At 44.3% G+C, this 144,179-nt stretch overlaps 1 long non-coding RNA gene across 1 annotated transcript; it reads left to right on the forward strand.

Annotated features, from left to right (window-relative positions):
• The first annotated feature begins 22,690 nt into the window (after positions 1 to 22,690).
• On the forward strand, positions 22,691 to 81,422 carry LOC128349238 (uncharacterized). Its single transcript, XR_008318648.1, has 5 exons — positions 22,691 to 23,079; positions 39,109 to 39,288; positions 44,445 to 44,567; positions 46,684 to 46,750; positions 80,447 to 81,422. It is a non-coding gene; the product is annotated as an uncharacterized LOC128349238 (long non-coding RNA).
• Positions 81,423 to 144,179: the final 62,757 nt, after the last annotated feature.

The following is a 144,179-nucleotide window of genomic DNA, read 5'->3' on the forward strand; positions in this document are numbered from 1 at the left end:
AGTGAGGTTTGGCCACCTCTCACCTACACAAGTAGAAGAGTGATGGTGACAACAATGGCACACAATTTTTTGGCACATTTTTTTTTGACATTTCTGCGACAGATTGGAGCCTGTGGCACCAGTAGCACAACCTATTGTAGATGCAAGCAATCTAGTTTGAATAAAAACGCTGATGATGCTAGAAGTCACAATATGACCCAATCTTGTAAGTAGGAAACAGATACAATAACAGATAGAAAAACTAGGGAACAGATACATTAACTAGGGAACTAGGGAAAAGAAGATACAATAGGCTGTTGCTGGACAGGGGTGGTGGCTGAAGGCCTTCTTTGTTTAAGTCTGCATTTGGGGGTGGGGGTGGGTGGTAAATGGGTGTAGAGAGGAGGCTAGAGTCTGTGCCCACTCAGAGCCTGTAGGCTGCTGGGCAGAGAATATTAATACTAATATATATTATGGGCACAGAGGGCTGGAGGACAGGCTTCTGTTTTTTTTAAATGGAAAAAAAATCTTTGGAATGGGAAAAATTCCAAATTCCAAAGACTGAATTGTTTTTTTAAAACCACAAGGCTATGCTACCCTTCTAACCCACCTACTAGTACTAGCTAATGGGGATCCCTCCCACAGACAGAACCCCTATTTAAACTTCATTTAAATACCACACAACTTTTTAAATTCAGTTGCAACCCAAAACCTCTATCCAAACAGGAAAACCCCCCTGAAGAATACACAATTCCAGAGACATGTGTGTATATGGTGGTGTGTGTTAGTTAAAATAAAGGGGTACTCACTTAGTCAAAGTCTTCACCCACGTTGTGTCCAGTATTCCACTTCTGTGGTCTGGTCTCTCTCTCCTCTTCTTTCTTCTTCAGATGGGGGTGGGGGTGGGACTGGGGCAAAAGCCTGGAAAGTCTGGGGCGGGGGAAGGGGGTGGCTGGCTGGCCAGATGGCCAGTGGCTGCAGGCGCTCTGAGGCTGGTGGCTGACTGGCACAGGCAGGCAGTGATTCATTTAGCAGCAGGAAGGGGTGGTGGGGGGAAGAATCAGATGGAATTCTCTCTTTTTTCTCCAGAATTCTCTTTTTATCTACAAAAAGCAATTCATGCAGGAGAGAATCCACCCCAGGATGGCACAGGCACTTGGAGACTGGGTGGCATAAGGCAAGCAAGGCAGGCTGGCAAGGCAGAACAATAGGCAAGGCAGAACAATAGGCAAAGCAAAGCAAAAAGCAAAGTGCTCTCTCTCTCTCTCCTCCCATGAGGCAGAAAGGAAGACTGGTGGACTGCTTCCTCTTTAAATCCCTTTGAAAATCCCTCCTTGAACTCCCCCCACCCTTGCCCTTCTTCAACCTTTCCCTGGCAAATGTGGGCTCATTTAGCACTTGCAGAGCCAAAAAAGAGCCAATCGGGATCAAGGAGGCAATTGCCAGCAGATCAGCCCATGCTTTCACTTACCAATCTGAAGGCTGGAAGGGCGGGAAATTCAAGTCGACATCAAACACAAAATGGAGACTACACTGTGAGAACACCACAAAATGGAGGTCCGAAACAACAAATCTTTCGGAGCTGAAATTCAGGCGATTTGTCTTGTATACAAAACTTTTTAGAACTAGCAATCGGGTGATTCATTTTGTGCACAAATCTCCCAAAATGGCCTGATTCGGGTACATATCATTCTGTACCTGAAACAATTCGCACAACCCTAGTGCCTTCAGAATCGGTGTAATATATGCATTGCTGGCAGCCCCAGAAATAAATCTGGCAGCCACATTCTGCACCATCTGTAGTTTCCAAGTACATTTTAAGGCCTAAGAAGAGTGTGCTGCAATAATTCTAACATGACATGACTAAGGCATGGCTGACAGAGGCCAGATCAGCCTTTTCAAGGAAGGATCACAGCTGACACACCAGCCAAAGCTGTACAAAGATACCCCAGGCCACAGCCAACCCCTGATTTTCTAGGAGTAGCACTGGATTCAGGAGAACCCCCAAGCTGTGGACCTACTCCTCAGAGGAAGTGCAACGCCATCTAGAACAGGCTGAAACCCCATACCCTGATTATGTCTTCTGCTAACCACCATCACCTCCATCTTGTCAGGTTTAAGGTTCAGCTTGTTATCCCCCATCTAGCCCATTATGGCTTCCAAACCATAACTTAGAACCTCCTCTGCCTCCCTGGGATCAGATGACATAGTGAGATAGAGCTGGGTGTCATCTGCATATTGTTGACAACATAGCCCAAATCTCCGGATGATCTCTCCCAGTGATTTCATGTAGATGATAAACAACATGGAGGACCGAGCCCTGAGGTACCCCATAGTCCAATGGCCACACGGCTGAGCAAAAGCCTGCCAATAACACCTTCTTGACCTAACCTTTCAAGTAGAACCAATACCATTCCAAGACTGACCCATATGTTTTGGTATATTATGTGTTTTCTGTTGGTCTGTGACCATTATAAACACTTTTGATTCACTGATTCATCCACTCAACCTCAGTTCGGAAAGGCAGACCAGAAGGATGCCATGGTTGATGGTATCAAAAGCCGTTGAGAGGTCCAACAGAACCAACAGGGATGCACTCTCTTTTGTCAGCAACCCAAAGTCAATTCTTTCAAGCCAAAAAGTGTACCTGGAGAACTGTTGGTTCAGCTCTAGTCCAAAATAAGATCAAAGTCAAAGTATTATAGGATGCAGACAGGCCGAGTCAGATGCAAAAATGAAAGGGAGCCAGAAAGACAAGGCCAAGCTTGTTACCAGGGAAAGGCTAAGATCTTGTATACAAATATTAGTTGACATTGTGGGCAAGAATATGTCAACTTCCTTATGCTGCATTTGTACAAATGCAAAATGCATTACATAAGGGTAAGGCCATTGGAAATAATGGTGTTACTCTTGTGTAACACAATCTGTGCACATTTTGCATTCATGCAATGTAAGCAAGTTGCACAAAGGCAATGTTATTAGGCTAACGTACCCTTGCACATTCTATCAGGCATTTATATCAGGACTGGACTGAAAGTCAGGCCATGTATGAAGCCTAAGTGAGGCCTAGGAAAAAGAGGTGCATAGTACAGACAGAACATGGTGAAACAGACTGGTTCCAGATTGGCAAAGGAGTAAGACAAGGCTGTATACTTTCTCCTTCTTTATTCAATGTATATGCTGAACATATACTTAGAGAAGCTGGATTAGAAGAAGATCAGTGTGTTTTAAAGTTGGAGGAAGAAACATCTATAACCTGTGCTACACTGATGACATAACTCTGAAAGCTGAGAAGGCAGATGATCTGCAAGCTCTAGTAATGAAAGTCAAGGAGCACAATGAAAAAATGGGGCTATGACTAAATGTAAAGAAGACTAAACTAATGACAATGGGTACAGCAACCAGCCTCAGAATTGACAATGAAGACACTGAGGAGCTGAAGAGCTTCTGCCTTTTAGGATCGACCATGAACAGTAAAGGATCCAGCAGTCAAGAAATACGCCACAGTCTAGCACTTAGTAGGGTTGCAATGAAGGCCTTGGAAAGGATATTTAGATGCTGTGACTTGCCTATACCTATAAAGATTAGAATCATTCGGACAATGGTTTTTCTTGTGACACACTATGGATACAAAAGCTGGATTTTGAAGAAGCAAGATAGAAAAAAATATTGACGCTTTTGAACTTTGGTGCTGGAGAAGACTTTTGAGGATACCATGGACAGCCAGGAAAACAAAGAAATGGATCATAGAACAAATCAATCCAGAATTTCCACTCAAGGCACAAATGACCAGGCTCAAACTTTCATACTTCGGACACATTATATGAAAACCCAGCTCCCTTGAGAAGTCTACAATGCTGGGAAACGTTGAAGGAAAGAGAAGAGACGACGACCAGCAGAAAGGTGGATGAACTCAATTATGACAGCAATGAATGCACGACTGAGAGACCTTAAAGGCCAAGTTGAAGAAAGATCATCCTGGAGAGAATCTATCTATGTGGTCGCTAAGAGTTGACACAGACTTGATGGCACTTAATCAATCAGTCAGTCAGTCAGTCAGTCAAGACCATAATGCTCCATGTTCAAGTCCTGTTGCACCTGGCCTGGAAGCATGTAGCGAAAAGATAAGCAATAAAGGATGTTCTAGATTATATTCAAATCTGAAACATAAATCCCTTCAGTAGATTTTAAAAACCTAAGACAATATTATTTGTCTGCTCATCCAGTTTACTATGTGCATGGAGATAGTCTGTTTTAAAATGTTTCACTTATTTATTTGTTTATTTATTCAATTTTTATACCGCTCTTCCAAAATTGACCAGGGCAGTTTACAATAAAACAAAGACAGTTAAAAACAATCAACAATTAAAATTATAAAATACCATAAAACATCAAACAATAAAACAATTTTAAAATCCTGTAAAACAGGTACAATTAAAACCCTTTAAAACAATTAAAAAATCTTGGAAGGCCAGGCCAAACAGATAAGTCTTAAGGGCTCTCCTAAAAACCAATAAAGAGTGCAAATTATGGATTTCTGCAGGGAGTGCATTCCATAGTCCAGGAGCGGCTAAAGAGAAGGCCCTCCTCTGAGTCACCACCAGACGTACCAGTGGTAACTGGAGACAGACCTCCTCAGATGACCTTAACGTGCGGTGGGGATCATGCAGAAGAAGGCGCTCTCTAAGGTAACCTGGGCCTAAGCCATTCAGAGCTTTAAAGGTCATAACCAGCACTTTGTATTTTGCCCAGAAACATCGGCAGCCAGTGCAACTGTTTCAAAACAGGCATAATATGGTCTCTCCAAGTTGACCCAGAGACCAGTCTGGCTGTCGCATTTTGAACTAACTGAAGTTTCCAAACTACATAAAAAAGGCAGCCCCATGTAGAACGCATTGCAGTAGTCAAGCCTGGAAATTACCAGCTGGTGCACCAGTGTTTTGAGGTCTTCTTCTTCAAGGAATGGCTGCAGCTGTCAAATCAGCCGAAGCTGACAGAAAGCACTCCTGGCCATGGCCTCCACCTGAGATACCAAGGTGAGGCCTGGGTCCAGTAGTACTCCCAAGCTGCATACCTGCTTCTTCCGGGGGAGTGTAACCCTATCCAGCACAGGGAGATCTCATTCATACCTCAGATTCTGAGCCCCCACAATGAGCACCTCCGTCTTGCTTGGATTCAGCTTCAATTTGTTCTTCCTCATCCAGCCCATTACTGCCTGTAGGCAGGCATTTAGGGAATGAACACCATTTCCTGATGATAGCAATAGCAATAGCAATAGCAATAGCAATAGCAATAGCACTTACATTTATATACCGCTCTATAGCCGGAGCTCTCTAAGCGGTTTACAATGATTTAGCATATTGCCCCCAACATTCTGGGTATGATGCAGATAAAAAAGAGAAGTAGATTTCTGTGTCATCAGCATACTGGTAATACCCAACACCAAAAGTCCTGATGACCTCACCCAGCAGTTTCATGTAGATATTAAAAAGCATTGGTGACAGAATGGAGCCTTGGGGGACTCCATATAACAGCTCCCATTTTGAGGAGCAACTGTCACCAAGCTCCACCATCTGGAATCTACCCAAGAGATAGGAGCGGAACCACTGCAAAGCAGTGCCTCCTATCCCCAACTCCCCCAGGTGATCCAGAAGGATACCATGGTCGATGGTATCGAACGCCACCAAGAGATCCAAGAGAACCAACAGAGTCACACTCCCTCTGTCGATTCCCCGGTAAAGGTCATCCATCAAGCCGACCAAGGCTGTCTCAACCCCATAGCCCATTCTAAAGCCAGTTTGAAATGTGTCTAGATAATCAGTTTCCTCCCAAACTGCCTGGAGCTGGTCAGCCACCATCCTCTCGATCACCTTGCCCAACCAAGGGAGATTGGAGATTGGCCTATAACTATCCATCGCTGAGGGATCCAGGGAAGGCTTCTTAAGAAAAGGTCTAACTAATGCCTCCTTCAAACATGGAGGCACCCTACCCTCCCTCAGTGATGCATTTATGATATTAACTAGGCCCTCTCCAACAATCTCCCTGCTAGATCAAAGCAGCCAGGTCGGACAAGGGTCCAGAGAACAAGTGGTAGGCTGCACCGCCCCAAGCAGCTTGTCCACATCACTATTCCTGTATGTGACATACCTGTATATAGAGTTGCGACTTACAGCCAGTTTCCACTGTCCACTGTCATTCAGGGTTGGCCTCACCACAAAGCAATGTGAAGCAAATGCTGCCTCAGGCAACTGCTTCCAAAAAGAGCACAATTTTCCTGTCCCCAGTGTAAGCCATGTTTAAATAAAGGAGCTCCATAGTACATCATCAGATTTAACTTAAGTGGGAGAAAATGTCTACAACAATTTATCTTTGACTAAAAAGCCTAAACTTATGTCAGCCTCTGATTGGTTCTCACTTTCAAGAGGTGAAGTCAAGGGTTGAAGTGAATTGAACATCAGGGACTCTTGGCTTATTTATTTGTTTTATTTATTTATTGTTAAATTTATACCCCGCCTTTTATTAAGAAAATCCCAAGGCAGCCTCTCTTTATTGCTGAGTTAAGTGGATATGCAAATAATAGTAGGGTTATCACCACTGGAGGTAGCTGGTAATCTAGAATATGATGTGTAAATGATCCAAGGTAGCCAGTGAGATAGTAGCCCTTTTTAGATGTTGCTTATGCATGAGTATACCCCTTCGGTTCTGGCAACAATGCACAACTGCAAAAGCAGGGAGGAAGTCCCGCCCCACACTGTCACTCCTTCCCTCCAGCCGGCCCATTCATTTTTGTGGCCCCATTTACCTGAAGGGGGAGGCACCATAAGTATGGTGGTTGGCACTTCTATGAGCTGCAACCTGGATCACCCAAGATTGTAGCTCATGAAAGCACTGGCCATCATGCTTACGACACCTCCCCCTACAGGCAAATGTAGGGGGAGGTGTCATAGGAGGAGGTGTCCCCCTACAGCTGCAACCTGGATCACCCCAGACTGCAGCTCATGGCCATCTCATGGTAGTTGGAGGGGGTGACAGCGCAGGGCGGGACTTCCCCTCCATGTTTGCAATTGTAAGTGTGAGCACGGCTGGTGCTCAGAACTTCTGAAGAGGATTGCTGAAGCTGAAATTTCCTGAAATTCCATCTGCACAGACAGCATTTGTTACTTGCCAACTCAAATGGGAGGGGAAGCAGGAAATATTTGGAACGTATTTGTTTAGCACATGTATATACCACCAAAACATAAGTCTCATGATGGTTTACAAATAAATGAACATGATCTCAAAGTAACAACCCTGGATGACAATCCTGAGAAGACAATTTCTGAACCTTGATTATGTAAAGAAGCTATAATTTACTGTGTCTCAGTGATAGCTAGATTTAACTTTAGCTTCAGCTTCAAAACATCTCATAAACATAGGAAAGATCTGGAGCCAGATGGAAATGTTTCTCCAATGCTTGCTTCCATGTCTGTGAGTTTCAGTTAATATTTTGTCAACTTAAGACAGGCAATCCAGCAATGGTGTTTCCTGTAACATAACAACAGCACCATTAATAGGAGAGACTTGTTTCTCAGTTCCAGTCACATGATGTGGATCAACTCTATAAAGATGTGAACACTCCTCACCAAACCCCAATAACAATTGTTAATCTGTCTGGCTATTCAAGGCTTTCCTTGCACAGGAAATTCTAAAACAGGACTCAGTCAGAGCAGGAGATCAGTGCTGGTCACCACATTTTTCTAAAGGATTTAAAGGGGTGTGGCTGGAGACCAAACTCTCCTATGAACTTGCCCTATTAACCTTTACTTTATTCCTCAGCACCTGCAAGGGCAACATTAATAGAATGTGACATGTCCCATAATCTGTTAATCATTCTGTCAAACTGGCAATTTGGGGAAATGACAGACTTTCAGTCACTTGAACAAATGGTCATTTCAGCAGGCCTTTTGATCAAATGATTAAACCTCTAAAGCATTTGGTCACGTGGCTGAAGATGTGATCATGTTTCTCCCTAGGTGTCAGAACAGATTTTTATAAAGCAAATCAGGCTGGAACACATGTATTCGCTGTAGGGAGCTTTACTTTGTACAACTCCATTAAAAAACCTTAGTCGGGTTTCTGTTCACTTTCTTATATTTAGGAGGGGAAGAGCCACTGTCGCTTGTCAAACCCAGCACAGCACTCCTCCCCGTGCCTCCTGCTGGTGTCTCCCTTGTGCTTCTTATGAGCCTCTGGGACAGGGAACCATCTTCTCATTCCTTTTGCTATGCACACATTTTTTGTTGAGAAGTGGTATAGCGATCGATCACAATGCTCATTTCCACCTAGAATTTCTTCAGACCTCTTTTAAAACAAAATTGGGGGAGCATATCAGCCATGGATTGGCTCATTAGAGGAGTAAAGTGCTACTAACAAGGACATAATTCTACGTACATCAAATAAAAAAGTGGCACTTTACCAAGTGGCACAGGCATGGTCAGGCAGTTGGGTGTGGAGAGATTGTGTCACCTGCATCTAGTGATGTCAAAGACAATCAAATACATTCGTGTGACACTTGTCCAATCAGCACGTAATAGCAACTGATGAACTATCTGGGAGAGGAATCATATTTTCCTAGGTGTATAATACAGCACATCCAGTGCTGGGGAAAGGTGAAGCCCCCAGAAGTGCTACTTTGGAAAATATCTGTATCTTCCAAGGCCATGTGTTATCTTGGGGGGAAATCTCAATCCCATCCCACGAGTAATTGCTGCAGCTTTATTGTGCCAAAAACTGCTATTTGTGAGAACTATTTGTAAAAAATGAAATCATGCCTGTCATTGGACTATGAAAAGCTGTGTTTGGCTTTTTAACAATATCTGCACAGGAACCACTGCAATTTGATAGGCAGTGCTTCTTGCCACACAGAGAAGGCCTGTTTCATAGGGCAGACTCCATTGTAAAGCAAAGATCTGTTCTGTGCAAAATTAATGCTGGGCTGTCCAGGCCAAGGCAGCACATACAGCAAAGGTGCAGCAAATGATCCTAGGAAAAAAGGAGCCTTGCCTGCTCACCTGGCAAATTTATGCCTTTCATCTCTAGAACTCCAATTCCAGCATGGTGTGAGGCTGCTAAGTGAAATTAATTTATTGGTGTCGGCTCATTCACTAATGGGTAACAGTTCATGTCACAAAATCAGCACAGATAATTTACAGTGATTGAACGTCTCTTCTTTCGAGACCCTCAGGAGGACATAAGCATAGTAGAATTAGTTCTTGGCCCTCAGGAGAACAGATGGAGTTCTGTGGGGGAAGACTGCACTCAAGTAAAGGAAGCAGAGGTAATATCTAATAAGTGCCCTGAACCTCCTAACCCCTTTATGAACGTTCCTGTGCAGCTTACTTGAGACACTAATGAAAAACAGTTGCATTATGCCTCATTTTATAATGGGGATAAAACGTAATACAATGTCAGATCGATGGTAAACTCACTAGGAAAACAAAATTATTGAAGTCTAACAGAGGCAACAGACCATTTCTGTGCTTGCACCATAAAAAAACATAACCTAATGACCTCTCTTATTTACTGAGAGGAAATCCAGCTGAAAACCTCTAGGGGTCCTGAAACAATTCCAGGTTGCTCTGCTGTGTAGAGTTTGGTTCATGTAAGCTCTGTTTTCATCTCCTTTTAAGCTTCAGAGTCAGGTTTGTGAAGCAAAGCAGATGGTACGTAACAAATTTGTGATCATATCCTTTAGGAATACAATTGTAGGGGGGGAATGAATTGCAAATGATTATTCTAAAAGTTGTCTTTATGAATCTCTCAGTATTTAATGAAGAAACAAAGACTAATTTGGGAGGCACACAGAAAAGATAAGTGTGCTGGCTTTCTCACACATATCTTGAAGTAATACAGATGCTCAAGTGTCCAGTCCCACATTGGCACTGTATGGATGAGCAATGCCACTGTTGGAAAAAATTAATATTAGAAGTAGTTGTAAAAGAGGACTTGCCTCTTGTATCATTTTGTAATATTGATACAACCAGAGGAACAGTGGAATAATTAAGGTTGAAGGTCAGGATATGAAAGCAAAGGCCCTAGGTTGCCTATTATGTACCAAAACTGAAGGTGAAGCTTGGTCTTGTACCTAAAGCACTCAAAAGAAATTAACATCTCACTTAGGTTTCAGTTCTGCTAAAGATGCCTTGCGGGATCTTGAATCCTGAAATCACTTCTGCCAATAGGTGTGCCCTTTAGAATGCCTTCAGATCCAGCTGTTAATCTCTCTGTGGTCTGACTGAAAATGAAAGAGGTAAGCAGACTGGGTACACCTTAAGTGGCACAGCAGGGAATGCTTGACTAACAAGCAGAAGGTTGCTGGTTCGAATCCCCGCTGCTATGTTTCCCAGACTGTGGGAAACACCTCTATCGGGCAGCAGCGATATAGGAAGATGCTGAAAAGCATCATCTCATACTGCATGGGAGGAGGCAGTGGTAAACACCTCCTGTATTCTACTAAAAGAAAATCACAGGGCTCTGTGGGCACCAGGAGTTGAAATTGACTTGATGGTACACTTTACCTGTATTTTAAGCAGACTGGATGAGAAAATCATGTCTTCATTTTGCCTTATTTGAGAGTGTGAGCAGTTCTTGGACAGCACAAAGGGTAACTGCAGTAAGGACAAAGCAACAGTGAAGGAGGATGAGATCTATAACAGGGAGGAAACTGCATGGAAGAGTGTCAGGGGTAGGAGAATCAGAAGGCGTTCTTAACTAAGAAATTGCGATGCTTTGAGTATCTTTCCAGTCCAAGCGGCTCTGAGTGTCCCAATGGAGGACAGATACAGCAGGCTATATTAACTGGGAAGGAAGGCACTCAAGCCTTTAAGGACAGAGGTGACTCCAGCCCCATCTGTAGGAAATTAAGGAGAAGAGCGGTGGTGCTTGGTGACTCCCAACTGAAAGGTACAGAGACAGTTGTGTGCCAACCGGACCTAACTCATGAAGTGTGCTGTCTCCTCAGCAAACAGATCTAGGATGTGATGGACAAGTTGCCAAGACTAATAAAGTCCTTGGATCATTATCCCTTCTTGCATCTATGTGGGAGTGCTTTGGACATCACTTATCTTGATTTCAGCAAAGCAACTGACAAAGTTCCCCATGATATTTTGGTTAGTAAACTGGTAAAAGATGGCTAGAGGAACACCATCTGGTGGATTCACAGCTGACTGGAGAATCATACTCAAAGAGTGCTCATCACAGACTCTTCATTAAACTGAAGGGAAACTTTGAGTGTGGTGCCATTGGCTATGTCCTGGGGCCAGTGATCTTCCATATTTTTATCAGTGACTTAGATAAAGGGATGGAGGGAATCCTCATCAAATTTTCAGATGACATAACATTGAGAGAGCTAGCTAGTACCTCAGAAGACAGGAATAAAATTCAAAATGACCTTGATAGAATGGGAAGCTGGACAGAAACTAACAAAATGAAATGCAACAAATACAAATGTAAAGTTTGTTTACACTGAAGCAAAATAAAATAAAATAAAATAAAATAAAATAAAATGCACAGATATAGGATGTGTACATGTAATATGCATCTAAGGGATCTCAAGACTGCAGTCAATCACAAGTAGAACATGAAGCAGCAGTATGTTGTCGCTGCAAAAAAGGCAAACGTGATTGTAGACTGCATTAACAAAACCATAGTTTCCTATAGGGGTGTGCACAAATCATGGTTCGAGCACCAGTTCAACACCGTGGAGAGGGGAGTGGGAGCTTTAGGAAAGAGGAGAGCAGGTCCTTACCTGCTCTCCGCTGCCCTGTGCAGCTTCCTGCTGGGACAGCGCTTGGCCCAAGTACCCTCGGGTGGCACCATCATGCACATGGCATCCGCGCATGCATGGGCACCATTAGTGTGGTCAGCAACACTGTGGTTTGTGTGCACCCCTAGTTTCCATGTCATGAGAAGAAGTAATTGTTCTACTTTATTCCACAGTAGTCAGACTTTATATGGAATACTGTATCCAGTCCTGGGTGCTGCACTTTAAACAAAAAGGATGTAGAGAAATTGGAATGGGTACAGGGGGAGCAGCGAATATGGTCAGAGATCTGGAAAACAAGCTGTATGAGGAAAGGTTGGAGGAACTGGGTATGTATAGCCTGGAGAAGTGAAGTCTGAGGTGGGAACATGACAGCACTCTGCAAATAACTGAAGGACTGTTAAATAGAAGAGGGGCAAAGACTTGTTCCAGGATGAAATCAATTGGTCATAGAAGTAGGAGGGTAGAATTCAGGTGAATTTTAGGAGACACTTCTAAATCAGAAGAGCACTTTGACAATGGAACCAGTTACCAAAGGGCATGGTGGGCTCTGTTGCTGGAGGAGGAGGTCTTCAAGCAGAAGCTGGACGGCCATCTGCTGGGGATGCTCTAGCTCTGGAGTTTTAGCTCTTCTGCTCTGTGAGGCTATGATTCAATAAGTATTTGCTGAAAAAAATCTATCTGGTTTTCTTGAAACCAGAAGAGGGAGGGAGGAAGGGGAGCAGGAACAGAGGCTTGTCAGAGGTAGTTAATAGGTAGTTAATACTGTAGGGTTTGCAGTGGGCACAGGATACCTGTTCCCATCAATCCACCACCTCAGGAGAACACCTCAGTCAACCTCTTGGGTGTAATCACCCTAACAAGATATCTACTAGTCCAAGGGAAGAGAGATGTAGAGGAATCTGGGGTTGTATTGTACTTAAAATGACAATGCATAGTTAATTTACTGTTTCTGCATACAGAATATTTTCATAACCAAAGCAGTTCATCTTCCCTCTGTATTGTGGAAGATCCAAAACAGTGACACTGATTTCAGATGAGCTCTGCCCGCTTCAGGTGCCTCTGGTTCTTATATTAGAAAGAGGAGCTATAGGTTCCCCCTAAACCACATGAGATGTGCTAACTTTGAATACAAACCATCCTTAAGTTTTGTTTTCAGCTGTTTTGGCTCGGGGAGGAAGGAGGACACATCTCTTTGCTCTATTGGAATACCAGTGTTGGTTCTTTCTGAACTTCCAGGTTCTCACACTTCTGCACTCTCTAAAAGGGGGGAAATCACTACAATCTACTACGATCCAATTCTCTGTCAGGCTAATAAATACAAATATAGCTCAAAGCAAAAGGCAAAGATTCCCCTCCAGATCCTGACTAATCATTGGATTATGCTCCGATTAGTCCAGCCACCGCTGCCCTCTGTTAGTCATCCTTAAGAATGCAAGACAAAGATGCTGATTAAAGAACAGTGGGGGGAAAAGATCCCTCCCCTTTCAGTGACAGGAGAGGTCATGCACAGAAAAAGAAATGTGAAAAAGTATCTCATTGAGGTACATCATGAACTCATTGAGGTACATCTGTACAAGAGTTTGTGTTCGGCTTACAGCACTGTTAGAGGGATTCTGGCCTAATGTTTAGCTCAAGAGAGGCTGGTTCTATATGTGGTTCTGCCACTGGCTTGGTCCTTGACCCCGGGAGGAAGTCACAGGACTTAATCTTTTTTATACTGCAGATTATCTGTCTAGAAAGTCGGCAGTGATAATTCTCTGACCTCCCAGAGGTCTTCCGAGGCTTAACTGCTGTTTTCAAAGTGCTTAGAGACCTTCAAAGGTTAGGTGCTGTGTGATTGAAAAGAACATTTGACAATACACACCTCTCTAAAATGGCCAAGAGCAGAAAAACAAAGATTTTTGAAATCAGATTCAAATCTTTGTACTTGGCTTTGCTCTGTCATGAGCAATAACTGGAAGCAAGTGACAGAAAACTAAACTTGATGCTCATTCTCATTCTTAAAGCTCCACTACCAAAGAAAACCACAGGGCTCTGTGGGCACCAGGAGTCGAAATCGACTCAATGGCACAGTTTACCTTTACATTGAGTCAGGAAAAGATTCATTGGCCCTCTTGCAGCATAGGAATTCTCCAGGTCTTTATGTGGTCATTTTAACAGATTGTCTAAGGACAGAGTGTTTCAAAACCATCTTCCAAAATAGCTATGCTGGCCTTGGGCCGAAATAAACAAATACATACATACATCTTCCAAAATAGCTCATATCAGGCCTGCAGAACCTGAGACCCAACAAGCAAAATGCAGCCCACTGGCTTTGTAATCTTTCTTCCACTTTTTGCAAGATCCCCACTGCCCCCCACCCCAAGTCCTGCTATGATGCCTCATTGTGGCAGAGGGGTGTTCCTGGGAAGATTGAGCGAAGTACGCCAGGAGGTATACTCCCAGTAGGGTGACCCAAAGCACGAAGGTCATCCCAGCTGCCCAGCTAAAGCAAGCAGGCACCTATATTGGGCAGCAGCGATATAGGAAGGTGCTGGAAGCAGACAATCACTTCAGTGACAATGACAAAGGCATCATTTCCTATTGTGCATGAGAAGGCAATGGTAAACCACTCCTGTATTTTACCAAGAAAACCACATGGATAGAAAAAATGGAATGATTGTTGATGTAGTCCCGGATGATGCGCCCCTAAAGTCAGATGGTACTCAACATGCAACTGAAGAAGAGCCGAGGATCTCTCAGAGTACCAATGGTGTTTATGACTTGGTTAGATTAAAGCCTTTTGTATGTCTAGCAGCTGATGTTGCCACGTGGGAAAAGAAAATCAGAAGATGCAAAGACAGAATTACAATGGGAACGAGTAAGAAGCATGAATATGGGTAAGCTCAACACAGTGAAAGATGAAATGAATCGACTATAGATTGACATCTTGGGCATCAGTGAATTAAAATGGACTGGAATTGGACACTTTCAGTCAGAAAATCATACCATTTACTGACACGAAGAACAAAGAAGCAATGGTGTTGCTTTCATAGTCAGGAAGGATATCACAATGACAATACTTGGGTACAATGTGGTCAGTGACTGACTAAAATCAATTAGATTTCATGGACAACCCTTTAACAGGATAGTTTTTCAAGTCTATGCCACAACGATTGATGCAGAAGAAGAGGAAGGTGATGAGTTTTATGCTCATGTTCAGTCTGAAACTGACAGAACATGCAAGCAAGATGTACTGGTAGTGGTTGGGGACTGGAATGCCAAAGTTGGAAATGGTAAGGAGGAAAACATGGTTGGGCTGTATGGCCTAGGAAACAGAAATGAAGCAGGAGAACAACTTAATAGTTTCTGCCGATCCAATGATCTCTTCATTACTAACACATTCTTCAAACAACCAAAGCGCACCATATACACATGGACATCACCAGATGGAGTACACAGAAATAAAATTGATTACATTACTGGTGCAAGGAGGTGGAAGAGCTCAGTTATAACAGCAAAGATGTGGCTTGGGGCCGACTGTGGAACGGATCATGAAGTGCTCATGTGCAAGTTCCAAGTCAAGCTAAAGCGGAAAAACAAAGCTATTGCATTTCCATGATATGATCTTGAGAATGTACCCACCATTTTGAAGGAGAACATCAGGAACCGTTTTGAAGTTCTGAACCTCATTGATAGGGAGCCAGAGGAACTGTGGAATGAAATCAAAGAAGTTGTTATGGACGAATGTGAAAAGAAACTGCCAAGGACCAAGAAACAAAAGAATGCAAAAATGAATGTCAGAACAGACAGTGGAAATTGCCAAGAAGATGAGAGAAGGCAAAGTCAAGAAAGATAAAGACCTCATGAAGGAACTTAATAGGGAATTTTGGAAAGCTGTTACAAGAAACAAGGAGCAGTACCACAATATGTGCTTTATTGACTACAGAAAAGCCTTTGATTACATCAACCATGTCAAATTGTATAATATCCTTAGGAAAATAGGTGTCCCAGAACATCGCATTATTCTCATGAGAAACCTATACACAGGACAGGAAACCACAGTCCAGACAGAATATGGTGAAACATACTGGTTCCAGATCAGCAAAGGAGTAGGACAAGGCTGTATACCTTCTCCTTTTTTATTCAACGTATATGCTGTACATATACTGAGAGAAGCTAGATTGGAAGAAGATGAGTGTGGTTTTAAAGTTGGAGGAAGAAACATCAATAACCTACGCTACGCTAATGAAACCACTCTGATAGCTGAGAATGCAGATGATCTGCAATCTCTAGTACTGAAATCCAAGGAGCACAGTGAAAAAAATGGGACTATAATTAAATGTAATGAAGACTAAACTAATGACAACGGGTACAGCAACAAGCCTCAGAGCTGTCGTAGCGGACAGCTCGTTGAAAGTGTTGACTCAATGTGCGGCAGCTGTGAAAAAGGCCAATTCCACGCTAGGGATCATTAGGAAGGGGATTGAAAATAAAACGGCTAATATTATAATGCCATTATACAAAACTATGGTGCAGCCAAACCTGGAGTACTACTGCATACAATTCTGCTCACCACATCTAAAAAAGAACATTGTAGAACTGGAAAAGGTGCAGAAGAGGGCAACCAAGATGATCAAGGGTCTAGAGAACCTTTCTTATGAGGCTAGGCTACAACACCTGGGGCTTTTTAGTTTAGAAAAAAGATGACTGCGGGGAGACATGATAGAGGTCTATAAAATCATGCATGGTGTGGAGAAAGTGGATAGAGAGAAATTCTTCTCCCTCTCACATCACACTAGAACCAGGGGTTATCCTATGAAATTGATTGCCAGGAAATCTAGGACCAACACACGGAAGTACTTTTTCACACAACGTATAATCAACATGGAATTCTCTGCCACGAGATGTGGTGACAGCCAACAACCTGGATGGCTTTAAGATGGGTTTGGATAACTTCATGGAGGAGAGGTCTATCAATGGCTACTAGTCTGAAGGCTATAGGCCACCTCCAGCCTCAAAGGCAGGATACCTCTGAGTACCAGTTGCAGGGGAGTAACAGCAGGAGAGAGGGCATGCACTCAACTCCTCCCTGTGGCTTCCAGTGGCATCTGGTGGGCCACTGCAAAACAGGATGGTGGACTAGATAGGCCTCATGCATGATCCAGCAGAGCTGTTCTTATGTTCTGATAATGAAGATATTGAAGTGTTGGATAGCTTCTGCCTTTTAGGATCAACCATCAACAGTAAAGAATCCAGCAGTCAAGAAAAATGCCACAGACTACCACTTGATAGGGTTGCAATGAAGGTCTTAGAAAGGATATTTAGATGCCATGACGTGTCTATACCTACAATGATTAGAATTGTTCGGACAATGGTTTTTCCCGTGACACTCTATGGATGAGAAAGCTGAACTTTGAAGAAGCAAGATTACGACAACAAAGAATCCACCACTGAGAAACCTTAAAGGCCAAGTTGAAGACAGAACATCCTGGAGAGAATCTATCTATGTGGTCACTATGAGTTGGGGGGGGGGATTGGCTTTTAACAGTATTTAAATTGTTTTAAATAGTTTTAATGAGTTTTATATTATATTTTTAAATTTTTAAAATTGTTTCATTTATTTTTTATTGTTAACCATCCTGAGCTGTTTTGGATTGGTGGGTGCAGTGTTCCCTCAAACGGAGATTCCCATTGTTGATTACAACTCCCAAGAGTCCCAAACTGCAATGGCTTTTGCTTGGGGATTCTGGGAGTTGTTGTCAACAACATCTGGGAATCCCTGTTAGAGGGATCACTGACTTCAAAACCAAGAACATAGGAGCATAGGAAACTGCCATATACTGAGTCAGACCATTGGTCTATCTAGTTCAGTATTGTCTTCACAGACTGGCAGCAGCTTCTCCAAGGTTGCAGGCAGGAATCTCTCTCAGCCCTATCTTGGACAAGCCAGGGAGGGAACTTGAAACCTTCTGCTCTTCCCAGAGCGGCTTCATCCCCTGAGGGGAATATCTTGCAGTGCACACACATCAAGTCTCCCCCTTCATTTGCAACCAGGGCAGACCCTGCTTAGCTATGGGGACAAGTCATGCTTGCTACCACAAGACCAGATTGTCTTGATTGAAGCCTGTGACTTTAAAACCAAGAAGACTGTCACACACCTGGAAGTCCCCACACAATGAGGGGGTATAAAAAATATTTATTTATTTATTTATTTGACATATTTATATACTGTCTGTAATCAGTGTTTCAAGCTCACCAAGTTAAGGCATTCATAAAAACAATTTAAAATCAAACAGAATTTAACTAAAAACCTGGCTGAACAGGTGGGTCTTCAGTGTTTTTCTAAAGGCCATCTGAAACAGTGCTGCCTTTATTCCAACAGGGAGTATATTCCACAGTATATATGTGGTTGACCACCAAGGATTCCTGTTTTTGCTGTCAGCCTGTGATTTCAAAACCAAGAAGATTGTCAGGCACCTGGGAGTCCCCACACAATCTGGCTGTTCATATGCACAGCAAAGACCAGGTTTGGCTGCCTAAGCCCAATCTTTGCTGCGCATATAAATGGCTGGGAGCCGTGCAGGGTGGCAAACCCTATAGGGAGCCCCAGCTGCTAGCCAGGGTTAAGGGTGCAAGCACCAGGGGTGTAGCTATAATTGAGCGAAAGGGTTCAAAGAACACAGGCCCCCAGATCCTGAGGGCCCTCCAGCTCCACCCCTCCCTATTATCTTCATTATGTCCCTCACTCTGGGGGGGCCGCCAGAGAGAGGGATGAACATGAGCCCCCTCTCCCCTAGCTACACCCTTGGCAAGCACGCTCTTACTCTGGCTAACTGATTGTGTGTCAGTGCTGCACAGCTCCGCATGTGCAGAGTAGTCTACCCGACCTGCATTAGGAGGCTTGTGCAGTGCATTATGGGAGTTCTGGGGTCCTCCTGGCCCTCAAAGTTCCATGCTACTGCGAGCAGTCAGGAATTGTCTAGGTGGGCGATTCACCGCCCAGCAATGGCAGGGAGATCATCGCGGAGGGGGTATGCATTTGAGTCTTCCTCCACTAGCCTCTTTTGAGCCCTTTCTCCTGATTGTGAAAAAGGGCTCAATGTGTGAGTGTTAGGGATAACCCTCTCTTCAGCCCAAACTACACACTAATGGGTCTTCCAGGTAATACCAGGACTTTTAAAGTCCACATTGGCATTACCAGAGACCAAAGAGAACAAAACATTTGGCAAGGAAATGTGAGAGAAGGTTTGGTATCAGTGCCCCCTCCCATATGAGATACCAATAACAAAAGGGCTGAACTGGTCTTTGAGTAAATATGTGACTTGGGTAGACTGTGAAAGAATAGTAGCTAAGCCTGTTATGCATATATTAAGACGCCTTCCCCAGGAAATTAAAACCATAAACCAAGAAATTCCATGACAGAGCAATCTTTCTCCTCAAACACAATATCCATTTCCCATCACTGATTAAATTAGCCCCAAAGGGACTAATCACCCTCTAAGATGAGTCTCACACCCAAAAGTGATCTCTAGCTGTAGGCAATTCAGCTTATCTAAATCCCCCAGAGACAACAAATCTCTAGATCACACACCAAAAAAGATCTTCTCAAGTTTTGTCCTAAACGCTAGGGTATAACCCACCCACCCCTAGAGTTAGTAAATCCAATGAGGATTTATCTACGTATCATTCATAAAGCTGTTCCCAGGGATTGAGACTACTGATTCTCATTAACATGACTATCCACCCCACTGAAAGCTCAGGCAGAGTGCACATTCTGTGGATGAGTCCTAGAGATTCCAAAGCCTTATAATGTCTGAGCTGAAGTAATTATTTTTGGGCCACTCAATTCCTCATGTCACTAAACCTAGCTGCTGGGAGTTCCGCTCACCACATGGATCTCCAACTTCATTGTTCCTGTCCAGTTACAGGTGCAAGACAGCTAGATATAGCCCCTTCTCACAAGTGTCCATTTTAGAACAGGGATTCCCTTCCCCCTACTCTGTTTCTTTTCTATCTTTTTCTAATAAAACCTGAGATCCCAGGCGACACACCTTAAGTGTGTCGCTGACCATAAACGTTGGTGGTCAGTGGAGGAGATATTTGGCACATCAGCCACAGTCTCTGTGGGGGTAAAAACCTATGCAGCTGCTCTCAGTCTTTGATATAAGAAAGAGATCCATATTTGCAAATAGGTTTCTCCAACCACACCCAAAATTTGTCTAAATTCTCCAAAAATCCCCATCCTAACCTCTTTTGCTAACGACCGAAATTATAGTGAACCCAGGAGAATTGCCCTTTCACATTCTCCACCTCTCAAAACCTAGCCTTAACTTTGCTTTCCAAACAGTGTGCAGCCAGTACCGATTTATATCACTCGGTTCACCTAAGTAGAAACTAGGAGGTACTACAGAACAGAAACTAGGAAGTACTACAACAGCCTGGTAGGCACATGCATAAATGTTCTGTAATGTTCAGTTAAACATGTTATTAGTGAATACCATTTAGTTATAATGTTAATAACCACTCTCACCAAAACCCTCTGATTAAAACTCTCACTGAAACTCTCTGATTGCTGGGAAATTATATACATTATAAAGCCAATCGCTTTATAGTTGTGTGTATGAAGTTCTTTAATGTTAACTCCTTACTCTCAGTGAAATTCTCACTGATTTTTGTGAATTACATGACCAGATCACCCAACCACATATATTTTATTTGGTGAGTATCTTTTCTATTTCAGTTAATTATCTTGATTTGTTTCATGCAAACATTTTACATGACTGTAGTCTCCCATCCAGATTTAAAACCCTCCCATATTTTTGGGTTTTTAATCTATTTGAGGTGGTAATGCTGAATTTCTAATTGTCTCCCTGCTATGAGTGGTGTAATCCAATAATGTGGTAACATGATAAGATATATGTGTGCGGCCTATCTATTGTATAACAGATGTGTATTCCTCATTGTACTAGTACCAACATTAGGTGTCCAAAAGAGAACTCTTGAAAAACTGATGACGTTTTTCTAAATGCTTGCAGAGAAAGCTTGTCATTATCAACCACATTTTAAACTGAACTAATGGGAGATTGTCCATCATGAAACAGAGCTGTAGCTCAGCCACAGAAGACGTGCTTTGCATGCAGAAGTCTCGTATTCAGTCCATTGCATCTTCACAGTGGCTGGGCCTGAAGTCCCAGAGAGACACTGCCAGTCAGTGTGGACAATGCTGACTTAGATGGACCAAGGATCTGACTCAGTAGTCAGCAGCTTCATTTTATGTTCATCACAAATAAAATGCTTCATTTCCTTCATTTTTTCACAGTAAAAGAAAAATACACATCTTCAAACAGGGATATGCTATGGATATCTCCATTTTATTAATTTACAATGATATATCCTGGCTTACCGTTGTATTCAGCTCTTAAAGCTCTAAAAGCCAATGCATGACAGTACAGGAGAACCTCAGGATTTGCATGGGTTCTGCTCTCTGCTACTACCACAGTTACGGAAACAGTGAATACTGGATCACTGGGGCTATGGAAATCCAGGAGTTAGGTTCCCAGTTGTCAGATAAATGTAGAAAAGAAAAGAAAAGAGGTAAAATGGCCTTATAACCACAGGCGCAGGGGTGGTGGTGGTCTACCATGCTTTGTGGGTCCCCAGCAGTCCACTCTAGCCCCCCCCCCGAGTAAAAAAATCATCTGAAAATCGCCTGAAAATCGCCTCCACGGAGGCGCAGTCCGGCAGAGGTGTGTGTCTAGCTTTAAGGGTGGGGGGGTAGTACTTACCCCTCCCGCCACTTTTCCCCCTCCAGCATGCGCGTGCCACAACAGGCGCATGCGTGGAGGCAACTTCCCCTTTTTCCGGCCAACGATGAGGGCAGGGGCGGCAGGGAGGAACACTGCCGCCTCAAAAACTTTGCTCCGAAGTGGAGCGCCGGAGGGGGAAAAGCGGTGGGAGGGGTAAGTACTACCCCCCGCCCTTAAAGCTAGACACTCCCCCCCCCCGACTGATGGCCCGGCCCAATTCCGAACCAATTCGGAGGCCTCTAACATGGCCCCGGACTGGTTCAGTGCACATCCCTCGCTCCAGATCTCTGCCGAACACAAAATGGCAGCTGGAAATTACCTCCAAGGTCATTTCCAGTCACCCTGACCCACAGATATGAAGGTTTCACCCTTTTTTTTGCCTCCCCCTGCATATGCCAAAATCGAGTGTCTGCAAGTGCCAAACCCATGATTAATGAAGTCCTCCTGTAATAGTGTAAGTCAACTAATATACGATTTAGTATTTTATACTATATTATATATACTTGTGCATTGGTGATTCAAGCATTAATGCACACATGGCAAGTATACTATCTAGAAGTGGACCACCCTGTTCCTCATAGTTGTCAACTAGATGCCTCTGGTAAGCCCAGAATCAGAAGCTGAAGGCAATACCCCTCTCCTGCTGTTGTTCCCCAGCAATGGGTGTTCAGTGGCATACTGCCTCGCTCTGAATCTTGAGGTAGCATATAGTCATCATAATGACTAGTAGCCATTGACATTCCTTCATGAAAGTATCTAATCCTGTTTTAAATCCATCTAAGGCAGTGATCTTCCCTATTTTTCAAGTGGGGGCGTTCAGTGTGAGAGCCATTTCCCACCGTGCTGACCTCTGCAAGTGTTGCACTTTTCCCAGGACCAGGCGGGTGTGGGACTAAGGGAAATATAGCCTTGTCAAGCCCCAGCACCATCTCAGAAGGCGTGCACAGGTTGCTGGGAAGTGCAGTCCTTCCCAGAGCTTTCCCCATAAAGCTCTATGAGGAAACTGCTGGGAAGGACTACATTTCCCAGTGGCCCATGCATATCTTCCAAGATGGCATTGGGACTTAAGGGGGTTCCATTTCCCTTAAATGAGCCTCCCTACCACTGGGTGAAGCACAGAACTGTGCTGGGAAGGGTACGGTTGCCTCTATATAGTTCGAGGGCACTGAGTGAAGTTGTAGTTGGTAGCTAGGGGTTAAAAAGGTCTGGAAAGCCACATGAGCCCTGTGATTGGTAGCCAGGCCCAGACAGAGACCAGAATCAAATTCAAAAGGGGGTTACCCTCCTCCGCAAAAGAGCGGGGGAGGTGTCAATAGCTCAGGTTGTTTTAGAGCTACTTTCTGTTTTGGTGGTTCAGACAGTTAGAAGCTGAAGAGAGAGCAGCCAGAAAAGTCTGGGGTCACACTCTTTCCCCCAAGTCCTCAATTGGAGGCCTGGATTGACAAAGCTGAAGGAAAAGCTACAGAAAAAGAAAACCTTTAAGGAAGACCATCTGAGGAAAAAACAGTGGTAGGGAAAGTTTTTAGTTAGACATTGCGTTAGGTTGTTGTTGGTTTTTTTCCTTGTGCCTGTGAATCCTACAAACTGATTTGTTTTTCCTATTACCAATCCTTCTATTTTCTCAACAATCAAGTGCTTCCGAGAATAAAAAACCTCTTCTAGATAAGACTGGTTTGGAATGCTCTGTGGGAAATGGGAAGATTGTTCCCTAGCACCATGTTCATGAGCCTTGGAGCCTAGGGGTCACCAATTGCTCCCTCCTGTGAGAGCTCTTTCTTGATTCCAGTTGGATGGTGGGTGGCCTGGGTCTCCTACTCTACCCAATCCAGGATACCCAAGGGGAAGGGGAGTAAGGACCCTACCCTATAGGAGAGTAGGTGGTGGCAACAAGCACTACCAGCCTGGAGGACTAGTTCCTTTGGTGGGAGTCAATCCTTCAGTCACCCTGTAACCAGGGAGGGGTCTACCTGGTGGGTCTGGGGGGCACCCTGCTACAGGAGTATTTTACTTCAGCTGAAGCCTTGCACTGGCTTAATAAACCGTTGCTCAGGGAGCTGACTTAGGGTTGATGGGAGCCTGGGCCTTGCAATGAAGAACACTGATCTAAGAAGTCATTGGGCTGTGGATTCTCTATTTTGTGCAACCACCTTGCCTGTAGTCCCTTCCTTGGTGGGGGGTGTCATTTCAAAGTTCTTCAATGAGGTGTCAAAACATCTAGGACTAGCACTGTCCTTATGCACACAGCAGTTCCTATTGAGTTCAGTGCTGGAGGCAGCTCCCTACAGCATGCTGAGAATGGCTTCCAACACTGAAGACAAGAAAAAGTCTTTGTTTTGTTTTAGGGCTGCAGTGGCTCTTTAAAAAACAACAACATCATTATGAAACTCAAAAAGGTTGTTTTGTAATGGAACCATTTCATTAAAATGATGCTTGTTTACTACTTCTCATCCACATTTGCTTTGCACATTAAATAAATTTTTCAAACCCAGGTTGACACTGCATTGTTACTTTCTCAAATTTTAAAAATAATAAATCTCCACATATGTATTTTGATATAGCTCTAGTTGTGTGTCAGCTACAGATTCTGCATGTGTTGCAGTTTATACATTAATTTAATAGCTCGGCACAAGATTCTGAGAAGAATTTTTTTCAAAGATAAAAAGCATGGGATGAAAGCTTACTGAACTAACTGGTCCTCTCTGAAATAGTTTGGAGAGGCCCATGTGCCCATGCCATCCTTTTACTTTATTCTTATCATTAAACCATAGGAAACCAAAATACTATACTTGGATATATACAAAATCCAAAAATTAGCCTCACAAAATTAGCAGTAAAAGCTTCCATATGATGTAAAATTGAACGTAACACACATAATCTGGACAGATGGGTTTGTGTGACAGACTACACAATCCATATTGCACTGATACTGCATACAGCCTCACTTTGTAACCCACATCAAAATGAATAGAGATGATGTAGTAGAAGTGCTTTGTGGATTGCGGCACCCATACCTTTAACATATATTACTCACTACAGTGAACCATGTAGCTATGTAATTACCATTTTGATGGATTCACATGCACATTCTTAAGACTGCTTCTTGCATGTTACACACACACAACGCATATACACATTGCATGAGATTGTATATATGCAGACATCATCAACACACATGGACCTGGGCACATTACACGGTATTCAGTTTGATGCTGTGGCCCAAAGAAGAGAAACCCATCTTGTTAGTAGTCCAGATTCAATTAGATTACATAAGTTACTAAGCAATGATTTAATCTAGCAAATACAACTCCAGTCAGTGGAAAATTAAAATGCAAACAAAGTCATTTTCTCCTGTCTTCATAATAACCTTAAAAAGGTTATATAACTAAATGACTGCTTTACCCCTTAGTTAAATAAACATATTTTTGTATCATTTTGAAAAGCAAGAGTGATGTGAGACCATAAGAGGTTCCATGAGGGTTTCAATTAAAGCCCAAAGTTTGGGGTGTTTTGTTTCTGACAGCAGCAAGAGTTGTTCCAAAAGCATCTTATCTTTGAGGATTCTAACAAGGTGTCTGCTTTTATTGCCACAAAGGACCCACAGATGATCTTTCATATTCAGGAATTTACTTCACAAGATGACTCTCTGGTCACTAGGCTGACATTTTAAAGAACATTTTCAAAATATGTGTGTGTGCCCAGGCTTTAAAGTGCATAGAATGACAGACCAGATAGAGAAAGGACTAAAGATGAAACACTAAAAGTGTATGAAAACAACGCACATACCTATTGGAGACAACTTCCTCGGTGTAAGAAACACACATACAGGCCACAAACCAACCCTTTACACATGGAACTTCACACTCCCCACCCTCACAGGAGCTTTTTTCCTACAGCTTTGGTGGACGTTTCTAAAGCTGAGTTGAGCTAAGTTTAAAGGGCAGCTTGTTATGTGATAGGGAAAAGGCTGCTAGTGGAAAAAGGGAGTTGGGAACCTCCATTTGCCTAGGGAATTCCAGTTCTGCAGATTCTTACCACAGTTGCCCTTTGAATGTAGAGCACTCTAGGGTCAGAAAAGGAACATCAAAGAAAGGTGAAATGTTTTTGATGATGTTCCATCTGTTTATGTTCCCCGCTGTTTTTGATTATGTTCCATCTTGCCCAGAAACAGCATTACAAAGTATGCATGGGAAGGTACCACCGGGCTAGAAACAGAAACTGATTGTCACATAGGCTAAGACTTCTCATTGGCTACATTTTCTCAGAGGCATTAGTAAGCTTTCTGCTCTCGGTGGTAAAAATGGAAAGGGATGATGTCGCCTCATGTACTTGCTAAAGCTTGAAAGCAAAGAGCATTAGCTTCTAAATGCTGGCTAAAAAAAGTTTCACTAAACCAGCTGAGAAGCAGAGCAATGTTAATCCTGGAAAACGCTCATCCTAGTTTAGTGCATTTCGTGATGCAGGATAATGCAGACAAAGAGCATTATTGCTAAATGACCTAGTGCATCATGCAAAGCTTTAAAAAGCCACTTGAACTTATAATTAAACATTTTCTGGACTTGTGAATGCATTTGTATAATTAAGGGTGAAACCTGGACTTTTATTGCAAAGATTCCAGGATTGTTCTTTCAACATTACCTCTCCTTTGCGTAAGAATTTATCCATCGGGCACTGTTAACACTATTGCAATCATCTTGTTTTTTAATCTTTAGTACATTAAATAATTGCTTTTATTGATTATTGATCCATCTAGCCCAGTGCTAATTGGACTGCCAACAGCTTTCCAGAGGTCTTTTCCAGCCCTGAGATCCTTTAATTGGAAATGCTAGATACTGACTTAGGTACTCTGAGATATGGTCCTTTTCTAATAACCATTCAAATAACGTATTTACATTAGGGATGTGTACAAACTTTGGTTCATGCACAGATTCAAATACGAACCAGCCACGAAGCAGGTTGGTGATTTGAGGGTGGACCAGGGGGCAGTGAGTGGCACCTTTAAAAGTGAGTAGAGCAGGTCCTTACTTGCATGCCACTGCTCAATGCAGCTTCCTGATGCTGAGGTGCTCCTCTCAACAGCCCGCGTGTGATGGCGCCTTGGTGCCAGCACACACGTGGCTTCCACACATGCACAGAAGCCATTTGTGTCAGCAACACCGTGCTGACCATGCAAATGGCTTCTGTGTATGAATGGAGATGATGTGCACACTAGCACCATGCACAGTCTGTTGGAGGAGCACTGCAGCAGCAGGAAGCTGCATGGAGTAGTGGCATGTGGGTAAGGACCTGCTATACTCACTTTTACATGTGCCACTTGCCACCTCTCCCAGCACCACCTTCGAACCACCGAACCATGGTTCATGGTTGGGTTGAACCAGCACAAACCAGTTCGCCAAACCACAAACTGGTTCGCATTTGAACCTGCATGGGCTGAGGTGTAGGTACTTTTATTTAGGTATTTTATTTATTAAGATATTTATTTAATTTATATCCCATCTTTCTATATTAAAACTATACTCAAGGCAGATTACAACATTAAAATACAACAAAGCATTACAATTTCTGACAGTTCACATTCCTTGATTTCAAGTCAAGCATACCATGAAAATATGGGGATCACAGGTTTTGAGTGAAGCTTGCCAGAAATAAGGCCAGCGTTAAGAAACCAATTAATATTCACACATTTTTTACACATGGCGGGTTAGAGACTGAGAGAGAATAGTGTCCTTTGGGTATTAAACAAGTTCTGGAAAAAACTAATCTACCTACATCCCTTTCCCTGTAATCTTAATTTATTACCATCCTCACAACTTAGCCCATTTCACACATCTGCCATCTTGAATTGGGGTGGATGATATCACACATGGCACCGTCGAACCATTCCTATGTGACCCTACACCTGTAGCACATTTGGTTCAAATTGGTTAGGCAGTTCACAAGTTAGCCCACTTGTGTCTCAAACACACCTGCCATCTTGAATCGGGGTGGATAACATCATCACAAACTATGCCATTGAGGTGTCCCTACAACTGTACCCACTTTGGTTCATATTAGTCCAGGCATTGCAAAGTTGATGGGGGAACACACACACCACACAATGCTGGATGATCCTTTCCCTTAATGGAAGTTGGCTAAAAGGGGAAACACTGACTGTACTCATATACAGAGGTCACGCACACAACCGTAAATCCTGGGGTTGGGGAGGGCAGAGGGGAGAGGCAAGAGCATTCTTACCTTCCCCCACATGACCAGCTGTTAGTTTGACTCTCACCGCACCGCACGGCCCCATGATGTCTGCTTTAGCGAGAGGGGGGCCGGGGGAAGGACACCTGTCCTCCAGGAAGCCCACATGCATTGTGCTGCTCATGCAGTGCACTGAAGTTGGTCTAGAGGCCGGGATGTTCCTTCTCCAAGCCTCTAGGATTGGCCAGGCTTCTGGCAGCCTGAATGGGGTTACAGGCAGTCCATGGGGCCACACAACCAGGGACTGGGGTAAGAGGGCGTGTGCACCCCTCTCAATAAAAAGCTGGGTAAAATACCCAGTGGGGTAGTGCCAGGATTGGGTTCAATCCCAGCACTCCACATGAGTAGCCCTACCAGGTAGGGCTGTTCAGGCTAGGTGGTGCTGCTCGTCTGAAGAGCCCCACAGTGTCCTGAGCACACCCTAAAGCCTCAGCCCTGTGCTGATATGCTGAGAAGCTCCACTTGCCCATGCTGACAGCACTTCTCCGCAGAGACAAACACTATACACCCTAGGCTTCTGATCATGGGGGAAAAATCTGTCCACAATTACAGTGTTTGTCTCTGCAGACAAAAGTTCTAAGTGTGGATGGCATGGGGGTGTGTGTGTCAGTGCTGTGGGGCTTGCTGGTGCATACAATGTCCTCCCTTTTGAAAAAAGCATCTCAATAGAGCAAGTGACTTGTCCAAAACAAAGTGAACTGAGATTTTAACTTGCATAAGAATCTAGTGCTCTATCAGCTAGATTACATTGTATGGCCTATGCTTAAAGGAACTGAGCTTGACCTACTATGTCTTTGGTGTAAACAAAGCCCGACTGAAAGTATTGGTGTAAACCCCTGAAATCAATAAGGAATTTGTCCCTTTTCAAAAACTGAACACACACATACCCTTTCTTTCTTCCTGACCCCAAGCTCTCTGATTTCCTAGAAACCAACTCATCTCATCTTAGTCTCCCTGCCTAAGGAGACTATCTTTATTTTTCCATTCCATGCTGTGCTGATCTCTAATAATTTGATGACGCAAAGTGCAAAATTGTGTGGGAAGAAAAAAATCCTGGGGCTGTTTTCATTAACGCAGGCAGTAAATTCACAGCTCCTTGCTTACTTTGGAGATTTGAAGAAAAACACACTGGAGAAATATCAATAAATGGGGGGGGGGGCGCGTGCGGTCACTTTAAATTAGATAGATAACAACCATCTGACCAGTTCCCTTGAGTAACCAAAAATGCACACACTCCCACAACCTAAGGCCAACTGAAAAGTATTTGTGTGCAGTTTATTTTGAGTAGAGTGCTATACAAACTAGAATCTCATGATTATTTTTAAAAGAGTTTGGTAGGTGCCCAGCAGTTTGACAAGGTGCATGGAAAAGAACTGGGCATGCACACACATGGTAGCTCAACCTGTTCTTTGACAACAGCAGGACAGTGAGCCTGTAGGGAAAAGAGGCATTTATCACTTTCATTCTACAGTGCCAGAATCTCTCCTTCATCTCTTGGTTGCATGGGGCAATTTGATATTCATGAAGCCCCTAGAGGACAGGATGGTATGGTGCACCAGAAGCCAAACATTATTAAGAGATAGAATTCCAGTTGACTTCTAGATCTACAATTTTCTTTCCATTGTTGAGTTTTAAAAGGCACTGACAACTCCCTGCATCAGCAAGGCTGCACTGTGTGCATTGGTTGAGCTGTTAATCTGTTTGGCAAAGGCTGATATGTGCTTAGCCCAGGGCCATAGCTATAATTCAACAACCGGGTGTTCATTCTCCCCTCCTACCTCATTGGTAAGGTGCTGGCTCCTGATCTCAATTTCTTGTCCCAGGGCCCATGTCAACCTTGCTACGCACCTGGCTCAGCCCACTAATGCACCTGAGGATCACTTGGTCAGGGCTGCAGAGTTCGTTATGAACATGGTTGTCATGCTGGCCTAAAAGAATGGCAGATTGGTTCCAGGTGATATTGAACATGTGAGAACAGCAGCAGACCTCTTCTAATAACTCAACTCTTTATTGCTAACAACATACTGGAAAAGCCCAGTGCCTGAAAAGTTTGAGTGGCTGAAAAGACAAAACAAGCACAACCTTTCTGAGGACTATCTCTAGTTTTTAGTCTACACCTAGGACTGTTCAGGAGTGGACCCTGAGAAGATCATACAGTCCCAACCATTCCCATAGGCTTCTGCTGCAAAATTGAAACTGCTGCCCCAGTTCTCACCAGAGGCGTATCTAGAGAAAATAGCGCCTAGGGCAAACACTGAAATTGCGCCCCCTGTCCAAGCATTTGACACCCATCTTTCAGATAACTTTACCATAATATCAGCTGAAAAATACAAGTCAGGCTCATTAATCTTTTAATATTTCAAAAACTATTTTGCAGTGGACTTAGCCAGATCAAAAAATGCTTGAAAACTACAAATTTCAGTATGCTGGAGCTCATGAAATACCCAAATACTATGTGGAGGTGTATTTGGAAAACTAGAAGTGCCTGTATAATTCTCTACTATGCATTGTAGCATCACTATTACACAAGTTTTAAAAATCAATGGAGAATTTGACTTTTCCCAGATACTCTGAAAATAATTAAAGGATATGCAGAGTAAACTGTGTCACTGCTTGGAATATATTCTAGTATTTCAGAAAGACAGTTAAAATGAGAGAAAGAGAGCAAGAAACTCCCAGTGGGCCTTAATATTAAGGATTTCACACTGATTCAAAGACAAACTCATCATTAATAGCCATATTAGCAAGACATCGCATTTAACTCACTTATCACAAGAAGCAAAGTAAGAGCAAATGAATACAATCCTAGCTCCTAAGCGTCAGCTCAGTATTCACAAGCCCTGATTCTCTGTACATAGTGCCAATCTGAATATGTGTCTTATATTATATTAATTTTTTTAAAAAAAATTTAACCTGTAGCCCCTTTGCGGGGGCTTCCTGAAGTCTGTGGGGTTTTTTTTGCAAAGGTTCCCCCTCACCCCACTGGCCCTAGGGCCTCACAGGTACCATTTGAGCATGTGCGGTGGCCAATTTTAAAAATAATCTTTTTTTTAAAAGGCCTCTGAAAACAAAATGGCCACCCTGCATGCTCAAATGGCCTCTGCAAGGCCTGGCATGACCTAGGGCCTCACAGAGGCCATTTGAGCATGCACGGTGGCCATTTTGTTTTTGGCAGCCATTTTTTTTAATTTTACAAAATGGCGCCCCCTTCAAGTGGTGCCTGGGGCACGTGTCCTGCCTGCCCCACCCTAGATACGCCCCTGGTTCTCACACACAGCCTGTTAATCCTGAAGCTTTGTGGAGGCTTTGTGAAGCCTCTTAAAAAGGTAGTGCACACCAGAACTGATGGCTCACTTAGGTGCAAAAGAGTCACATGGTCCCAATATCCAGCTGCTCTCAGAGGAGAGTGAGAAGAATGCACAGGGTAATTACACTCTCCCACTGTCTGATCAGAGTAAACTGAATCTCAAGTCACAACAGCCCAAGCAGAAAGGTTAATAGTTCACCCCAAATGATCCTCTTCTTCTTTTAGGCCGTGCTGCTTGCACAGCCATATAAGCCATGCTGCTGGAAGCAGCATGGCCATCTGGAGGCCAGGGAAACAAAGCCCGACCTCCAGAAATCCCACATTGCACTGTGCAAGGAGTGTAGTGTATTGGGGGATTTCCCCACTGCCAGGTACTCTAGCTGCCCAGTTCTGAAGCTGCTTGGGCTGCAAGCAGCCACATGTCTGGGGATTGGGGTGGAAGGGTACTTCTACCTGAGTAAAAGCCCAAGTAAAAATACTCAGGCTACCTGTTGGGGTAGCACCAGGATCACAAGCGATCCCAGCGCTCTACTTGACCAGCCCTGCCCAGGCAGGACTGTGCAAGTACAGGTAAGGCTGCTCGTGTGAACAGCCTCATAGAATGCATCATCCAGACAGACATGGAGCCTGTTCAAAACCCATGAAACCACTAAGAGTTGGTTTCAGCCCCAGTTGCCTAAATCAATCTGCACAATTTAGTTAACTGTTACCTGCACTGCAATGCCTATCTTTTAAATATGGAAATTTCAGTTATTTTGAACCATTCTGTTACTATAGTATACATCAAAGCATAGGACAAAACCTGTTACCAAAAACAAGAAGCACAGGTTCATGGCAACTAGGGATGTTTCCATCCCCACATTCTGCATCGTGTGAAGGACACACCTCATCTTCTGGGGGAAGTAATGTATGATGATCAGTGACCTTCTCTTGATTTGAATGATCAGCTGAGAAGCACAAGCACCATGTCTTCCTGATTCATTCTCTGTCTTGTCTCCCTGTCTCTCATTCATCTTACAGCTCACATTTTAGCACAGGGCATGCAATGGCCCAGTATTTTAATGTACTCGTTAGCACATAACACTTCATCACTGCCAGGCAGATAACAGAGAAAACCCAATACAGAGGATACAGTGCATTTTAAAAGAGCATAAACAATTTAAAGCAAATTAAAAATAAATCTGCTCTGTCTTAATAAAGGTCTCATAAATATATCAACAAATTACAATGAGATAAGTGAGGATGGAGTGTGCATGGTGGGGGAAAAGAATATCGATCTAGTGCAAAGCCCTTTCAGTTGAACTGGTTTGCAGATCTAGAAAATATAGGGGACTAAAAAGAATCTTCCATATTTGTTTGTTATTTAAAGTATGACTGCTGAACATTCCCAGCAAGTTGACATGCGCTGCGCTCTCCATCCTGCTGTTTTTTTCAGAAGCCATCAAATTCTGCTTAGGTTCAGAGGCGTAACTATAGGGGGGGCAGGGGGGGCACGTGCCCCGGGCGCCATCTTTTCTGGTCACATGGGGGGCGCCGCCATGACCAAATTTTTTTTAAAAAAAATTAAAAATTTTTGTTAATACAAATGTTTCCTGCTCAGTGCAGCAGCGCTGCAGCAGTCAAGGGAGCGCGTCAGTGCCCCCTTCCCCATGAGCGGTCCTTTCCGTGCCGCCTGCGCCCCCCCCCCATTGCTTTGCTGGCACCTGGAGGCCAGTCAGTGGCCTGGCTTGGCGGCGGCGGCAGCGGGCGCTTGTGAGGAAAAACCTAAGTATAATGTAGTATGTTGGGGGGGCGACGGGGGGCACAGTGGGGGGGCGCCATTTCAGTGTTTGCCCCAGGCGCCGTTTTCCCTAGTTACGCCTCTGCTTAGGTTACAACATAAGAAAGAAAGAAAAGCATATTGAAAGATTCATACCTGACATCAGAGAGTCATGCAATTGATTCCTTTTTTACCAGTGCAAGTGGACAAAAAATGTGTCAGCAGGATTGCTTTTGCATAGAATCTTTTGGTACAAATCAGAAATGCAAATTATGCTGAAATGCTCCTAAGGTTTCTGATTTGCGTAGAGGCAGTTCTTATACACAAGGAATGCCTGTAATACTGTTGTAACCCCTCTTACTTGAAAATGGGGTTTTGGGGTTCAAGTCTCTCTCTCTATTTATATATCTGTATATTTTGAGACAGTGTATTTCCCAGTGGTTGCAAGAAAGAGAAAGAGAACAACAACAAAAAACCATTTCTTATGCTGAACTCAAGGGTTTATAAACAATTTGTTTTCTTTGTAGAACCGAATTTGTCAAGCATGCATAGAGGTAAACTTAAAATATCCAATTACTAATTAATAGAAAATCATACAACATACATACAATATCATCATAGGGCCACTAAATAAAACCCAAACCAAACCCTAGTCTCTTTCTTCTAAAGGAACTATCCCAACAATACTCCTGCATGGTCCATAGTCCCAAAGTCCCTTGGGTGAGCAGCCGAAATGATGAAGATCCGGTGCAACGAAGTCAGGTGGGCCCATCCGGAATATCAAACCAGCGTGCAAATCTTGCCCAAAGAAGAACTGCAATATATAGGCAAGTTCATAAAAGAGTTCATAAAAGATCTCCAGATCTCTCTTTCCTTGTCTGCTCAGGAGCTTTCTGCTGGGCTTGAAAACTCTAGAAGATTCTAAGGACCTTCTGAGCATGCTCCACAATCCATTAAGAAGTGGGAGGGGAGATCATACACTCTTTAGTTTCCAGTTCAGGAAACCTACCAATAGTACTGGTAGTAATGGTGGGGGTTATACTGACATCAGGATAAGAATTTTGTCAGGCGCTCTAATGTCCTTTTGGATGATCATCAAGTAATATGGGGCTGGATCCAGCCAATATAGCTCCTTACTGGGCTTATTTTCCCAACAGCTGCAAGCATCATTGATAAGGCGTGTATCATAGTTAGCTAAGTGCTGGGCAAACCAACTGTACTTTTTGGCTGTTGAGAGCTATTGCAAAATAATATTCCAACAGTGGTCTCATAAGCCCTCCTTTCTTTGGAAAGTAGGCTAATTATGTGTGTGTGTGTGTGTGTGTGTGTGTGTGTGTGTGCGTGCGCGCGCACGCGCATGTGTGTACATAAACGTACCTCAAGGTGGCTAATAAATTTTTAAATTATAAAATGCAATTAAAACAATCAGTAAAGTAAGGGCTGCAGACAAACAGCAGTATAAAAGAAGAAGCATAAAAACAGCAACAACCCCACTGCCACACAGTGGTCAAACAGCCCAGATGAACAACAGGCCTTCAATGGCTTTCTAAATGACAGGGGGCAGCATAGATCTCCTGGGCAAGCAAGTTCCACATTCTGGGGGCCACACCACCTAAATGTTCCTTTCCTGCATGCTCAGAAATTGAGCCTCATTAGTATATGGAGCAGTGCCCCTCCAAAAAAATCTCTTTTGGCAGAAAGAAATGGATCACATGGGAGCAGGTGGACCTTGAAATACATTGTGTGCAAACAGTTTTGAGCTTTTAAGCACCTTGAAATATACCCAGAAGTAAATCAAGGATCGATGGAGCTCAAGACTGGAATAATCTGCTCCATCAAGTGGCTCCCACAAAAGCAACCTGTCAGCAATACTTTGCACCAGTTGCAGCTTCTGTCTGCTTTTCAAAGCAGCTCCATTCTACAGAGGTTTGTTCAGTTGTTGTTGTTGTTGTTGTTGTGTGGGATTCAGGTGTCTTTCCTCAAGCTAGTATTTCTGCTATCCCATTCTCTTGGCTCTCAAACAAAAACATTTTATCTTGGAACATGGAATTCCCCCCAACCAGTACGTATATCTGGTCTGTTTGGAATATGGCTGTGGAAGTCTCTTGGGCTCCTGTTGAACAAAGCCTGTTAAGAATGGCCCAGACTATCTTGGTGGCAAATTACCCTCTATCTCCAACCCCATCACTAGAACTGGCTTTGGGCCCACCACACAATTAGGAGAAGGGAGAAAATGCACCAGGAGGAGGAGTGGGACATGCTTGGGCTCACATGTGGGTTGGAGCTTACTTAGACATATTGTCCAAACTGGCACTTAACAGGATGTTGCGTTTTTTGGCAAGCATTCTAGTTTTTGCTTTTAGAAAGCAACTTATCTTTTGAGGCTGGTTGCTTTCCTGCTGCACCCTAAACTATGGGAGCAACGATATATTCCTTTCAAATGTAGCAAATAAGAGGCCTACCCTGGATCCTTAAGAGGCCTACCCTGGATCCCTCAGTGATGGATAGTTATAGGCCAATCTCCAATCTCCCCTGGCTGGGCAAGGTAATCGAGAGGGTGGTGGCTAACCAGCTCCAGGCGGTTTTGGAGGAATCTGATTATCTGGACCCATTTCAAACTGGCTTTAGAACGGGCTATGGGGTTGAGTCAGCCTTGGTCGGCCTGATGGATGACCTTTACCGGGGAATCGACAGAGGGAGTGTGACTCTGTTGGTCCTCCTGGATCTTTCGGCGGCGTTCGATACCATCGACCATGGTATCCTTCTGGGTCGCCTGGAGGGGTTGGGAATAGGGGGCACCGCTTTGCGGTGGTTCCGTTCCTATCTCTCGGGCAGATCCCAGATGGTGGAGCTTGGTGACAGTCGCTCCTCAAAGCAGGAGCTGTTATATGGAGTCCCTCAGGGCTCCATTCTGTCACCAATGGTTTTTAATATCTACATGAAACCGCTGGGTGAAGTCATCAGGGGATTTGGTGCTGGGTGTTATCAGTATGCTGATGACACCCAAATCTACTTCTCCTTTTCATCTTCAGGAAATGGCACTCAGTCTTTAAATGCCTGCCTACAGGCAGTAATGGGCTGGATGAGGGAGAACAAATTGAAGCTGAATCCAAGCAAGACGGAGGTGCTCATTGTGGGGGCTCAGAATCTGAGGAGTGAGTTAGATCTCCCTGTGCTGGATGGGGTTACACTCCCCCGAAGGGAGCAGGTGCGCAGCTTGGGAGTACTCCTGGACCCGGGCCTCACCCTGGTCTCTCAGGTGGAGGCCGTGGCCAGGAGTGCTTTCTATCAGCTTCGGCTGATTCGACAGCTGCGTCCATTCCTTGGGGAGGATGACCTCAAAACAGTGGTGCACCAGCTGGTAACCTCCCGGCTTGACTATTGCAATGCGCTCTACGTGGGGCTGCCTTTGTACGTTGTTCGGAAACTTCAGTTAGTTCAGAATGCGGCAGCCAGATTGGTCTCTGGGGTAACCCGGAGAGACCATATTACGCCTATTTTGAAACAATTACACTGGCTGCCGATATGTTTCCGGGCAAAATACAAAGTGCTGGTGATTACCTTTAAAGCTCTGAACGGCTTAGGTCCAAGTTACCTTGGAGAGCGCCTTCTTCTGCACGATTCCCACCGCACATTAAGGTCATCTGGGGAGGTTCGTCTCCAGTTGCCACCGGCTCGTCTGGTGGCGACTCGGAGGCGGGCCTTCTCTGTGGCTGCTCCGGAGCTGTGGAATGCGCTCCCTGCGGAAATCCGTAATTCGAGTTCTCTGTTGGCCTTCAGGAGGGCCCTTAAAACATATTTGTTTGGCCTGGCCTTTCAGGGCTTTTAAAATGTATATATGTGTATGTGTATATATGTATATATATGTATATATGTGTGTGTATGTATGTATGTATATATATGTGTATGTGTGTTTGTGTGTATGTATGTATGTATGTATATATATGTATATATGTATGTATGTATATATATATATATATATATATATATATATATATATATATATTTTAATCTTTTAATTTTTTAATTTTTAACTTGATTTAGTGTTTTTAATGACTTAATAACCCCCCCCCCCGCCTTGTGCAGATGGGAGGGAGTTTGTCACAGCCTGTCCTGCGCGAAGCCCAGGAAGGGTTCCGTTTGACCTCTTTGGTCAAGGGGCGGGGCTTCGGCCAGGATTGACCGATCCCGGCCCCATCCTCCATTTTCCATTCTCTCTTCAGTTGGGGTCAGGCAATCACAGGAGAAGCGGCTTTCCCCTCCCTCCCTCCCCGGTGCAGAGCGGGTCTAGCGACTGGCCGCCTGAGGGGGCCGAGTAGGAATTTTTTGCTCCCAACGCATTGGCCACTGTTGGGGGTTTTTTCGCCTACTCCGTTCTGTGTCCTGGGTGCGTATTTAGAGTTAGGTCAACCACAATGGCAGGAACAGTGCGGGCGGGGTGGCAATTTGAGGGTTAGAACATCGGTGAGCACCCTTGGATATGTAAAAGGGGTGATTGGTTAATCGCTCCTTTGTAGCCTGTGCGGCACGGGGAGAATGATTGCCATGAACCCTGCTTCAGGACTTCTCTAACCTTTGGGCTGTGCGGTCCGGGGTGGACGAATGCCTAGAAGTATCCAGACCCTCTCTTACAGAAGGGGGGGTTGGCTTTGAAGGAATTGGGTGGGATGTACCTGCCCATTCCCGAGCCAGGGTGTCTCCCCCCCAGTAGGGTGCTGGGTAGGATTTCAGAGTTCTGACCTGCTTCTATTGGCCCGCACTGTTCTTTAAGGGTGATTAATCACCTGGTGTTCCAGTCTGCCATGCTGTGTGTAATAGTTAACAAAGTTGTGGCCCTTTTCCTCTATACTGAGTCTACGTTTTCTTGAGCTGGGGTCTGGGGATAATGTTTTATTTTTGTTTTAAAATGTTTTAAATTGTTAGCTGTTGTTTTATTGTTTTAATTTGTTTTAGCTTTTTACTGTTTTATAAGTTGTTTTAATTGTGAACCGCCCTGAGCCATTTTGGAAGGGCGGTATATAAATCAAATAAATAAATAAATAAATAAATAAATAAATAAATAAATAAATAAATAAATACCATCCTTCCATTCCTACAGCATTTCAGAATTACAAACACACTCCATTTCCAAGGTACTTGGAAATCTACCTCTAACTGGGATCTCAAAAAACAAGCATGATAACTCATCAGCATTTTTTTCCCCCTGGAGACAGACTTGTGTATTGATATCAGAGAAATATAATAAATAGTAAAAAAATGAGACATGTGTTGAATATCTACTCCGTTTCTATCAAACCTAAAATAGATGTTTTACTATAGGGTTTGTAAAACACGAATTAAAAAATGGCTGTGTTATATATCCCCAGGAAGACTGTCTCTAGGCTATTATCCTGCCTCCAACATCTGATAATATCCAGATGCTTCAGATGAAGCCACAAGGCAGTAAAGATGTTATTTCTCCCATGCTGTCCATTTTGAGCTCCTCAACCAGTTTTTAACAGAAGCTATTACTTGAATAAAAATTGTTTAATTAATTCCAGGTTTTTTTGTTTTAAGTGTGTGGACATTTTTGTTTTCTAAAGAAATATCTCATGGAGTGTAGGAAACAAGTAATTCGAGAACCAGAAAGTTAAATTGATTGGAAATGGGCCAGTCAGAAAATGTCACTCCTAGGTTGAAATATATGATGTATACAATAAAATTACTGTATACATCATTGATTGTATACATCATAGAGGCAGATTTCTGTGTAAATTAGAACAGAAATGAATTTGTCCTCCTAAAGTTGCCTTAAAAAAATCCTTTTGTGCAAATCTTGAAACTGAGTATTCAGTATTTGAGACCTGACCATATTTGATATTTCATTTCAACATTTAATATATGATAGTGTTTGATGGGACCTTCCAGTGAGAAGCTCTTCCACTGAGCTATGGCCCAATCCCCTAAGGGGAAATATCTTATAGCAAACAGTTATCACGTGTAAGTAACCCATTCAAGTGGAAACCAAGCTGGACCTTGCTTAGCAAAGGGGGCAATTCATGTTTCCTACCACAAGACCAGCTCTCCTCCCCACTACATGCATTTTAACAATTCTATTAACCTGTACTCTACCTTGATCTTTCTGTTATTTAATTTTTAGATTTTTGATAAAGTTTTACATGTATTTACAAAAGTGGAGAGGTTTTTTTAAGGCTCACAACTGAGACATGCTATTTCTTCTTACTCTATGTAGCTGAAAACTTGTGTGACAAATTTCAACTCTATCATCCTCTGTCCAACAAGTGAAAACCAAGCAACTGATTAAGTCTGAAGACAATTACTTCCTCTAACATCACACATCTTAACTGCATCAGTGATTCTGAAAATTGAGCAGGGAGCTAAGTGAACCTTCCTTACCCTTGTTGATGGGCTGGTTAGTTGAAATGCTGTAGTCATTTACAAATGAAATGTGAATCTACAGCAAACTACTCACGCATGATTTGAGGCTGTGTGCCGTTTCCTTTACTTTGTATTTTTTAAAAATGTATACCACAGTTTTCTGTTCAAATAAGCAGGACATCCAAAGCGGCCAACAATAATCTAAAAATGCAGTTGCATACCAAATATCAAATAGTACAGAATCCACAACAGAAATGGATAGAGTAGCACACTTTACTCACAGAACGATAAAAAGCTTGCCAAAAAATAAATGTTTCAGCAGGTAGTAGAACACCTGCATGGATGGTGCTTGTCTGATCTTATGAGGCAGATAGTTCTATAAAATGGGTATTACAGAAAAGGCTCTGTTCCCTCACCAGTAATCATACCTCAAAGAATGACAGGACATTCAAGAGCTCCTCACCAGTTGATCTCAGAGGTCAGGAAGAAACATACAGGAGGAGGTTGCCCTTAGGGCTAAGGTAATGGCCAGCTCCTTTAATTGTGCCAGGAATCAGACCAGCAACTAGTGTAGTAGCTGACAGAACAACAGAGTCACATGATCATGATATCTGGTGCTAGTTAGCATTCTAGCAGCAAAATTCTACAACAGCAGAATTCCAATTTTCAAGACCCCTGCTTCACCAGAGTGTATTACTATAATCCAATCTGGATATAACTAAGGCATGTTGCCAGTAGATTCAGGATGTAGGCCCTTCCCATTTTTTAATAGTTTCATGGGTTGTTTATGCTCTGAATGCCAGACCAATCTTTTCTTCAAAACAAAGTATAATGTAAACAATTCTTCTCTCAAGCTCAGTGCATCAGAGTTTAATTTGAATCAGAGCTTAGTCATAGAATCTATTTTGAATTCCAGGAACATATCAGCAATAAGTCCTTGAGCATGTGCAGTGTGCCTGTCACCACAACAGCTCACACACATTTGAGAAAGCAGGGCTTCCAGGTCCAATAAGATAGCTTCCTAGAAGCTTTGAACTTCGCCCCTCTTCTTTTGGAAATTAACTGTTCAAATGTACTTATGATTTGAGACATGGTAAGGACTACAACAAAGAATACATTCAAACAAGCTGTTTGTTTCCAGTTCTGCAGACTACAAATACTGGCTGACATCCAGAGCATCCTAACACAGGAAATTCTAATCCCACCCCCATGCTACTGTGGGTGCAAGAGCACAAATACTTTGAGGAGCTTGCTCGCACTTGTAGAAATATGTCCTTGAGGACTATGCAGCCCCCAGGGACATAGTCCTGGCAGTAAATAGGAGTTTTGTGGGGAGAAGTGAAAATCATATCTGCATTCTCCTTTCCATGTGCTACCCAGCAAGATAAGCCTGCAAGGCAGCTAGTTTTCTCACCCCTTGTAAGGGCATGTAATATGTCAGCAGTAGGTTTTAATTAGGGATGTGCAGATTGATTCGGGTACAAATCGATTTGTACCCGAATCTAGCTGATCCGGGTGATTTGGAGACAAAACAAATCACCCCTGTGGTCCATTGGCTAGATTCGGATACAAATTGAATCATGCCTGATTCGATTCAAATCAATTTGAGATTTGGATCCCTACTATTAATTTCCCCAGATTCCCAGCTTTCATTTTTTAAAAAAAGAGCTAAGCTCTAGCCCTTGTAGAAGTAGAGTTATGGAGCAAAATGTGTGGTCACTATTTTTCGTTTGAGTTTTTTGGTGTATAATAATTTTCCCTCAATGAATCCCTATGAGGATTCATTAAACACCTTCATTTCTTCTATTCGTTTTGACTCTCTTTTGGACAGTGGAACACAGGAACATAGGAAGCTGCCAAATACTGAGTCAGATCATTGGTCTATCTAGCTCAGTATTGTCTTCACAGACTGGCAGCAGCTTCTCCAAGGTTGCAGGCAGGAAACTCTCTCAGCTCTATCTTGGAGATGCCAGGGAGGGAAGTTGGAACCTTCTGATACTCTTCCCAGAGCGGTTCCATCCCTTGAGAGGAATATCATACAATGCTCACACTTCATTCATTCATTGTAACCAGGGTAGACCCTGCTTAGCTAAGGGGACAAGTCATGCTTGCTACCACAAGACCAGATCTCTTCCCATGACAGTGTCAACTGTCACCTGCCATGTGCAAATGCACCCCCCTCAAGGCAATGTGGTACTACTCAGTTTATGTTCTAGCATTTTTTTTCAAGTGTTTAGGCTTTTTGGTGTTTAAGAACCTTTCCTCATAATGAATCCCTATGAGGACTCATCACACACCAAAGAGTCTAAACACCTCAAACATTCCTAAAATATAAACTGAGTACCCAGCAGCTTGTGGGTTGGGGGACAGTTGGAACATGGGATGCCACTAATTCCCCACCCCCACCTGCAAAGCAGTGAGGTCAAAATGAACAGAAGAAATGAAAGTTTGTAATGAAGACACCAAAGAATCTAAGCACTTCAAAAATACAAAAAAAAATTAGTACCCCAGTGTGTGTGTGTGTATGTGTGTGTGTGTGTATGTGTGTGTGTATGTGGGTGTGTGTAGTTGACACATGGCAGTTGACAGTTGGCACTGTCCAGTGATAGTCAAAACAAACAGAAGAAATGAAGGCGTATAATGAATCTTCATAGGGATTAATTATGAGAAAAAGTTATTAGACACCAATGAATCTAAACATTTCAATATTCCTAAAAATTAAAATGAGTACCCCACTGCCTTGCAGGTGGGGGGTGGAGTGTAGCTGGCACATGGCATTTGACAGTTGGCACTGTCCAGTGACAGTCAAAATGAACAGAAGAAATGAAGGTGTGCAATGAATCCTTCATTATTAAGAAAAATTATAGTCCAAAGAATCTGAACACTTGAAAAATAATGAACACACATTTTGATCCGTAACTCCACTTCTACAAGGGCTAGAGCTTAGCGGGGTTTGTTTGTTTTCATGAAAGCTGGAGATCTGTGTAAGGGTTAGGATATGGCGATGTCGAATCCCTTTTATTTCCTATGGCAGAAATGTTCAAAATCAGCAAAAACTAAAATAATCCATTAAAAATCAACCAAGTGACCCACTGCCTTGAAATCTGGGTGGTAGGTGGCACCCATGAGGACCTACCTACCACCCAAATTTGGTGCCCCTGGGACCTTTTTAAATGGTCCAAATCAATCAAAATCCAAATTGAATCAAAGTAAATACAAATAAATTCTGAGGCGATTTTCAGGGGGTAGATTTGGACACAAAATAAATCAGGGGGGGGCACAAATTGAATTAAAAATAGATTTGTGCATATCTAAATCTGGTGCATTGTCACCAATAAATAGTTTGGATGCTTCCTAATTTTTCCATGCAGAGTAATAAAATATAAACAAAAGACAGGGTCCAGCCAAAGCTGAGCACTTTTAAGGCCCTTTACTTCAAAGAGTTAATGTGAATCTTAGCTCTCTCTCAATGAAATCAGTGGGAATTCAAAGTGCTTGACTTTGATTGGATCATGCCCTGAATTTCACCTCACATCATGTGTGCTACAGAACTGATGCAAATCATCACATTTGCGACTAATAGCATTAAGGAAAGATGACTGCAGCCTTATTTGTGAAAAGCATCCATGGCATATATTTTCTCATAATGTAATAATATAGTTGAACTTTATCTTCACAAACGTATGAGCGCAACATATAGGATAAACTTCTGTGGAGAATGCCCAAGTGAGCAATATATACAGCACCTTTCACAGTGACCACAGCAAATTAAGGACTCCTGTCCTTGAAGATCTGAACCTGTGCAACCACCATTCATTTCAATGGGCTTGTACTGAAAAATGCCTTTGAGGAAAGGGCTATTACCATTGCTGAGGGGAAATAAGTCCCAAAAGGTTCAGTAAATAAGTTTCAAATTTAGCCTTCTAGCAAAGTTTTGAATGTATTATTTATTTTCTGGATCCAATTTCTCAACCCATACTAAAGCTCCATAGCATAATCAATTATGGGTTTATTGCAATGTACAATAGCATCCAATTTCCAGGGATTGCCTCAGGGGATGTCTTAGAAGGATGATAAAACTAATAGTAATAGGTCTACAACTGCTAAAGTTAATTTCCACAGCTACTAATTTTCTAAATAACTAGAAAGAATGCCAGCTCACACAGTCACTTAGCCTATGGCTCCACGCTGACAGTCCAGAACTCTGCTCTCTCTCAAGTATATGCCCCTTTCCACAGTAATATTCCATTCTTACATTTTGTACAGCTATGTGGGATAGAGTCATGTGTCTGGAATAGAGGAACCCCAGACTCCCTTGTCTGAAGAAATCAAGGCTGTTCTCATGAGCAGCCAAGACTAGGCTAGGACAGCTAAACCCGGGTTTGCTGCCCATGAGAACTGCCAGGAGCTGTGTGGTCACCACAGCACCTTGGCGGCAAATCTGCCTAGAGAGCTCACTGGTTAGCCACAGTTAAGGGTGCGAGTGCGACCTCAAACCAGGCTAACTTCTTGTGGGTCAGCGCCAGCTGCTCTCATGAGCGGGTTCCTGGTCGTTGCTGGAGGGGATCCCTACTATGCACTGCGCATTGATGAGCCCTTTCTCACAATCCCGTGAGCAGGCTTGAGGGTGGGCCATGGGGCAGGCTTCAGCAGCTTACCTTCCCCACAGATGATCCAGAAGAGTTGCTGGGTGTGCAGATCATGCACCCAGATGAGCTGCTGCTGCGCTAGACAGCGCGGAGATTCAGGGGCCAGAACAAGTCATCCTGGCCCCTGAAACCCCACGCTGCCTGGGATGGCAGGGGCTTATCTTGGAATGATAAGCCACACACCCAGCAACTCTTCCAGATCATCTGCGGGGAAGGTAAGCTGCTGCAGCCTTCTCCACCGCCCACTCATGGGATCATGAAAGGGCTCATCTTCTTATCAGAGAAGCAAATCATGGCAGGCATCTTGCATGACCTCAAGCTAAACACTGTTGAGTCATGTCAGAACTGGCACAAATTCTTGGATCAGCTATATATGAGTGTGATGTTATATATACATATCTAGGTATTTTACAAAGTTTAACACTATATAAAACAGAGTAAAACAGTTAAAAATCTACAAAATACAATAAAAACAGTCTGATAAAAACAAATTAAACCGTTTAATTTTATATGAAAACGATTCATCATTCAATCCAAACAGGATCAAATATGGCAGGCTGAAACAATTTCTGGTGTCATTAGTCCATTGCGTTTTTCTCTGGACTGGAAGAAGGAAGGATCTGCACTGGATTATTCCCATATCACACCCTTCCTGCCCTACATGGTATGAAACATCTTAACATCTCTTTCCACTTCTTCTAGTAGCAGGCTGGTGTTTTTCTTCCTTTGTCTACTCTCTTCTTTGTCTGAATCAGATTGTGTGATCCCCTTCTGAGCAGGGACCTGATTTAAATGATATATTTGTATACTGCCAAGCACACTGTTGGTTAAGACTGACTGATTGATTAAGTGCCGTGAAGTCTGTGTTGACTCTTAGCAACCACATAGATAGATTATCTCCAGGATGATCAATTTGGCCTTTTAGGTCTCTCAGTGGTGCGTTCATTGCTGTCATAATTTAATCCATCTATTGTTGCTGGCTGTTCTCTTCTTTCCTTTCCTTCAACTTTTCCCAGCATTATGGACTTCTCAAGGGAGCTGGGTCTTTGCATAATAATGTGCCCAAAGTATGATAGTTTGAGCCTAGTCATTTGTGCCTCGAGTGAAAATTCTGGATTGATTTGTTCTATGATTCATTTGTTTGACTTCCTGTCCATGGTATCCTCAAACGTCTTATCTAGCACCAAATTTCAAAAACATCAATACTTTTTCTGTCCTGCTTCTTCAAAATCCAGCTTTCACATCTATAGAGTGTCACAGGAAAAACCATTGTCCGAATGATTCTAATCTTTGTAGGTGTAGATACGTCACGGCATCTAAATATCTTTCCAAGGCCTTCATTGCAACCCTACCAAGTGCTAGTCTGTGGCGTATTTCTTGACTGCTGGATCCTTTACTGCTGATGGTCAATCCTAAAAGGCAGAAGCTATCCAGTGTCTTCATTATCAATTCTGAGGCTGGTTGCTGTACCCGTTGTCATTAGTTTAGTCTTCTGTACATTTAGTCGTAATCCCATTTTCTTCCAATCCAGCTTCTCTCAGTAGATGTTCAGCATATAAATTGAATAAATAAGGAGAAAGTAGACAGCCTTGTCTTACTCTTTGGTGATCTGGAACCAGTCTGTTACACCTTGTTCTGTCTGGACTGTGGTTTCTTGTCCTGTGTATAGGTTTCTCATGAGAACAATGAGATGTTCTGAGGCGCCCATTTTCCTAAGGATATTCCACAACTTGACATGGTCGATGCAATTGAAGGCTTTTCTGTAGTCAATAAAGCATATATTGACTTCTTCTTTGTATTCCTTGGCTTTCTCAATTATCCAGCATGCATCAGCAATAATGGCTCTTGTTCCTTTGCCTTTTCAGAAACCATCTTGAACATCAAGCATTTCCCTTTCCACGTAGGGCTCTAATCTGAATTGGATGATTCTGAGCATTTTTTTTGCTAGCATCTGAAATTAAGGATATTGTGTGACAGTTTATGTAATCTGTTAAGTCTCCTTTCTTTGGTATTGGCATGTATACTGACCTCTTCCAGTCTGTTGGCCACTGTGTTGTTCTCCAGATTTGCTGGCATAGTTTGGTTAGAGCCTTGACTGATTCTTCTTCTGTTACCTGCCATATTTCTATAGCTGTTCCATCAATTCCTGTAGCCTTCTGACGTGGTAATGATTGGAGTGCTGATCTAACTTCATCTTCCCATACTAGAGGTTCCTGCAAGTAGGGAATATCTTCTAGAGTATCTTGGATGCTGATGTCCCTGCTGTACAGATTTTCAGTATACCGTGTTTCCCCGAAAATAAGACAGTGTCTTATATTAATTTTAGCCCAAAAAAATGCACTAGGGCAATTAGCGGTACATCAGAAATTACTGCTAGGTCTTACTTTCGGGGCAGGTCTTACTTTCGGGGAAACAGGGTACTACTTCCGTCTCTGTTTTATCTTCTCTGAATCATTTACTATCTGTCTTTTGGCATCCTTTAACATGCCAATTCAAGGTTGGAACGTCCTTCTGTGTTCAGAGATCATTTGAAAAACTTCCTTTGTTTTTCCATGTTTAATTCAATCCTCAATGTTGTAGTACTGCTCCTTGTGTCTTCTAACAGCTTTCTGAAATTCCCTATTAGGTTCCTTCATGAGGTCTTTATCTTTCTTGACATTGGCTTCTCTCCTCTGCTTGTCAATTTCCACTGTCTGTTCTGACATTCATTTCTGTTTCATGGTCTTTGGCAGTCTCTTTTTGCATTCGTTCTTAACAACTTCTTTGATTTCATTCCACAGTTCCTCTGGCTCCCTATCAATGAGGTTCAGAACTTCAAAACGGTTCCTGATGTTCTCCTTCAAAATGGTGGGTACATTCTCAAGATCATATCATGGAAATGCAATAGCTTTGTTTTTCTGCTTTAGCTTGACTTGGAACTTGCACATGAGCACTTCATGATCCGTTCCACAGTCGGCCCCAAGCCACATCTTTGCTGTTATAACTGAGCTCTTCCACCTCCTTGCACCAATAATGTAGTCAGTTTTATTTCTGTGTACTCCATCTCGTGATGTCCATGTGTATAGGCACCGCTTTGGTTGTTTGAAGAATGTGTTAGTAATGAAGAGATCATTGGATCAGCAGAAACTATTAAGTTGTTCTCCTGCTTCATTTCTGTTTCCTAGGCCATACAGCCCAACCATGTTTTCCTCCTTACCATTTCCAACTTTGGCTTTCCAGTCCCCAACCACTACCAGCACATCTTGCTTGCATGTTCTGTCAATTTCAGACTGAACATGAGCATAAAACTCATCACCTTCCTCTTCTTCTGCATCAATTGTTGGGGCATAGACTTGGAAAACTATCCTGTTAAAGGGTTGTCCATGAAATCTAATTGATTTTAGTCAGTCACTGACCACATTGTACCCAAGTATTGTCATTGCGATATCCTTCCTGACTATGAAAGCAACACTGTTCCTTCTTTGTTTTTCATGTCAGTATGATTTTCTGACTGAAAGTGTCCAATTCCAGTCCATTTTAATTCACTGATGCCCAAGATGTCAATCTATAGTCGATTCATTTCATCTTTCACTTTGTTGAGCTTCCCCATATTCGGGGGCATCACTAGGGGAGAAGGGGTCCCTGTTTGCCCCTCTCCCTGGCAGCCCCTCAGAGTGTGGGAGATAATGAAGAAAATAGGAAGGGGTAGAGCTAGGGGCTCCTCAGGAGCTGGGGGCCCTGGGTTCTTTGAACCCATCTGCTTAATTATAATTACGTCCCTGCCCATATCCATGCTCCTTATGTTCCACATACCCAAAGTAATTCTTTCTTTGCAGCTTTGGATTTTCTTTTCCACTACTACAAGTATATTTACACATTTAAAAGGAGTAATGCTTTTCATAATTACTTTGGTAAAATCAGCACCCTCACCACTTACTGTTAAAGAGTTTATCTCATTTCATATTGCTCAAGTACCAAGATAGTCATAACGTTCCTTGTTAGTCGTCACAAATGGATGTCACATTGCCCTCTGTAAACTACTTCATAAAACAGCTGGGCTTGCTTATTAAATAGTTCTCCCCCTAGCAGATGTCACTGATTATCTTAACTTCTGTGAAAGGAGTGGGAACTCTACTAACACCATACTCATTTCACAGATTCTTATGCCGATCTGACAATCTGTCAATTTCCAGCAGAAGTACCAGTCTGCTTCACACAATCATTTTAATCTATGTTTAATGTGCGTTACCAACACAGAATGATTGTGTGAACCCACACCAAAGTGGGAATTTCAGATTCATCTCAGGCCATGAACCACCTTTCCATGGGTTTACACAATCACGCTAATGTCACTAACCCACATCAACCTAGATTTGAACAACTGTGTGAACCAAGCTTCTGAATCCACCACCCTGCCACCACTCCCATTGAAATCATACTGGGTGACGTCTGCGTGGCCCCCTGTTGGTATTTTAGCACTAAGAATCTGTCATCTTTTTAATTCTAGAGAACATGTGCATCTGCATGCTTTTAAAATGGCCAGCATACATAAACAGATATGGGTGGTGGTGTGACTGACGATATGTCCTTGTCTGCTTTTCATTAGGAGCACTGCTAGCTCTCTGCCAATTGGTATCACACTGTTCCTAATTTAATAGTTGGCTCCTTAGAGCACAGATATATCCAGAGTAATATATGATACTCCTTCAGCCTCAGAGGCCAGAATCTAAGTACCAGTTGCAGGAGAGCAACAGCAAGAGAGAGGGTTTGCCCGCACCTCTTGCCTTGGGCTTCTCAGAGGCATCTGGTAGGCCACTGTGTGAAACAAGATGCTGACTAGGTAGGCCTTGGGCCTGATCCAGTAAGGCTGTTCTTATTGTTAATTTGGAAATCACACCAGTATCCTAATAGCAGGTATGTGGCCTTTGTAAAACAAGTTTCCCTTACTACTTTATTAATGCAATTTTTAGACTTCCAGCCTTGAAGTGAAAAGTTGTACTGCCAGTACCCGTGTGATTTAGTTAACTAGGTGTCCTTGGGCCAGTTATTAACTCAGCTCATCCCACCTCACAGGGATGTTGAGATGATAAAATGTGTGTGTGTGGGGGGGCGGGATCACTAATGACACTCAAAGTTTCTTAAAGTAAAGGTTGGGTTATAAAGGTAATAATGAATTTTGATGTCAAATGATTTAGATCATTTATGGTGAAATTGTGCAGTTTGAAGGTCCTATACTAAAAGCACAAGCAGTGTTAACTCTACCGCTTGATCTTCCATATGTGGAAGAAGCAATACATAATCAGATTGCCCTTAGAGCTTATAATGTGCTTCTGAGATAATATGGAGGCAAAAATACTGATAAGTGAACAATATGGGCTTTTTAATTAGAGATAGAGAAGCCTCCTGCTCTATAGAAGCCCAGCCTGTTTTCTTGCAATAGTTTTTCATCCATGACCAAATTATTCTTCCCCATTTTTTATTAAAACTATTCATCTGAAACTCTTTTCAACATGTCTCACCTAGTCAGCTTCTTAGATATTAGAACCAGGTATTAACAGCTTTAGAAAGTGGAGCCACAGATAAAACTTGTAGTTTTCCATAACAGCTGCTCCCTTTGTGATAAATTATTAAATACAATTTTCTTGTTTCATACATGGGCTAGGATTATCTTGATTTGAAACAAAAAAAGCCAGCATGACATTATGTGGCATTAACGTTTTCGATGGCTTGTCTTTCTCAGAAAAAGCTAGGTCAGTGGGGTAGTTGATCAAGGCCACAAAACACTTTTAATGGTTCTCAGATCTCATTACCAATCTTTTTGGAACTATCCTTCTGAAAAGATATATATCTGCCAACCATAGATTGCCAGGATTGGGCTGACATGATAAGGTGCTATAGCTAGTTGAGAGTGTGGTGGTAAGAGTGTATGAAAGTCAAAACAGCTTCATTTATGCAACTTACTTCTAGAAACATTATCCATGTGGACATCCATTGGAGAAAGAGGTACATATCCATAGGCCTCTTCACACAATTATCAAAATCAGGGCAGGAAGCATTCTTCCTAGTTTGCGTGACTGTGTGAACTCATGAAATCCCTCCAACCCAGGTTGCTCATAGCAGGGTAGCCCAGCTTATGTACCCTAATTTTAATGAATGTAGGAGGAGGTAGGAGAGCTCTCCTACTTTGCTTTTTTTGGTCATGTGGATCCACTTACTTCTTGTACTCACCCACCAGGACCCAGCAATCCTGGAAGCAATAGAGAGCTGTGGCTACAGGGGCTGCCATCCATGGATGTGCTACTCCCCAAAGCATACTCTACAATCCTGCAGCTGTATCTGCTTCAGCATGGCTGGATCCACCCCCTGCTCAATCATGGCCAACCAGAGGGCACCTGCTGATGTAATGAGGCTTTGAAGTCTATTGGCAGTGCAATGCAAAGCATGCTGAAAAGACCTGTAAGGCCTTTCCATGCGTGCAGATCCTGATTTCAGTAACTGACACCTTGACTGGCTTAATTGTGTGTTTCTTGGGTTTGCTGACCCAAAGAGAAGTTCTGATCATCTGCTGCTACTGGTGTAGCAGCTCTCTAACCCTCCAGCCCACCCCCATATGGTTGTGTGTGAACTGGCCTCATAGAGTACCAAGGAAAAAAGCAGCACCCATCATAAGGAAAGGTTTGAGAACATGTACTGAGAGAGAGAGAGAGAGAGAACATGTGCACACCCACATGCACACATACAAAATAATAAAGATCAAAGAAAAAATGTGGACTTTCCATATGGCCTAAATAAAATGGAATATCGACAATAAGGTCTGTGATCAAGGTGCACAGGGCAAGAAGTGTAGCTACATTTGATTCCTTGGACAAATTTTCATCTTCCAAAGCCCCAGCTCTGAATTCTTCATGCACACAGCAGGGGAAGAACTGATCAATGCAGAAGGCCACATGTGCCAACCTGCTCATATGTTTTCAGTGAGCAATGACAGGGATCCAAATTGCTTTAGTCTGATTAGTGAAGGTCCTCTGACTGTAAAATATAGTGTGCAGGGAAAAAATATTGAGTTGTACTTCTATGGCACATCAATTTGAAAGAATTATAGTTCTCACAACAGGGCCAAAGCAGGTCTCTCCCTTCATATATGTGCTATAAAAGCCAATTGCCAGCATTTAAATGGGAAAAGGAAAAGCAGTCAGTGTTCCAAAAACCTGCAAGTAATTATATGCCGGTGACATTTTCCCTGTTTCCCTGTTTTCAGCCCATGTAGCTGCATTTTTCTAATTTCGCTTCAAGAATGTGTGTGTACGCGTGCGCGCGCACGCGCACACACACACACACACACATTTTTAAAAAGCAAAAGAAAACAAGACTTACATTTGCCAGGATTTTTTTAAAAAAAAACTTCATTATTTCTTAGAGGGTTTGAGGCGAGTTGTCATATATTGCAACCTATCAGTAATAAGAAGCACAGACATAACTCAGTGTGGTCCATTACAGTATAACATTGCATGCTGTGCACATATAAAAGTTGTCAGAGCTGGTGGGAATTATTCATTTGTAATTTCTCCATCAGCATATTTTTCAGAAGCAAACAGTACCTACAAACATTCTCTGACTAGGGGAGGGGGAAACCCTTTTAAATTACCAAGTATTGGTTAAATGGTTATGAAGACCGAACCCCTCATCCACCACAAATCTATCCGAGTAACACAAGGTTTTTTTTCTCTTGTCATGTGGAGTTTTTGTTTCTCCCCATTTACCACATAGTGCATATCCAAGGGCATCTTAGTTTTGTTAATTACTTCATGTGTGTGTAGCTTTTTGAAGGCTTCCAAACATACGGTTTGTCAGACTCCCAGGAGATAAGGTGGGCCCTTCTTGGACTCCAGAATGACTGGGTAGGCACAGAAAAGATCAGCCTCAGGAACCGCCAGGGGAGGAGGCTAGTTTGTCACCTAAGTACTTATCCTGGCTAGCTCTATTCACCTGGTTCCTTCTCCTGGAGAACTCCCAGCTCTCACTTCAGAAGCAGCTCCTCATCCTCAGAACAGTATTTTTGGAAGCGTGGTATATAAATCAAATAAATAATAAATAAATAAATCATCACCTGCCTTGTCTTTAAATGTCCCAGTGCAGAGCTGACAGGGCTTAAAGCCTACTTCCAGCCCCGCCCCTTCCTGACGTTGCTCCCTGTTTCCTGCCACACTCAACCAAGCTGTTTCCTGCAGTTCTCCCTACCTTGCCCTCTTAACCCCACTGGGATCCGACCAGCCTGGGCCCTTCTCATCCCTGCTGCCATATAAACCAGGGAGGGACTAGGCTGATTGACTCCTCAGACAGCCAATCAATATGCCCAGAGGGCGGTGATGTCTTTTTCTTTTAGCAACTCTGAAGAATCCAATCGCCATTTTTGTTAGAGAGCTGGTAGGTTGGCTGGCTGTTGATAAGTCTGACCTTTTGCTGGCTTCTTTGTTTGTGCTTGTTTGGAGGGGATGAATGCAATCTCTGCTTTCTCTCCCTTGTTCTCTGATCTGCATGCAAAACATTATGGCACATTCCCAAAATGACATGCCATAAAACATTGGAAGGAATAGCAATCTAAAAGACAGGACCAATTAGATTAGAAACTGGCATAAGAAGCCAGAAAGTTCTTTTAGGGCATATTGTGGATTTCTGAGTTCAAACTATTTTTCAAATAATTGCAGAAGTGGCTTCCTATGTGGGTGTACTGTAGAGAAATAATGGATTCTGACAGAAGGAAAATAATTTTAAAAACCCATTAGCTATGCAGAGAGCTAACCAGGTTTTTTTCTCTGTATTGTGGCCAGTATCTGTAACGTTAACATGTCCACTGTTCATTGGGCAAGGATTAAGGAAGTGATCTCCATAAAAAATATTAGTTGCTAGAATGGGCACCCACGCTAAGTGGTGGGCACCCAAAGTGGGTGGAGAGTGGTACCCAGATGTTCAGCAGGCATGGTGTAGGGAGAGGGTATCCCCATGCATCTTTGCTTCCTATGGTGTCCTCGTAAGTTACAAGAGATGGTTTATAGATGCAGCAGGAATAATGGAAAAACCTGTGATTTTTCTATTATTTATGTATGCATTTTTGAAACAGGCAGGCAGAGCTGCACTTGTAACTTCAGAATGCATTTTTTCTCCACTTTTGTAGCTAGTCCCTGCTTTACCTGTGGCTTATATAGATTTATTTGCTTTTACATGTGTAGTCTTTGCTACCTCCAAGAAGCCCAGAGTGGTGTACATGGTTACATATATCCTCCCAACAGCCCTATGAGGAAGGTTATGCTGAGAGATAAGTGACTGTCCCAGAGTCACCCAGTGAGTTTCATGGCTGAATGGGGATTTGAACCTGGATTTCCCCAGTCTAGTCCAGCACACTAACCACTGTACCACTCTGGCTCAGAGTTCTTTCTTGTTATTTATTATTAGCAGTAGTCATTTTTGAAACAATCAGGCAGACAGAGCTGCCCTGGTGACTTCAGGATGCATTTACTCTCTCTGTATCTCTGCTGATGAGCAACTGAGATTTCTGTGCTTGATTGTATGTGTTTGTATTTTGATCCTACTTGTTAGCTACAAATATACACTTTGCCAGTTATTGCTAAGGCACCTGCCTAGTCCTGGCTCCACCTCCACAGCTGCCCACAATTGGCTTCACCTCTCACTACCAGTGACTCCACCCATCACCTGCCCTGCCTAGTGCCCCCCCCCACAAATCACCAGTCGTCACTGGTTGGTGGCAATCCATGGCTAGATTTTTAAAGCCCCCCCTGCTGCTCCCACTGCTCACCTTCCACTCGCCCCCGCAGCCCCAGACCTACCTGCCTGCAGCTCACCTCTGGGCCCCTGTTTGGCCACTCACTCATTGCCACTGGCAACATGATCTAATGACAATACCACCCTGGCATGAGCGCATCCCAATGATAACAAGTGCTGGGATGGTGATATCATTAGACCGCATCATGAATGAAAAAGCGAGGCAAGCTTGGGCAGGTGAGTGGTTGAGTGGGGGCTGTTAGTGGTTACTTGAAGAGCTAATAGCATGAGCTCCCTGGTCTGAGCTGCTCTTGCCTTCTTCTCAGGACACACAGATCATTAAGCAGCTTCACTGAATACTCCTCAATGTAGAACATCAAAACAATGAAAATATCTTGGTTTCTTCATGTATGAATTTGGAGTTGCCGTGAGCATAACAGATTTGGATGAGATGGCCAGAATTCAGAGAACAGTTTTCTATATTTGAAAAATATTCCACACATATTCCATGAGCAGCTCAAGGGGGAATCTGTGCAGTGCTGAGGAAGCAGTGCTGGGAAGGAGAAAAACCCCTTTCCATCTACTGCTGCAACAAAAATTGCTGCTTGGTACAAAGTGCTGAGTGAGCTATCTAGTGCTAGCACATAATGAAACTGAATTTCCTAGGGAAGCCATGAGGCCCCTTCACAGGCGCTTGACCAACGGATGTGAATTAAGTACTCTATAGTATCATGACACGTAGAAGTGCCTTTTCTGTGGTGGCCCACAGTATGTTGAACTTCCTGTCATAGGAGATTCATTTGCCCCCGCCCCCACCAGCCCTTTGACAGTGTTCCAGTGCCATTTGAACTTGTTTTTCTTTTGGCAAGCTTGTGAGTTCTGTAGACCATGCTCTGTTGCTCTGTTGGATTTTTGTTTTTATGATTTTAGCTGCCTGAACCCAGCTTTAGAAATTGCTTCATTCTGATTTATGGTTTATGTTAGACATTGTTGGCATCTCTGGAAGGAGGGGGAAAGCAGGATATACATTCTTTAGAAAATAAAACAATCTATTACCCTCTATGTTGAAGAAGAGATGGGGTTGCCTCAGTGCATGCCCAGCTTGAAACTCAATGTCCACTGAAGAGCCCTATTCAGACATTATACAATGAGTGTGCAGTATTCACAGGTACTGTTATTCACAGTTGAACACAGGTACAGCAGTACACTTACGATCTGTATTAGGCATTTGAGGGACCTGTATCCAGGTGCACTTTGCAAATGAATGCAGGCGCTGTCATACACACAAAAACATGTGTGAGTGTGCAGAAATCTATACACTTGTACAACTTTGTCTGAATACGGCTAAAGCATCAACTGGTTGCTTCTGCATATGGCCAGTTGTGACAGAGATCCACTCAAGCCATAGCCTGACATCTCACTTGTCTGAGTCATCCCTCACTGTTCGCTGTGTCTCTTTGCATAACTCATACAATGACATGTTTTTATCATAGATGTTTTCTGTTGCTTTGTGTGGTGATGGAGCTAATGCAGTTGTGTAATTTTCTGACTCGTTGCTCTGTCCCGGCTTAAATTAATGGGGCCGGAGGGATCACGTACTTCCATTGAACAGATGGCAGGCATGTGATATTGATGCCTTATGTGATGTTTCCTATCAAATGTTTCAGGTTTTCATCACGCTTGAGTTACCTTTCCTTATTTCCCTCGTTCAGGTCAACAGATTGTGCCCCCCCCTTCAACTTCTTTGTTGTTAGCTTGAATATCACAGTAGAACTAGCAACATTAAATTGTAAGGCCAGAATACACCAAGCTATTTTAGGTGCAACCAAAAGTTTGCACATGCCCAGTGGGGGGGGGGTCTCCCCACCCCCATTCTTTTAATCAGCAGACTTGTCATACCACAACCCTCTTCTGAAACTCTAAGACTAAGTTAGTAATGATTTGGATCCACTGAAACTAAGGTAAAGTGTGCCGTTGAGTCAGTGTCGACTCCTGGTGCCCACAGAGCCCTGTGGTTGTCTTTGGTAGAAAACAGGAGGAGTTTACCATTGCCTCCTCCTGTGCAGTATGAGGCAGTGCCTTTCACTATCTTCCTATATTGCTGCTGCCCGATATAGGCGTTTCCCATAGTCTGGAAAACATACCAGTGGGGATTCGAACCGACAACCTCTGGCTTGCTAGTCAAGTAATTTCCCTGCTACTTAATTTAGTCATGACTAACTTGTATCATTTATTTCAATAGTTATTAGTCATGTAACTTAGTCTGCATCCAGCCCAAAGATTTTTGGATCATGGCGTATATTTTTTATTTGGAGTAGGCATGATGCCGATCCTTCTACTGAAATGCAAACTGACACTCCAAAGATGGGGCAGGGTATTGCTACAACATGGAACTATAGTGACTCCCGACATCCAGTTCCTTGTGCAGCTCTAGTACCATTCAGGCTCGGACTGGCCCACAGGGCATATTCCCGGTGCGCCCCGCTGCACTCGGCAGCAATGAATACTCCCACCCTTAAGTACCCATTCTGCTCAAAACCCAGCACCCTCCCCACATACATTCCACCACCTCTCAGTGCCCCCAGTCCGGCCCTGGTGCCAGTCAACATTTTGATTGATGCTACTGCAGTTCCTTATTTGCTACATTTGGTGTGGGAGGTTTTTGCCAATGTAGAGGGCAAGATTTATTACCTGTGTGGATGTGTGGTCATGTGGGATCTGCTCAGTTCACTGAATACCAAATGCCCCTGATGCAACATGTGCCTGGCCAAGGCATTACTAGCAGAGAAGTGTGCTAGCTTACCAGCTATAGAGCCACCCCTACAAGGCAGAGAGGCAATGAGATCTGTGTAGCTGGGAACTTTATCTGCCAAGCAAAGCATTCTGTATAAATGCTACCCACCCACCCCCATAGGAGCTGGACAAACAAAAGGCTATTTGCATGCCTATTTTGTATCTATACAAGTCTGAAAGCAACTGAGCTAACCCAAGGGAAACCCACTTGAAGACATTGCCTCTATCTCACTTCTTATGGGTATCAAAGACACCACACGTAACAAGGAGCTGAGCAATTTAGTGGGGATTTACACACATTAACTCCTCCAAAGAAAAATCAAATGCTTTTTCACAGTGCCAGCTGAACTGAGCTTGCTGTGTCATCCTCGCTGTCCCCTTCGCAGCCGCCTGAACGCAGACAGCTCATGCAGTGAATGATGAATTGGAAAAGCTGCAGTGTGCGATGCTGGTGTAAACCACATGGAGAGTACAAACGCTGAGAAAAGCCTCTCACATGAAGGGACTTAAACCCAAAGCCATTTTTATTGGGGAAAGAACTCCCTGCATGCTGAGCATGATCTGGAAGCAGGGAGGGGAGAAGGGGGGAGAACCTTCACCATAGCCTCTCCGTTAAGCCCCAACGTGAGCCAGAGAGCGGCAGACAAGCTCACCACTCCTTGGCAGTAGGCTTCCATTAAAGCCCAAATGAGGCTAATAAGGCAACATGGCTACTACCACTGCTAGTATTTAACATTTATTTCAGGCCAACTGCTTTCTAGGTGCAAGTGGCACAACTCCCATGAAGAGGACTTTGGACAACATCGGATGGAAAGAGCAGGATAGAGGGAACATTCCAGTAGATACTAACTGGAACCTGGCAGTGAAGTGATATTATGCAGCCAACATGTAATTATATGCTGGTGGAGACTTGCAAACATTTGTAGACATTGGGATTTTGAAAATTGCAATAACTTTTGGTTCCCTATTGACACAGACGTTCCTCTGACACACACATCTAGACATTCATACATATACCACACACCTCATTCATACTAGCAATTAGCTGAATATTTACAGTTTTTGATTTTCTTCTTCAAAGAACACATTCTGTGTTGGAAATTTGTTCAGTGAATAGCACTCACCTTGTCTTTTGTTTGTTTTTAAATCAAAAATTTTAAAGCAATTTCATGGCATTTTTTTCAGTGCTATTTCTGCTTCTATCTTCAGCAGTGACTTCCTCCAATAAAATCACATGGATCTCCATCCCCAAATTAAATGTACTGAAATGTCAGGGCCTAACTTGGCAAAGAGGCACCTTTTAACATGGTGATTCTCTTTTATTTAGCAGGGGGAGAGTAACTGGCCCTATCCACCCCCAGCATAGGGCCTCCAGTGACTGTTGCTAGTGTCTATCTTGTGTTTCTTTTTAGATTGTGAGCCCTTTGGGGACAGGGATCCATCTTATTTTTTTATTATTTCTCTATGTAAACTGCCTTGAGCCATTTTTATTTTATTATTTATTTATTTATTTACATATTTTTATACTGCCCAAAACTTGTGTCTCTGGGCAGTTTACAACAGACAAAAACAACATTAAAATATTAGTTAAAAACAAAACAAGAAATTTAAAACACAACAATTTAAATTTTTTTAAAACAATGCTCTATAACAACATTAAAAACAATCAAAACAGTATCAGTTAAAAGCCTGGGTGAACAGATGTATCTTTAAAGACTTTTAAAAAGCTGTCAGAGATGGGGAGGCTCTTATTTCACTAGGGAGCGCATTCCAAAGCCTTGGGACAGCAACGGAGAAGGGCCGTCCCTGAGTAGCTACTAGATGAGCCGGTGGCAAATGCAGACGGACCTCTCCTGATGATCTCAATTGGCGTTGGGGTTCATAACGAAGAAGATGTTCTCTTAAATACCTAGGGCCCAAGCTGTTTAGTGCTTTATAGGTTATAACTTACACCTTGTATTTTGCCCGGAAACATATTGGCAGCCAATGTAACTCCTTCAATACAGGAGTAATATGGTATCTCCTAGATGACCCAGAGACCAGCCTGGCTGCCGCATTCTGAACCAGCTGTAGTTTCCAGACTACATACAAGGGCAGCCTCACATAGAGCACATTACAGTAATCTAGTCTGGAGGTTACCAACAGATGTACCACTGTTTTAAGGTAATCTGTCTCAAGAAACGGATGCAGCTGGCATATCAGCCGAAGCTGATAGAAGGCACCTCTGGCCACTGCCTCAACCTGGGATACCACGGAGAGACTTGGATCCAGAAGCACCCCCAGACTTCGTACCTGTTCCTTCTGGGGAAGTGTGACCCCATCCATAACAGGCAGATCAAAATCGTCTCCAGAGTTTCGACCCCGCACAATGAGTACCTCCGTCTTATCTGGATTCAGTCTCAGTTTGTTATCCCTCAGCCAGCCCGTTATCGACTCCAGGCAGGCATTTAGGGAGGTTATGCCCTCTCCTGATGATGCTGACATGGAGTAATAGATTTGGGTGTCATCAGCATACTGATAATACCCTGTACCAAATCTCCTGATGACCTCTCCCAGTGGTTTCATGTACGGAGCCCTGAGGGACACCATACAAAAGTTCAGATTTTGTAGAACAACAGTCTCCAAGGGACACCATCTGGAACCTGCCCGAGAGGTAGGAATGGAACCACTGCGGAGCAGTACCTCTCACCCCCACCCCCCTCAGATGCTCCAGAAGGATACTATGGTCGATAGTATCAAAAGCCGCTGAGAGGTCTAAAAGGACCAACAGAGTCACACTTCCTCTGTCAATTCCCTGTTGGAGATCAACCATCAGGCCGACCAAGGCAGTCTCCACCCCATAGCCAGCCCGAAAGCCAGTTTGAAATGGATCTAGATGATTAGTTTCCTCCAAGACTGTCTGGAGCTGGGAAGCTACCACCCTCTCAATTACCTTGCCAAGCCACGGAAGATTGGAGACAGGCCTGTAGTTACTCAGCTCTGAGGGATCCAAGGTAGGCTTCTTCAGAAGCAGTCTAATAATTGTCTCCTTAAGATTAGGAGGCATCCTACCTTCCCTCAGAGATGCATTTATAATCTCTACCAGGCCTTCTACAATAACTGCCCTGCCAGATAGTATAAGCCATGTCAAGCAAGAGTCAAGAGGACAGGTGGTGGGCCTCACCATTCCAGTCATCTTGTCCACATCCTCAGGTGTCAAAAACTGGAATTGATCCAACCTAACCACATAAGAAGAGTCGCTGGACACCTCCACATCAGACACTGAAGTAATTGTGGAGATGGAATCTAAGTCAGCCCGAATACAAGAGCTTTTCCCCACAAAGAATTCATTAAACACATCACAGCGGGTAATCAATGGTTCCAGATTCTGATTCAAGGAAGGAGGGGCACATACTAGCCCTCTCACAACCCCGAACAACTCCTCCGGATGTGAACTTGCGGATGCAATACAGGCAGAAAAGAGTAGCTTCTTTGCTGCACGTATTGCCTGAGCATAGATCTTCAAATGAGCTCTATGCTGCAATCTGTCGGATTCAAGCCGAGTTTTTCTCCACCTGCGCTCCAGTTGTCTACCTTGCCGCTTCAGCCTCCTTAATTCTTCTGTATACCAAGGTGCCAATTTTGAAGTGGGTCCGAGAGGAAGGGTGGTATAGAAATTTTTTGGAAGGGTGGTATAGAAATCGAATAAATAAATAATGTACAGATTCTCTAGGGAGCATTTGAATGCTCCCCTGGATTGTCATACCCTGTGGATACCTCGCTGCTGCTGCTGCTGCTGCTGCTGATTTGGGCAGCTTTTTACAGACCAAAAACCAGCAGTAGTGAGTCAGCAGCAGCAATCCACAGAGCAGACCTGCACAACATAAGGCCCATAGGCCAAATCTGGTCCTCAGAGACTTTTTTTAATTGCAGGATTATCCAGCAGTGGGAGCCATGAAGAGCTCTTGGCTCTGTTGATGAGTAGCTGTGGCTCAATGCAGTGGGCTGCTTGTGACCAGATGCCCCCTGCCCCTGGGCTGGAACGTACTGGCACCATCCCTCTTCCTCCTCGCCTTAATCCTTGACTCCAACTTGGGGCTGGCATCCTGCACTCAGATGCCCCACTGACTGAGCAGGGGCAGGGCCTATTTTTTGACCACTTTTCTTGTTTAAAATTGTGGGTCCCTTGATGGAGAGAAGAAATCCACAAGTAATTAATAATTGCTTTCATTAATGCATGGAAAAGAGACCTTGGCCCCTGCACACCAAATCATGGATGGTTCTGGCTCATGAGGGCATTTGAGTTGTGCATCATCCAGGCCATAGGGTATAGATGCCTGGAGGAGCATTGAAGTTGCTCCCTAAATTACACACATAATTCATGCTGCCATTTAAAAGTCTGTTGTAGGATTCGGTTATAAACTCATGTGATGCAGGATCATGGCCCATGTGATCTTTAATGTTCCTTAGAGAGAGGGCAATTCAAAGCATAATCAAAATAGCGGAGAATGAGCTGAAAAATCAGCAAAAATGGAGGCATGTTTCAATCAAAGTGAAAAGGGGATTTTTAAAAAGTAATTTCAGCATAACACTAATTAATGCACACCACTCACATACTGTACTAGCATTCAAATGACACACACACTTACCCATTCACATATTCATACCAAGACCATAAGAGATTCATACTAGATACTCTGTTCACACATGCAACACAACTATTGATCACCCCTGCAATAATGCTGGCACTTTGCTTCTCTCAGTCTTCTCTCTCCCATCATCAGCTTAAATTCCCTGCTTTTCCTTGGCCCTTTGTGGGGATATTTTAACCCCTTAGCATGAATGTTCCAGCACACCATAGCATTGCTGAGTAGCCACTGGTTGAAAGAGCGGATTCAATTCTTTAGCTTGTTTTTGCAGCTCAAATAGTGATGTTCATACTGCAGCCTATGTTCATTGCAGGTTTTGGTTCCTTTTTTGAGTTCCTGTTATTGGCGGCACACTGGGGGGAAATGCTGTTTACAAAAATGTATGTGTTTAATTTGAATCATCATTCATCTCTCTTCAACCATTGGCATTGCCCTGAAATGACATTAACATGCCACCTGTGAATGGGGGCAGAGGTAACATTTGATTTAAATCATTTCTAGCGCTATGGATTACAGAATATTCACACAGTCCAACCGCTAGACAGCACAAACAATACAAAGCTTATCCATGTGAAATATTTGGCCATCATACACACAGACAAGTAACTCAGGCCCATTGTATATGTTGTTGATGGGATCTAGCCACAGGAAAGTGGCTCACACTAGTAACAAGCAGTAAAAAATAACACAGGATAAGGATGTTACTTCTAAACATACTTTTGGTCTTTCAACCTAGCAATTAGGACCTATCGCAGAACCAAGGGCATACTACCAAATAGCCTTTGCCAGTGTAAATGTGAAGTTCTCAGATTTTGTCCCACAGCAGAACCCTACACATAAGATTTGGGGTTTGGCCTTTGGCCTTCTGAGAAGAAAACTAGTAACATGCATATGGGAATCTGTAGAAAATAATTTGGGCTGGAGGTGGGATATGAAAGTGGTGCCCATGAGACGCATGAGGCCACATTTCACATGGTATGCGCTTTATAGACACATGCCATAAAATGGCACAAGAAATGATCATATGTGCAAGTATTCTGAACCTAGATAATTAAAATCCCTATCTAATATCAGGGAATAAAGAGTAAATATTCTTTCATGCACACAAAAAATACAAAGCCCCCTTCTAACAGGCAGTTCCCTGAGCATCTTGAATGGATAATCAGAGCGTGCCAACATTCAGTGGTAATCAATTAGCACCTACTTTAGATTAAATTGAGAATATGCAAATTGGGATCCTCATCAGACAGCACAGTCAACAATTCAGAATGTTTCCCCATGCTGCAAACATTCAAAATAAATGAAGCACAGAAATCTTTTTCATGTAATAGCTTTGAGCTACACCTTAACCTCATAGTGACTGTGTGCTGCACCCCAACTTAATGGTCTATTAAAAGAAACTGCAGTTTCCCAATTTGATAAAGGCAACTCCTTTGTCCAGTGTTTCTCACCATAATACCCATCTTCACCATTTGAAAATCAACATGTCATGGAATATTTGTTTGTTGTGCACACAGCAAGTCTGTGATCATAAGTAAGGATGTGCATGAACCAGTTCAGCATTGTATTCCTGGAATGCCGAACTGGTTTGGGATCCAGCGTCTGAACTGGTTCGAACATGGGGGAAGGGGCTCTTTTAAGGATCGGGGAGGGTGCTCTTACCCCTTCCACTGTGTTTCCCCCGCTGGTGCTGTGCTTAAAATGCATGGGGCAGCAGCATACCTCCTTGCCGCCCTTGTGCACATTGGACCAGAAGTTCACAGTGTATGTGCGTGGCGTGCATGAGTGTGACATGTGCGCACACGTATGTAACAAGGAAGTACGCTGCCGCCCCGTACGGGACCATTTTAAGCACAGCACTGGTGGGGGAAATGCAGCAAGGCAGGGTAAGAGCACCCTCCCTCACCCCTGCATTTGAACTGGTTCAAATGCCAGTTCCCAAACCAGTTTGGTATTCTAAGAATAGAACACTGAACTGGTTCATGCACATCCCTGCACACTCTTCCTGTGAATGAAAGCCCAATATGTGAGCCAAGATGGTTTTAATACAGGAAAAGAGAACACCTAATGGACAGCAATCATCTCCCTTTCTCTAAAGGCCAGCACTTTGTGTTAAGTCAGGGGAGAGTTTCTATGAGATTAGGAGAATCAGGTATGCTTCTTCAACTTCTATAATGAAGCCACAACCACATACTAATTTCATTAAAGAAAAGCCTCTGTTATGCCAAACAGGACTTTGGAGTGCTTTAAATTAAAAAAAACTGCCATGCTTTAAACCAAATCAACCATTCTCTTGATGAAAACCAGCATTATATTATAAATGGATAGTAATTTAAGATGGGACAAGGTTGGAAGGCATCATGATGAATATGTATTATTTTGGAGTTGCCATTTATAGTGTCAGGAATCAAATAGCTAATATGTGATATGCATATGTAGGGAAGAAATGTATTCACAGCCAGAGTTTGTTGGTTTGAGCACCAGGGTCTTAACTGCCAAAGAGGCAAGCTGTTTTAAAGTGGCATTTAGCCTAGGAATCTCAACACTATTACTGAGGAACTTTCACGAAGATTGTATGTTTAGCACTAACACATTGCATCATGGCTCAGTCTTTTGCCTCCATGACACATGGCCACACACACACACACACACACACGGGGGGGGATCCCCACAGGTCTTCCCCTTCCAAGCCCTTTGCCACTGCCAGTCACATGGCAACATACCTGGCCAATACTAATCAAGGGTAGTCTTTCCTTACCGCACAGAGATATTTAATGCCTTCTTTCATCACTGAACAAATCATACAATTCTGGCAAAATGGATGCTGACTGTAAAACTACAAATATGCACAATATGCATTGTGTCATGTTTTGCATATGTTACATACATCTAGTATACCTAATGTATCAAAACAAATGTACAAAATAGGTTATTGTGTAGCACAAAGTAGCGAAGATTCTTTCAGTTTTCTCTTCATATGAAATTGTGCTGGCTATCAGTAATTCACATAATTTTATGATTGTTCTGAGGCAGCTAATTTTGTCTAACTGAATCCTATTAGACTGCTGCTGCATTCTTTTCCTTCCTCCAACTCCCAGAATGGGACTTATATGCTAATTGCAACCAGCATATGTAAATTAGATCTCATTTCCATTTTTTAAAGAGATAAGCACCACTTTGTGCCAACCCAATCATTAAAATCCACCACCTTTTTAGCAACCTTTCAATCTGCTACATGTAAGCATATACGTGATAAAGAATGTAGTTAAATTCTGCTTAAGGCAGTTCTCAGGATTCAGCAGTCTTTTTAAAAAGGTGAAATGCTTGGGTCAGGAGGGGGAAAGGGTGTTCCCCCTCCATGCTGAAAGAAAGACGCTCTAGGTCTCGGGACTTCCAAGATCTGATTCTGATTTTGCTCTGACTCTTAACATGGATTTATGAAGGAAGTTTTTGTATTTGGAAATCTACAAGTAGTAAGGTACAGTTGGATTGTCCCTGTAAATTGTATATAAACTGAGCTAAATAAATAGCATTTTTCAAATTTAAAAATAATATTCAACTGAAATCTTCTTGGACAAATATTCAAAGTCACTCTATATGAACACTTACATTGATTTATTTTAAGACAGTGTGCAATTTCATTCCAGCTACAATTTTAAATAATACAACCTCAAGGAAAAATAAAAAGCCTCATGTTGGGGAAATATGGTCAAATGTTCGAGCTGTTTTTTAAAATCCTTTTGCTGTCACTTCTGCCTCCCTCCATTTTGCATCATGGTTATCTAGCTAGTGGACAAAGTAGTAACTGATCCGTCACCCTGAGAATCAGCCATGTCATTCTGTAGCTGGTATCTGCCCCACATAGCAGGCAGCACACCAGTACAAAGCCTGGTTCCAAATAAAAGGACTCTGCATTACACACAGTCAACTCATTAAAGCCTTAGGGAAGCAATCAAAAAGTTTATCATGCCTGAAGGGGCTGCCAGTCTCCTTACATTAGCTAACGTGATTTCACCGGTCTGCAATGTAGGCAGAATTAGATCCATATTAGAGGTCCAAGAGAGAAGAAAATGCAAGCAGAAATCAGTTTTTAAAACCACAAGGTGCCTCCTCAGATGGGAGCTGCAATGTCATCATAGTCTTTGTTCTCAGAAGGGTGACATTTAAGTTCTGGTGATGGAACAGAACAAGATTTTGCATGGTGGAATACCCAGAGTTCATGAACATTTCCAAGCATAACTTCTGGAATGGTGCTTGGGTGAGCTCTTGTGCCTCTCCATCCCTCATGAATTACATTCTGAAGTCTCACTAACTTGAATCCCGAGAATTGGGTGGTGGTTTCCTATGGCCGAACATAGATTGCTATGTGCTACTGGTGCCATTTGGTAACAATTCCATTGTGCACATGCATGTCTAGAAGGAATCTCTGTAAAAGATGCAAACATGACCTCTACGCATGTGTGAGGCATAAAATGAAAATGAGTCCGACTTCCTAGATCTGCTTTTCTCAGGTTGATAAAGCAGTGCTGCTACGGACAGCTGTCTGCAGGCATTCATGATTGCATTCTTGTACCACATTGACTTCCATCACCTTATTCCCACTTCTGTGTATTAAAAGAAGGTGCAGGTGAGTGGCTCCTTTCTAGCCAAGGCCATGTGTGGTGAACTGTCATTCCTTTTGAGAGCTGCCTCAGGAGTTACATATTCAAGCATGCAAACGGTTAAGAGAAAGAAAGAGAGACTGTGGCAAATGTGAGCTGGCAAACATATACCTCATATACATTCACTCTTCAGAGAATAGTGATTGGCTGCAGTTTAGAGATGAACCTCGGTTTGCCTGTGCGTAGTGGGTGACATTCACTGAAAGAGCCTTGCGTAAGAAAAATATCTGCATGAAGCGGCAAGCCGTGGGCAGTGCAGATGTGGAATGTGATTGCACAGGTACTTTAGTCAGTAGATGTGAGCATGTGTGTATGTAGGCCTGTGCAAACTAAACTGGCACTGTTTCGTTCAGTACATCAGATGCCCCCGTTACAGTGGCAGGCAGTAAGGGTGGCACTGGGGGCTGGGTGGTGAGAAGTACCTTTAAAAAGAGATTACTGGCAGTACTGCCAGCACCTGGAAGCTGCTGCAAGGGAGCGGCACCCAAACCAGCAGCCCACATGGTGGCTACCACAGCTCTGGCACTCACCTGGCCTCTGAGCATGCACTGAGCTGACCACGCAAATGGCCTCTGGATATGCAGAAGCCAGGTGAGTGTTGGCGCCGTGGCAGCCGCCGCATAAGATGCCAAGCAGGGTGCCACAGCTCACAGCAGCTGCAGGTGCCAGTGATACTGCCGGTAATCACTTTTTAAAAGTTTCTCTTGCCAACACCCAACACTGGCCTCACTGGCTGCTACTGCCCTGTTAAGATTCGCTGATTTGGATCTGAATATTCAATTTGCCCAAATATTTGTCCATAGAATATAATAGGGAGAATCCTAACGGGCCTATAATGTCTTCATTTCTTTGCAGAATGAAATGGAAACAATAGGGGTCGTAGCAGTTTAATTGAGCATGTTGTCTGCCAAATTTTATATAAATAGGTGTAAGGGTTTCCATTAAAAAAAACTTTAAAATGTTGGAGGAAAATGCTTATAATTTAAGTTTGTTATTCAACAGCAGGATGATAATAGCAAGGAACTCGCAACTCCTTCTGGGGGCATTATGCCTTCAACTTTTTAGGCAAGTATGTATGGGGGTTTTAAGACTAACATTAAGACTAACAACAAACTAAGCTAAGGCACACAGTGAACACAGGCCATGCTCTCCCTCCCGTCGCCAATACCTTGTAATCACTACTGGCTCTATTCAGAGACACAGCAACTCACAGAAGGCACTTTGGCCAAGCAAGCAGAGCTTTATATACCGTATTTTACGGACTATAAGATGCTACGGACTATAAGATGCACCTTAATTTTAATCCAGTTTTTCAGAGTTTTCGAGCTTTCCTTCTCCTCTCGCCTCCATCTCCCCTCCAAGCCCTCCCACCGTGCCCCGCTCTGTCCTTTCCCTCCTTCTTCCAGCAGCAGCGAGCCCACGTTGGTGACCCGCCACGGCGGCTGCTGCTGGTTGTTGCTCATCGCGGCCGCCGGCGGAGCCTGCCCAGGACCTCCTTCTCCACCTCCTCTTGTGCCTCCGGCGGCTCCTGCGGGCTGGCGCTCGCCTGCGCGGGCTCTTCTCTGGGTCGGGCCCCACGTCCCCTCAGAGGGCGGCGGCGCAGCAGCTTCCCTCACTGCAGCAGCATCGGGGCAGCAACCGGAGGTAGCCCGGGGAGGGGGGCGGCAGGAGGGCTGACTAGGTCGCTCCTGGCAGGCCCCGGTGCGAGAGGAAGGGAGGTGGTAAGCGAATCCTCCCTGCTTGCCCTCCCTCCTCCTCCCCCCTCTCTTTCCCGACAAGCCCTAAACTTCCAACTTCTCCCTGGCTCCGGCCGCACAATCCAACACAGCAGGGAGTGAGGAGCAGACGAGACCAAGCACCGCGAGTGGAGAGGGGAGGACGGGGCTAGAGGCGAAGCAGCCGGTACAGGGAGCAGCAGCAACAACAACAGCGTCAAGCTTTTCACAGAAGGGCCCGTCCGCGCCTTCGCTTTCCCCTCCGCCCTCCCTCCTTTTCCGGAGTATAAGATGCACCTGAATTTGGGCGGATATTTTTCGAGGGGAAAAGTGCGTCTTATACTCCGTAAAATACGGTATTCTTTCTACATCCCACCTCCAAAGCATGTGATTGAAAAGGAACAGGGAGGCTGAGCAAAGTCATTGATCAGCTTCAGATGTCAGTTTCAAAGGACTCATTTCTCCCCCTCAATGTTTTCCACATATAGACCAACTATTTCCTATCCTTTTCTCAGTTTGGGCAAATTCTAGTGTTTGCCTCTGAAAACTTTAGAGAAAAAGCTTCCAAATGGCTGGATCTCGTTGACTACCTCTGAATCTGTCCAGATATTGCTGATTTAATGCAGAGAGATTCTGAGTTCTAGCTGTTCAATGCCCTATTTGACTTGAATTTGAGCCAAATTGACTAGCAGTCTGAAGCCTTGCACAGCCCTCTGTGTATGGTTTCCCCAAAAGGCACTACTTGGTCTTCAAGCACGTTTTGTCTCATGCATGCTTCTGACACTTTGGTCAGAGCGGGGGGGGGGGGGGAGCGAAGACACGTGAAACAGGTTTTGAAAAGTCTGTTGTTGTTCTAAGGTGTTTAAACCATACAATAGCAAACCTGGAAAAGACCAAGAGACAATAGCTTAATTCAGACGTTATCAAATGGATGCTGTATTGGAGTACAGTCTCTGAAAAAGAGGTGGAAGTGCTGCCTGTCATGTCAGTCATTCTCCCCTACTGGGTGGGTCCATCATGTTACAGCCTTCATCTGAGAATGGAAAGGCTGGAAGTGAGGTGGAGGGCACTTCCATGATCAGGAGACTCCAGCGCCCAAGCCACCCACTCATGATGAAGTAACCTCCGTCATGCTTACTGCTGTGAGTGGGGTGGGAGGGTGAGTTAGGAAAATGATGGACACCTTGGTGGGGAGGGACACCTGTTCCTGCGTTGGATGTGTGTCCTGAGTACACTGTCCTTTTCTAATAACAACTGTAGAGGACTCATCTCATCCAAATTACAGGCATATATGGTTAAAAATGTCCAGATACCCTGATTTTTACATGGTCATCCATTAGTTATGTAAGCCTTGAGTTCAGTAAGCACTTGATCGGCAGTGAGGGTCACTTTCCATTCAGAAGACATGATCACTCCATGAGCTGATGAAGCTATTTGCACAATTACTACTCCTTCATCCTCTTTTTCTGGGATCTCTTCTTGGTCTGGAAGTGGAAGTTGAGATAAACAATCTGCAGTTGTATTTCCGAATACCTAGAAGATATTCCAACTGGGTGTTTTTCACACCGCAGGCTTTACTACAGGTTTACTGTGAGGCTTTACTGCGAGTTTGAAGTTGCCCAAAAAAACCAACACAAAATGTGGATTTTTTAAACCCTGGATATAAACCAGGCTACACTCTAATGTGCAATGAAAAACCTGAATTGTGTGTGAAGTGCTCCCTGATAGCTTTCATGGTCTTTGGGCTAAATCTAGCCAATGTGAATGCACACCCTCCATTCCAGAGGAGATTCAAGCTAAAAGCTCTGTGTGAAAAATGCCCTGGAAATCAGTCCATAAGTCTGGTGGTCCATTTGGCTATTCTTGGGGTTGCTCGACTTGATACCCAAAGCAGATAGGGGTTTATGGTCTGACCGTAAAGTGAATTTTCTGCCCCACAAGTAAGTCCTGAAGAGCCTCATCACCCAGAAACATGCTAGAGCTTCTTTTTCAATGAAAGAGTACATGTTCTCTGAAGCAGTAAGCACTCTGGAAGCAAAGGCAAATGTAACTTCCCTTTCCCCTTTTTTCTGGATTAAGACAGCACCCAACCCATATTCTGTAGCACCAGTAGTTACAATAGTGTGCTTGTTGGTGTCAAAAGAAGTGAGAGCAGGGTTTTCAGCAAGGGCCAATTTGATAGTTTGAAAACTAGCCTTGCAGGATGCATCCCAGTTAAAGGCTACGTTCATTTTAAAAAGAAGATGCAGTGGAGCAACTTTTGAGGCAAATTGCATAACAAATTTAGAGTAATATCACACGCAGCCTAACCTAGGCTAGGGAAGCCCAGCCTGGGTTAGGCTGCATGTGCTAACCACCAGGATCGGGCCCGATCCCAGCAGGGCAGTGCTGTTTAGCCTGGCTTTTCAGCCTGGCTGTTAGCCAAGGCTAAGGAAGCAAGAGCTCCCTTAACCCAGGCTACCTGATTGTGTGTGAGCTCGGGCTGCTTCCAGCATGTTGTGTGGTGCATTGTGGAATTCTTGGCGGTCGGGACATGTCATCGCAGCCTCTGGAGCTGCATATTGCACCATGCAGCACTGCTCATCTGGGAACTTGGGCTATACTCCCAGGAACATGGAATCGCTCATCTGGGGGGAAGGAGAGTTTAACAGGCCTTCCACCCTGCCCACCTAGTCGTGTGAACAATCTTACAGAGTACTAAAAATTATTTAAATACATTTTTGTTGTGTGGTTCTGGTGTGTCCCGAATAGCTTCCACCAAGTCTGTTTTGGGATGCACGCCTCCCTGATATATTGCGTGTCCAAAGTATGTGTATTACTATTAGTTGTATGTATGGGCACTTTTTATTTGTTTTAATGGGTTCTTAATTATGTATTTTTTCTAATTGTTTAACTTTCTATGTGAGCCGCCCAGATAACAATTTGTTATAGGGTGGCTATACCAATAAAGCTGTTACTTACTATGATGATGATCAGCTTACACAATGTCTTGTAACATTAGCTTGTGGGCTTCAGTTAACATCTGTCTGGTAACAACATCATAAAGTCCTAGGTTCAATTCCTTGCATTTCTAGGAGCTTTCCCAGACAGCAGGCTTTATCTTGGGTTTACTGTGAGGCTTTACTGCGAGTTCAAATTTGTTCAAAAAAACTGACACAGAAAGTGGATTTGTCTTACCCTGGACATAAATTGGGCTAAGCTCTAACATGCAATAAAAAACCCGAATTGTGCGTGAAGTGCTCTCCAGTACCTTGCACAGACTTTGCCACGAATTTGGCTGATGTGTGAACATACACTCTCCATTCCAAGCTAAATGCCCCATCTGGAAATGCTTCAGGTAGGGCAGAGAAGATTTTCTCTCTGAAACCTTGGAGAGCCATGGTTGGTCAGTGTAGAAAGTAGTGAGCTAGATGAACCAATGGTCTGATTCAGTATAAGGCAGCTTCCTATGTTCTGGAGACAGGTAGAATGTTCAGCATTGAAAGTTTTGTGAAATTTAGAGAATATCCAATTATCTTCCCACCATGAGTTTTCGCAACTTCATTTTCAAAAAGATTGAACTTTTTGGAAACAAATTATATTCAAAATGAAATGAATACATATTCATTTTCAATAAATGAAGTATTTTTTCCTCAGACTCTTCCTTTTGCATGAACATCTCAGATATTGTGAGTGAATACTGTGATTCTGGACACCCTGCCTAAGAAAGATATTCTTCACATGAGTGCAGTTATCTAATTTTTGACACATATACTCCAATGCAGAGATGATTTTCTGGAAAACACAACCACTGTATATTTATATATGAGGTTGTACTTATTGAAGGATCTCTAGAGTGGTGACAGTTTGCGATGCAAAGATACAGATTGGTGGAACTCACTACTGTCCGAGGCAACAGGACGATGACATGGAACAGCCTTTGATAAAAGCAGCAGAGTAAAAAAGCATCTAAGGAAACATAATCATGGGGGGCAGGTGGGGCAGCCTTGACAATTGGCAGCCATCTAGACTGAGACCGTGCAGGATCACCAGCAGCACTCCCACCCTACTGAACTGTTAGTGACAACAAAGAAAGAAAGTAAGATGCCCATATAAGGGGCAAACATACACATAAGACAGGGCTCCATACTGTCTCCAATGCTTTTTAACATCTACATGGAACTTCTGGGAGAGATCATTCAAAGATTTGGTGCATGGTGTTATCAATATGTTGATGACACCCAAACCTATTTCTCTATGTCAACATCATCAGGAGAAGGCATAGCCTCCCTAAATACCTGCCTGGAGACAGTAATGGGCTGGATGAGGGATAATAAACTGAGACTGAAACCAAATAAGACGGAGGTACTTATTGTGCAGGGTTGGAACTCCAGAGATTATTTTGATTTGCTGGTTCTAGATGGGGTCACACTTCCCCAGAAAGAACAGGTACGCAGTCTGGGAGTGCTTCTGGATCCACACCTCTCCCTGGTATCTCAGACTGAGGCAGTAGCCAGAGGTGCTTTCTATGAGCTTCAGCTGATATGCCAGCTGTGTCAATTTCTTGAGAAGAACGAGCTCAGAACAGTGATACATATGCTGGTAACCTCCAGACTTGAGTACTGCAATGCTCCCTATGTGGGCCTGCCTTTGTACGTAGTCTGGAAACTGCAGTTGGTACAGAACATGGCAGCCAGGTTGGTCTCTGGGTCATCTCAGAGATACCACATTACTTCTTTATTAAAAGAACGAGTCTGGCTGCTGATAAGTTTCTGGGCAAAATATAAAGTGCTGGTTTTAACCTATAAAGCCCTAAATGGCTTAGGTCCAGGGTATTTAAGAGAACATCTTCTTCGCCATGAACCCCGCTGCCCATTAAGATCATCTGGAGAGGCTCGTCTGCAGTTGCCACCAACTTGTCTAGTGGCCACACAGGGAGGAGCCCCAAGAGACTGGAATATGCTCACTGCTGAAATAAGAGCCTCCCAATCTCTGACAACTTTTTAAAAAAGTATTTAAAAACTTATCTCTTTACCCAAGCTTTTTAATTTGACTATGGTTTTAAATTGTTTTAAGGTTTTTATTTTTTTGTGTTTTAACTTGTTTTATATTGTGGTTAACCTCCTCGAGATGGAAGTTTGGGGTGATAAACAAATTTGATAAATAAATAAATTACATTAAATAAGGTGCTAAGAAAGGCAAGACAAGAGAGGAGGAAGACAAAACACATCTCTGTAGCAAACACTTTTATTCAGGAGACTTAAATGGACTGTGTCAGCCTCCTGAGTGGCAATGATTTTTCCCCACCCTCTTTTACCCTCTTCTTGTCATCTGTCTATCCTCCCTCTATTACTTAGCATTATTTTTTTAACTATTTTTAACTCAAAAAGAAAGTACTTGGAGAGGCAGCCTACATGCAAGCGAGGCACTGTGCTAAGGAAAAGCTGTATTTTATCATATCGCATTGTTCTGCATTTTAAAGAGGTAAATTAATCACTAAACTGCTGTTCGGTGCTTTAAACTACCAGCTGTTCGGCGCTCTGAATTACAAGATTTATCCTTCAGGATTGTTTTGTAAATCATTTCTTTCCCAAGCTTCCATAGAAAACCTTCCTTGCACAGTAAGAACCTTCTGGGGTGCAGAGGCGGGGGATTAGGCAACATGGCATCTGGCTCCGCTTTGGTCTTCCATACTTATCAGATGATATGATGACAGCACATCCCTGGTGGGCCTTACAGCTTAATTACCAGGATCACGGGCTTTTCCTCCCCGTCTGCTCTCGGAATTTTATTCAAATATGCAGGATCTTGCTAATTCAATTCTGGCAAGCTTTCTGTAGTACTACAGCTACTGTATGGCAATACAGTGAGATTGAACAACGCTGCCTAGAACAAATACAGAAGTACCATATGATGGGAGCAAGCAAATTTCCAAGACAGACATGCTAAGACCGTGTTGCAAAGAAAGTCTTGGAGCATTTCCACACAGGGCTGTTACCATGAATCTCCTTCAGAAGAGAGTGTATGCGTTCACACACAGGCCAAACTTACCCTGAAGTCCATGCGGGATCATTGGAAGCTCTCCACACACAAATTGTCTTCTGGATTCTAGCTTATCTCGGTGTATTTCTGGGTTTTTAAAATGTTGGTTTTAAACGAGTTTTTTTGAAAATGCTGGAGCAAATAGGGAGAGGCACTGACTAGAATCATTTACATGATACTATGGAAACACTCTTTAAGAATGCAGATATAGCTCTTTAGAAATGCAGATCGAGCTGGTTTGCCTAATGCAGGAAGCAAGCTCTTTAAGTTCTAGTTACAAAAGTAAAACCTCTGTGTTTGCTCAAGTTCACTTTTTGAACAATATTAATTTGCTTGCTTAAGGTTTTTGCTGGTTAAAACACCACACATGTGTTGGAAAAAAGGGAAGAAATCTGTTAGTGTATGCAAATGCTCCCAATCTAGGACATGAAGTTTCGAAGGCAACATTGTGTTCCTACCCAAGGAGTGCGCTCTCCCTGCCCCCCCTGCCATTGGCTAGAAGGAAAACACAGAGGCATGCAATGTGAACCTGGACCAAAATAAAACCTGAAAGCAGAGGGGAGGGGCTGCTTCCCTCATGCACGAGTGTAATTCAAAGTGGCTTACCTCAACATTTAGCGGGACAGCTGGAAGTTATGTGTGGCAAAGCTCTTGGTTTTTGTTGTGTATGGGTTTTTTACAGCTCTCACTGAGGCAGAGAACTGAATTAAGACACTGTGGCCTCTGAGCCAGTTACAACACACCCTGTATGCAGTAGACCCTACTGTACTTGCAGATGGCATAAAGATGAGTCTTCCCAGATAAGGGTTCAGGTTACGCGCTTTTGTCTGGACAACGAAGTCTATGGCCCAGATACTATTCTCAGGAATGTAGGACAAGTGCAATTCTCCCATCTGACAACATTATTGAATTTGATTAGTCTCCGCTTGCAACTTTATACATAGTTCTGTCTTTCATTTGGAAAAGATGTGCAGCAGGCCTGAACAACCAGCTCTGTGAGGAAGATCCACAGCACATGGCATAGGAAACCAACCCATGTGATCTACACTGCAAATGAGCATGATTACTGTACAGTAGGAGCATACAGTCATTTTTCAGGACAAATGGAACAAATGGAAAATAAACCAAATGAGGCCCAAGCAACTTGTCTTCCATTTATTCTGAACAAATATGATATGCCAAGAAGGAGTTCATTTTCAGAATCCTTTCATTACCTATTTGTTATTAAGGTGGGGGTGATTATGTTTTCTGGCATCGAGGGGAGCTCCTATGCACAGATGTTTCCTAGATACAGCATCCGTACTGGGCATGGCAGGAAAATAATGATAGCCACCAGTGAGGGCTGGCATGTTTTTGTGATGACGTCCATCCCCCTCCCTGCCCCAAACCTCAGATTCAGTGTTACTTACTCACCAGTCCAGAACCTGCTGCTTAACTGATCTGCAACATCTACAGAAATCCATATTCTATATTGGTGCCCCACAGCTTGAATAAATTCAAGTTAACCTGAATTATTCCCAGATGAGTGAGAGGGGAATCTGTGTATATATATTCTAGGCTCAAAAAACCCCTGTTTGGCTTAAGAGAAGAGTTCAGGCACTTACAAAATATGAACTGCCTCATGCACCAAAAAAGCATGCTATTATAAGATAAGGTATCCACTTTAACTTCCACATCATGTAAGTAGTAAATATTCTATAGGCTCATATATTGTGCTCACATATAGCTTAGGCTCCATGCACCCATACTCTCCCTTGGTCTTTCGGCCTCAGTCATCTTCCTCTGCAGCTTGGGATAGACACACTAAAGCTAGAGTCAGTGCTATGTTAAGCTACAATAAAAACAAGTTGTTCTGGTAAGAACTAATCTGCCAACTTTCCTTTCACTATATTCTTAATCAATAATTATCATCCTCACAAGTTAGCCTGCTTCAGCCTTAAATGTTCACACATCTGGCATCTTCAATTGGGGTGGATGACCTCATCACAAACTATACTGTTGAACAGCCTCTATGTGTCCCTACACCAGTAGCAAATTTGGTTCAAATTGGTTAGATGGTTCACAAGTTAGCCCTCTTGCGCCTCAAATGTTCACACATCTTGAATGGGGATGGATGATATCATTACAAACTACACCACTGAGGTGTCACTATGTGTCACTCCCTACAACTGTATCAAATTTGTATTTTTTTTATTGTAAACCACCCAGAGATGTGAGTTTTGTGTGGTTTAGAAATTTGTTAAATAAAAAATAATAATTATTTAAATAAAATCAGTTAGACAGTCCACAAGTTAGCCCACTTGTACCTCTAACATTTATGTGTCTGCCATCTTGAACTGGGGTGGATTACATCATCATAAGCCACACCCCTATGGCATCCCTATGAGTCCCTACAGTTGTAGTAGATTTGGTTCAAATAGGTTAGGAGGTTCACAAGTTAGCTCACTTGCACCTCAAATGTTTTTGCTTCTGCCATCTTGAATTAGGGTGGATGACATCATCACAAACTATGCCATTGAAGTGTTGTTATGTGTCCCTGAAATGTGTCCCTAAAACTGTACCCAGATATGTGTCCCTAAAACTATCCAATTTGATTCATATTAGTCCAAGCATTGCAAAGTTGATGAGGGGAACACACACACACACACACACACACACACACACACACACACACACACACACACTGCTGGGTGATCTCATAAGCTTACTTTCCCTAAGGAAAGTAGGCTAATAATACTTAAATTCTAAACTTATATCTATCTGCCCTCAGTTTTGTGTTTCTCTTTGCATCTTCCATCTATCAGCCTTGTTCTCCATAATACTATATATTCTCCCAAATGAAAATGAAAACATATGGAAGGCAGATGGTCAGTGTGTCACTAATCCTCAGATTTAGTGTTCCTCCAACCTGCAGAAGAGGAGGACTAGGGTTGAAAGACCTAGAGAAAGTGTGGATGCATGGAGGCTAAGCCACAGCCAGGATATAATATATGCTATTTTTCCTGATGAAAATCATTCTCCTGAAGCAGCTAATTGCCCCTGAATGTGGCTGTTTGCAATAAATGACCACTTTGGGTGGTAATTCTCAGTGGAAAAACTGTGCAGGGGGATGTATTAAATCCCTCTCCACACTCCAGAATGAGTCCCACACACACACCATTTATTTATTTATGTATTTATTTTTAAATTACTATAATTTAAAAATCTGGTCCACTTCCTGTGTTAGGTTTAGGTTGATGAAGAGTTCTGAAGCACTCAAAAGCTTGCTTAAGATTTAGTGTCATCTTGGTTTGTCCCTATAAAGGTACTACTACAGCTGTAGCTAAGTTTTAAACCAGCCCCTGTAGCTAGCGGTGTGTACAGAACTGCTAAGGGCAGTTCAGTTCAAACCGAACTCAAACCAAATCACCTGGTCCGTGAGCCAGTTCATTCAAAATGACGGCACTCTGGTCTGAGTGGTCGAACCAGGTCAAAAGGGTTTGCCCGGTTTTGATGCTTGTAAAGGGGAACCCAAGAGGTGGCATGGCTCCTTGCCAGCGACGGGATGGCAGCAGCTCCCCTAGGCCTTGCCAGCACACCCCCAATCATCCCAGGGCAGCAGGGGCCTGGTTCAGGCCTCCACACAAGCACAGAAGCCATTAGAGTGACCTATGCACCATATGCATCACCACACATGCATGGAGATCACTCTAATGGCCTCTGCGCTTGCTTGGAGGCCCGAACCAGGCTCCCACCAGCCCTGGCTTGTGGTGGGAAGCTCATAGGGCATTCGCCCTGATGGGGGTGAAGGGCCTAGGGCAGCCACCACCACCCTTCCACCGAGGAGCTGTGTTGATGTAGTGGCACATGATAACCTCCCACCCACCTTTTTTCAACCCCGCCAATGCTTGTAAAAGGTAAAAGCCCCTGGTGGCGCAGTGGTAAAACTGCCGCCCTGTAACCAGAAGGTTACAAGTTCGATCCTGACCAGGGGCTCAAGGTTGACTCAGCCTTCCATCCTTCCGAGGTCGGTAAAATGAGTACCCAGAATGTTGGGGGCAATATGCTAAATCATTGTAAACCGCTTAGAGAGCTCCGGCTATAGAGCGGTATATAAATGTAAGTGCTATTGCTATTGCTAATCCTTACTGCATCCTTACCATTTACAAGCATCTGAACCAGGCCAAATCGGTTTGATCTGAACTGGGACCAATTCAGCTTGAACACAGACTGCCCCCCCCCGCTTTTTGGAAGGCCATTCCAGTTTGAGCTCAAACCTGTCAAAATGGGCCAGTTCAACGTGAACCTGGTTCAAGCTTGAACCAGTGAGCACACCCCTACCTGTAGTTGTCCCTCTCACAGTAGTTGGATATGCAGCAATTAGCAGGTGATAATGTCCATCTACATGTGAAGCTTCAAGCTATGAAAAAACTTCACTTCCTGATTTTTGCATATTAAGTCTTTGTGAAAGGTACAGGAGCAGAACAGATCAATTTTATTTTTGGCCCGCTGACAATCCTATTACAGAGAATAATATCCATAGCAATCAAGATGGAATTGTCCGACGGGATCACTTGCTGACCTTTCTCCGGGGTGGCAGCATGCAGGGCTGACTGCAGTCCAGAGGCAAGCCCCAGCCCACAGGGCAAAGCAGTAACCATGTTCCCCTGTTTGCCAAGGGAGCCAGGAGAAAAGAGCAGTTCAGCTGGCTGGGAAGCTCTGAGATGAGGAGGCTCAGGCATGAGGGAGAGGGCAAGGCACATCACAATAACGTCACAATGCGCCTCCATCTGAAGGGAGGGGGCCAGCTGAAGGAGAGGGTGAGGAAGCCAACAGGAAAAGTACAACAGAGACTTGTCAACACTTGTGGGGATTAATAAAGAGGGTTGGGGGCTCGTTGGGAGGTAGCTGGGATTGCACTGCCTGTGCAGGGGCTTATGAAGAGGGCATGGGCCAGTGATGAAGGAGGAAATGAGCGAGTCACAGGCCTCCAGAAAGAGACTGTGGTGGAGAGCATTACACCAAGGAGGAGAATCAGGGTAAAGAACAACCCCGCTCCCCTTGTTACTTCTGAGGCCCTTTCCCAAAAGACCTGCCATGGAGCTGGGGAGAAGTGGACTCGTCCAGGCAGGAATTAATTATCAATCTGAATATTTCCCCCCATTATAGTGCAGCTCCAAAATGAAAATCTATAGGGTTGCAAGTAGGGACATGCACGAATAGATTTTTTCATTTCAATTTGTACCTGAATCAAATTACCCTGATTTGTTTTGGGTCTGAAGCTGCCTTCCCGAATCACCCCAGATTCGGTTTATACACAAATTGAATCAATTTAGGGTGAAAAAGGGGTCCCAGGGGCAAAAGAGTGGAGTGGGTTGAGCTATAAGGTTGCTGAAATCCCCATTATTCCCTATGGGGAAAAGCTTAAAGACGCGCCGACTTCAAAAATTCTTTAAAAATCACCCCTTTGCCCAATTTCTTTGAAATAGGGTGGTAGCTTCCACCCATTGGGCACTACCAAGCAACCCATTTTGGCTACAAAATGGAGATCTGAATCTCCAAATTTTTCAGGTCTGAATCTGGGGTGATTTGTTTTGTACCCAAATCTGGGCAATTGAGGACAAGGGTGATTTGTTTTGTCTACAAATCACCCGAATCAGCCAGATTCGGATACAAATCATTTTGTACCCGAATCGTTTCACACATCCCTAGTTGCAAAAGTAGCCTTATGGTTAAAGTTAGAATTTTCCTAGGTGTTTACTTCACTAAAATTCATAGACTCAAATAAATGAATTAGGACTACAATACTGCTGTGTACAAAATTGGTTGGCCTGGCTGGGTTTGAGTCTTAACTGGACCTGAATACTGGACCAGGCCAGTTCAATTTTGCACCCCCTCAACCCCCCTGTTTGGTTCAATTCAGAGGGGTTCACAAATTTTTTAAAATTGGTTTTCTAAGAATATTAACTTACCCCCTCCAGGGGGTGCTTAGTCCTCTGGCCGGGTCACAGAGGCCCTTTGGGCATGCACAGCAGCCTCCCAAATGGCCACTGCAATGGAGGACAGGCCTGGAACAGGCCAAAGACTGCCCGAACTGGATGATTTGAGGCTGCAATGGATGATGGCGGGTGGGAGGGGAACCTCCAGAGACCCCACCCACCATGGCCACAACAGCATCCCCTGGAGGGGGTACATTTTTTAAAAAAACTTAACTTAGAACCGCCTGAACAGGTCAGGGGGTTCATCTCAATATTGAGCTGAACCAGGGTGGGTTTGGCTCGATACTGAGTTGTTGAACCAAACTGGTTCGGTTCCAAACCAGTTTGCACATGCCTAGGCTACAATAATGGGGGTTTATTTATACTACAAACTTATAAGGTAGCTGTCATGGTTTCCCTAAATATCCTTGGAATTGTAGTTTGGTCAGAGTGCTTAGAATTCCCTCTGAGATTCTGCCACTCACAGAACTACAATTCCCAGGGTTTCATGGTGGTGGGGTGGCTGGGAATTAAATGACATATCCTTCAGCCCTTCAAATGCATCAGGGAGGAGTGTGGGCATGCACTGCTCTCCCCCCCCCATCCTGCATGCCATCTCACTGACACTTAATCACATGCAGGTGGTGGTTGTTCATCCAATCTGCTACCCAATGCACAGATAAAATACTAATTTATAGTACTGCTATCATCTGAACTAGCCCGATGTCTATTAAAGCAGTTTAAGTCAATGGCATAAATATGCCCATTATAGTCAATTCCTTGGTGCATTTAATCAATAATCCAATCAAGACCAATTTTTAAATGTTGATTGTTAATAGGAACTTTCTCTTAGAATGGTTTTCAGTATTTATGACATTGCTGTAAACAATGTATCATGTACATCTTCCTTTGGATAAAATATGTTTATATTTATATTACTTAGTCAAGAAGAAAGGCCTTAATTAAAAATTTGATCTAATTTTTCATTTCACCTTTTTCATTTATTAATCAGGTACTTAATCAGCTCAAGACGGGGCAGAAAATTGATGTCAAAGCTTGATAGCCTGAAAAGGAAATAAAACCAAATCCAGTCCTGGTTTTGAAAATATCAAGAGAAAAGAATGTAAACAACAACAGCAACAAATATACACCCCAAGAGAAAAGAATGCCAATTATGTCATTTTGAGGGAAACCAGCGTTCCCCCATTCCAGATTCAAAGTATAAACCCTTGGCATTTCTTCCTGTGATGAAACAAGAAGATTATGGTTCTGTTAAGCACATTGTTTTGGGATGATATCGAACAAGGTTTGAAAAACTAGCCGAGAAGCCAGGATTATATATTCAGTTAGCTGAAGAATTTTGAATACTTAATATCAAAGCAGTTAGACAGGTGAGTGAGATGCGTTCACAGATTATAGCATAAGGTGCTACATGGAATATTTTCCTGAAGAGCCACACAAGGGAAAGGAGCAAAGGCTTAGCTCTGTACGGCTTATCCAGCTCAATATCCCTCATCTAGCCTGACAGTGTGGTTTTTAACAAAACCATTAGTCATTTGACTGAAGGCAGTTTGAGCACAATTGATTCTTTCTGATCCATCCCAAGGAATTAATTTCAGAAACTGCAGGGTAGTTTCCTGTAACACAAAATGGTTCCTTTTGTGCTGCATGAGGCCCAGACCCCACACAGTCCACTTTTTCCGCACATGCAGCAAGAGTCCTTCAGGCTTAGCTGTCCAAATGTTTGATGTTGTAAGGAAATAATTTATTGAAAGGCTTGAGCACTGCCTTCCTCATTAATGGAGCCTGGTTTCTAAAACACAGGAAAAGGCCAGCATTGTGAGCAGGGGGGCGGAACTCATGACATCAGTCATATATTATTCATAATATTATTAATGCAGATTGCAAATGTCCTTGCCTTGCTTTTCTTTTATTTTGTTTTCTGAGATTCAAAGTGTCCATATAATAATGAATGCTTTTAAAGGGTTTATTCTCTTCTTGCTGGTTTTCCACCAGTGAGCCTCAACCGTATTTCATGGTGCTGGTTTGCTTGATTTATGTCCCTCAGAAGTGAAGCGATTTAGGTGCTTTTTAGGCTGAGCCTACCCATGGAGGGTTTCATCTGCATTGTCAAAAAATCCTGTGTCCTCTTTTCTCCTCCTCCTCCCCTGTAATGAATTGCTAAGATGGTAAAAGGAATTACTAGATTGTGCTGATGAGCGATGAAAGTCGGAGGTGCATCTCCCTGCCCTCCCTCATTTATCTTGTTAAGCAGCTCTGACAAAGAAAGAGAAGGGCAGTAGAATCTCTCCCCACCGCTCTTGTCCAAGGTAATGTTATGTCTGTGTGACACTTTGTAAATAACACATGTATACCCTGGGATTTTGAAACACCTGAGTGTCATCCAAGGCATTCATAACAAGGTGGATAATTGGGGGTGATCAGAACCGTGGGCAATACAACCTCCTTCTCAACTCATTTCAGTACCAACCTTCATTGATTTAGTTTCAAACTGCTTCTAGTTCAATTTTGCCCCACATCTTCCTCTTGAAGGGTATATTGTTTATCATTTACATAGCACTTCCAATTTGCCAAGTATTTTTACAGTTCCTCATGTGCCTCCTCTCATAGTAACCCTGTAAGGTAAACTACTGCTGTTCAGCTTCCACAAATGGAAGTGAGACGCACAGAGAGGGGTTTGATTTGCCAAAGGCAACACAATGAACAGAGATGGCATTTGAACCCAAATCTTGGAATATCCCAGAGTTAAGGTAAAGTCGTGCCGTCAAGTCAGTGTCGACTCCTGACAAACACAGAGCCGTGTAGTGTTCTTTGGTAGAATACAGGAGGGGTTTACCATTGCCATCTCCCATGCAGTATGCCTTTCAGCATCTTCCCATATCACTGCTACCCAATATAGGTTCATCTTTTTTCCATTGTATGGAATGTGAACTAGTATAGATGACAGCGATTTTCATGCTGGGAGGAAATGACATCCTTGCAACTGAAGCACAACCTTAAGCAAAGACCTGCTAATGTGCAGAAAAAATATATAAATGCACATGCATGCACACACACACACACACACACACACACACACACACACACACAAAGGCTGACTTACATTGGCTGTGATCCAGTAGGAGGCAATACATTCATGCATGGAAATAGCAAATGAATTCCTCCCATTGTACATACAAAGAGCTGCTTTGGGGGAAACTACCATGTTCTACAGCCATACAGAAGAGGTCCAATCCAGGGGTTCATTTGTGCTGCAGCAGCAGGTTGGCTTGTACGCCTGCTGCTGTACTCACAGAGGCCCCTTGCCTTAGTTGGGGAGGGGCCCCCCCCTTAACTGGGGAGAAATCAGTGCTGCCCAGAAATCCCTTCTCCCCTCCCATGAGCAGGCTTACAAAAATGTCTGGATTGGTAGAATACTGTAGCCCTATACAAAAGCTCCTCCTCTGAGAGAACACTGAACACATGGAGGGTGAAATGGGTCTATGCTGCAGACCATAGCCCCAAACACTGATGAACCTTGATCAGCCTTCATTGCTGTGTGCTGGCAGTCATATGTTTGCGGTTAGCGTGAAAAGGCCGCTATGGACATTTAGTGTAGGACGGATCCTCACTGTCCCAGGGCTCCTTATACACAAATGTTGACTGTGCAACTGCCAGGGGACTTGGCCATCAGCACATTGGCATTGAGGAATGTGGCCAGCAGAGACATTTGGTATATGCTGTGGGGGCTGGGGTGGGGAACGACATCTGCACATCCCTTGTTTATCCAGTCAGAAGGAGGCTTTCAAATGACTTGAGATCCATATAATAGGGATGTGCAAACAGGTTCGGGGGCTCACGGTTCGCAGTTTTGGTTTGGGGGTTCGATGGTTCAAGGGTCGAATCAACCCCACCCCCAGTTCGGTCTGGACCCGGACCAAACCTCGCCCAAAGTTCAGGGGTTCTCAGACTGAAAATTATTTTGTTTTTAACCTTCTACTCCCCTCAGGGGAGTTCCTGGAGGCGGCAGGAGGTGGGGTCTGCGGAGGTTCCCCCTCCGCCTGCTGGCCTTCTAAATCACCCCCTCACCCCGTTTGGGTGCTCTTCGGCTGGTTTTCGGCCTTCACCCATCGGCCCAGTGGCCATGTTGGGGGCTGGGCACCTGCGCACATAGCCTCTGTGAACCAAACCGGACCAGCCAGTTTTGTGCACCCTCCTACCATAAAACTATGCCAATACATGCAGATTGTTCTCTGCATACACAGATATTTTCCTGACTGGTAATGAAAACCCCCAATCTTCTAATCTGCTTGTGGAAGTGTGCCAAGGAAGAATTCCCATAACTTTCCGTTCTTTTTCATACGTGGCCTGTTCCAAACTCAGCCACAAGTTCCTGGTTTCCACTGCAATTCTCCCAATCTGAGACTGCTTCAAAACCTTGCTCATGTGGTCTAGGGTTCCCAGATATGGAGTTTTACTCCAGATTTGTGACTATTTTAACCGCCCTGCAACTATTTCTGTGATGGGGTGTGTGTGTGTATCGAGAGTTCCAGCGAACCTGCTGCAAGCACTGTGGAGTTCCTCAAATCACTCCGTGGCTGTTACCTGTGAGTAGGCCTATTGGAAATGATAGGCTTACTCATGTGCTGTGTGGGGGCAGGAGGAGCTCATTTGTATGCTGCTGCTGTGCTGGCAATTCACATCCCATTTCCCCAGTCAAGTGTTTTTTGCAGCAACCTGCCTCCTCATTTTCTCAGTAACTCACTGTGACTGACCCAATTGCCCCACGGAGGGACTTCTTTTTCTGTCTGTGCTGTGCTCTCCCCCAGCTGCCCCTGCCCGATGCTGGCATGGAGATGTGCGGAGGCCATGTGTGTGCTAGTGTCACATGAGGGCAGCTGGGGGAGAGTGCCACTGGCACATGAAGATAGCTGGGAGGTGTGCTGCCGATTTAGGAAGTGGCAGCGAGTGACGGAGAAGCTGGTATACACTAGCTCTCCTCCATTTTAAAGGGGCAGGGGATGGGTATCGAATAGCGTCTCGAAACGTGATCCATGCACATCCCTATTCTGTACATGTAATCTAGTACCCTGGGAAAGGGAGGGTCCCAGATCTTGCTTAGAGAAATTTGTACATATTCAGATGTACGCATGTAGGCTCTGTACAAACACAGCCCTTGAACATGTATAAGTCAGGAGTGAGGTGATTTATTCCAAAGGAATAAATCAAAGCAATGGACCACATGGGTTTTGCACAGTGCTGTATTTATCTTTAGCATTCAACTGAATTTCTCAAGAAATCCATTCCCACCATATAAACTTGTCTAGGATGGCACAAATTGACTTCAGAAAGAAATAATTACTTCACTGCAATCTAGGATTTTATTTTTTTTTTAATTATATCACAACAAATACAGAAGGAGACATCCTAGTAAAATAGCACAGCAAGAATACTTTTTAGGATTTCTAACTAGTATTTTTTCCTTTAAGCCCATGTTTTGAACCGATCTACCCTATCCATTTTGTTTTATTTCAATGAAACAATAAGTAAGAGTTGCAACATTAAGGCAGCTTAGGGGAGTCCAGACTCAATACTTTGCCATACATCAACCTAACACATACTAGGCAGGATACACTAACACAGTGGTTCCCTATGTTTGATCTAAGATCGTAAATAAACAACAACAACACAGTGGTTCCCAAATTGGGAGCCTCCGGATGCTGCTGAACTACAACTCCAATCAGTAATTGTAGCTGGGGCTGATGGGAGTTGTAGTTCAACAATATCTGGAGGCCCCCAGTTTGGGAACCACTGCACTAACATATTGGAAAGCATGCATCAAGCCTTTTCAAAACCTTTCATTTTAAAAGTATAGATCAAAACATTAGTGACACCTAAGCTTTTAAAAACTTCAGAGGGTACTAGAACCATGGTTTCAAGATGTTGAAAGCATCTGTGAAAGTTATTACCATATCCATTAGGAATCATTATTTTATTTCAAGTCATACAGTGGAACACTGCTCCAAAGCCCTAACATCACAGTGAAAGTGACAAGAGTTGATGACCATGGCTTAAAATGACAACAGCGAATAGAACAATATGTCATCCACTATCACAGTCACATGGAAAATAGGCCCAGCCCAAGCCAAACCACACTTCAGGGGGTGTAATGACTCACTGTACCTACTCTAATTCCTGTGGTGGGTGAAGCACACGGCATGCCAACTTGCTCCCCACCCTCATGCCATCTGTCCTGTGCGCTCACATACTACACCCCCATGGAAACCTTTCCTCTCCCCAGGAATGCCTCTATGATGAGGCAAAATGAGGCGTTCACCTCAAGCATGGATCTAGTGGCTATTGGGGGGGGGCAGCAAAATGCACCACCACCCCCTACTGCAGCAATCTCAGCCACACACCATCCCGCCCCCGCCGCCCCCCCGCCCCCCAGCATCATTTAGTTGCTGAGGTCAGGTCAGTTTCTTGTCTGCTGCCACCCTCTGCCTGATGGTGAGTGCAACTTCTGGCAAGCAATGTTCTCTGGTCCACTACAGATGGGAGGGGGATGGACTTGCTGTCCCTCCCTGTCTTGCTTGTCTCCCTCCTCTGGACTAGAGGACCATGAAGATGAGGAACGCAAGCAGGGCTGGGCAAGACAGTGAGTCCACCTCCCCATCTCCAATGGAGAGGAGAACACTGCTAGCTGGAAACCACACTCACCTGCACACAAAGGGTAGGAGCCGGCAGGGCTCTGACTGAGTCTCAGTGGTTCAGTGATGTTGGGTAGTGGTGGGGTGATGGTGCATAGAGAAGGACTGGAGGTCATTGGTGATGTGGGGTTGCCGCTCTTTTTCCTCGCTGCTCCTCGTGTCTATTCATTGACTCAGCCAGTAATGGATGGGCATGAGAAGGAGGTGTGGACATGATTGCCTCTCTTCCTCATGGCCCTCCTTGCAGCCATCTATTTCATCACCCAGGCATCAATGGACATGCAGAAGAGGCAAGCCAGGCAAAGATAGATGGTGGTAGCTGCTCCAGGCAGGCAGACCACACCCCAGGAAGGGAAGAGAGGTAGGAAGAAGGGCAGCAACTGGGATAGGAGGAGGAGCTGGCAGAGTGCGGAGTGGGGCCAGGGCCAGGATGGGACAACCTGACTCAGGAGTCCAGGTACATTGGACCACTGCTGCCTCCCCCACAAAGTCTTCAACCCACCCTGCACTAATATTTTCTTCCCCACCTCACCCCACCTCATCCTTCCCTGGAGTTGGAAGCAAATGTAGCTCTCTTTCTGCCATCGCCCTCTCTCTGCCTTCTGAAGAGGAGGAGGCAGGGCACAGAGTGGAAGGAAGTATGGGACAGATCCTACTCTTAACCTCTCCTCCATGACCAACCCCTTGCCATGCCAAGAGAGTGGGACTTGGGAGGAAGAGGAGCTGTGGTGATGGAAGAGATACTGCCGTCACCACCACTGCCTACATGCTTATGGGCCAGTCGGTGAGGCAGGTGCTGGAGACAGCAGGTAGACTGAGGTGGCTAATCCTGCCATCTTGACTGCTGCCTTACTGCGCCTCATTCGTGGGCTGGCCCTGATGAAAATGCTAACATTGCTGCCTTTACATTTTCTGCACCCATGTTGAATGTCTGTGTGAATCACCCTAAATGAGGTCTAAATGAATCACCCTAAATGAATGTCTGTGTGAATCACCCTAAATGAGGTCCAGTTCTGCTCAGGGTTAAATGATCAATGGCTAGAGATATACCATACACTTTTGCCTTTCTTCAGCAAATGTACACCTCTTATATATAAACATCCAGTGTTAAACCACATTTCATCCCAAATTGCAGCTCCCTACAGTCAGATAGCTAGCTAGCTAACTTCCTTCCTTCCTTCCTACCTTCTAGACTCTCATATTCTAGAACAAGGTGTTAATCACAAAACACTGAAACATATGTTTTCCACATAAGCCTAAAGCTGTCTCAACAGTTTACCCCAAAGCGGGTGTCACTGCACTAAGTAACATCCAGTCTTATCGCCATGCCCAGCAGAAAGAGACATTGTATCATCTCTGGCATGATTTTGTAATGCCTTTTCAGAGATGTCCAAGGTTCCAATGGTTTACTGGGCAATCCTTATAGTTCAACAAGCAGATCAACCCATACCACTGTAGACAAAATGGAAGAGAGAAACAGCAGGTGCATGTGCCAAAGGCAGGAGTGTGGCAATGGCTGTATATGTTGCAGCCTTCTGATCAACCAGGGCTCAGCCTGTGTGTAATAGTTTTTTACACCACCATATGCTTATGTAAGTGCCTCTCATACTGTCTAACTACCATGCTTGCTAGCTAATGAAAAACACCTGCTACAAAGCTGTGATGTTACCAGAGTTCTGTAATACATACTGGGAATGCCAGATTCATAAAAACAATGACAAACCTAGGCCTTCCCATGGCCTATAACATCAAAACAAAAGAGAATTCCAGCAAAGGCATATTGTTCGTAGTTTCCTCTTCCTTTCAGAATGCTGCTTCCTAGATTCCATAAACAATGTTCACAGTCATATACACAAGATACTTCTTTGGTCACGAAAATGATCACTAACAGCGCCATGTTTGAAAACTCTTCAGATATGTTTCCGGGCAAAATACAACATGCTGGTTATTACCTTTAAAGCTCTGAATGGCTACTGTAGAGAGCACCTTCTTCTGTATGATCCCCATTGCATGTTGAGGTCATCTGGAGATGTCCATCTCCGGTTACCACCAGTACGTCCAGGGGTGACTTGGAAACTGGCCTTTTGTGTAGCTGCTCCTGGCCTATGGAATGTACTCCTGGCAGATATCCACAGTTTAGGCTCGCTGTCAGCCTTTAAGAGAGTCCTAAAAACTTACTTGTTTGGCCTGGCCTTCCAAGGTTTTTAAATTGTTTTTAAAGCATTTTAATTGGATTTAAATGGTTTTGAATTGTTTTTATATTGTTTTTACACTGTGTCTTAAATGGTGTGCATTTTTATGTTTTTTAAATTTGTTGTACACCTCCTAGAGCCTCTGGATGGAGTGGTTTATAAATTAGATAGATAGATAGATAGATAGATAGATAGATAGATAGATAGATAGATAGATAGATAATATGCAATCTTGAGGTAAAATTTCAGACAAGCATAAAATTTGGTAAAATCTTAGAATTCAAATCAAAATCCTTACATTTTGCTTTTGAAAGCCAACATGAAAGGATGAGTTAAAAAGAAGAAGACATAAATCCTACGTCTTCTCTGTGAATATTAAGGCATCAGTGTTAAGCATTAACAATCATATGCAATGATTGTTTTTATTGCATATACTGCTTTTACACACAGTATTGCCTACAACAATACATCCAAAATAAGTAGGAATGTTGGGAACAATTCAGATTAGGAGATGAAAAATTAACATATTTTCAAGGAAGGTTTGCATGAGAACCACAAGATGGAGAGGTCATGATCCATGTGTGTAAAGGCTTTCAAGGGTTTCAGACACGGGCCCTTCCCAGACCTCTCTGTGGATATTATGTCGAACTCAAACCCTGTGCTTTCTGCAATGACATACTCTTATCACTGAGCTGCAGTCACATCTCTAATAGCTGGCTTAAAATGATGGTGAGATACTGACTTGTCACTTTCACTTAATGGCTGGGTTCAGACGTATAGGATAACAGCAGTTGATTGTGGCCGGGGTTACAATTCCTAACTCCAATTCGTGCCGCATACGTTCAACAAACCTCGGCCAGTAAAACTGCAGTTGCAGGAGAGGGAAGTCCCTCTCTGAACTTGGCCTCCCACTCCAATTCTAGCCAGCTCTGTGACCAGACTGAGCAAAGCATCACTGTGTCAATGGGGCAGCCACAATTGGCTATGATCTTGAAGGGGTTGCTGAGTGCAATAATGCATTTGCGGAGCGCTCCACCCACCCTCAACAGGGAAAGGCCATTGAAATCCCTTTAAATGCCCTGCAATGACAGTACTGCTTCTGCCAACCATGCCCCCCCCACCCGCAAAGTAGGCACCCACACTGAAAGCACAATGCAAACTCAAATTCCCTGGGGGTTTGGTTGCCCGGGGGGGGGATGGAATCCTGCTTTCAGTGTGGGAGGGGAGGGAGAAATTCACATTTACTAGAAGGGGATATGCACATGGGGGAGGGCAAAGGATGCAGGTAGGGGGGTCTGTCCCACCATGACCAGAGAAGATGTCACGAGGGGTGACCGCAGCAGAGCAGTGCAGCCAGACCCATAACAAACCTTCTGCAAGCAGCTTGTTGTTCAGTGGGCTATCACTTCTGAGAGGGCCAGTCTACTGGGTATATCTGTGCCCACCAAGGCACTATCTCCACCTCATGAGGTCATGAGCTGAACTGCCCACTTAAGCACCAATGAATCCAAAGGGGCCCCAATAGGAAAAAATCCCACTACCTCCCTCTCCCCAAATCCCTGTGAAGCCTTGCATGCACCCCAGAGGACATCCTCATACTCCATGTGCCATAGTCTGACCACATGCACGGCCATGTAGTGACCCAATGGGACCACACATTACACAAATTTTAAAATCCTGGGTCCATTCCATCTATGTTCTGCATGCAGATAAGCGGGTGTGGGGAATAGCAGCAGAGGGCACTTTCCTCTTCACCCCCAGCCCTGGGGCAGTGGGGTCAACTGCAGGGGCCACAGGTGAGGGCACACCTGTGCAGAAGTGCAGGCTACCAGGCAAGGGCACTTGTTTCTGAGGAACCTTGGCCAACGTCCACGGGATCAGGAAACCCTTGCTCACTGCTGCCCTACACACATAAATACAACTCTACTTAGAGCACCTATAGCCTGACTCATGTGCGGGTATTGTTTACGTGGGCTTTGGTAGCCACCCTCATCACAGAGAAAGTATTGCTCCAAAACATAGAGTGATTCTGATCCTGCAGGCTATGCTCATGAGTAAGCTTGGGTTGTAAATCATGCACCCATACCTGGGGAAGTGCCTGGGCCCCACTTCCCCATTCTTTCTTTGTAAAAAAATAGAACAAATCCCGCTGAAAGCTCCCCACCCTATTCCTATGTGCAAACTTTCATACACCCAAATGGCCATCTAGGTGCTCCCTTTGTCCTTGCTTGGATCCATGCGCAGAGAGGAGGGAGGGGTAGACACTGGGGCAGACCATTAAACCCATTAAAAATGCCTGGGTCCTGGTCCATCATTGTGCCATATGCAGGTCTGCTGGCACAGGGATTCACAAGAGAGGGGAACCCCCATTCTCCGTGGGGTGGCCATTCCTGGGCAGTGGCAAGGATGCACATGTACACATGGGCGGGCATGCTGGCAGGGGCCATGGTTTTTCAGGAGCCTGTCTGCTGTCCCTGAAACAAAGAGAACAGTCTCTGGGGTAGCTCTCCCCAAGGCTCACCTGCACATGGCAACCTGGCTCTGTTCAGAGCCCCCATGGCCTGATATTCTCATGAGGGAGGTGTTGTTGGGAAAGGGGGAATGTTTTACCATCTGGCATCATTTCAGCTTTGTCTGGGCATTTCTCTTCTGCCCACTCCATAAAATGGTACTTCTCATGAGCTGTCTGGGGATGTTCCTGTGGCCGATCATTCTCATGCCTGGCCAGTGAGCCCTGGATCAGGTGGCTGTATCCTTGAAGAAGACTCTCAGTTGACCCAAGACTGAACCTGGTGACTAGCTTTGATTGTGAGTAAGCCTGGGAGAGCACTAACTCCAAAAAGGAGAAGGGGCTGTCCCCCTTCCCCAACCTTTCTGTGAAAAGAATACAGGTAGGCTCCCCTGGAACCTGCAGAGGGGCTGCCTTTCAAAGCCTATCAATAGTAAAAGAAAAAGAAAAAAGAAAAAGCAACAAAAAACAACATCCAAAGCATGTGCATTAGCAGTGCAGACAGAATGCTGTGGCATGGATCCTGACACCCATTCAAAAATCCCAGGTGCAGCCCAGTGCGGTGCTGTATGCAGATCTCTCAGTTCAGGGATTCCTGGGAGAGGAGAGCCCCAGTTTCTAGCTGCCCCAGGATGGTGGGCTCAACCTTTGGAGCCATAGGCAGTGGTGCACACCAACACATGAGTGTGCAGGCTGGCAGGGTGCAAGGTTTGACAGGAGCTTGGCGGCAGTCACCAAGGCCAGGACAGCACTTGCCTAAGTGCCTGTCCATGCAGCTTTCCTGCATAGAGCATTCTTCCTTGGCCCCCTTAGACTGTGAGAAGGCGGTCCATGGGACAATGGGCTACTTTGCAGTGTACAGCATGAGTACCACCACATCCAGCTAGAGTGATTGATTGATTGATTATATGCTGCCAAGTTGGTGTCAACTCTTAGCAACCGCATAGATTATCTCCAGGATGATCTGTCTTCAACTTGACCTTTAAGGTCTCTCAGTGGTGCATTCATTGCTGTCATAATCGAGTCCATCCACCTTGCTGCTGGCCGTCCTCTTCTTCTTTTTCCTTCAACTTTTCCCAGTGTTATGGACTTCTTAAGGGAGCTGGGTTTTCGCATAATGTGTCCGAAGTATGATAGTTTGAGCATGGTCATTTGTGCCTCGAGTGAAAATTCTGGATTGATTTGTTCTATGAGCCATTTGTTTGCTTTCCTGGCTGCAACTAGAGTACCATCTAGTAAATTTGCAATTAGTGCCCACAGATGGTTCTTCTCATGAGCAAGACTAGGGAGCAAATATCCTCACCTGGGGAAGGGGCTGGGCCACCCCTTCCCTACCCTTTCTTTGGAGAGAAAAAAAAGGAGAATTTGGCTGCTCCAGCTTCCCTGCTTGGGTCTCCTTTTTGTGGAAGAAACAAATCTTCACAAATGTAATTGATCACCTTCAATCAGACATTATTAGAGTTTCTAAATACACTTCAGTGAAAGCAGGCCAAGAGAATTATCAGCAGTCAGGCTGCTGCTAGGCTCAAGGCCAAGAACAGAGTTTCTCTCGCATACGTATTCAAATCAGTTTTTTCGTGTATGGCAACCTTTCAGATTGCACATGTCCGACAAGCAATGGGGAATTTCATTGGGTTACAACAGTTACAACTGACTAGCCATTACGCCTCAGTTTCTGTTGAGCAAAATAAGCGTCTGTTCACAGCCTTGCAATTTGTTACATTTCTACAGCAAATTTCTCTGTCCATTGTCTTACACGTTTAGCTGAGGCATCTATTCATGCAAGCAAAACTGTACATTTCCACTGACACCGTCTCATCTCTTTGTACCATTTTAATACTTTCCAATGCACTTTTCAGAGATGGGCCGGGTGGGTGGGTAATTCTTCTACATTTTAATACTCCCCCCCCCAGCCATTTGCCCCCCTCCTGGCACCATGATGGGGTGCCCTGCTTGTGCTGCCACTTGGAGTGTTTGTACTTGTGAATATACATGCCTGTTGCTCCCTTCTTAGCCCTGAGCGCCCATCCTGTCATCCCGTGCCCTCAGCCTACCACTTGCCAGATGGGGGAAGCAAGGGACAGAGTGGGAATTGGGGCTGCCCCCGAGTGGCTGTGCAGCTTGACAGGCTGGCCAGTCCAGGATGGGGCACCCCATAGCTGCACGGCTATGCAGTGGGTCTGCTCTGCAGCCTCTCTGATTGGGATTTGAAAATGGGCGTGAAACTGCAGTTATAACTGAGTCAGCAGTCAGGCATCATGCTTCGGCAGCAAGATTGCAGCTGTTGGTGAAGCTTAGAGAAAACGGAAGGTTCCAATTGCGTTTGGCAAGGCAAAACTGAGTTAGATTTCAGCCTGTAACCATGGCTGCGCATGTTTGGGCATACTGCTGTTACAACCTCGGCCACCTATAATTGCAGTTATCCTGTATGCCTGAACCCAGCCAATATGTTGGTTGCTGGGCTGGGATTTGAGCTCAGATTTCCATCATGCATGTCCACAATTCAAGTTGCTGGGGAGCACTGCTTCAGTATACCAGCATGATATGTTTTGGTCTAGATTCTCAGAACATCCCAAACTGCCTAAATTTTGAATAATAATGTTGGCACTTATTTACCAGTGTGCCTACATGCACATATATGTGAATCATTATTGCCTCTTATCATTGAACTACAAATCATGTTATTGTTTGCTCTGATGTTTGTGCTAAGAGCTAACTTATATCCCTATCCAAGATTTATTAAAACAATCATGCAACAGACATTTGGAGTGTAACAAATCTAGACAAAATTTTACCCAGCCAGCTTCATTCCTTTCCTCACTAAAACAGAGCTTGGAACAGAGCGACTTGCAGGCTTTTCCCAAAGTGTAAGCCAGTACATTAAAACTGACTTTGTAGATCTAGCTTCTACGGAAGGAAGCACAGACTCAGTTCTAAGGAAGGCAGCTGGGGTCCCAGAGAGGGAATGACAAAACACTCCCCAGGAACTTATTTTTAAAGACCTCCAGCTCTTTTAAAACATTTGGTTTTTGCCCCCAAATTTCAATCCCATATAAAATTTGGGCAATAACTTTCCCAACAAAGACTTCTATGGCTGGAGCCACTAATCTGCCTCTCCTAGAATAGTAGAACTTCAAGACAGCTCTAGTCAATTTTAGATCTGTCAATTTTATATTTTGCTACTGTGTATTCCATGTGCCTGTCTCATCAAAATAGATACCCAGATATTTGAAGGAGGACATTTGTTCTATTTCATGTATGCCCATATTCCATTTATATCGGACCATACATTTGGTGAATACCATCACCTTTGTTTTAGAATAGTTAACTTTAAGAAATTCATTTTGACAATATTCATCAAATTTCTTTATATAATCTTCAAACCAACCTTAGCCAGAGATAATAACACCGTATCATCAGCCTTCATTAAAACGGCAATTTTTCTATTGTGCACAGATGGAGGAAAAATCCAAACAGGTCTATTCCCCACCCCCATGCCCACGCCGCAAATCCAAACTATTGTTTATATAGAAATTAAATAAAGAGGCTAGCAAAGAGCCTTATTTAACTTTTCAAGCTGTCTATATTTCATCTGAAAGTGCCCCCTCATGACCAACTCTAACTCTTCTTTTAGTATCAGTATATAATTCCCATATCAACAGGAGTAACGTCTTGTCTTTGTTAGTTTGGTCAAGTTTATCCCAAAGATGACGCCTGTCTATCAAATCAAAGGTTGAAGATAAAGCTATAAAAGCTGCACACAATTTTTGGGAGGCCCATTTATAGACTTCTATATGAAATGCTGTAACACCAAAATCTGGTCTTTTATGCTATGTCCTTTTCTAAACACAGCCTTGATGAAGAATGGAATTTTCTTCTTTCTCCCACTCTACAAACTTCTGGAGCAAAAAACGACTATAGATTTTTAAGCAAACATTCAATAAACTGATAGGTTGGTATTTTGAAGAGTTTGACCTATCTCCCAGCTTATATATTGGAAAAATTATGCTCAGTTTCCAGCCCCCTGGAATTATATCATACTCATTAATATAAGTAAATAGTGTTGCCAACAGGGGTGCCCACTAATCAGAACTGATCTTAAAAGCTTCAAGGGGCATCATATCTTCCTCTGGTGCATAACTGCTTGTTAGCAGAGAGTTAGACAGATAGATGTGTGGAGGCTCTACCTGGTCTTCATGTACTGACAGAGTATGACTCTCCACTAGCATTCAAAGGCAAAGGAAAGTGTGACCTCTGAGAATAATGGAAAAGAATAGAGATGACATAAATTCATTTGAAAGTCTGGGAGGTCCATTTCTGTCAAAAGGAACTGTGGATACAGCTGAGAACTCGTGTGTGTGTGTGTGTGTGTGTGTGTGTGTGTGATAGCTGAACTCAACTTATTAAGCAATATTCAGTGACAACTGTAAATGGAATTTTTTTTAAAAAACAACAACAACGCTTTAAAATGATCAGTGAGATACAAGCCAGTTCCCTGCCACTATTCAAATAAACTGTGACACAATATATTGGGTAGATTCTCACAATCACCCATAAGTAGGTAGAAAGTTAACAGAAGGAAACTGGAGGTTCGCGCAGCATGCTCATGCACGCATGTTATCAGGCATGTCATCTGAAGTTGCCAACTCACCCAGTTACCAACTTCCCTGAGATTCTACTGAGAATCTCCATCCAACTTGACACTGAGGTTTGAAACTGGGCAGAGATTTTTGGTAGAATCTTCAGTGGCAGTTGGTAAATGGGCATGTGGCAGCTTCTGACAACATGCCTGATAGGAGGGTGCATGCCATGGGACCCTCCAGTTCCCTCTTACTTACTTTTTACCCACATATGGGTGATTGTGAGAATCCACCCATTGTGTCTATTATATCTTACTGCTGTTGGAAAACATGCTCAAACCAGCAATGACATTACTGCAGGCAGTGGGAGGAACCCTGCAGAGAGATGCGGCTTATGTGTGAAGAATGACATCATTTTAAAATCAACAATGAGATCCCCAACAAAGATGTTATGAAAAGCAAACAGTAACTTGATCCAGTGTAGTTCTATAATGGACAATATTTGCAATCTAAGACAAGATGAAACATAAGTGATTGGGAAACATATCAATGAAACTAGATATGTGGCATTGGAGAGTTGGTAAAATCTATAGAGTAGAGAATGATGAGAAACAAAACAAATGAGTCCATACATCCACGGATGGTGACCCGTGACCTCCCTTTCACTGTAGGTCTTTCTCAAGTGCTGAATGGTCTTCAACAAGTAATGCTAATCCACATGTTCGAAAGTCCAATTGTGTTTACAGCCACCTCTACTACCTTGGAAAATTCACTCAGAGAACCAAGTCTTATAAGGTACAAAGCTCCCAAATTAACAAAACATGCCTGATGACTTACTAGTAGTGTCACTGTAAGCCTTTGATTACTTCTAATTTTCTTCTAGTACTTCATCACACATTCTCAAAATAAGATTTGCAGATAAACCTAATATATGAATTCTTTGCACAGTTCTCACTTTCACTATAAAAGTGCATTTTCCAGGAAAATATGACAGTTTGCACAAATAAGCTTCATAAATAAGCTTCAGGAAATGTTTGTGACTTTCTGGAAACCAAATTGGATTCTTGTATTAACTTGTATAATGTAAGATAAATGCTTGTTTCTGTATTATGATCTCTGATATTTAGGCTGATATTTAGGATTAGTGATTGAATCTTGATTATCTATCCTGGTTAAATGCTGCTTACCTGGAGCAGTTTAACCAGGATTACCCTGAAATTCTGGGTTCTCACAAACAGCTCCACAGGGCTCACTCAACCTGGTTTTTAACCAGGATCCTTGTGATTGTGTGACTGCAACCCTAATCTATTTACAGAGTGTATGCTTACACTTATTTTGTACATTTCCTCTGTATTTTTTTTGTTGATCCTCCATTGTTTGTGTAGTATTTTCAAAAATTAATAGCAATCTTAGCACATAATGCTTCCTAGCATTTTACTACTGACTGCTCTGTTTTATGATTTTACACAAGTGACACCATTCATAAAAACATATAATGCATTGTATGTGAACATCTTTCTCAAGTGGAACATCAGAAGCAACATCTTCCTACAAGCCTACGCTCTTCCCAGGATAACTTTTGGGAGTGCCAGAGTGAAAGCCCAGTGAAAGATTATATTACCATATTAAGGCTCTTTCCCAAGATGCTTGAGTTACGGTACTGTTAGCTGCCCAAATGTTTGGGGTTTAAAAAAAATTAGTCAAATCTTTTGCCTGAAGTAGTTTTGGAGTTTCTTGCCTGTTCCTGTAAACTGGTAAACTGACTCAGAAGCACTCCCATGCTATTTTGGAGCTTCATATGGGAGAAGATGTGTAACCTTTTCCAGATAACAAGTAATCCTGGGCAGCAAAATCAGTCTGTAATTCATCTATAAAGTAGAGTTTTAAAAAAATGGATTTTTGACATAGTCCCACATGACAGAATGACAATAAATGCAGGAAACCCCTAGAATTATAACAAATTATTTAAGATAACTAGGCCGTAGTCATATATTGTATTTTCCCCGTTTCCTTATTTTCTCCAGATCCAACAGTGATGCAGGAGCAGAGTTGCCATGTCCTCTGAAATGCTAGTGGCACCAGTGCTACAGCGCCCTCTCACCACCCCCACCCCACCCCTGGCTGCCATTAAAGGCAGTGCGGGGAATGCTCACCAGATTCCCCTTTACAAGCATACCCTTCCAACTGAATCGAACCAATTCCAAACTGGTCCAACCCGGTTCAACCATCTAACCGAGCCAGGGCCTGGTTCAACTTGAACTGGCTGATGGTCCAATGGTCTGGTTCAAATTCAGTTTGAATTAGAACAAACTGGTGAAATTGGTTCGGTGCACACCCCTAACATTATGAACATGGTTCTGGTATTCACCACAGTTTGCAATATTGGTTCTGCAAGTTCTTATCTAGAGGTACAGAAGTGCTAATGAGATAAATGAGCAAAGAGACACATTTCAAAGTAGTGCTTATCTTATATTTAGCAGGGGGAGAGAAACTGTCCTTATTAACCCCCCCCCGTCCCACCCCAGTATCCCTCCAGTATCTGCTGTTGGTGTCTACCTTATGTTTCTTCTAGATTGTGAGCTCTTTGGGGACAGGAAACCATCTTATTCATTATTTTCCCATGTAACCTGCTTTGGAAACTTTTGTTGAAAAATTACTACGATTAGTAGTAAATAGTAGTAGTAGATAGGTAAGTGGTATTTTTATTTTCTTTTTGCTAACTAAGGCACTATGGAGCTTACATTTTACTTGGGTTCTTCACAATAGTTGCTCAGTGATGAGCTTAAATGGGAGGAAAATGTTTCTCAAACATCCCCCGCCGCGCACAATGCACCCCTTTGGCAATTTATCCACCTCTTTGAGAAATGATTTGAAAGGTGATGGATGTCATGGGTGGGAGGGAATGCATCATTGCCAAGGCAACTGGCTAGTGCAATCCAGTTATGTACATATGTCTAGATGGGACAGAAGAGGGGTGGGAATATGCATTCATATGAATGTAGGGGTAATATCAGAGGTGAGGGTTGGGTAATCTCAGAGGACAAGTTGTGAAAGCCCCACACTTTCCTTGGGCAGCGCCACCATCAGCAAGCAAATAAGAGGTGGCTCTCTGCTTCTTTAAGAAGTGTAACGCAACTTACTAAGCTGGTGCTATAGAAACTGATGCCACCTAGTTAACATGTCTTCAGTCCTCACTCCGCTGGAGGATCCCATGGGAGGGGTTTTGTAGGAGGGGAGAGTCTAGCTAACCCTTCCAGGGGTACTGCCCCACCATGACTGGATCTGCAGCAAGAAGGAGGTGAAGCGGTTGCTGCTTTTCCAGAGGTTTAGTGGAGGGGGGGCGTGCAGGGGGATGGAGCACTAGTACTTCACATCTTCTCTGGCTGTTGGGGTGGGCATGGGCCAGGGGGCTGTCATGGAGAGCGCCTGCACTTCTGAATTTGCAACTACATCACTGTGCTTGTAACTGAGGATTCATCACCTTCTGCCTACTTTCCAACATCCTTCCCTCCCTTTCCCCAACCTAAGTGCAGTGGGCTAAGTTTGGGCTACCATGCAGTGTGCCATCAGCCTGCCAGCCTTCCCTGTCTCCATTTTCCACACTACTTGAGCACTGAAAATACGAATTCAAGAACATAAAAGTAGATTTAAGAAAGCTCCAGGAGATGTTCTAATCAAACATTTTTGTAAGTATCATGATTATAAAGATTTTGGAACTATAATTCTAGATAAAGTTACCAGGTGTGTGGCTATAATGAAGCTAGGGGGCCAATTGTCCCTGGGCCACCAGTGCCCCCATCTACTTTCCAGGCCAACCAAGGGATAAACCCTCCCCCACCACCTGCCTCGCACACCTCCAGGGGCTGCCAGGGGCTCATCACCGACTCTCCCTCTGCCTAAATACAGAATTGCTGGTGCACCCAGTGCCATTGTGAGGGGCTGCTGTAGAGCCTGTGCCCCATCTTCTTTGTTTGGGGGCTGCACAGAAGCACCCAGCCAGTGTTTGAAAGAAGCATCACCTAAGAGCAGCCAAGGGAATGTGCAGCCCATTTTGCCTGGGCTATGGGTGGGGGGAAAGAATCTGGTGCCTAGAGGCTCCCCCCAAGGTGCAGGGAGAAGTGAGGACAAGACTTTGCCAGCCCCTGGAAGTGGGTGCTTCTTTCTGGGTGTTTTCTGGGTGCTTCTCACAGAGAAGGGAAGAAGCCACCCCGAGCACTTTGTATCGTCTGAGGAAGGCTTCAAAATGTGGGATAAGTGCTACACGTGTCAGTTGTGTCTATTTTGTGTTTACTTGGATTTATTCTGGCATACTTTATGTGCGTTAAGTTATATCTTTGAATGTTCTTAATTTATGTATTAAACATCCTAAATATTTTGCTTTACATAGTACATATTGTATTTTCTATTTACTCCATTTCCAGTGGGTTCAGGTGGAGCACAGAAGCCTTGCATAACCTCATTTAAGCTACACTGAAATCCATGCAGTTCAAGTGGGGTGACATCCGGATGTGTTTCTGAATGTGGATATCATCTATCCATATACTACTACTTTCCAATGGGATAGATATTCAGAGATGTGCATTAGGGATGTGCAAACAGGTCCAGCGGTCTGGCAGTTTGGGGGGTTCAGGGTCAAACTGACACACACACCCGGGTTCCATCTGGACCGGAACTGAACCCCTCTGCAAGTTTGCAATTTTTTTAAAAAAATATATTATTATTTTACCTTCAGCCCCTTCGGGGGAATTCCTGTGGGCCACGGGGGGGTGGGGGAGAAGCCACCCCGAGCACTTTGTATCTTCTGAGGAAGGCTTCAAAATGCCCACGGATTCCCCCTCCTGTCAAGGTCTGGCCCAAGGCCAGGGAAGATCTCGGCTCGGCTGCACGCTGTCGGCTGAATGACGAACGTTGAATCTCAGCAATGAGTCGGAGTTTGGAGCTGTAATTTATGGAGCAAGCCGAGAGCTCCCAGCTGGTAGGAATTCACGGCTTGTCAGCCTTCAACAATAGCTGTTTGCTCCTCCTAACTGCTTCTAATTGTGTCCTGCATTTAGAACACCTGCGTTGTTGCGGTGTCAGCTGTGTTCCAATGTCTAGTTCACCCTCTGATTGGTTCCTCACGCTTTCTGTTGACTCAGGCTGCTGAGCCTGTTCTAAATCATCAGCTGGATTTACTGCAGCTGTCTTAGGAACGCTGACAGCCGGGCTCTGCCCTTCAGACATTCCTGACTCGGCTGGAAAGCCGACAGCTTCCCCTTCCTCCTCGCTGTCGGAGCTCGAGGGCATAACACCTCCTCCCGCTGGCCTCTCAAATCACTACCATGTCCCGTTCAGACCCTCTTTTTTGGCCTGTTTGGGCCTTGACAGATCATCACTGTGGCCATTTTTGCTGCACATGGTCAAATGGCCTCTGCAAGGTCTGGCATGGCCCTGGGCCTCGCAGAGACCATTTGCGCATGTGCGGTGGCCATTAAAAAATTTTTTATTAAATGACCACCAAGTACGAAATGGCCGCCATGCATGCACAAATGGTCTCTGTGACTCCTTGGGATATTCCAGGCCTTGCAGAGGCCATTTGCACATGCACAGTGGCCTCCAAAATGGCCACTGAAACAATCTACCAAAAGAGGATCTGGATGGGCCATGGTGGTGATTTGAGAGGCCAGCGGGGTAGGAGAATGTTCGCAGACCTCCACCCCATGGCGGATAGGAACCCCCTCCCCCCGAAGGGGCAGGAGGTTAAAAAAAATTATTTATTTATTTTTAAAAAAAATTCGTGAACCCCCCACCCGGGACTGAACCAGACCGGGGAGGGGTTGAAGGGTGCCGGACTGAAGTGGCCCAGACAGGTTTGAGTCCTGTCCGGACTTGAAATGAAACAGGCCAGCCAGTTCTATGCATACCCCTAATGTGCATCTGCATGTGTATCCCCACCCACTGGCTCTCTTTATTTGTTTATTTGTTTGTTTGTTTGTTTATTTATTTATTACATTTCGATACCGCCCAGAACGCAAGTTCTCTGGGCGGTTTACAAAACAATAAAAACAGCCAACAAAAGATTAAAACATTTCAACAATTAAAATTAAAAAGTTTAATTACTCATGCATAACTACACAACTAGAGCTGGACTGTACCCAGTGCCTTGCCACACAGCAGCACTGGGCAATGAAATGCCAGTGTTGCACAGCAAGAGAGGAAACATCACCCAGTCGCCTGTGCAGTGGGCAGGGGTGTAGCAAGCCCATGGCAGCCTATGCCCCCCCCCCCCGCCGGCAATCACCAGCCTCCACTGCTTGTTTGTGGGGACTGGCTCTAGTGCTTGCCAAGCTGCCTACCGCCACCTCTCACCACCACTCCGCCCATTATGCTCCCTGCTGTTTCGGGGCAAGTGGGGGATGCCATGCTTCCTCTCCCGCACCACATTCCATCCCCTCACTTGCGGCTCCAAGAGCCTGATGGGAACTCCCATCAGACTCTTGGAGCCACGGGTAAGAGGACGGGATGGATGGCATCGCCACATAATGAGGGCAATGGCAAGAGGAGGAGGAAAAGGAGGAAGAAGGTAGGATGAGCCACAGCTCCTGGGGGCTTGCCAGCTTGTGTTCCCAGTGCATGTGAGAAAATCAGGGGCCACACCCCGGCAATGGAAACACATTCCCTCCTTCCTTCAGAAAGAGGTCAGCAGAATGACTTTGCCTTCGGTGAAATCATTGTATACCTATGTCTGGTCGCTACATGGCACCATGGCATCACCATATTCTCTCTGAGCTGGTTCAGATGATGCTTTATCTGCTTGTCCCATCATATGCCAACCACATGCAGTTAGGATGTGCACATGTTGAGAGCACACACATTCTTCTGGACACCTCAGCATGCAAGAGCCTTTCTCCCTAAGATGTGGGGGCCAGGGGAGGTAGGGCTAGTCCATCCAAATCACTCCTCTACACACGAGAAATATTAGTCCAAAAAAACTATTTCGAGCAAATGTAGAGGGGTGCATTGAAAAACCAGTCTCCTTCTTGAAAGAAAGGAGAGCTACTCCTGCATTCTGGGTGGGAGGAAGAACATGTACACTCACAGCATAAGCACATCCTTTTTGCATGTGGTGGACTGAGTGGACAAAGTATCATCTGAAACAGCTGTGTGTGATTCCTAATCCAATGTAAATAGGCATGAAAGAGCATGACCTTTCATGACCTTTGTACTTCTCAAAAGCCTAGTTTTGAACATCAGGCATAACATTAGGTATGTGTGTGTGTAATATCTTAATATGATGCCCTCCTATTCATTAATGTTTAGCATTTATGACTCTCATAATGTAACTAGTTGCAACCTCATTATGCCTTTTCAGTCACGCATTATTAGCAATATTACTACAACTTTGCTCTGTGGAGAAAATGGCTGACTGTGTTTTCTATTGTGTCATTCCCCTATAATTGATGCTGTGGAGTATTTCCCATAACCACTTTCTGAACTAGAGCTTGGGTTCCATATTTCTATAGGAAACAAGCCATCACCTGTCAGAACTGGGTATCACTGAGGTTTCTGAAGCCACTCCTAGTAGACAGAAACTTGGTTTTGAGCCAACTGTTGTAATTTCAGCATGAATCCACTTCCAGTAAATGGTGGCTCACTTTAAATGTAAGCAAACTGGTTTTCACTTATTAAAAAAAAAGTACATTGAAGCAATAAAGAGATTTGAAGCTTATGCATAACCCCAGGGCAGAATCCTTTGTTATATGAACAGCACAGTTCTCACCCACTTTAGAAACACTTCTGAAAGGTAAGTGTACTGACATTTCAAAAAGCTAGGCTTCCACTAGAAAAACAAAAACAAATGGTAAGCTTTCATCTTATATTACTGACATATTTCATTAACCTTACTTAAGATGGCATCATAAACACTATTCAGGTTTTATGTTGTACAACATATGTAGTAAAGTTATGCTGTTGAGTCGTTGTTGACTCCTGGCGACCACAGAACCATGTAGTTTTCTTTGGTAGAATACAAGAGGGGTTTACCATTGCCATCTCCCACACAGTGTGAGATGATGCCTTTCAGCATCTTCCTATATCGCTGCAGCCCAATATAGATGTTTCCCATAGTCTGGGAAACATACCAGCAACCTCTTGCTCCCTAGGCAAGTTACTTCCCCACTGAACCATTAGGTGGCTTGTACCAGTGTTGTAATACATGTGCTTGTGGTTCTGTGAAACATTCATTTAAAAAGTGAACCTGAGTAAAGGCCTCCTCAAATGCAGAGTATAGAAAGGGCTAGTTTGGAAAGACTTCTCCCACCATCTGGTGATGTCACTGATTAGTGGATATACAAAGAGCTCAGTGTGCTTGTCTTTTGAAGTGAAATAGTAGCAGCCATGGGAGGATCAGGATCAGGACCATGCCATATAGGGAGGTGGTACCTAACTCTCTCCCACCATGCCACAGTTCTGACAAAAATAATGCCCTTCAAAGCTGCTACTAATCCTAGGAGGGAAGCTTCCATTTGCACTAATAGGGTGAATTTTAATCAGGACACAGTGTCGGGGTGGGTGGGGAGGGTTAAATACCCTCCTCCCTGGTTACCATGGTCACAATTCCGCTCACTCTCATGTCTGCTATATGACTTCAACAAACACGCAGAGCCAAACTATGCATTTAACAGAACGTTTACTTTGGCCACCCAATTCCATCTTTGGACAGGTTAATTAATGGCACTGTGGCAGCTCTCTTACAGATTTAAATGTTTAGTGGACCCACTTCCTGAAGTTCTTTGGCCCATTTTATGCAATAATATTGTAAACCTGCTGCTGCTGCTGCCATTTCAAAAACAATAACTAAGGCCAAACAGTATTGATTGGGAAGGCCTGACTAGGCCAGAGTTCCTAGAGGAGTGTGTTTGGGTTTATAGTGCTCACAGTTTTCAGGTATGGTAACATTCTGTACAGCACCTGTGTACATGCAACAGTCATGTTTGCTATGTCCTGTATGTTGCTGTCCCTAAAGCTTGCACTGATAGTCTTCTTCCTAAATGCAAAGTGTTGGGACCTGTCTAATCTTCCTTCTATTCCTTGCTCCCCACTATTGTCCATGCTGTCAGTGATGGCACCATGCAAAATATCTCCCCAAATTCTCCAGCAATATGATGTCCCAGGTGGATTACATGGATTCTGCTTGCCAGGAAGATGATGGGCCCTGTAAACACACAAACACACATGTAGAAGAAGTCTACTGCCAAGTTATGTGAAGCATTTCTCTCACTTTTTGTCCTGCTGAGCAGCTTTGAACCTGATTCATAACAGACCGATATTCATCAGGGAAATATTTTCCGTTAGCTTGGGCTTTTCCTGCACAGAAGCAGGGTCCCCACCAAGGGAGGGATGGGGGCAGGGGGGAAATCGGAAGAAGGGGGTGAGAACAGCTCATCTCAGCTTTCAAATGTACATGTGCAATAAATTCCACTCAATGTCCTTCCTGAACTGACTAGGCTTCAAGGAGCAGGCAGAAAGAACTGTGTGTAAAAAGGCATCTTAATTGCTGGAATTCCTTTTGTTCTTTCACTAATTGCCAACAGCAGCTCCAGGGTCTGAGGCATGAAAAGTAGGAGTTTTAAGATTTTATGCGTTGATTTATTTCCTAAAAGTGATTGATATCTAATTGCTTTTAGCTCCCTTTCATTGTTTTAATTATTATTTATCGCTTTATATGGTACCCTAAAGGGGGCTGAATTTTATACAGAAAGAACAAAGAGCAGATGGTGGTCTAGATATAATCGCCTGGTCTGCTGCACGAAATGCTATCACCACTAGAAAGAAAGCGAGGAATGAATTGTTTGGCAGCACAAGAGTCTTTTACACAGATTAGAAAGGGTGCTTCTTTACTATCCCAGGCCTGTGCATAAACTACATGCCTGCAGCACCTGCACCTATGTCATGAGATCTGCACATTAAACATTCATTAAAAATGAATCAGCCCAATCTAGTCTAGTAGGTTGTCTCCAACAGCAGCCAGAGAGTCATCACTGGGGAGCTCAAAAGCAGTGCTTGATGGGATCTGCCAGTTCTGGTCTGCTTATCCTCAGCCACTATCCTGTACTTGAGGTCCCATTCTTAACTACTGGGGCTAGTGCCATTGTGAGATTAATCTCAATGAATCTTTAAGTTAAATTTTCTACTATCTATTGCAAACTTTTTTCCTTTGGCCTGAACCTGCCACCAATCATAGGCGGGCAGAACTGGAATCAGCACTGGAGCAACTAGGCTTGCCTGGCCATACAAGAAGAAATGATAGAGCAATGTCCAGAATGTCAACAAGGGAAGCTTCTGGGGAGCTCTTGTGGGAATGGGACGCACAGGGAAATTACATGAAGCTTAAAGAGGGGGAGAGGGCAGGTATTTAGTGGTATGGCAGAAGCAGACCAAGATAGGGAGCGGATGGTTGTGCTGCCGGGCAGGGAGCCAACTGAAGGAGCCATCATAGATGGGGAGGATGACTCAGGGGCCAGATGAGCCCCTCCTCTCTCTTTACAGAGGGCACTGGGGCAGGGCGTTCATCACAAGTAGTCTAGAAATTATGCAAGTTCTTCCCCCTACAATCAAGAAGAACATAGATCATTTGCCAATCCAAGATGGCCTGGAGAAGTTCTCTCCCCATCATTTTGGGGTTGCAGAGCAGCAGGAAAGGTAGAATGGCACCACAACATGCCAGGAGAAAAGCGGTGGCAATGCTGCCTTGTGGGAACTGGAAGCCTTTTTTTCCTCCCCCTGTTGTCATTTGCTCCACAGTGTGAACTTTGCAAAGGGGTTCTTGAGGTGTGGAGTCTTCCCAAGGTTCCCATTATGCTAATGCAACTCCATTGCTCTGTTGTGCTGCACTGAGGAGTGTTGTTGCATACTTAGTGCAGTATGTGAGGGTGACAATAGGGGGGAAAAACTATTCAGCCCCTGCTTGGCAGTGGTACCACTGCCACTTTTCTCCTAGCATGATGTGGGGTGGGGGTGGAGAAAGCCTCTATCCTCAGGAGGACCACTGCTGATCCTTCTCCTAGCCACTGTCAGGACCAGTAAGGAACGGCTGGGGCCTGATGAGGTGACAGGCAAGGATGGGATGGAGGATGTCTAAGCTCTCCAAGCTCAGAAGACGGGAAGGTGGGAAGTTCACCCCTCCTTTGGCGAGGGCTTTTTCAAGTCCAAATAAGTCTCCACACCTGAGCTCAGAAAATTGGGATGCTTAATCAGCATCCCAATTTGGTGATCTTGAGTAATAGTGAGAGGAAGTAAGAATCCTCCCAGGGCTGCATAACTTTGGCCCTCCTGTAGATGTTGGCCTACATCTCCCACCATCCCTGATTATTGGCTACTCTGGCTGGGGATGATGGGTCTTCTAGTCCAACAACAGCTGGAGGGCCAAAGTACTCCAGCACCAAAGTACTCTACACCAGTCATCATTATATAAAGCTCTGTCAGCTCTGTTCAAATAATCTTTCTAAAGAAAACAAGGCTCAAATGCTTCAGTTTTTCTTTATCAGGAAAATTCTCCAGACCCTGATAATTTTATGGCCTTTTACTGTAGAAAGATTTATTTAATGGAATTATATATCTGCTATTTTATTTCATAGGAACATAGGAAGCTGCCATATACTGAGTCAGACCATAGGTCCATCTAGCTCAATATTGTCTACACCAGGCTTCCCCAACCTGCAGCCCTCCAGATGTTGCTGAACTACAATTCCCATCATCCCAGCCACAATAAGTTGTAGCAGATTTGGGAAGCCTGGTCTACACAGACGGGCAGCGGCTTCTCCAAGGTTGCAGGCAGGAATCTCTCTCAGTCCTATCTTGGAGATGCTGCCAGGGAGGGAACCTGGAACACTGTGCTCTTCCCAGAGTGGCTCCATCCCTAAGGAGAATATCTGACAGTGCTCACACATAATCTTTCCTAATATGTTGACCTGTTTTTCACTGCCACAGCTGTCCAAGCTGATGTTTTCTTTCTTTTCTGTCTCAAACACCACATTTCTGGGTGCTAGTTATAACCAATTTATATCACACTTGACATAGGAAGTTAAGATCATGTCTCAAAGTGTATCACTTTGCCTGTTGCTTATGCTGAATCTCACTTGCCACTCAGTTGCTAAGCCATACCGTTTGGAGAAATCTTCTTGGATCTCTTACATGCCTTTACGTATCCTCAATGTACCAAAGGAGAAAACATAATAGGTGAACAAGTCCAGAATTCAGAATATACTGACTATATGACATTATACATGCAGAAGGCCTCAGGTTAAACCCCCAAAATCTCTATTAAAAAATCACAGAGAGTAGAACTGGGGGGGAAACCTCTGCCTCAGATCCTGAAGAGCCATTGCCATTTGGAGTAGACAGTACTAGACTAGATGGACCATATATCTTTGACTCACAAAGGCTTTAAATGACCATTTATGGGATGATGAACACAAATAAACTCACAGGGCCCTTTCTTGAGATCATGGACCCAGGAAGGAGGGCGTACGGGGAGTGAGGCTTCAGAAACGTACCTCCACCACAGATGACCAGGTCTCAGTTGGATTGCACATCCAGATGATCTGCTGCTGCCCCAGACAGCATGGACTTGTGGGGGCCGGGATGTGTTGTCCTGGCCCTAGAAATCCCACAATGCACCGCACAAATGCAAGGTGCATTGAGTATATCTCCCTGGTGATGGGCAGGTGCCCCTAAGTGTTTCAGTGCTGGCTGAAAGCAGCCTGCTCTGACAAACAGTCAGTTAAACAGGGATAAGCTTGCACACTTAACCTTGTTTAACAGCATGGCCAAGGTTCTGCCGGTAGCCACACAGCTCCCTGTGGTTCTCATGGGCAGTCCAAGCCTGGGTTTGGCTGCCTTAGCCATTTCTTGACTGCTTGTGAAAACAGCCTCACAGTATAGATTTAACTTCATGATCTGAAGGCACTATATGTAGCAAGTAGGGCCATGTGAAGCAGGTCCTACTCAAAATAGGTGCAGCATTTGCACTTCAGAGATGTCTCCAGTTTGATTCAGACCTGCTAAAACACCTCTGCTTCATTTTAGGCCAAGCCCTTCGGTCCTGCAAAGATTTGCTTCAGCACTTCAGCCACTCATCACTCCTAAAAGTACTTACAGGACTGGGCAGGGGGACAAGAAACAAGCCGCTTTCCTATTTGCTTGCTCCTGGCTGTGACTAGGCAGATGGACTTCTGTGGCTTGTGTTTTAAAAATATTGGCTCACATCCTGACTAAGCCAGCACTGAGAAAGTGTCCTGCACCACCAAAAAATATGTAACTGAGGGCTGTGCAACTCTTATGGACATATTTTTGGGTGATGCAGGGCACTTCCAGGGGAAGCAGAGATAGATTAAAATCATCCCCACCTTGCAGGCTTTATGCTACAGAACCCTGGGGGCCTTTTGCAGCACCTGCCCCCTTTCCTAGTCCTGTAAGTACAAAGGATGAGGCTCCAAATCAGGACCACAGTGGGGGCAGAAAGCCACTCTTTTCACACCACAGACCCAAACCACATGGCACCCAATCTAGCTGTTATTTACTGAATAAAAAGCAAATCCTATAGCTCCAATCATGTCTATACAGTGACATCTAGTTTAAGCCTCAGTGTGGTGAGCTCTCAAGTGATGCCCCCTCAGCCACAAATGGGCATTTCAATCATCCCTATTTATTATATCCACACAAAATCACTTTGGGAAGAGGGGAGTGAGTGAGTGATCTTAAAGCAAGGAAATCAGAGCTCTGGGAAGGAGTGATTGCCTAGACTATATTGTTCAGGTTCAGAGCCAGGAGGTTCACAGATCAGGTGCTGTTGAACTCCTGAAGCAGTCCAACATAAACCAGCATTGTTAGCTGTATTGCACAGGAGGAAATTAGAGGGGACAACAGAAACTGAAAGGTCAAGGCAGAACCAGATGTGATGAGCGAAACATAAGGTTTCTCACTCCTCATCACACAAATGTTGGGTAGAGGGAACTATACGTAGAGGAAATGCATCGTCTGAATTCTGCAGATGCTCCCCAAAGGTCATATTAAATCATGTTTCCCTACCTGGGTACTGAAGTAAGGTAAGTCTAACTGTGGTGTAAGTGGCTGGTGAGGGAGATTTACAGGGGGAGACTCAGGAAGTGTGAAACGGTCTAAGCACTCTTCCTCTGTCTGGCAATATTCCCCTCCATGTTCACATTATTTCAGCCAAACCTATACCAAAATAGGTTTAGTAGCTCACATTTCTCAAGGTAATGAGGTGGGTCTCACGATCAGTGAGACCCGCTTTTGCTGGTTTTGCAGGGAGAGCAGGCTAAGCTTGCTCTCCTCACAGACGATCTGGGCGGGAGCCCTGGGCAGCCGGATCGGCCGCCCACATGATTGCCGGCTCCGTGACGAAGCTGGGGGGGGGCTGGGGGGAGTGGGGGCCAATTGGCCCCTGCAAGCTCCAGCATGCCCTGCGCGAGTGCGCAGGGCATGCTGGTGAGACCCCCGGAGCCGGGAGGCAGATTTTCACCTCCCCTCCTGGGGTCTCCTCATGAGTAGCCGTGACACAGAGCCATGCCACGGCTACTCACAATTTTAAAAACCGGGTTTGCAGAGTGCTTGCTAGGCAAACCCGGTTTTAGGAGAAGGGTACTTGAGCGGCATACCCGCTCTAGAACCACCGGGCTCACAGCCGAGCCCGGTGGTTCTCACGATTGCAGGAAATTGGGCTAGCGGAGGCTAGCCCAATTTTCTGCAATCGTGAGAATAGCCTCAATGTATAGGTGCACCCCCAAGTCTAGGGGAAGTTGCAGTATGCACAGCAAGACAGCAAAATGCAAGGGAGGATGCAGAGTAATGTGTAGGATGCACAGATCAACTCTGTAGAGTGGTTTGGCAAGGAACTAAGTCTAACACATGACTAGATATAATTACAGAATGAGGCACTTCATACAAGCAGTGTGAAGTGCTGAAAGGAGATCTGTGGGGAGAGTGGGTTTGCCCAACCCTCCCCACAGCTGAGTGCTCACCATTCCATGGGCAGCAGATTGCCCACCCAGACGAGTGGCAGCTTGGCTTCAGTTCTCCCACGGTTTGCCCGGCAGCTCACTGCCATGCAGCGCCCCACCCGAGCCCCAATAATGCACCATGTATGTGGTGCATTACTGGGGGCCCCGCCCGAATGTGCCCGCTGTGGTTGCAAGCAGTCATGGCAGACACACGGTCAAATAAATGAGATCAAGGGAGTGCTCACTCCCCTAACCTTGTTCAACTAGGAGGCTACTTTGGCGAGTTTGCTGCCATGTGGCCACCAGGATAAGCCACAATCCTGGTAGTTCACACGAGCATGCAAAACAGAGCTGGGATCCCTTAGCTTGGTTTTGCACACTTGTGTAAATAGTGCTGTGAGCTACACCTGGTTTCACACTCTGTATATGCTCAAAGGGAAAGAGGGAAAGTCACATCATGCATAAACTGAATTAGTTCTTGGAGATGGTGACCATGTAGGATCTGGGTGCGCAAACAGAGACAGAGGAAGACACACTCAGAAAGTTCAATGGGCTTTATTATAGAAAGTTGCTCATCAGGATAAAATTCAAACAGGTCATCCAAATTACACATGTTTCCAATCCAAAGTGTAGTGCAATGTGCCTTAGCTATCAAATGTGTTGGCGTGCATGTGCAATCAGTAATTACAGCTAACAAATCCTAATAAAACATTTAGAGAGAAACAGAGAGAGAAGAAAGGAGGGCGGGCTTAGGAATGGGATAACAGTGATTAGTAGGGAGGAGGGAAGTGGGAGCAGGCTGAGCTGTTTGTTGAATAGGCATCTCACCAGTTTCATGAAGCAGGCTTCAAAAGGATTTGTTCGTCGCTTAGGGCATGAGGCTTGGGAACGATGCATGCTCAGGCAGTCCAGCAGGCTAGTGGTAGATGCCCAGAGCAAGGCAGAGAGAGAGTACACCATGGTTGGGTAGTCTTGACTTCTCACTATGCAGCAGAAGTCAGACAGTACCTGTCCATGGATAGAATTCCTGCTTTAGGCTTGAGCAGCTAACTCTGGGGATTACACTTGAGCAAAGATCTGCTGGTTAGGTAAAGCTTGCTGATTTGCCAAGTCTGAGAGACCCCCATTTATAACAGCTGGATCCTATAGAACTGCACTAGGAGTTTTCAAGATAGCAATTTCTGTCATGGATCTCAAAAGTGTCAGTCATCATGAAACTTCCTTCTCGTGACAAAACTGGGTTTTTTGTTAGACTTCAGTTCAGAGTGGCATCCTCTGCATACTGTCTTTTTGTTGTCAGGAAGCAATTTGTTCCTCTGTTTGTTCCCAAAACATCTGAATTTCTTGAGCTGTTGGTCTGTCTTTGCTTGAGAGGGCCTCTTGCTCCAAAGAGTGTTAGAAGTCAGAAAAGTGTGAGGAGGAAGAGATCTAAACTATATGTGTGAGACAGAAATTAAATCACTTCTGTTGTACATCTACCTAGTGTGTAATTCTAAAAACATTCCAAAGTAACAGCAATTATGTTTGAGACTAGTTAATCAATGCATTTGACTAAGGCAAAATAATATAGGTGACATCAACATGGTAAACATTAGCTTCAAGCTTGTCTTCTAGGAGTTAATAATTTCAGTCAGAGTTCAGTGATTCCTTGCAACAGGGAATCTCTCAATGGAATTGCTGGCAGAGACACTGGCCTTAGCTTGGCCCACTGGGCTATGAGTTCTGGTCCAATATGAGTAACCTGGACCACAACAACAGCCTCATTATGTTAACCAATGCTTATGAATGGAGACCAGCTTGGCTATCTGCCGTGCAGGCATGGGAAAGATAGAGACCTACAAGTTTAACACTGAAGCTGGCCAATCAGAATGTAGGCCGCCATGGGCCAATCAGAAACATCCAGAGAGAGTCTGGTCTAATTATTGAGCTCTCGTGTTATATCTTCAGCTTAGGAGGGTTGTCAGGAACAAATAGGAGTTGTCCCTATATGGCAGGGACAAGCCCTATTTTCTAGTATCTGTCCCCTGCTAACTGATCAAAGAGGCACCTTTTTAAAGTAGTGATTCCCTTTACTGAGCAGGAGGAGAGCAACTGGCCCTATCCATCCACAGCACAGCATCCCTCCAGTGGCTATTGCTGATGTCTATCTCATGTTCCTTTTTTAGATTGTGAGCCCTTTGGCGACAGGGAACCATCTCATTCATTCATTCATTCATTCATTCATTCATTCATTCATAATACTGTAAACTGCTTTGGGAACTTTTTGTTGAAAAGTGGTATATAAATATTTGTCATATTTGTATTTGTGCATGGTATAACATTGTCCCTGTTTCGTGTTTGGGAGAGATGCTGGGGATTTCATGGTTAGTGTTCAGATACGTACATTCTCGTTCTTGAGGTTTCACACCACCCCCAGGTCTCTCAAAATTAAATCTCTGTGAAACAAATGCATCTCAACTTCGGGGCACATACACATAAATTCAGATGCACGAACATACCACCTCAGTGCTCTTCATTTTCACATAAACATCAATCAAGATATAGATACCTTCATAGGAACAAAGATATATATGCTTTTTGACAAAAATTCCTAAAGGTTTACATAGAAAATAATAATAATATGGTTTCCCTGTCCCCAAAGGGCTCACAAACTAAAAGGCAGAGACACCAACAAGAGCTACTAAGGGATGTTGTGTTGTGGCTGAACAGGTCCCAGATATAGCAGCTTGAGAAACCCGTTCAACTGCTCTATAGCAAGAAGGGAAGAGCTGTCAGCAGTATGATATCATGTCTGAAGGTAATTCTTGACATGACAATTGGAGTCATAAGATGAGTGCATAAGAATGCACATCCCTGTTGTCCTCTTATGAAATATTATAAGTAGGGTATGATGTGCCAAATCTAAGCTTTCCTGTTCTCAGATGACTTCATGAATGAGTCTGATACCAGCAGTCAAGTCTGAGGTCCTCTGTACTTTCTCAGGGTGGAGCATATTAAAATTAAACTACCATTTAAATTCACATTGCTTCATCTTTCCCCATCTAGATATATGCACAAGATGCTCTGTTACAAGGATTCTATAGATTCATTTTAAGGATAGCAGAAATAGTAGCAAGTATTCAGAGAAGAAAATAGAAAGGGCAAATTGGAAAGGTAGGGCATGAGGTAGATGGTTCTGCCTTATTTTAGTTCTCTTTATAGTCTGCGGTTTCTTGGTATTCTGCTCTTCCTCTCTCTGCATTTATAACCTATATTCTATAATCAGATGTTCCCGGCTCTGCTTTTTCAATAGTGAGCAAAAACTCATGGATCTTACAGTAGTCAATCTGTCTAGAGATTATGACAGAGATCATATTTCCTGGTCCAAGGATTCAGTTACAGCAGCTGAAACTAAATGGACCATTATCCTTTATTCCTGCATCCTTGTTAGGTCTCTTTGATAAATCACTGGCTTCACAAGCTCCCCTCTGTCACCAAATTCTGCCTCTTTTATGGCTTTTTTTAAACAGCCACTAGGACCTGCTGCTGTAGGAAGGAACAGGGGAAGTTACTTGCCATTGAGGAAAGAGGGCAAGGAGCTGACCAACTCAGCTCCACCTGTGAAAGTACATGGGTGTGGCACTTCCTTCCTTCCTTCCTTCCCTGGTCAGCCTGCACAGGAAGGAAGGGAAGGGACAAAGCAGCCATCACACACACACACCCGCCCCCAGTTTCTACCTTCATAGCATCAAGTGTGAAGTCACATACACACATATCCCCATGCTCTTCCTATGACCACAATATCATTGCTGAGAGGTACGTTACTGCTGCCGCTGAGACAGATGAGAGGAAAAGGCAGGCCCAGAGAGTAAATCAGCAAACAACTGGGCTTCTCTAGGCCGTCTGTTTTGCAGTGCCTCATCTTTATCTGGATAGCTCCACAAACCCATGAAATGATACCACAGCTTCCTTATGGAAACTGAGGGATCATTTGGTGGAGCAACTAGAACCACACAAGCTCCATGCACACATTATGTTCAATGCACATATAATCTGTGTACAATCTATGCCCGTACAGATCTATGTATGTGAATGTACTAATAGTAATTCCACATTATGCTCAATGCACAATGTACATTGTACAGTAGTGCATTTCCTATCGGTACCCTGCATTGTGGGGGCCTGTGCCCAAGTTCATTTTTAAAATGCATGTACAATCATTCACACAAACCGGTGGACATGGGTACGGTCATTGTACTGACATACAACATAATAGCTGAATACTCAGTCTACCATGAACTAGTACCAGAAGACAATACTGTTCAAAAGTTGAAATAAAGTTAATATGGTTGCTTTTCCAGAAAGAAGAGGGGAAAGCAGGTGAGAAATTATCATCTGCTAATTAGCATATTTATAAATATATGGCTACTGTCTGTTGCTATAAGAGCTTAGAAAATAGGCTGGGTGAGGGAAATGTCTGCTTTATAACTGGACAGGTGCCTATTCTAGTAATTAATTAATTGGCATTCACATTTGATTAGTCAATTTCCGAAGACTATATTAATTCATTCCCAAGTATATTACTATATGCATCATCAGCTGCAGCTTTCCAAACACTTTAAATCCTTCCGTTTTGAAATGATCCGTGCAGCCTCGGTGCTTTTTAACTTCTCGCATTTGTCAGTTGTCAATACCTTGGTGGCAGAGCAAGGTAGTTACACAGTTTGAAGCAAAACTCCCAGGTGAGGTGATTATTCATCATACGCGTCAGTATTTACCATGGAGAGAATGTGATTCTTCTGTGGAATTCCTCACAGAGGAGCCTTGGAAAGATGACTGAGAAAGGGTTAGGTCTGGGAACAGAGTGCTCTTTACAGCTTGGCAGCCTCAGAAGATGAAAGAAGTGTTTTGCTAAAGCAGGAGAAGGGGCTTTCACTGTGTCGGGACAGGCATGTTTGCTGCTGAGGGAGAACAGAAGGCAAGGAAGGCATGGTGTTGTACATTGCTTTGTGGGTCATACTAGTAGGCATGGTGAGGATATTTTTAAAAAACTTAAAAGCAGCTGCAGTGTGTGTGGGGTGAAATTCAGACTGGGGCCATGATACTGGGGAAGCAGGGAGATTAAACCTTCCCTCAAATATTTTCCTCATTATCCTACCCCCTAACCTCCCCCCCGCAAAAAAACCCCACCACACTACTATTTGCTTGGTAGTGGTAGACACATGCAGATATCATACATTGTTCTATATAGCCTCAAAGTGATAACTGAAAGTTGAAGTAAATAAAAGGGAAAGTTACATAAAGAAAAGAATGACCTGCTCTGCTCTCTGGTTCCGAATGGATCACAATACCGATACATGGCCAACCTGCTATTGAGGCCCTGTGAGGTGGTTGCCTCAGATAATGGCTTGGCCCCAAGCAGCATAATTGCTGCCTGCCTCAGACACTGACCACATAAGCTGCTGCTGCTGTGCTGCTCTTTCTTACACATCTCCTTCCTTGTCCCACTCCAGGAAGGAAGGGTTGGGTCTTCCTTCATATATTTCCTTCTGCTCTGTGTTACACCTCCTGCCTTCTCAAAGGCAGGGAGAGCGGGATGAGTGACTGAGGGAGGACAAATAGCAGCTGCTTCCACCAAATAAGGAAATAGGGTGGGGGGCATTGGTGTGTGGTGGGGTGGTGCTCAGAAGGAGTGCAGGAGGAAGGAAGGAGAAGGAGATTGGCAGGTGTTTGAGAAATGGCTGGGGGTGGCTGACTTTAGGGTAGGTGTACAGTGCACTTGGCCACAGAGATGGAGGGCAGCAGCTGACCCAGCCTTAGGCATTAGGGGCTTGGATTGTGCCTTTATTGATATATACCTCGGACCTAGGAAGAAACAGCCCTTCTTTTGTAAGAAGAAGAAGAAACTAAATGGAACTGGTTTGTGGTTGCATTTTACTGATTTGCTATAGGTCTGATTTGCTTCATTTCAGCCTCACTTCAGCAGGGGCTTTCAGCTGAAGTGGTGGTGGGGAGGGTGTCAAAGCAGGTGGAATGCTAAATAGACCTTCGAAGCTTTGCACAGTCTTAGTAGTTGCTGTAAGAATTGCAAAATAAAGTTTGTATCTTCTTTAGTACACTTCAGTCTCCTGTGGCATCATTTTATAAACTTTGCAGCAGCAAATATTACTTGGTCTCAGAATGAAAAAAATGAAAGAAAAACACTAAATGCGGGGGGGGGAGTATCCGCCAGAGAACCCCCAGGAAAATTGGTGTTTGAAGGAAATCCAACAGAGGTAGAAACAAGGACTGAGTTGTATTGCATTTTAAGTGGAGCAGATAAGAAAGATGGGAGTCATCAGTCAAAACTATTTCTTAATGTGGCAGTTGAATAATCAAGAGACGCATATAATATTTCTTATTTTGATGACAATACAGATAAGGAACAATTGATTTGATTAGTACATTTGAAGCATACTATGCACCAAAAGAAATGTTGCACGCGAAAACCACACATTGCTCACTAGAACTTGGAATTAAGGGGAATACACAGACCTATATGTGACTGATTTCAAAGCTGAGGATACCCTCCATCTCTAGGGCATGGCTTCTCTCTAGGGCAAATGGTATAACTACCTTGCTGGAGCTAAGCGGGTCTAGGTCTGGCTATGAGTTGATGGGTGATTTCCTGGGAGCTCAATGGACACTGTCTGAGTTGCATGATGAAAGAAAGGCAAGATATAAATTTAATCAATAAATACAAAGGATTTATAAACAGCTAAAAGACAGTCAGCTGCAGAGTGAAGGAAGTCCACAGCGTTTACAAAAAACCCAAACAGCATCTACTATAGCATAAATTCCTGTCCAGAATATGGACATTCTTCACTAGAACATGTAGCAAATTTAATTGTTTTACGAAAATGTACAAAACTAGACAAAGTCTCCAGGTAAAGATATATATTTTCTTTGGCAGAAACAGAAACACACATGGCTTTTCACTGATACATTGAATTCTTCAACTCTAGAAGATATGTGGATCTTCTTATAAATGATCACAAAATACAATTTTTAAAATTGACACTCGATGCAAGTTAATATGATGTGAGGGAACAAACAAGGCGGAAACGGTGTCAATGCAGGACCTCCTGAACATCAGAAGGGTGCGTTTATTTATAGAGTACAAAAGAGGTGGTGCAAATGTATAGGGAGAGAGCGTGGAAAGAGCGGATTGGTTCTATTTTGCTGCAGTATGGGAGGAGTGCTTATCAGGGTGCGACCGCCACATTCCAGTATGGTATGCCAGTCCTGGGTAGGGTGTTTACCCTTATCAGCCTACATCTCCCCCTTTTCTGTTTTCACACGGTGATATGCATAATAAAGCTCTCGGCGTGTAAGAGTGTGTGGTCGGAGAAGGGTAAAAAAGGAGGGGACACATTGTATACAGCAACATAGCAGAACCCCGACACTCAATACACCGACGATAGTCAGGAGGACATAGCGAAGCCAAGGGAGGCCAGGCAACCAGTCCCAAAGCCAGGCAAAGGGATTCTGGGCGCCTGCCACATTATTTGTGATCAGGGATTGCAGATGAGCAAGCTCATCTTCAATTGTGCGGTTTAAATCATGGTAGTGTACCTGACAGCCGGAGGAGCCTACAACAGAGCAGAATCCTCCACTCTTAGCTAAAAGAAAGTCTACTGCAAATCGAAGCTGCATTTGATCTTGGTGGAGGCCAGCTAGTTCCTCCTGGAGGTCGCGAGCTATACGTCCAGTAGCATTGATGTTTTTTTCTAAGCGGCACGTGAGACCAATAATGGACCGCCGGTTTTCCTGCGCTATGATTCCTGGATAGGAGCCAAGAGTCAGAAATCCAGTAAACAAACCTGCGAAGGCCCGCCCGCCCGAAGAGCCCTCAGAGAGTTGAGGTCCCACAATGACCTCATCTTGGCACTGCGGCCCCATGGCCTCCCTACGGGCTCGTTGCGGGCTGGGACAGGTTGCTGCCAGTGTCACAACTTGCACCGGAAGCGTTAGGTAGCCCACTGCCGCGCACAGGTGTTGGCCGGGATGATAGTTTGTGGCAGTGGAGTTAAAAAAGAACCATAAGTTGGGGTCCTTGATTTGCCATCCGTTGCAGATGGAGCCCCCAGAGAGGCCAGTCAAGTTGGGAGTGAACATGGGGAAGGCGGTGTAAAGATCATCTAAAGAGCCATTCAAAGCTGTTACATTAAACACGTAAGAATTATTATACGTTCCATACAGGTAAAACCGATCAGTACATCCCGAGTAGTTGCCTGCGCCTTTTCTCCAATAGCCCACCTTTTTATGATCTTTCCACTTGTTATCCCAGGTGCCAGAATTATGGCAACAGAAGCAAAGGCCTGGGAGCGCGCGACGATACCGCAAAAGACGGAACGTCGTTGCATTCAATTCACCTGGGGGGTCGGAAAATAGCATGGACCGCTTAAGGTTCTGCAACTGGCCTACAATTACTTCCGGGCTATTGATGGGGGTGGGCAAAAAGGACAGGTGGGACACAGATAAAGGGTGCTCATATATCAGGGAGACATTGGTTCCATGGGTGTGAAACATATAATACGCGTGACGGACCCACATGTTGGGGTGTGAAAGAGAAGCCAAGGGCAAAGCTTCAGTAGGTACATAAAAAAGGCAGAAGAAATAACAAAACAGAATAAGGCAAGAATTTGCATTCAGGGCTGCAAACACGGCTGCCAGAAAGTTCTCAGGGGTCTTTTCTTTTTCCTCCTGCTCCAGGAGCACGGTCGCCTGCGCTGCCAGATTCTTCACCATTCCCCAGGTCACTGGCGGGTTGTTCTTCCTGTTGCTGCCTCGTTGTCGGGGCTGTGCCGGGAAGCTCTCCTTCAGGTGGAGGCCGAAGTTCGGGATCGGGTTGGACAGACCTTGATGCCACGACATCCTGGGTTGGTCGAACACAGCGGGCAGGTACCCACAACGGGCCTGTTGGGAGATCCACAGCAGCATAACCCCGGCCCCAAGTGATCAGGGGAACAGGACCTTTCCACTGCGGGTCCGGCAGGCGCTTGTAACGCACCAAGGGCCGGGGGGACGGCTCGGTGGTGCGAAAGTGTTTTTGTACGCGGGATAAATAATGAGAATCAGAGAAAATAAGGTTTAAGTGATTAATAGTAAATAGAACAGATGCAAGCAGTTGCTCCCCGTCCGGCAAGGACAGGGGACTTCCCCCTTTCCTGTCTTGTCGAACCAAAGCAGCCTTCAAAGTGCGGTTGGCCCGTTCAACGATAGCTTGGCCCGTTGAGTTGTAAGGTATGCCGAAAGTATGACGGATGTCCCAACGCGCACAGAAGGAAGCAAAGGCCGAGGAACAGTAGGCAGGGCCATTATCAGTTTTTAAAGCGGACGGCTGTCCCATGACTGCAAAGCAGCGGACAAGGTGATTGCAGACATGGCGAGTTTTTTCGCCCTTCTGCGGGGTGGCCCAAATGTACCCTGAGAAAGTATCGATTGTAACGTGAAGCCAGCGCCAGGGAGCGAATGGGGGCCACTGCGTTACATCCATCTGCCACAACGCATTGGCTCCCAACCCCCTGGGATTTACCCCTGTGGACGGGTAAGAGGCTTGGCCTGAACATTGGGGGCACTGTTGAATAATGGCCTGGGCGTCTGTGAGGGGAATAGAGAACCTATGGGCGAGGCTGCGGGCAGAATGATGGTGCATGGCATGACTTTGCGCTGGGGAGACTGGAAAGGAGCGTAATAGCTGATCAGCTTTTGCATTTCCCTCTGCCAGCGAGCCTGGAAAGGGTTGATGGCTGCGAATATGGGCGGCAAAGAGAAGCGTTCTGCGCTGCGCCAGCAGACGTTGCAACGCAATAAACAAACCAAGAAGGTTCCTGTCTAGATTGTGAGAGACATAACTTCCTTCAAGTACAGTGAGGACATTATAAACGTACAAGCTGTCAGTGATTAAATTAAAACTAGAGTCTGCAAACACTGTGCAAGCCAGGACTACCGCAGCAAGCTCTGCACGTTGCGGAGATGTTTGTGGGGTAGTATATCGGGCTTTCCATTCGCCGTCCACCTGCCAAGTCATCACACCTCTGGTAGGTGACCCATCAGTAAAGACAGTGGGCGCCCCTTGGAGGGGGGCTGGGCTTAGGCAAGTGCCGAGTCTAATAGGCAAATGGGGGAGAAGTTGCAACCGTACATCCTTGGGAAGGTGGTATACAACCTCTCCAGTAAAATCAGCTAACGCGAGTTGCAAGGCTAAGGAAGAACGGAAACCAGACTCCCAGTCACTTTGGGGGATGGGTATGTGGAGTCGAATAGGATCCATGCCAAAAAGGGCCAAGCAACGATCGCGCCCTTTGCGGAGGATCAAAGCTAGCATAGCCAATTGAGTCAAGACAGTGGTTTTTGGCATATGGGCAAGGTGGAGCCACTCCAAAATATGCACCTCCGACGAGGAGACTTGAGCGATTGCTCCGGTGAACTGAGGTCGGGTTGCTACGATTAGAAGTGCAGGGGGCATATTTTCTATTGCACGATCTACCCAACGCTCTTTTAGGGCGATATTCACCTTCTTAATCACTTCTAACTGAGGCTGGGATAATGTAATGAGGTCAGCCGGTTGTCGGCCTTGCTTAAGAGCCTCAAAAAGCGGGTGGAGGTCATTAGTTGTCAATTTATAGTATGGCCGTGCCCAATTAAGGGTCCCTAAGATTTGTTGTAAGTGTACATAAGTCAGCTTTGGTGGCAAAATAATTTCGGGTAGTTGGGGCATGGCGTAGGCGCTCATCAAACGGTGGCCAAGATACAAAAAGGGCTCGGAGAGCTGGACTTTTTCAGGTGCAATTATTAACCCAAACTCTCTCAGGGACTGAGTTAGAATAGGTAACCAATTAAGAGGTAATCTAGGCCCCGAAACCAAGATATCATCTATATAATGAATAACTAGGAGGGTCGGATAACGCTTACGAAACTCCGATAATGCTTGATGCACGTAAAGCTGACACAGCGTAGGGCTGTTCAACATGCCTTGGGGCAATACAGACCAATGATACCTTTGTGTGGGCTGGGCATTATTCAGAACTGGTACCGTGAAAGCAAACTTTTTCTTATCTTGAGGCTGAAGGGGAATAGTGTAAAAACAGTCTTTCAAATCTACGATGGCGACCTGGTAACCCGCAGGTATTAAGTTAGGATTAGGTAGTCCACATTGCAAGGGGCCCATAGGTTCAATAATTTTATTTACTTCCCTCAAATCATGTAAGAGTCGCCATTTCCCTGATTTTTTCTTTATCACAAAAACAGGGGTATTGTAGGGGCTAGAGGAAAATTCCAAGTGTCCAGCTTGCACCTGCTCCTTTACCAGGTGCAGCAGAGCCTCTAATTTGTCTTTTGGCAAAGGCCATTGCTCTACCCAAATGGGTTCTTCAGTTTTCCAGGTGAGGGCCAATGCTCAGTGCGGGGAAGCTACTCCCGCATGTTGATCCGAGTTCCCAGCTGTTGCAGGAGGTCGCGTCCCCATAGGTTAAAAGGGAGCGGTATTATGACCGGTTGAAAGTGAGCTATAACTGGACCGGCTTGACTTGCTCTCACCGCCAACCACTCAGTGCTCTGGCTAGAAGATTGTTCCCCACCCACTCCCCAAATAGAGGGGGCGGGCTCCTTAGGCCACTGAGACGGCCATTCCTTTACCGTAATGACCGACACATCTGCCCCAGTGTCCAACAACCCTTCGAGGCAGTGCCCATGAATCCAAAACTTACGAGTTGGCTTTCCACTGGCAATGTTCGTCTGGACCAGCGCAACCTGTGGGGATAACATAGAGGCCTTAGGCCCCACTGGGGTGAGGTTCCGTACGCTTAGGCAATGAGCCCACGAATCTCCCTGCTTAAGGGTCAGGGGCATGTGCCCCCAAACCTGAAGCATGATAGATGTCTGGGGAATGTAGTCAAGCAATTCCGGGACCACAAAAATCCCTTGGGGGCTTGCTGCTTGCATTGGTAAAATAAGCAGTGGCTCAGGACCCTCAAAGGGAGTCGCTGGCAATGTGGGAACAAGTATAACTTCCCCTGGGAACACTGAGGTGGCATTCTTTTGAAGCACAAGCGCGACAGCACATCCGGGTGTTGGCAATGATTCCTCTTTCTTTATTCCGGGGCCCGAGGAAGGCCCGCTCCCCGGTTTCCCGGGGAGGTCTCTGTTCCTACCGGGTTAGTACGGCATTGGTTAGCCCAATGGTAGCCCTTACTACATCTGGGACACTTCTTCGAGGGGCGACCAGCATTCTTCTGGTTCGATCCAGATTTATGTGCTCCTCCGCCTGGTGCTCGGCATGCAGCACGGAAGTGGCCAGGCTTCTGGCAGTTGTAGCAGTTCCCCGTGGGCTTATTGGATTGTTTCAAAGCCATAGCTAACAGGCCCATATCGTACGATTTTGAGCCGATTTCAGCACAAGCCTGAATCATGTCCGCCAGGGAATAAGTCTGACGGTGGATAACTCCCTGCAAGGCCTTTTTGCTGTCCGCGTTGGCATTCTCAAATGCCAATTTTTGCAGCAGCTCTCCCTGAGCCTCAACATTGTCCAACTGCCGAGCGATCGCAACCTTCAAACGGTCCACAAAGCTTGTGTACGGCTCTGAGGGTCCTTGCTTGATCACTGCAAAGGAGCGAGCCGGGGTGCCAGCCGAGGGCACCCTGCGGAGCGCTCGGAGGACACACATTCCAACCGCCTTAATGTGTCCATCAGGCAACTGGCATTGCATGGCCAGAGGCTCGAACTGCCCAGAACCATAAACCTGCTCTGCTGTAATCTGCGCTGTGGCGCCCAAACGGGCTGCCTGCTGGTATTCGCTATCCCACACCACATACTGTGAAGGCGTTAAAATCATACGAAACAACGCCTTCCAGTCGTGCGGGGTCATGAGGTATCCATTGTTAAGACCTCCCAAAATGCCCTGGACAAAGGTAGACTGGAGTCCTGAGTCCTTCACGGCTCGATTTAACTCCTGGAGGACCGAATACGGAAGTGGTTCCCAGTCCACTTGGGCGTTCCCTTGGCCGTCTGCCGGACCTCGCATCACTGGGAATAGAGCTGGGTTCTCTCCAGCCCATTCTTCCCCATCTACCAGGATTTGTCCGGACTTTTTGGCATGATGGAGTCCCTCCACAACAACCCCTCGAAAGCCCAGCTTCTCCTTAAGAGCCCTGGCGTTCGGGGGCCCCAAGGCCGTCGGCGTGACGGCGGGCAGCAACACAGGGTATGGAGGGGGTGCGGCATCCACAACTTCAGATTTCAGGAGCACAGGCTCCCCACCAAAGAAAGCCGCGACTGCTTCCAGCACCTTTCTGCTGAGCAGGAGGTGCTGGATCGGAGCTCGTGGCTCCGCCTGCAGCTCGGTCCCTATCTTTCTCCAATGTTCTGCTTTCAATGTCCCTTTGTACGGATACCAAGGGCATTGACAATCGACCTCCCGTAAGAGATCAGCGAGATCGTGCACAGGCACCACCTCCCCGGAATGTTGCCGGATAATTTTTTGCAATTCTTCCGCATGCTGTTTCTGATCAACAGAAAGACTAGAGCCCATACTTACGAGGGAGCCGAAGCTGAGTGCACTAAGAAGACTGTTCCAGTCGCGTAAGCAGGGTGCTGAGGGATCTGGATCACGTCGGGGTCACCAGATGAGGGAACAAACAAGGCGGAAACGGTGTCAATGCAGGACCTCCTGAACATCAGAAGGGTGTGTTTATTTATAGAGTACAAAAGAGGTGGTGCAAATGTATAGGGAGAGAGCGTGGAAAGAGCGGATTGGTTCTATTTTGCCGCAGTATGGGAGGAGTGCTTATCAGGGTGCGACCGCCACATTCCAGTATGGTATGCCAGTCCTGGGTGGGGTGTTTACCCTTATCAGCCTACAATGATGTCTTTTAAAACTTCCAAAGGTTGCTTGCTGAAGTATATCAGATTAGTAACACACTTTTGAAAAAGCCAGCAAGTGCTTGATAAATATAATTTCAATTAAAAGTATAAAGACAAGTCTGCTCAGTTGGAATTCTAGATCCTAATGCACAAATTATACTGAATGAAATTAACCAGGTGGTCCATGGGATGCTAATACAACTCACAAATATGCCTTCCAATGTCTGGGTTGTCTTTGTTGCTACATTTCTTATCAAGACATTAGGCTAAAGCTCTTCCTGAGATTCCAGTGTCTGTTGCTCCTGAGGGCAGGACCAGGGGCGCTCCCACCATTGCACGAGGAGGTTCAAAGAACCCGGGCTGCCGCACTCAGGGGCCATGCCTAGCACCCCATCCACACCCCTACATCTGATGTCAGATGCAATATCTGATGTCAGATGCAGAGGGCATGGTTTCGCACTCAAACAGGGCCATGCACCCCATTTGCAAACAAATTCTGGCCAGCAAACAAATTCACGGTGTGGCCAGGAACGTCTCTCTCTGCTCTGAATGTCTCCGTGTGGCTCTGTTTTTCAGAAGCTTAGCCACCACTGGCTTCTCAGCCTGTCTGGGAATGCATCCCCCTGCCCTTTAAAGCAGGGAGAGCCACTCCCGGCTGTTCACCTTAGTAAGCAATCAGCATTGTAAATAAGGGATTCAGTATAGGTCTAAATACACTGGACTGAATCTGTGGACAGTTTAGAGTTGTGCAGTTTCTACTCCATTCAGTACAGTGGCTTGTCCTTTTTGCTTTGCAATGGATTTAATCCATTATCTTACCAATTTTGTGTGTGCAAGTGATCATCCCTGCTATTTCCTCGTGTCAGTAGAGTATCGATCCTTAGATAAAAACATACTTATAATAGCATTGTTTTTAAAGAAAGGTGAGTGCATGCACATAGGTTGCTCCTGTGTTCTTCCCCTTCTGTTTAATGCAGCTTTCCTAGTTGTGAATTTTGAATGCTTTTTCCAAAACATCATCTGCAATTAGAAATAGATCCACAGGGAGAGAGGTAGAGGCAGCATTCAGAGATACTCCTCTGCTGTTGAAAATAAACACACAGCTTTGAGAATATTTCCCCTGCCAAAACAATTTAAGCATTTCACTGTCACACAGCGGGTGATCTAGGGGGAGAGAATACATGGAAAGGGACAGCCCAGAGGGACCCTGGAGTCCCCCCCACCCACCCATGCAGTAGGCAATTAATTCATTTCCTTTTGCCATGATATAAAATGTAGTTCAAGGTACTACATTTTCATAACTGAGATTTTTATGTATTATAAATGAGCTTATCCCTTTGCAACTACATAGTAATTAGATTGCCTGTGGTGCTGATGAATGGCCAAGATAGATTCACTGGAAGCATGCAGAAGCAAACCACGTGGAAAATGCGGAGCTGCATGCACTCCCATGATACAATTCAAGTGGGAATGCATTTCTTACTAAAAGAGGAGAGAGCAAAGCTCTGCCATCAGCAGAGAAGCAAAATGATCGTGGCAGGAAAAGCTGCACACAGAAAGCTCGATCTGGTTACCAAGTCCAACATGGCCATTTTTTCAAAAAGTGGGCTGCTTAAGTCTGACTCTGATTTCTATCTCTGAATCGCATCCATGAAGCAGCAGCAGTTTCTACCCCAACAATGTTATATAGATAAGTAATGGTCCAGGTTAATATTGGCAGGTCCGTATGCCAAAGGGATGCCAATTGATTTGTATGCCAAATTATCTGATTTAAATTGTTGTAGCAAGCATGAATTGTCTCCTTTGCTAAGCACGGACTGCCCAGGTTTTCAATTTGATGGGTGACTACATGTGAGCACTGCCTGCTGTAAGATATTCCCCTCAGGGAATGGGGTCATAGCTCAGTGGTTGAGCATCTGCTTGCATGCAGAAGGCCCCAGGTTCACCCTTTGCATCTTCAAGTGAGGCTTGGAAAGACTCCTGCCTGAAATCTTGGAAAGTCTCAGTGTAGACAATACTGAGCTAGATGGACCGAAGGTCTGACTCAGTATAAAATACTTCCTATGTTCCTTTGAAGATGCTATCTGCTCCAGTATGGCCCCGCCTTGGTTTCAGCAGTGACCTGTTGGACTTGCACCTCCATCACCCCATTTCTATGTCAAATTTATTCACATTTGCACATTATTTCTTTCAAAAAGGAAGCACACACTTTGCTGCTTGATAACAGCACGAGCACCAAGAAGTAACCAGTACAATGGGTTTTAGGTAGAGATGTGCAAATTGATTCAAATTTGAATTGATTCGACTAGATTCTGGATGATTCAAGTGATTTGAAACTGAAGGCAAATCACCCCTTAAAAGGGCAATTTGATTCAAATTTTTGAAATCTGATTTGGATTTGATCCAAGAGTGATTCGGCACCTTTTAAAAACCACTCTGGGTCCCTGATTGGTTAAAAAAAGATGCCAAAACAGGGTTGAGTCTATTCAAATTCAATTGGAATTCTCAGATCAGATCTGAATTTCCTTCAAATTCAAAATGAATTTTTGGAATTCGATTCAGAAAATTCATTTCGTGCACATCTCTAGTTTTAGGTGCTTACAAGCCTACCTACAGGTGAAACTCGGAACATTAGAATATCGTGCAAAAGTCCATTAATTTCAGTAATGCAAATTAAAAGGTGAAACTGATATATGAGACAGACGCATTACATGCAAAGCGAGATAAGTTAAGCCTTAATTTGTTATAATTGTGATGATCATGGTGTACAGCTCATGAAAACCCCAAATCCACAATCTCAGAAAATTAGAATATTACATGGAACCAAGAAGACAAGGATTGAAGAATAGAACAATATCGAACCTCTGAAAAGTATACAGTGTACTGTGCTTGTTTGGCCAGCAAACTCGCCTGACATGACCCCATAGAGAATCTATGGGGCATTGCCAAGAGAAGGATGAGAGACATGAGACCAAACAATGCAGAATTGCTGAAGGCCGCTAATGAAGCATCCTGGTCTTCCATAATACCTCATCAGTGCCACAGGCTGATAGCATCCATGCCACACCGCATTGAGGCAGTAATTGCTGCAAAAGGGGCCCAAACCAAGTACTGAATACATATGCATGCTTATACTTTTCAGAGGTCCGATATTGTTCTATTCTTCAATCCTTGTCTTCTTGGTTCCATGTAATATTCTAATTTTCTGAGATTGTGGATTTGGGGTTTTCATGAGCTGTACGCCATGATCATCACAATTATAACAAATTAAGGCTTGACTTATCTCGCTTTGCATGTAATGCGTCTGTCTCATATATCAGTTTCACCTTTTAATTTGCATTACTGAAATTAATGGACTTTTGCACGATATTCTAATTTTCCGAGTTTCACCTGTATATAGTAAGTATAGGCCATTTACTAAAGATAAACAAAAGGCTACTGCTACAACCCACCTCTTGCATAACCTGAAGACACTCATTGGTGTCCTGGATATGGAAGTAAAGGTATCAGCCAGCATTCACTGTAGAGTTAACTTTGCTTAAGCTCATTGATTGCAGCCCATTGTAACTGGGGGTGAGGGAAGTGGAAAATGAGTGAAATGATTCTGTTACAGTTGATTACATTATACTGTATATATAGTAATGTGCTACAGGGGGACGATGACTCATTAATTTATTAAAGAGCAAAATAATCGTAGGTCAGAAGTATATTATTTATTTATTTATTTATCGCATGTTTCTACTGCCCAAAATGTGGGTTCTCTATATACCTGAAGGTCACCCAGTTGACCTTAACATATTGGGTTCCAGAATGCAGAGCTCCTTGCAAATTGATTTAAATGTTGCAGAGGTTATTCTCCAGATGAGGCTATTATCTATTATGTGTGAAAAATTGCATCTTAAGTGAGGAGAAGGTATTAGATTAGACTAGATCGCCTGCAAGTACTTTCCAGTCCTATGATTCTATAATTCTTAAACTAGGCAAAACATATCATGTGTAACATGTCTTGCCCAGGAAAGTCTGGCTGCGTGACTGAGAGCAGTAGGTTTTAAAACAATGATAGAAGAAAGGATTTCAGAAAACACTAGAAAGTTTCTTGCTGCTCAAGGCAATTCCACACACCCAACAAATGTAACGGACTAGTCTTTATTTATAATGTTTTGCATATAGTAAGATACCTATCTATTTGTTTTGTCAACTGATGCATTCTATTGTAACTGTAAATTAATTTTATAAATTAACTGTAAATTAGTAACATACATTAATATATCTGTTGTTTTAAACATACATGTTTTGGAGAGGGATGATAATCTTAACGTTTTTGCATGGGCAACATTTTGTTTGTGAGTGGGGGGATGGCTGCAGACACAGTATCTAGAATAGATGCCATTCACCAAAGGTTTGCTGACAGATCCAGAGTTAGTTGTGTATTTCACCAGATTTGAGGATACCGGTTGCCATAGAAAGTCGGAGTTACAGTGCATCAGAAACATCTCTTGCATTGTGATGCTTAAGCTTGAAGCCAGACAGATTTTCTGATAGCATAGCTAGTAGCAGATTCTATATTGCAAGCTGTATTTCATGTTCCCCCTCTTAACGTTCACTGCTGTTCTTTCACTTCCTCATGCTAATAAGGCCAAGGGCACCACATTACTGAGATAAAAGGGGGATGATTTTCCTGAACATTTTCATCAGAAGGGGGTTTGGGGGAGGATTACTATGCACAGAGATGAAAATGCGCACCTATGGGAAACATTGTCCTGAATAGGTCTTGTTTGCCCTCCATAATGTCAAAACATCCACTATATGCTCCTTGCATATATATGCAAGTAGTACCCCTGTGAGTATTCAAGGAACTATTAATTGGTTTTGTTTGTCCTCCAGTGATGACACACACTGCAAACTTACTTGGCATAGTAGCATGGTGACACTCTACGTAATATCATAGCATCATGTTCAGTAGATATGATTCCTGATTGTCTAGGATCATTTTAAGATGAATAAAAAGAGCCCCAACCAGGGGGGAAATTGGCATTGATAGAAGCAGCAAGAAATAATTTACAGCAAACAGCAACAAATAAGGGAAAGCTCACAATTCACATTTAAAGATTAGGGTTAGGGTGGAGGAGGAGGGTGACAGAAGGTGGCATGAGGTGGGTGCTAGAAGGCTGTGTACAGCCCACCAGAGATGCATTGGAATCAAATCTGGCCCACCATCCGATTCGAATTTGACACGTGATTTGTGATCACCAAATCACCAAATTTGACACCAGGGGTGTCAACCTCAGATCAGGTGGTGGGCCAGATTTGATTCCAATGCACCTCAGGGGGCCTCATGCAGCCTCACGCAGCCTTCTGTCACCTCCTCCTACACCCTCTTTCTCTCACTTTCTTCTTCTCTCCCCACTCTTCATCCTTCCCTTGCCCTTCCATTTAAATTGGCTGAATGCACTACTTTTTACACCAGAATATGTTCAAAGGGAGGTTGAATACTTTTGTCTGTATTTTAAGAAGAAATACTTCCCAATGACCTGCAGATGCCAAATTTTGCACTGGCAAACTTGTCACTTAAATCAGGTAAATGCACTACTTTTTACACCAGAATAAGCTCAGGGAAAGTATAAATGAAGTATAAATATAAATGAAAATAAATTTTAACTGTTCTTGTTCTCAACATTTTTAACATGCAATAAGCAGATGACCTCTCCCTGCCCCACCTCCTTTACTCTCCTTTACAGAAACCATACTTCCCCCTCTGTGAGGGAAGAAACACAACAGCAGTGGCTGGAACCAGACAACCTCAGGGAACTTTGGAGCATGGTGAGGTGGGGGAAGGAAATGTGGCCAGGGCGGCTGGAAGGAAATAGCCAGAACAGCACAGTGCCGTGTGTGTGTGTGGCTTCGTAGTCTGTACACTTTGGAGGCTGAATTGTGTGCAAAAGGTAGGCCATTGGAGCCAAGCTAAACTTTGCAAGCATCTGCCAGCCAGCAAGGTGAGCTGTGCAAGAAGCTTGCTGAGACAGCAGCCCAGTAAGACTTGAAGAGGCCAACAGAGCTGCCTAGGACTGGGAAGCCTTCCTGAAGTTTCTTTTATGAAACAAACGTTGTTTCAAATTTCTGAGACGGGGAAGCAGTGGGGGCCAGATTGCTGAGCTCCGCGGGCCGGATCCAGCTCACAGGCCAGCAATTTGATGCTCCTGGTTTAAGTAAAATATTCCTCTCTCCCTGCTGTCTACAGCATTATTTTTGATGCAAAAACTGAAACCTGCAAATGCTCAGTGCAGTCCTAGTAAAGAGAGATACCCGGGCATCCACCCAATACCCAGGGCTTATCGCAGACAGGCAACTGTAGCTTTCAGCACTTCGGTGTATAGAAAAGCTCATTGCAAGGCAGGCAAGGCCTCTGAGGCAGCTGGATCTTTGTGCTGCCAGACTGATTAGCATTTTCTACTGCAGGTCCCCCCCCCCCCTCCCCACACAGCAGGCTTTGGAAGCGGAAGAAAGGAAGATTAAAAACATGACTCAGCAACCTGGCGTCCTGCTGCAGGGGGAGGCATTGTATTTGAATCAAGCCAGTGCCACAGTTTGCTGGAAATTCAAGCACTCCTGTATTGCATTTTAATGTCAATTTGCTTATGTTTTTTTCAGGAAAAGAAAAAAGGGGAGGGAAGGCAAGTTCCTTTGGAATTATTTGCTAGTGTTATCCCTAGCAAATGCAACCCTGTTTATATTCTGTGGAGACAGCCTAACCATTCCTCAGCGTAAGGATGTGTCATTTCATGGCGCAAATTAAATAAGCAAGAGAATGAAGAAAGCAACGTCTGCTCACAGTCCACCGCGGACTTGGCTTTCTTCATTCTCACTCTCACTCACTCTCACAATGGCTGTCTTGGAGCAGTAGGTGAGGGGGATGGAGCCAGCACGTGGCTGTCTCTGGGGCAGGACGCATTCAGCAAAGCTCTGCACAGCTCTGCAAGGCAGTAGTGCTCAGCTGGATATCAGCATTTTCAGTTTCTCAGTGTTGAAAGTGATGTGTTATAACCTGTCACAGGTGGCATTCTGAATCTTCCTGGGTAGTCACCAGGACGTGCCCACTGTGTGTGTGCTTTGAAACACTCTTCATCTGCTACAGACAAGGCGGGGGACGCCGACTGTTGTGAATAGCATTTCAAATGGGGCTTTTAATCTCCAGTGGAGAAAGTGAGGAACGGCATTAGGTGGCTCAGAATGAAATGACCTTAAGTATTTCTAGCAACAGATCAGTTTTATGGGAGGAGGACTACTCAGAGAAAGTGACATAAGGCAGCATGGCAGAACCCCATTCCACCCTGCCAATGTGGGCTGTCACCAGTCCATCCACAAAGAGGTGAACTTAGGTAATTTTAGGTAATGAGCCTGGACCTAAAGGCCTTTGGAGCCCCTCCCCTTGCTGGAGGCCCCCTCCCCCACTGCAAGTTAGACATCATCCCCCTACACACACCGTGACAAACACAGTTTTTTTTTAACACCAAGGTTCCTGAGGGCACAAACAGCAACTGAACTCACAAGAATGTAAGAATATAAAGCAGCTATATTTATGCAAATATGCATTAGCAGCTTAACATATTCCCATCCCAAATAATTCTTTCCCCACTCCCCCCTCTGTCTTTAAAGCACCCAGCACAGGTCATAATCACACTCCGCCACCTGGGGCAGTGTGGGGCAGTGGTGACCACACCACCCAGACCAGACTAAAGAGGATTTGGGGGCCCCAGGAGGTGTGGAGGCCCTGGACTGCAGCCCCAAAGTCCAGAGGCAAGAGCACCACTGCATCCACATACCCCTCTTTTCCCTGACTTAATGACCACCTGAGGCTCCTTAGAGGACTCCTTTGAAGTTTCCATTTGCTGATCCCTACTATAGATTGATGGAAGTTATAGTACTATTACTAGTATGATCATGGTTGCTCATCCACGAGGGCTCTGGAATGGCGTGTCCGAAGTCGAATAATGTGCACCATGCTTTCAGTACCACATAGAGGTGGCCACTCCCAGTGCATCAGTCTCTGCCCAGTGCTACATGTTTCCGGTGAAAAGAAGACCTCCTTTATGGGAAGCAGAGCCCCGTACTGCCCCAGTGACAGAAGGTGCATGAGGTGAAGCAGAAGTTGAGCAAAGGGAGTGCTGGAAGGCATAGCTCTTTCCTGACAGAACATGATGGAGAAAGTGCTTGCAAGCCTGCACTTTCCAGTGTTCCCTGTGCACACTCCCTGCTGCACTCCATACACCTTCCAAGCTATTACTAAGTGGCTCTGGTTCTCATAATGTTACAGAACAGGCCTGATTACAGACCAGGCCTGATCTATATACTAAATATGCTCATTAGCTAGTATATAAAAAGACGGATCCCTGTCCCCAAAGGGCTCACAATCTAAAAATGGCAGACAGGCCGTTTTCTGAATGTGAGAGAGAGAGACAGAAAGAAGAAGCAAAGAGAAAAGGCTCAGAGCTAGCAGTGTGCAGGGTTGTCACCCTGGGCAGCTGATGTAATCTGTTGCTGCTTGTAGGAATGCACTACTGCTCAACTCCACCTAATGTTCAGCTTGAGTATTTGTAAATACCACAAATCTCCAGTGATCTCGTCTCCCAATGAAGCAAGATTTCAAGTAGCACGGCCTCTGGAACATCTCATCACCTGGGAAACTGGGGTTTGCATTTAACAGTGTAATAGAAGGCAGGAATGGGTCGGCTCAAACTTTGGAGTGGAGGAACCATCCCTTCCCAAATCAACCATGAGCTGGACTTGGTCCCACTGTGATTCTCTGAAGCTATTCCCACAATCAATAGAAAGCAGGCTAAGGGAACCTAGCCCACTTTCTACCCATCGTGGGAACCACCTGGCTCACAGGTGAGCCTGGTCATTCCCAGGCAGCTAGTCCGCCTAATTCACCCTCCCCTTAAATGAGGTCAACCTCATTAACCTCTGTTAACCTCATTTTATTGCTCATGTGTCACCGCACTGCATGGTGACATATGAGTAGACCCCTGACCGGGAGGCTTGGGGGTCCCCCCAGAATGCCCCACGCACGTGCGCGGGACATCCTGGGACTTCTAGGGACCTGGCAGCCACCAAACCCCACAGCCCCCACTGGCTCCGTGACAGGGCCGATAGTTGTATGGGCAGCCAATCCAGTCGCCCAGGACTCTGGGCATGATCGTCTGTGGGGAGAGTGGGCTAAGACTGATCTTCCCACAGACCTCATCGAAGCACTTCACAGTAATCGTGTGAAGCGCCTCAGTGTGTGCTGGATAGAAGTACCATTGCATGTAAGTCTAGATGGCCCCGGTTTCTCTCCACAACTCACATACAATCCCTATAGCTAGAATTCTGGTAGAAGGCAGAACCTAAAACTGGGAAGACATAATGGAAAAAATGAGTATGAAATAAGAGGATTTGTGACCAAGAGGTCTTGTGTGTACCATAGTGTTTGCCAAGGAACTACCATGATTAATCAACACATACTTTTGTGTAAGGCAAAATACAGCTCTATTTCAGGCAAAAGGTCCCTTCCCTCAAAGAATTTGCAAATGAGAAGTATCAGGGAGGGCATGGCAATGCTGTATGAGGCAACAGTAAGGCAGGGGTGGACAGATTCTGTAAAGCAATAAGCATATGAAATTGACAATAGTCAATTATACACATTTGTTTTAATTGCTAAATATGTTTTAAGAGGTTTCTGAACTTCCATGTGTTGCAGTTGTCTCTTGATATCCAGCATTTTCTCTTTTCCCCTTGGGCAACATCTTCATTCACATGTATGGAAAGGTAGAGCATGGCTATCAGTTTGATATCAAATGCACAACTGAACCATGCAACCCTTGAGTGTCCATGGGGTATAATTGTGACTGGGTGTGATATGATTATGATTCCGGTGACAAAAAAAATGACACCGTTGTGTGTCCAAACCCTGTCTTAGTGTGTGGTGCTCAACATTTCTATAACAGTGTAATTTGTTTTGAAATGTTGGAGGGAAACCCCATACATGCAGGCAGAGAACAAGCTTTGAGTTAGTACATGTGGCAAGGAGTAGATTTAAGGTGCAAACCCAGCCTGGGGGCTTTACAGACAGGCTTTCTACCCTGAATCCCCTTCAGAAGAGAATGCATTCACACACCAGCCAAACTCACCCAAAGTCCCTTCGAGATCCTTGGACCCACTCCACACACAAATCGGGCTTTGTCTTGCAAATTCTAGCTTATCTCATGGTATTTCCGGGTTTTTAAAGTGCTGATTTTAAGCTACTTTTTCTGAAATCGCTGAAGCAATTAGGGAGAGGCACTGCCATAAAATCATCAGCATGATAAGAGGGATGCTGTCTTTGAAATGCAGATGTAGCTCTTTAGTATTCTCCCCCCCCCCCACACCATTGGCTCGAAAGAAAACATGGAGGCATGCCATGTGAACTTGTAAAAACAGAAACTGAGAGCAGAGGGGAGGGGCTGCTTCCCTCGATGCCATGAGTGTGATTCGAAGTGGCTTCGCTCAACATTTACCCCGCAGCATGAAGCCATGTGCGAATAACTCCCTGGGGAGTTAAAATGAAACCACAGCAAGTGGGAGAGGTACTCTCCCTCCCGCCCCCTTATTCAGGCCTCCTGATAAATGCTATTTATAAATCCAAAGCACACCCAAATGAAAACTGTGCCTAGACTGTGGAAAAGAAATTGCAAAGAAGTCAGCAGAAAGACAGTGGTCTTAGAAGGGAAAATAGTTGAGGACAGGGTTACACTGGACAACCTAGCATCCATTTGGCAGTGACGATGAATAATGCTGGGATTGCACAGGAGGGGGCACCACTGAAATAAACAAAGCATATATTAATGCCATCGGCTAGAAGACCAAGGGTGCCTGGGAGGTTGCAAACCGCCCCCCCCCCCGGCCTCCCAGGAAGAACATCCTGGCGGAGGGGTATTTGCCTGGCCTCTGCCAGCAGACAGAGAAGGAACAGCTGCAGGCTGCTGCTTCCCCGCTCTGCTGAGATCCAACCATCAGTTGCCTGGGAACTGCAGGTCTGAAAGGAACACTCTGGCCTCTGCCACCGGCCACAGGACTGAGGGCTGCTGGGTTATGTGCACACTCATGTGCTTTAAATTGTTTTTCTATTATTAGAGTCTGTTGTAAGCCATCTCAAGGTGGTTTGGAATGAAAGGTGGAGCAAACATTCAACAAAACAAACTTATTTATTTAAAATAGGTGCACTTCCTACTGGTGTTGCTAGCACTGGGCATCAAGGGCACACCCCCCTAGTGTTTGGCTGGGTGCCTCACGTGAGGGATGTGCACAGAACCAGTGGTGGTGGTGGGGTTGCAGCTTTAAGGGCAGGGGTAGATGCACTTTCCCCCCCACCGCCACATTTCCCCTGCTGGCGCTTGATTCCTTAAAGAACCCCCAGGGCAGCAGCAAACCTCCCTGTCGCCCCCTTTGCTACGTTTACCAGAAGTACCCAAAAGTAGCAGATGTACCTGTGCGTGACATGCGCGAGCATGCGTCAGGCATGCACACATGATGTGCACATGCACACAGGTGCATCCGCTACATCCAGGTACTTCCAGCAAACGTAGCGAAGGGGACAGCAGGGAGGTATGCTGCCACCCTGGGGGATCTTTAAGGAAATGAGTGCTGGTGGGGGAAACAGGGGGGGAGTGCATCCTCCCCCCACTTAAAGCTGCACCCCCCTCACCATAGATCCAGCAGAACCGGCTGCCATTCAAACCAGTTCAGAGGCCCATAAAGGGCCCCTGGACTGGTTCCGTGCACATCCCTACCTCACACCTCTTGCCTGCCAGCCCCCTCCTACTGGCCTTGTTTGGCCAAAGCAGGAGGCAGTGGCAGATTAAAAATCCCAACCCAGAAGTGGCTCCCCTTTCCTTCTCTGCCCTCTGCTCTCCCCACTATGATGAAAAAAGGGAAGGGGAAGCCAAGTGCTTTCTCCTCCTAATAGGACCCTAGCAATGCATACAGCATGGCGATTGTTGATTGGCTTCAACAACCTGGGGGGAAGTGTTAGATTCCTTTAAACAGCACGACAAGGTGTAATTATCAAGGCTGCGGGTTCAGGGCCCAGATTGTTAAATTGCCTAGCAATGCCCCTGGAATTCGTTTATGATCTGGGCACAGGGCTGTTAACTTGTACCACCCACTTCTTACATTGCCCTATGCATCCAGCACAAGCAAAGTGTTCTGTTACATGATGTCATAGAGCTCCCCCCGCCCCACCCCGCATTCCACAGAAATGCTGATTTCTCCAGGCTGTTTGGCTGCTGCTGCCTTTCAGACTACTGAAGGCAGGAGACTTAGAGGAGGAGGAAGAGGAGAGGAGGAGGCTCTTCTGTCAATCTGCCAAGTCTGACAGTAACAGATTGCACTGTATTTGTTATGCCTCTGAAATGAAAGGAATAGGGCAATGAAACTTTGGACTAGAGCTGCCAGGTAAGAACTGATGATGAAATTTAATTGGCTTGCATGGTAACTAAATCTTGCTGCTGAGATTGCTTGTTTGCATGTGCTTTATGATGTTGCTTCTAGAATTTGTCTGACAAGGAGCACTGCATGACTGCTTCAGCCAGATAAGGGAAGTGTTCGCACAGTTTCCTCTCTGACCAGTCTGTCAATCTCACCCCATTATTTCAGTCCCTGGGCTGGCTTTCCCACTTAATTCTGTATCAAAGTGCAAGGTTCCACTTGTCAGTTTTAAAACCACAACTCCATAAGGTTGTCAGGAAGGGAGCCAGAATAATGAGACAGCTGCCTGCCGCGATGCTCCCCAGTTGGTTGGCAAATGACAGAGTTTCCGACCCCAAGAGGTTAAACGTCAAATGATAAACTAAAGGAGGCTCATATAGCCAGATTCAGAAGTCTTTTAAATGGTAGTGAAGGTTGCACATCACCCATAAGTGAATGAGAATGCAACAGTACGAATGCAATGGAAAAGTAGTTTCTTCCTTTGGCATTCTCTGAGTCAGGGACTTTTTTGTATGGGGCAGTATATAAATGTACTAAATAAAATAATAAATAAATTCTCTGAGTCAGGGGCAGGCTGGATTAACTGTTAGGCTAACTAAGCAATAGCACAGGCCCTCAGCCAAGAAGGGGTGCATTTTGTGATGAGTTTATCTGAAAGTAACATTTTATGAAGACTGGGCCTCCCCTGTTTCTGGTGCCAGATTTCATTTGATTCCTCCTGATCTATAACTCAGAAAATGGTGGCTGTTTCTGAAGGGGTTCTGGATTATTTACATTTCTGTGATTCTAGCAAGTATTCAAAAGCATCCTGTGTAATAACAATGGTTGTAGGCTCCTTCATCCCTGTTTTTATTGGACTACAAGACAGTGAAGAACATAAGATGTATGTTTGTACTTGATCCAAGACATAATACACTGTTTCCTCTTTTTTAATATCTGTCCTTGATGCCTTTTATACTTTTTCTGTATCTTGCCTAAGGTCCATCGCATGCATGACAGTAGAAGTGAGCTTATGTTCCTGGATGTTAAGAAACTGGGGTGTGGGGGTGGGGACGGAACATAAAGAGAGACCTGGAAGCAGGAGAGAGGCCAAGAAAGAGTTTGTGTCTCTTCTAGAATTCTCCATACCTCTTAGCATAGCCATCCTATGCTTTGGAAGCCACAGTTTCTGAGTGAGTTATTGCATAAGAGTTGGGCCATCTTCAGACGTAACAGCAAATTGGAGGCAAACGTGCCAGAGATTCAAGATTGTGGTAATCCAAATGCATGAAACCACAATTTTATCACCAAATCACAGGTCCGTTTTCAAACCCAAGCTTGAAATTGAACCTTAGGTTTGCATTGAGTTTCGCCACCGAAACCTCAGGCTTGAAGGCAGCATCATGCTGTCCGTATTCTGCTGCCATGTCCTCTGGTTTGTACAAGCGGCACAGAGCAGAGTGAAGGACAGGAAGCTCCTCCCCGTCTCCTCTCCACACAGCCAGCTCCCCCCACTTTCCAGTAACCCAGACTGATAGTCTGGAAGTGCTCTGGTGGAATGGAGGCAAACTACAGGCCGCGTTATTTCCGAAGGCAGCCTCAGAGTCCCTCAAACAAACTCTCAGTTTCAATTCAAGAACTGAATTGCACAGGGTTGCAGTTTCAAAATCTGTTGTCTTATCCCAAGGGATGCATCAAAAGAAATGACAAAACAATTGCGTTTCCAGGAGTCTGAAATATTAGTCAGGCAGCTGCCAGATCAGATAGTGACCGATATTGCCAAGGCAGTGGGCAGCATCCGTACCGCACGATTGCCACACTTCCATTCATACCCAGGAGGGAGGGGTGATTTTTACTGATTCCCCTTCTTTCTCTTTGCGGCCCCCTGGGCTCACTAAAAATATTTTTCTGAGGGCTGGGCGGCACCCAGGGACACATTTTTGGTGGCCACAGGGGTCTGCAGAAGGAAGTGGAGATTGATGAAAATCACACATGCACCCCACCACCCCAATGAGCAAAAGTGTTCCATTCACAAAAGTATTTGACTGGATGCTAGTTTAGGTTAAGCACCTTGAAAATTCTAAAGCACCATATCAGTGTGAGATATGTTTTGTTGTTGTTGTTGTTTACACAGTTAATCAGGTGTTATTGATTGGTTTGTTTTATCCAAACATCGAGTCCTTCCCAAGGACCTGGGATGGCTGAATTTTATTATCCATATTGTTGTTAGTGTTATTATTATTATAGATATCGTTGTAAAATATAGACTGTTCCTAGTAAAGTTGCTTTTTGTAATTGGCTGATGGTGATTTCTGTGGCCCCTATGGTGCTGAGGTGCTCTTCAAGGTGTTTTGGAATTGCACCCAGGGCGCCAATTACCACTGGGATTATTTTGGTCTTTTTCTGTCACAGCCTTTCAATTTCAATTTGTAGATCTTGGTATTTTGTTATTTCTTCTATTTCTTTTTCTTCTATTCTGCTATCCCCTGGTATTGCTATGTCGATTATTCTGACTTGTTTTTCTTTCTTCTCAACTACAGTTATATCTGGTGTATTGTGTGGCAGATGCTTGTCTGTTTGTAGTCTGAAGTCCCATAATATTTTTGCATCTTCATTTTCTACAACTTTCTCAATTTTATGGCCCCATCAATCTTTGGCTACAGGTAGCTTGTAATTTTTGCAGATGTTCCAGTGTATCATCCCTGCTACCTTGTCATGCCTTTGTTTGTAGTCAGTCTGTGCGATCTTTTTACAACAGTTGATTAGGTGGTCCACTGTTTCATCTGCTTCTTTACAAAGGCGGCACTTGCTGTTTGTTGTTGATTTTTCTACATTCTACCCCCAGTGAGGCACTACCTTGGCATGGTTGTGGGGCTTGTGTGCTCTGAGGAAGGTGAGAACTATGCCAGAGGTTCAACCATACTGGACAGGTCTCACCAGAGGAGTCAGACGAAGAGTGCTTCTTCCATAAACAATATGGTAAGACGTAACTTTAATAAATCTATACCGGATTGGTCGTCGCCTGGGTCAACAAGGACTGTGCCAGGTGCTGAAGTCCCTGGACATCTGGTGGCAAGTGGGCTACAGGACTCAGTATCTTCTGTTGAGCAACCAGGGCTGGAGACTGCAGGGTTACTGGAAGAATATTCATTTAACCGGTTGTTGTTGTTGTTGTTACTTTGATTTTTATACCGCCCTTCCAAAAATGGCTCAGGGCAGTTTACACAGAGAAATAATAAATAAATAAGATGGCTCCTGTCCACAAAGGGCTCACAGTCTAAAAAGAAACATAAGATAGACACCAGCAACAGTCACTGAAGGTACTGTGCTGGGAGTGGATAGGGCCCATAGTGTCCTCAAAATTGTCTCTCTAAACAAGGCCTGCACAGTGATTATATGATTATATGAAATGGCTTTATACCAAGCCAGACATTTGGTCTAGCTACTTCGTTATCGTCTACACTGACTGGCTGCCACTCTCCAAGGTTTCAGACAGGGGACTTTCCCCACCCTACCTGGAGATGCTAGGGATTGAACCTGGGACTTTCTTTATGTAGAGCAGGGATTCTCAAACTTGGGTCCTCAGGTGTTATTGGACTTCAACTCCCATAATCCCTTGCCTCAGTGGCCTTTGGTTGGGGATTATGGGAGTTGAAGTCCAATAAAACCTGAGGACCCAAGTTTGAGAATCACTGATATAAAGCATGTCCTCTGCCACTGAGCGACACCCCCATCCCACAGCTCCTGGAAACTTGATATTTACCTACCTTTTTAGTTCCAGGCAGGCAGCAACTACAATAAATGTACTGAATTCCTGGTCAGCCACCAGAGGTGACTAGTAAGTTGCTTCAGCATGGTTGGTCATGAGTTGTGCAGGCCTATTGAAACACAAGTCCTAGTAGGTTAACTCTAAGTAACATTAAGAATGGACACATGAAAAATGATCCATCCATCACAATTCCACACTGCTACAGCACTATGAAGATTGGAGGTGATAACCATATGCCAAAGCTCATCTCATTCTATTCTGTGATCATCACTCTTCTCATTTCTTCGGGCTGTTTTTTGTATGTTCTATTACATGTAGATATAGACTGATATATACACGAGACCTTTGGGGTAACAGAAATGGAATCCTTCATAGAGCATTGCCCTGCCCACAAGAGCATCAATCAAGGACACATTCATGGCCACGAACGTGGTTTGTAAATATACCATATCTAGGAAGTCACTGGTGGCAGATGCTTCTTTCTCCATCACTGCACACAAGCCCTGCCAGAATAGCAGCCTTTCAGCAAAGCAGAACAACAACAATAACAAATTCAGCCTCACAAAAAACAGAGTCCTGAATGCAGGTGGCTTCCTTAGAAAATCGAATAATATCCTGTGAATGACAAACATCTGAAATTGCCTGACTACTTTTGATGCTCCAGATGAGAAGCATGCTGTTGAGTGTTCAAATTGCAAATGTGGCTTTTAAATTTTTAAACTCTGATTGGTTTCCCCAGAATCTTAAAGTCATAGGGGTTTTTTCCTGTAACAAAGGGGGTGGGATAGGAAAAAGGTTTGTTACATTGAATTAGAATCAGTGTTTTCAAATGTATGCAAAAGGCAGCAATTTTATGACAATAAAATGGATGTAAATGTCATTGATTTCTATGAGAGCTCTGTGCAGGCAACTGTGTACAGGATTACCACTTTACTATGAAAATTACTATCAATAAGCTTCAATCTGAAGTGTTTGTCTGACATCTCCTGGCACAGTTCATCTGCTTGGGTGATTGGTTGAGATATTCTTAATCTTCCAGTGTTGTCTTTAAGACAAGTCAGAAGCAGAACTGTCCTTTCACATGCATATGGATGCATGGCCAGCAACTGTGATGAGACCATGTCCCTTGACATTTAGGGCCATGGAATGTCATGAGGTCTTCTCTAGCTGCAGTCATACTGCCACATATTGTATCAGTCGGATTTTGAAAGGCCCGGATTGTCTAGATTCTGACCTCCTTTACACCAGGATATAATGTACACTCTCAGATGAATTAATCCAGATTGGAACTGAAATCTAATCCAAGCAGAGCCTGCCACTGACAAAGCAGTCCATCTGTGGTCATCCTCAAATGGTTCAGAAAGAACCTTTCAAACATTTAGCCATTTCAATAAAACTAGCATGGCATGGGGTTTCCTGACTTCTGTCCTGATCACATCACAAATTTAGCAATATTATTCATCATAAACTCTTTTAGACATCATAAAACCTCACTCTCCATTTCAAATCAATACATGCTATTGACCTTCTTCACATCTATCCATAATAGTTATCATCCACTGGTATGTTTTGCCTTTTCTTCCACATTGCCAGAATGCATTAAGAAAACTATCGTTGCATTTTATGGCCACTTTGCGCTCCAACAAACTCTTCTTTGACATCTATAAAACACTCTACCAGACTGCATACATAAGCATCAAATATTGCCCAGCATTTTTTATAGAAAGACTCCAGAATTACTCAAGTGGTCCACAACAAGAAGAATAGCCATTGTCCATGCACTGATGTTGCAATATAACTGAACAAAAGTTGGATCTGGAAGACCTTAACCGGGAATCTCAAATCCTTACTTGGACCAAAGCTGCCTAGGCCCTACAATGACATCAGAGCAGCTAAGTAAATGGCAGCCAGAGGTATAATGAATTTTCTGCCTTCATAACTCTACTGTGACATCAGTGCAGATCAACCAATAATGGGATCAAAAGAAGCAAAGCAGTCAGACAGTAACGATCAAGGAGCCTGCCAGACTAAAGAGATCAGAAGACAAGGAAGAGATTTTATGGGAGAACAACGCAGACTTATCGTCATCCTTTAGGTTGATTTGTTTCATCTACAGTTGTACATAGAAGTTTTATACACATTAAAAGGAAAAAGGAAAGAAACAACTGTCCTCAAAATCAAAACAAATTCCTCACCAGGGAGCATTAATTAAAAAACAACACAAGATTAACATTAACAGAGTTCTGTAGCAGTTTGGCCAATGCTAACACAAATGTAGCCACTTTTGGGATAACCCATATATTACTGTTTCAGAGAGGAACATATTTTTTAGCAAATGCTAAAATGTGTTTTAAGCAAAATGTCCACAGCCTTTCAACAGTTAAGGTAGATATTTACTTCATATACTGTCACTCAAGTACAAGACAATAAAATAGACTGGGGCTGTTCTCATGCACAGTATAACCTGGGCTAGGGACACCCAGCCCAGGTTAGGCTGTGCATGAGAACCACTGGGATTGGGCCCAATCCCAGCAGGCCAGCACCTCCTAGTCCGGCTTTGGAGCCCGACTATTAGCCAAGGTTAAGGTAACAAGGGCTCTCTTACCATTGCCAGAGATTACCAGAGCCAGCGTGGTATAGTGGTTAGAGTGCTGGACTAGGACCGGGGAGACCCAAGTTCAAATCCCCATTCAGCCATGAAACTAGCTGGGTGACTCTGGGCCAGTCACTTCTCTCTCAGCCTAACCTACTTCACAGGGTCATTGTGAAAGAGAAACTCAAGTATGCAGTACACCGCTCTGGGCTCCTTGGAGGAAGAGCAGGATATAAATGTAAAAATGATGATGATAATAATATTGCCTACCTGCTTGTGTGTGAGCACAGGCTGCTTCCATCCAAGCCACACATAGAGACAGGCACCTAGAGCGTCCATCTCTTGGGAGAATGCCCCAATGTTGTGGGCTTCACAGAGGCTAGACCTGAATGACCTTCCCAGTTTCATGGCCTAGTTTGGGACTGCGATACCTGATGGACGACTGCCAGTGCTGCATTAGTCGATTGCATCTGCAGTAGTGCTGCATCTTACCCATTCTTCATTAGGCAGGATCAGCCTAATGTCAGCCACTGTACACAGATTGTACCTTCATAGGGCATATCTAATGTGCATCTGACTGGGATACAGAAGAGAGTCTTCTTCTCTGTGACTGAGACCAAGGTGTGGAACTGCTTCCCAAAGGAGGTATGCCATGCTTCCTCCCTAGTGGCTTTTCACCACCAGATGAAGACCTTCCGATTCAGCTTAGCTTATAACATCTGCTCTGCAGTTGCCTTTTCTTTATCCAGATACTGCTAAAAGGGTAATTTCTCTCTTGTTTCTATCCACTGTGGTTTTCAATACTGCTGTGGATGGGTTATAATCTACTGTTTTAGATTTTCTTTTCTCCCCCCCTCCCATTGTTATGTAATGTGTACAGTTTAAAAGTAGATTTCATCTTAGGATACTAGCAGCTTTCAGCATTTGGAAAAGTGAGAGATGAATGCTTAAAATAAATACAGCATCACTCCTGCTCCCACCCCACCACCGCCGGGGAAGTGGGGGGAAAGGGAGAAGGGAGAAGGACTGCT

Source organism: Hemicordylus capensis, chromosome 3 (assembly GCF_027244095.1).
Source record: "Hemicordylus capensis ecotype Gifberg chromosome 3, rHemCap1.1.pri, whole genome shotgun sequence".
Taxonomy (NCBI): Eukaryota; Metazoa; Chordata; class Lepidosauria; order Squamata; family Cordylidae; genus Hemicordylus; species Hemicordylus capensis.